Genomic DNA, 117457 nt, shown 5'->3' with positions numbered 1-117457 from the left:
AAGAAACACAAATCAAAACAACATTGAGATACCACCTCACCCCAGTTAGAATGGCAAAAATCATGAACTCTAATAACAACAGATGCTGGAGGGGATGTGAACAGAAGGGAACCTTACTTCATTGTTGGTGGGAGTGTAAACTTGTTCAACCACTTGGAGGTAGTATGGAGGTTCCGCCATACTCATTTCTATAGTGGTTGTACTGATTTCTATTACTACCCGTGTGTGTATAAGGGTTCCTTCCTCCACACCCAGCCTTTGAGTGTCCGCCCGTTAAATGTACATTTCCTTTAAGTTGTCAAGCCCGGTCCCACGTCCACAAAGCCCTGCATCTCTTAACTGATGCAATTTTGATAACCCTTAAGGTATGTGTTCACTGTAGACTTAGTTATTACTATTTATTTAGACTATGTAGCCCCGGCTGGCTTTGGATTGGTGACCCTTCTGCCTCCGTCTCTGAATACTGGAATTACAGGTGAGTACCACCATGCCCGGATTCCCTGGGGTTATTTATTTGTTTGCTTGGTTGACGTCCTACTCCTCAGAATACCTTTCCACATATCTTCACTGGGACTCCCCACTGCCGTGGTGTCTCTGCCCAAAGGGAAGCTTTGAGAGAGGCCTTTCTAGCTTCATCTCTGAGAGAGGTCTATCCCTACACGGCGGCCCCTCCTCCCGCCACCGCCCCGGGAGCCCTGCACTTGCTGACCCTCCTCACCCCAGTCACACCGTGTGCACTTGCTTATTGTGTCTCCTTCCTCTCTAGAATGTGTGTTTCACAGAGGTGCAGCTGTATTGATTATTTTCACTTCCCTATCCCCAGCACTTGTGAGCAAACTAACAAGCAAATACAAGATGTGAGCTCTAAAGCCCTGTTTTCTTTCTTAGGGAAGTTGGTGGTTGCTGTGAGCACAGGGATTGTATTGGGGTGGGCTCGATGGCCTCTACCGTGCCCTGTGCCCGCTCTTCATATCCACTCACAGTCCCTTGGGGTGGTACGAGTTGCCACACTTGTGGGGAATGTAAAGCAGCAAGAGTGATGGGTTGAAGTTATGGAGGACTGACTTCCATATTGCTTATATTCTCTCTCTCTCTCTCTCTCTCTGGTTCTTCTTGCTCTTGCTCTGGTAAAACAGGGTGTGAGGTTGTGTGCTGATGTGGTGAAGAGCTGAGAGGGGGTGTCCAGCCAGCACCAGGGACAGAGAGGAACACAGCCGTGAGTGGACCCAACTCATTAGACATGGGGCCCAATCTCTCTTCACTTCACTTCTTCCTGAGATTGTATCTCCTCTAATAACCTTTTAAAAAATGAGCTGGGCACCAGTGGCCCGTGTGTGTAATCCTAGCTACTTGAGAGATCTGAGAAGCAGAATCAAAGTTCAAAGCCAGACTGGACAGACAAATACAAGAGACTCGTATCTCCAACTAACTAGCAAAAATCCAGAGCTTAAGCCGGCTGTGACCAAGGCAGGGAAGCAAGGGAGAAGGAGAAGACTATTTCAAACCTCCATATTAGCATCCCTCCCTCCTGCACCAATGAACTCAGGACGTGCTTTGTTTTTGCAGTTGTTGATCTTTTTATTGAGCAGAGAGAGAGAGAGAGAGAGAGAGAGAGAGAGAGACAGACAGACAGACAGACAGACAGACAGACAGACAGACAGACAGACAGACAGAAACAGAGAGAGACAGAGAGAGACAGAGACAGAGAGAGGGGGGAGGGAGGAAGGGAGGTTGAGTCTCCTACTGAATTGAGATAAATGAAAAGGAAGGCACAAGACCATTTTCTGTGTGGGTCTCACTACAAAAGGTACATCCCAAGGAAGGTCTGAGTTTAGTATTTGCTCCAAAGGACCTCTAAATTGTCTCCATTATGGACAACATAGCTACCAACCCCTGCAAAGAAGAAGAAACAAAATTAGGTCAAATGACCAATCACAGAATCACCAGATAATAAATAGTATATATCTCCCAACCTCATTAAAGGCCTTTTCCCCCTTAAAAGCTCACAGCCTCACACAGGAACACCTGTGGATCCTTCTACTCCATTTCCTCCTTACCTTGACTGAGTGGCTTGCCCCCACTCAGAAGTTGCCAGTAGGTTCTGTCGTTATTGTTGGCAGTTAGGCCCTGAACAGATGTGATATAGGGCCCCCATTCCTCCTGCTCCACTGTGAACCTGGGAGGGACAGGAAGTAAGTTGCGGGAACTTAGGGTTTTCAAAGAAAATCCCTTATACACTGAAAAAAAAAAAACCCTTAAAGCTGAGCATTCTGGCTCAAACCTGTAATCCTAACTACTTGGGAGGCTGACAGTGGGTGGGGGGTTCACAATTTGAGGCCACCTGAGGTGGGGGAGAGCACAAGGCTCCATCTCACTGAATGGCTGGGCACAGTGGTGACTGGCTATCATCCCCAGTGACGTACAAAGTACAAGAAGGAGGATTACAGTCCTGGGCCAGCCCAGGCATCAAGCGAGACCCTACCCATGGTGAAAACAGAGCTGGATGCATGCGTCCAGTGGTAGAGGGGCTGCCTAGCAAGCGCAAGGTGTAAGTTCGATCCCCAGCACCACCAAAATTAAATCAAAACCCAAGCATCACTTGGTAACATGACAAAGAAGGCAACCAGATGTCTGGGCTCTGTCTCCAGACAACTTGACTTTCAGATTTGTGCTGGGACCCAGGGAGCTGCATGTTTTCTAAGCACTCGGGATTTTGATTCCATGCTCATTAGCAGGCATGATGTCTGTGGTCTCTGCCTACCTGACCTCCATGGTGGATACTTGGCTGTTAGCGGCCTCAACCTTCTACTTAATAAATACATATTGTGTTTATTAGATGAGAGATACGTAGTTAACTCTTCTTATTTTCTCTACAGCATCGTACACCCGATGGTGAAAAAATGTCAACTAGATTTGAGAAACCAAGAAAATAATATTTTTCAGAAGCAAAGTCAGTAACTTAATTTTAATATTTAGCCTCTTTAGGCCAAGGAACATTTATTAAAATGTTCATGAATACCCTGAGAGGAACACAGAGAGACTTAGAGCTCTGGGAAATTCCCACTTTCTTTCTCTCTTTCCTTTTCCCTCCCTCCATCCCATCCCCCTTCCTTCCTTCCTTCCTTCCTTCCTTCCTTCCTTCCTTCCTTCCTACCTACCTTCTTTCCTTCCTTCCTTCCTTCCTTCCTTTCCTTCTTTCTTTCTTTCTTTCTTTCTTTCTTTCTTTCTTTCTTTCTTTCTTTCTTTCTTTCTTTCTTTCTTTCTTTCTTTCTTTCTTTCTTGTTGGTTGTGACAGCCTTGGTGCTGTCCTCAGTTCTTCAGCTCAGTTGGAGCACTTTACTACCTAAGCCACAGTACTGCTTCCAGTTTTCTGGTGGTTAATTGCAGATAAGAGTCTCACAGACTTTCCTGCCAGGGCTGGCTTTGAACCATGATCCTCAGATCTTAGCCTCCTGAGTAGCTAAGATTACAGGTATGAGCCACTGGCACCTGGAGAAATTCCCAATTTAAATGTCACATTTTGTTTATGTTCATTTTTCTGAGATGATTATTCATGGCATTTGTCTGGAATTTTTTTTCAAAGGATAGCAGTCATTCTAAAATAGTCTCAGGACTTCTGTTCTAGATATAAAATGTCTGATTTAAAGTGTTCTATTTATTGAACTCTTGCCTAAGTCAAGGGAGAGGCCTGGAATTCATGCATCTGTTAATAGGGATAATGTGGTAGGAGACATCACCTCATCGTTTTAACATCCACGGCAGCATGTGATGGGGAGCAATGGTGCTGATCTAGAGGCATTTGACATGTCCTTTGATTCTGGTGTTCTGTTCTTACCAGGACATCAGATTTGCAGTAAACCCTTTAACATTAGGTTATATTCATGCATACCGAAACAAAGTCCCATTCTCCTTCTGAGCTTCCTTCATCACATCCAGAAAGACCGAACCACTTGGCACTGTGACATCTATGGAATAGGTTTTGTTGATCTTCACAGAGTAATGCACAGAGATCAATGAGGGTGAATAAGTGGGTGTCACAGTCGTAGGCACTGGGATGGAGAGGGGAGAGTTACCTGGCAGAGACAGGAAAAGAGGGAGAAATTGAATAATGAAAAAGAGAGTACCAGAGTTGGCCTAGGTATCCATTTTCTAGCCCAGGACTACTTTCCTTTATCAGAGATGGATTTGGAAGCAGGTACAAGTATCATTCATCTAGTGACGGATCTCTCATAGCTATTACCAGAGGCTCACTGGCTTGTGAGTCTTGTGTTTGGCTTGACTTCCAGCCGTTTAAACCATTATTCACCTCAGTGCTATATCTCACATGAGGACCTAATTTCTTTTTCTTGTTGTTTTGCTTTGGCAGAGAATCCACTAATGGCTTGCCATTCCCCCCACCCCCACCCCTTTCTTTTTCTTCTTAGCATTTACTGAGAACATACTAAGGACCAGACACTGTGCTAACACCTTTATGTGGATTATCTCATCTGATACTTTATAAAAAAAACGAATGATAGGACATATTATTCTTTGTTTTTATTTGTTAGAAAATGGAAACTTAAAGTTTAAACACTGTTGGTTGCTGGTGGCTCACGTTTTTAATCCTAGTTACTCAGGAGGCTAAGATCTGAGGATCATTGTTCAAAGCCAGATCGGGCAGGGAAGTCTCCAATTAACCACTAGAAAACTGGAAGTGAAGGTGTGGCTGAAGTAGTAGAATGCCAGCCTTGAGTGAAAAGGCTAATGGGCAGCTTTCAGGCCCTGAGTGTGTTAGAGTGTGTGTTCATGCATACACACATACACACAGAGTGGGTGTGTTTGCCCAAAGTCTCTGATCTATAAGTGGCAGAACAAGGAATAAACCAAGGTTAGGGGAAATAGATCTTCTCTACCTCATTACACAATTATTTATTTGAACAAATGATTCCTGATGCATTTTGTTAGAATCCTTTCTATTTCTTCTATACAGATGTCTTATTTTCCAGAGGTATCACTAAGCATGAATCAAATAATGGAAGATCAGAAACATGATTCCCACAAATGGAAATCATGTTCAGATTTTTCAATATCCAACCGTTAGAAGACATCCCTTTAGAGATACACATCCTTTGCTCAAACCTACCTTGACGATTGATGTTTGAACCAAGACTATTGCTCATTATTCCAAAAAACAAGTCCTCAGTTGGTAGCAACCCTTTATGATGTAATGAGAAATGAATTTTCTCTGGGAGCTGTCTGGCTTTCTTTAGAAGCTTGTCCAGTCACTGTCCCAAAGCATACCTACATCTCACAAGCTTTGGGAGTGATGCTGAAAGGCAAGCCAGTTTCCCCTTTAGTGCTTATACTAAACCATACGTACAAGGCGAGTCTTTGGTCACATCCAAGTAGGTCTTTCCTAGCAGGGGAGGTAAGATCTGGGCTGCAGCAGCTGGAATATTGAATGCTCCCTGGGAAATTTCATTGAGTATTGTATTGCGAGTTTCTTGGCAGTTCCATTCACTTTCACTGTAGTACTCTGATGAGACAAAGAGGGCCTAATGTGAGACAAAAAGAGGCAGAGAGTATGAGAGATGGCTTAAATAAGGTTAAAAGCTTCATCTAACTCATCATGCATTTGTTGGTCATTGGCTATGCAGGAGTCATGTTAAATGATTAAGATACGTTTCTTGAGATCAATAAGCTTACGAAGTAGTTTGAGTGGGGAGGTGAGGGATCTGCTGAATAACACAAGCTACAGTGGTTCTGAGGAGAACCGACTTTATTCTGCCACATTCATGTCTTCCCAACACGGTAAAATATAAGAACTGTCATATAAGAAGTGCTCAATGACTCTGCTTCACACACACACACACACACACACACACACACACACACACACACACACACACACACACACACACACACACACACACACACACACACACACACTCACTCACTCTAGTAAAAAGAGCCCTGGGATGAATGTCCTAAGACAAAGATCTAAAATGAGGATAAGGAAAGGCTTTGTTGGAGAAAGTGGTAGTTGGGGCCACCTTGATGGTAGGGTGGAAGTTTGGCAGGTGAAATTTGGGCAGGGAGCTGTGCACTCAGAGAGGAAAAAGCATGAGCAAAAGCTTAAGGGAAGGGTGAAGACATGGTTTGTGCACTATGAGGATATATGCACTGTAAAGAAATCTCCAGAGGCTTCTTCCTTGTCTAGGAAGAACACTCAGGCTGTAGAAAGAAGTTGGGGCAGAAGAGAAGAGCTGTAGAAGAAAGTTCAGCCAGGCTGGTAGATGTTGCGTCTCAAGGGTGAGATGTATGATCCAAATTGGCTGACGATGGAGAATTGAATAGTTTGCTATTCAGGCAGTGGGATGAACAGTTACTTGTGAGGTCATAAAGGTTAGAAGAGGGTTAATACTAAGCAAGACAAAGTTGGAATAGTTTGCAGCTTGAATATATTGCTCTGTAGTTTCCCAGAGAAAGGTAGTTTTCCTTTTTACTTTCTTTCTTTTGTTTGTATGTTTTCTTTATCTGAGACCAGGGTGCAAATTCAATACTGGATGCTTTTACTCATTCACTACTGCCCTGCTAATGGAGCCACCCCTCCCTCCCTCCCTCCCTCCCTCCCTCCCTCCCTCCCTCCCTCCCTCCCTCCCTCCCTCCCTCCCTCCCTCCCTTCCTTCCTTCCTTCCTTCCTTCCTTCCTTCCTTCCTTCCTTCCTTCCTTCCTTCCTTTCTTCCTCTCTCCCTCCCTCCTTCCCTTCCTCCCTCCCTCCCTTCCTCCCTCCCTCCCTTCCTTCCTTCCTTTCTCTCTCTTTCTCTCTCTCTTCCTCCCTCCCTTCCTCCCTTCCTCCCTTCCTTCCTTTTCTTTCTTTCTTTCTTTTTGTTTTGTGTCAGTCGTGGGTCCTGAACTCTGGGCCTGGGCACTGTCCCTTAGCTCTTCAGCTCAAGGCTAGTGTTCTACCACTTGAGCCACAGTGCCACATCCGGGTTTCTGGTGTTTTTTTTTTTTTTTTAATTAGAAATAAGAGTCCCATGGCCTTTCTTGCCCGGGCTGGTTTTGAACCAGCCTCAGATCTCAGCCTCTGTAGTAACTAGGATTACAAGCATGAGCCACCAGCACCCAGCTCTACCCCTTCTTTTCATCTTTTCTTCCTTGGAGGTTTTCGTAGCTTGTTGACTACCTACATATTAAAGACTATCTTAAAAACTATGGTGTAGACAAGTTGCTCTAAAGTCTGTGGCACAAGAATATCACCTGTAGGACTTTTCCATAAGATGCCATTTCTGTATTAACGGGCTTCCGTGGACTTTATAGGTAGGTGTGGTCTAAAAGCTTCTTCTACAGATTCGAATGTACAGCCCTGATGGGAAACCACTGTTTTACATTACGTTCATTTTTAGCAAGGCAAACCAATGACCTTCAATGTCTGCTTACATCACAGGTTTTGTCCTGTAAGCTTGCCCAAGGGTCCTGCGTTGGCCCTGCTGAATATGTCATATTGTTCTCATGACTTTCAGTCTTTATTCTTGCTGTCCTTCTCCTGTGAAAGTCCTGTCACCCTGAGTCAGCCTAGCAAATGTTTATTCATAGTAATGACTCAGTGAATTCCCACCCCCCAAAAACCTCCCTCGATAGATCTTTATATCTGCCTTCAAGTTGAGTGAATTATTGAGTACAGACTTAAATGAAGGCCAGAGTTCAGAAAATATGTGTATGATAGTGTTAAGTTCTTATCTCCATCCTGTCTTTGTAAAATCAGACAAGCTGTGCCCCGTGACTCATGTTCCCTCCTTTCTTCAATGTATCATAATGTGCCTTCAATACTGGAAACCTCCTGGTAAGCTCTACAACCAGGGACTGATCATCTGGTTGGGAAGGATGATGGACACACAGTACAATGGCTCATGGTTGTGTGGAATTGCATGTGAAAGAACAAGATGGGTGATAGTGGACTGTCAGATTTCATACAGAAACTCTAGGTAGGAAAAGCTTTATAGAAGAACTGGTATGGAAAAATAGACATTAAAATTAAGAGCTGAATCCAGGTGCTGGTGGCTCATACCTATAATCCTAGCTACCTAGGAGGCTGAGATCTGAGGATCTCAGTTCAAAGCCAACCAGGGCAGGAAAGTCCTTGAGACTTTTAATCTCCAATTAACCACCAGAAAAGCAGAAGTGGAACTGTAGCTCAAAGTGGTAGAGCACTAGCCTGGAGCAAAAGAGGTCTAGGACAGTGCCCAGGTCCTGAGTTCAAGCCCCATGAAATAAATAAGCCCTGGAGTGCTTGCATAGAGTCAGAAAAAGAAATAGATTGAAAGTAAGAAGACTGTATTTCACACAAGCAAAATCCAAATTAGCATAGGAAACACATAATGGAGAGGAAGATCATGGGAGACCGAGAAGAAAAGATCTAGGCATTGCTTCCCTCCACAACTCCCATCTCCTCCTCCCGTTGGACTTACTTGCATAGCTGCTCCTGTACTAAACATGTTTCCAATGAGACCATTTTCTTTTTTCTCAGACAGAATCATTTTCACCAGTGAGCGGATATGATTTTCAATGCTCTCTAGATCCTCTTCCTGTGCTTTGGGCTGTTCCTTCAGACTCCTGCTCACACATGTCAAAGCCAGCACGGCCATAGCTCCTGTATCTGTCAGGAAGCAAAATGTTGGTGACAGGCTGACCAGACATCCTATTTTTTCATGGACTGAATGGTTTCCTGGGGTGCAGGATTTTCAGGACTAAAACAGGGGAGAGATTTGTGAAAATGGGAATGTTAGTGGTGGTAATTGATGATGGCAGAGAAGAATTTCAAGACCTAACAGCCATGCCTGGACCTTAGCTCCTTAAATACAATTCAGTTCCTTGTGTGGAGTTGACATGCTTCCCATATTTAGTATTTCATCATATAGCCATGAGAACACCTACCCACAAACAGCTTTCTACACGTAGATTGTTATGGTTCTCAAGTTTTCCATCTTTTATATCATTCTTTCAGCCATATTGGTAAAGGAATTAAGAAGCTCTATTTGAGGATGATAGATAAAACAGAATATCTGCAAAGGTGTGTTCCGCTACAAAGAAACACTTTGCAAAGTTCTTTAGAAAATGACACTTAGGGCTGGGAAGGTGGCTCAGTGGTAAAGTGCTTGCCTTGCATGCATGAGGCCCTGGGTTCGGTTCCTCAGTACCACATAAGCAGAAAAAGCCAGAAGTGGTGCTGTGGCTCAAGTGGTAGAGTGCTAGCCTTGAGCTGAAGAGCTGAGGGACAGCGTCCAGGCCCAGAGTTCAGGCCCCATAACCAACAACAAAAAAAGAATATGACAATGGAATTATTCCCCAAAAAATCTTCTTAAGGGAGTGGACAAGGCAAGAGATGGGAAGAAGGGAGAAAAAAAGGACCTTTATTTTATTTTGACAGTTGGACTCTCTGTTGTCCTTTGGTGTGGTGCCTTCTATCTTTTTTTCTTTTTTTACAGGAAAAAGAGTATGAAAAAAAATCTCCTATGCTCCTTACTCCATAGAAATACTAAATGGTGATTTAGTTTGAACATCTTGAAGAAAGATGAACTTGTGTGTCTGGATTCACAGTGGCTGAGAATAAATGCTACTTGTCCAGACTGAACTTCTTTTAGCATCATACTCTACCCTTATTTTATAAATGGGCAAGTTCGCGTCAAGGACTGGGTTGGAGCCAGGACGTTCTATTGTGCTAGACATCTACAAAGAGACTTCATTGCCACGTATCACCTATATTCTCCCCAAATAAATTCTCTCCTGAAAGCTTTTGAGAAAAGAAGGTAGAAACAAATTCAAGTCTTTTTTTTTTTTTTGAGTTTGGTCATGGGGCTTGAACTCAGGGTGCTGTCCCTGAGCTCTTTCATTCAAGGCTAGTGCTCCACCACTTTGAGCCACAGCACCTCTTCTGGTTTTCTGGTAGGTAACTGTAGATAAAGAGTCTCATGGACTTTCCTGCCCAGGGCTGGCTTTGAACTGTGATCTTTAGATCTCAGCCTCTGAGCAGCTAGGAGTACAGGTGTGAGCCTCTGCTGCCTGGCTAAATTCAAGTAATTGCTGAAGATAAACTCAAAAGGCAAGGATGACTGATGCTTATGTTGTCTATATCCAGGAAATTAGGTTTAATGACTCACCTACTGAGAATTGGCCACCAAGGTAATAGTTTTTGTTTTCAGGAGCGAAGAGTTTAGCAACTGTGGTGGTTGAATACGTTCTATTGAACAGACACAAGGCCAAGACGTCCTGGCTGAGCTGGTAATAGTTGGTCAGTGGATTACCATCATATTCTTCTGACAAAGAGAAGAAAATTCACACTTTACTCCCAGAAGTGCTAGAGAAGTACTGCATTTTTCCATCATCTATGTACCTTATGTTGACTTGTTTATATCTAAAGAGACATAAGCAATAGATAGAAGAGACTTCCCTTAAAAACAGCAAGCTTGAGAAATGTAAAGGCTCTTAGGGTTCAACAAGCTCAACTCAACACCTTTCATTTTATAACTGAGGAGATCCAGTGCCAAAGAGATCACAATCCTATCTAGATATTCTGGGGGTAATAATAACTAGGATTAGAATACAGGTTTTCTACCTCTAAGCTTCCTGAATTTTCATCAGTAAGATAGAAACGATAGAAAGAATGTTAGATTAGAGGCATCTTCAAAGGGGATGGGATTTGAGGGACTCAAATACTGGGTAGGAGTTGAAATAAACACAATGATAATAAAGAATAATGATGATTCTGTCTTCTTTACCTTATGTATGGTGTACTCAAGTAAAACATCTTTGGAGGGGTTGGGGGGAAGATATAGAACTTGAGGGGAAAAGGGTGAGAAAGAGCAGCAGTGGAGCTCACTGGACACTGATGAAAGTGAACTATACAACTCATGGGTAGAGACAGGAGGGAAGGACTGGGAGAGAGTAAGGGAACAGAAGACACTGGACAAAAGGAAATGTACTCATTACCTGACTGGTGTAATTTTAATCCATCTGTATATCACCTCTATAAAAACAATAAAGTAAATTAATAAAATAGAAAAACAACGTACTGCATGAGCAGACATCAGAGCCAACCACTTTATACAAGTGATAAAGTATTTTGGCCATCTTTAGCCTTTATATTGACATCACCTCCTCTGCCATTAATAACACAATGTGCCCTATTGTTCAGCTGTTTCTGTGAAGTCATTATTTGTCTAAAAATCAAAGCTCAGGAAGGACTGAAAAATTGTGTCTCGTGTGTGTGTGTATGTGTGTGTGTGTGTGTGTGTGTGTGTGTGTATGTGTGTGTGTGTGTTCTGAAAATTCAACATTCATGCTGAAAGATGGAAAAAGGGAATGTGATCTGCACAGGTACAATGAAATAAATGGGAGAAAGAGGAGTAGAGTGGGGTGAGACCATACAGTTCTAATAGAGGGCAAGAGAAGACAAGGTAGTTCAGAGTCAGAATATTTGACTATTACCCATATTTTCCAATTCTGCTTTGAATTTATTTTCCAGATGGCCAAGTAGGTGCTGATTAAATATGAAGGTTTCATCATGGGTATGACATGCTCCCAAAGCCAGTATGATCAGAGCGAGCTGTCCTGAGCTTAAGTCCAGTCCTGAAAAGTTTTACAAGGTACACACCTATGAATTTGTTTGTCCTCCTCTCTCCCTTGTGACTTATAGTTTATTCTTTTTTCTGTTCTCTATACTATAATTTGGTCCTCCCTCCCTCCTCTCCCTTTCTTTTTCCCTTTCCTTTCTCTTCCTTTCCATTCTTGCCTTTCTCTCTCCCTCTCTTCCTTCCTTCCCTCCCTCCCTCCCTCTCTCCCTCCCTCCATCCCTCCCTCCCTCCCTCCCTCTCTCCCTCCCTCCCTTCCTTCCTTCCTTCTTTTCTTCCTTCCTTACCTCCTTCTTTCCTCCCTCTCTTTCTTCCTCTCTTCCTTCTTTGTACTGAGATTTGATCTATGCTTTCTAGGCAGGTGCTCTACAACTTGACCCACACTCCCAGTCATTTTGTTTTTTAGTTCTTTCTCTTTTTTTTTTTTGTCGGTTGTGGGGCCTGAACTCTGGGCCTGGGCACTGTCCCTCAGCTCTTCAGCTCAAGGCTAGTGTTCTGCCACTTGAGCCACAGCGCCACTTCCAGCCTTTTCTGCTTATGTGGTGCTGAGGAATCGAACCCAGGGCCTCATGCATGCAAGGCAAGCACTCTACCACTGAGCCACCTTCCCAGCCCATAGTTATTTCTTGAATTAGGATCTTGCACTTATGCCTGGGCTTGCCTGGATTTTGATCCTCCTATTTATGCCTCAGACATAGCTGGGTTGACAGGTAGGAACCACCACACTCAGCTTCTTTTGGTTGAGATGTGTGGGTGGTCTCACAAACTTCTCGCTCAGGCCGGCCCTGACTGTGATCTTCCCAATCTCCACCTGGCAAGTAGCTAGGATTACAGTTGTGAGCCACTGTACCAAGATGCATTATGAGATGTCTTAGTTGTGATTCATAGCCCTTTATGCTTGTAAACTCAGCTAGCTTATGATATTGCCTTAATGGATAAGAATCTATATCTTCTTTTGATTTTTCCTGTTGCCTGTTGAAAGGAAAATGGTTTCAGGGATCCAAAGATGCAATAGCTAGATCTTGATATTTCAAGACACCTGTCATCTACAGTTTTGAGCAGTTGGATATAGCTAGAGCAAGGGTTTGTGAGAGGTCCTCTTGGTAGTTAGATAAATCTTTTCTTTTTCTTTTTCTTTTTTTTTGCCAGTCGTGGGGCCTGAACTCTGGGCCTGGGCACTGCCCCTCAGCTCTTCAGCTCAAGGCTAGCACTCTACCACTTGAGCCACAGCGCCACTTCCGGCTTTTTTTTCTTTTTGCTTATGTGGTGCTGAGGAATCGAACCCAGGGCCTCATGCATGCAAGGCAAGCGCTCTACCACTGAGCCACCTTCCCAGTCCCAGATAAATCTTTTCTTAACACTTCCAGAGGTTTTAGGTACTCACCTCTCCTTTCCACAGTGTTTCTGACTTGTTGGGAGAGCGCTTCGATTATGGTTTGGTTTTGGTTCTGGATCCCAATGAGTCTGAGGGAAAGCAGGACATCGGCAGACTGGGTCACACTGGTGTATTTTGGCTGGATCATTGTGTCCAACAGAGGGTCCAGTTGGACGTGGACTCGCTCACTCACCTCTGAGGCAGAGGAGGAAAAGAAATGCTATTACAGTAAGATTAAGAGATAGGTACGGGTGGCTTCACGTCATCCTTATTTTAATTAAAAACTGAGGATCAATACTGACATGACGGGCTCAAGGCCAACCCTGGATTTAAACCCCGGTCCAGCTTCTGTCATCCCATGGTTGTTTCTGTATTGTCCATGTTCTTAGCTGTAGTCTGCCATGGTGAATTCAGCCAGCCTATACCACAGTACTGATGTGTGAGAAACACAAACTGAAAATGGGAAGGCTAGAAACAAGAGTTATATAACAATAGTAACAGCTATGGCACAGACCTCGTTCAACCCTCCCTCCCCTGTGGGTTGAATAATGGCGATGTTAGGGGAATAATGTAGAGCTGGATCTGGAGTTTCTCCCAGTCTCCACTCATGCAGACATGACTCCTTCTAGTTAAGTTCAGCTTCTAACTGGAAGTGTCCCTGTGTTTTAAGAGCTCAGTGCAAGCTTGCCCTTGTGTGGCAGAAGAATCTTAGTCCTGCCTGAGCATCTAGTATCATTTCCTATAGAGAATGTCCTAAAACAAACTTCCATCTCTAAAACAAAGACACAAGTCCTCTGCCTCCCAATCTATGACCTTGTCGACTTTGTCCATTCAGTTCTTTTCTATCTTTTTATACCTCTAGTGGGTGAATGCTGACAGAATGAAGACAAAAATTCTATGGTCTACAGACAATCCATCCTCAAACTGAACAGGTATGGAGGTCATTATGCAGTAGTATACTTTACAAGAGGGACACCTCAAAGTTTAGCCTAAAACATCCCCAAACCCAAGGCATGCATGGAGAAAAGTCAGATTTTACTTAATTTGTGGCAATAGAAGAGGATCAACCCAGAGCCCCAAAGCATCAGAGGAGAATGCAGGGAGTTATGTATCACTTGAAATTCAAACTAAAGTCTCAATTTAAATTGTGGATAAATTTGAGAAGTAGCCAAGAATCTTACCAATCTTCAGATTACCTCATGTGATCACATCCTCCCAGATTCAGTCAGCTTTGGTTGGGCTACTTGTTCCCTAATGTACAAGTTCTGGAACTTTCTTTGTTTAAATTTAATTATAATGTACAAAGGAATGAGCATTACACATGCCAATTTATGAGTACTGTACCTCTTGACCAATTTCATCCCTTCCATCATTCTCCTCCATTCTTCTCAACCCTACCCACCCCATCCATTTTCCTAGTTTCATAGGATATACATTGGATATTACGACTGCATTCTACCCCCTTCCTTTGTCATTCATCTACCCATCTCCCTTTAAACTCCCACTTTGTACCTCAAGTACCAGCTTTCTAGTATTCAGTTTGTTGAATTGTAAGTTAGTTGCTCAAAAGAGTTATACCATTTGAATTCTCCACATGCACATACTTCAATCAATATGTTTCTGTACATGTACCTATGGCCCTACATATGTTTATAAGTTTGACTGAACTTCCACATATGAGAGAAAATGTGTGTCCTTTGTCTTTCTGGGCCTGACTGAAATTGAATAACCACATCTTCCAGATGTGGAGCAAAAAAGTCACTTAATAAGATATAAAATTCTGTGTATATTCTTGCCTCTAATGCGACTGGGGTTTCTCTCACTACACCTAGAGGATCCAGGAAATGTGATTTCCTGTGTCCACTTTCCTTTACTATTAAAGAAACAGACAAAAGATCTGAATGGCATGATTGTAGGCTTTTTGCAGATACAAAAGGACAATTGTGAGCCATCTCTCTGAGATTTTGTGCAAGCATTCATTCTCTCCCCCCCCCCCCCCCCCCCAGCAGGTTTTCTGGCATTGGAGCTGGACTTTTAGTTCCTGGTCACCAAGTCACATCAGCTTCCTTAGCCTCTAGAAACAAATCATTTTTTGTTCAAGGAGCTAAAGTTCAAAGTCACTAAGGAGATCTTTAATTCTTAAGATCCAACAGGGGAAATGACACTCCAGGAAGAAAAAGTAGAGCTGGCAGATTTTGTACTTTTAACCTGTTTGAAGGCAAGTTTGTCTTGTGTGGTATTGATCTTCTCGTTTAACCTACAGAGTACTAGGAAGATGAAGCTGTATCATGGAAGTCATCTTCGGACAGGGTTAAAGGTCAAGTCCAGGATAGAGAATTACCTGCCAGCTATAGTAGACTTTACAAGATTAGTGCTTTAACACTCTCTTCTCATTATCCTACACTCCAGGATGAAGATAAGGAAATTTAGGAAGACTGAGCCATGCAGATACTAAGATAAACAAATCCAAGCTTGTTTTTTTCCCCCTTTCTCTCACTTTAGGTTTTCTTTTTTTCCTGTCTCAGGGCTTGAACTCAGTGCCTAGACACTGTCTCTGAGACTCTTTGGCTAGTTCTCCTACCACTTGAGCCAGAGCACCACTTCCAGCTGTTTCTGAGTAGTTTATTGGAGCTAAGAATCTCACAGACTTTCTTCCCTGGCTTTGGACTGCGGTTCTCCTAAGATCTCTACATTGTTTGAACAACTATTATTATCATTTATTTAGAAGCTAATCTAAGTGGGTTAAGCTATAGGAAAATAGATTGCATTTCATGATCAAAAGATAACTTTCTGGAGCCAGGAATTAGACAATCACTGAAATAGAAAGTTACTGAGTAGGAATGCTATGGAAGAGAGGATCAGTGCATAGGAAGACCCATCAGACGAGTTAACAGAGAATCTGGGATGAATACACATTCTGGCACTTTCCTTATCCAGCACAGATCTCCTTTCCATCCCTCACAGAGGTCAGGCGCATAGAGAACTGACATCAGGTCTTTGTGAACTGCACAGTTCCCTGTCTACCCTCAAGAGACCATAGCCCACTAGACTAATGTTAGCTCAAAATTGTACTCACCGCAGATCTCGCATAGCTGGCTTGGAATAAGAGAAAACAACAGAAGCCCCAAGAAGGGCAACTGGTGTGTTGGTTTCATCCCTCCAGTGGTGTCCTGGAACTCCAAGGCCCAGTCTCGCTCTGTAATGTGGAGGGCTTGGCTTGGGTGGTGGGTAATGAGAACTCACTGTCAGGTTGTCAGAGCCTCTGTCACTCGAGCAAATGTTGAGCAATGTCAGGGAGGTGTGGTCAAGTGCCTTTGTCCAAGTAACATGATAAATCAGGAAGAAAGTGTGAAAGGTATGGTTAGAGAGAAATGAGGAAATCATTTCTTACTGTTTCCTGTCCTGGACCTTCAGTATTACCTGTCTTCAGCCCAATTGGTATAACCGAGGTGAATAACTATTTTCAGAAATGTTTCCATCTGAACCATTCTATTTGGGTTCTATTTTATTTGCTCTCCTGAGTAATTAGATTTGATGGTGGGAAAGGGCATCAAAAAAGGAATGTAGAAATTGTTAAGGATAAAATTAGATCAGGCAGAATTAGGAAGGTTGGTCCTGGGAAGACTCTGGTATGGTAGGTTTTGACCCTAAGATTTTCCTCCTGAGATAGATAATGTCCTAAGAGTTTCTTAGCTCAGAAGGAAAGCCAGAGAAATTTACAGCAAATATGGATTTCTATCCCCACTGGACAGTTGTTACCTGCTATGGGTAAGAAGCATTGCCTACCAATGTTCTTTCTCTTGCATTCTACTGGACAAGATGTCATCTTAGCTGCGGACGTGGTTAGCATGTATGACCCATCATTTGCACTGTATCTCAGACATAGATACATGGTACATTTTTCATTGAATCTCAGACACACTGACAACTTGACTGGTCTAGGGTGCCACGATGAACTACTAGTTTTGCCTGTGACAGTATTTGCAGATGAGATTAAAATCTGAATCTGTGATTCAGTCAAGTAGGCTTTGCTCTCTACTGTGAGTGGGCACTTACGCAATTTGTTTGAGGCCCAAATGGAACAACGTGTTTGGTTCTGGCCAGCTCGCTTCAGCTAGGGCGTTTTGCTATCCTCAGAGCTTCATTCCATCACTATTTATGGTTGGTTCTGAACCAATCATACTTTCATTTGTTTGTTTTTGTGCTGGTCTTGGGGCATTCTTCATCCTACCCTTACAGCAACATTTTTTCAAACTTTATTAATAACATAGACCATAGCTAAAGGAAAAGAGTTCTCAAGGGAACACAGTTTAAAATACTCTGCCTTACACCTGTAATCCTTGCTACTCAGGAGGCTGAGATCTGAGAATCACAGTTTGAAGCCAGTCTGGCAGGAAAGTCTATGAGACTCTTATCTCCAATTAACCACCGGAAAACTGGAAGTAGAGCTGTGGATCAAAGTGGTAGAGCACTAGCCTGAAGTGTAAGAACTCAGGGACAGCACCCAGGCCCTGAGTTCAAGCCCCGTGACCGAGCAAATAAAACAAAATAAAATAATGTATACATTAAATGTTTGTTCCTGTAAGACATGAAGGCTTCTACTCATGTGAAAAGTCCAGACTCTGAAACGTGATCTGTAAGACCTCTCAATGGAAAGTTCCTCCGATAAGCCAACTTCCTTCCGGCCACAGGCCTTTTATTTGTGTGGCTTCCTGTCTTGAATTCTAGCTTCACATGGTGTCGCTCTCTGCCTTGTCCTTCTATGTGAGCGCTGCATTCTAAGGGATCTTCTCTCTGTATTTCCAGTCCTGGTATATCCTTATTAGCAACTTTCTTGATCTTCTTTGCTTTCCTTTACAGCTCTCATGAGAACTGCATTTACTTATTCGCTGAAATATTTACTGCCTGTATCTATTTAGTGTTTAGCTCTTTGTCAGATTCTGAGTTCTTCCAAGGTAAAGGAAATTGTTTTTTCTTGCTCACAACTTCACCCCCTCACCTACCCTACCACACTGACCAAATGCCTATGACATATGAGTTTGTCAAATATTTGCTGAAAAACTCCTTAGCTCCGTAAACCAAATAGTAATTAATAAATAAGTCTTTTTCTGAATAGAAAACATACTGGTTTTATTTCTTAAAATTGATTTTGTTCTTTGTATTTCCCCCTATTGCTTCTCTGCCTTTTGGCTAAGATCAAGCGTACTATTTTTTCCTCTATTTTTCCAATTATTAAATCATTTAGATCAGCAAAAAAAAAAAAAAAAAAATACTGTGAGTGTTTGGAAAACCGGGGCTGGAAAAAGTGATTTGTAAGCCTATATGACTTTAAGTGTAAAGTTGCCCCAAACAGAATCAGAATGCCTCTTCTAATTTCCTGTGTTTTTCAGGGCCATTACTTATCAATTGACATGTAAAAGAATTTGTAGGGTTCCAATCCTTCCTTTTATATATGATTTTGGCTCTTTTTTTGGACATTTTTTTTATTGTTATGTTACAGGTGATATACAGAGGGGTTACAGTTACATAAATCAGGTAATGAATACATTTCTTTTTGGATAGTGTTACCCTTTCCTTTCCCTCAGTCTCTCCCAGTTTTTTTCTCCTGTTTCTTTTTCTTCTTCTTCCTCTTTTTTTCTTCTTCCTCTTCTTCTTCTTCTTCTTCTTCTTCTTCTTCTTCTTCTTCTTCTTCTTCTTCTTCTTCTTCTTCTTCTTCTTCTTCTTCTTCTTCTTCTTCTTCTTCTTCTTCTTTTTAAAACCTTTAAGTAGTGTACAAAGGAGTGTCAATTCAACACATCATATTATGAGTACAATGCATCTTGATCAATGTCATCTCTCTATTGTTCTTTCTCTTCTCATCTCTTCCAATCTTACCCATCACCTCAAGTTACCTAGTTCCATTTTTACATATGAACATTGAATATTATGACTGTATTTTCCTATCCTTCCTTTCTCCATTTGTCTACTCCCCCCTAGACTACTTCCCTACCCTGACAACACATTTCAGTTTCCTGGTATTTATTTTGTTAAACTGTAAGTTCATTGTTCAAGAGTTATGCTATTACAATCTGCCATGCATGTATACCATACTTTAGTCCATTTGTTTGTGTATTTATGCATAAGACCCTGTATATACTTTCATCTATGTTCATAATTTTGATCTAACTTCCATATATGAGAGTGAAAAACCTAAACAATTCCATTTTACTTAAGACCCCATCTCAGTTCTGCGACTTAACTCGTGTCCCACTTTAGCCCCAATGCTAAGAATTTATGACAGAAAGCCACGCACAATTCTTGGAGCCATAGATGGCGTTTGCTTAAGGCAGTTGTTAGCCCCGAAGTGGTGTTGCCCCCCCCCCCCAGCAAGTTAGGACTCAGAGTTTCGGTTCCAAGGAAAACCATATAATTTTCTTTTCTTTTTTTGGGTCCAGTCGTGGGGCCTGAACTCTGGGCCTGGGCGCTGTCCCTCAGCTCTTCAGCTCAAGGCTAGTGCTCTACCACTTGAGCCATAGCACCACTTCTGGCTTTTTTTCTTTTTGCTTATGTGGTGCTGAAGAATTGAACCCAGGGCCTCATGCATGCAAGGCAAGCGCTCTACCACTGAGCCACCTTCCCAGCCCAAACCATATAATTTTCTGACCAACCGGTTCTTCAGAATCCAGGGTGAGACATGCCATGCATTCTGTTGGTCCAGGTGTGACTCAAAACCGTTTTTGGTCAAGCTATGGGCCAAGGATATTTTTCTGTAAAGGACAACCAATCATATTTGCCCAGCTTAGCTTGCTTTAAATGTTAACCAATCATGTAATTTCTTATGTAAAAGTTCCTTAAAGTTGTTTGTTCAATACTATAAGAACTGTGCTGATTCTATGCTCGGGGCCTCTTAGCGTCACAGGTTACCGAGTGTGTGGGGACGAGGCTCCAGCTTGCAATAAACGATTCTTTGCTGTTTGCATTGATCGTGGTCTCTGGTGGTCTGTGAGGGGGCATCCAAAAACGGGGTACTTCAGAGAGAAATCATGTACCCTTGATCTTGTTGAGATTGTGGCTCTTTCTGAACAAAAGAGAGGTCCAAAAGTGTCTTTTGTGTTTTGTTCTACAAAGGTATAATTTGAAGGTGGCTGAGCCATTGTTTCAAATGAAAGTAACTTGTCGGTCCATTTTTCTGACTAATGATGGACTAATGTCCATCTCCTCCAATGCTAACAGTTTATCTAATTCATTCATATGCTTGAGAAAGAAAGTAGTGTTCATGCCCCTCATCCTTCCTAGAGAAGGCGACTTCTGTGTTTGAGGTGTCGTCTTCTTCTTGTGCTCTCCCAAACTCCTGCTTGTAATCCAGCCTCTTGCTGGATGGATGCTCCATTTCCCTCACCAATGATTGGGTGTTAACTCTAGATCAAGTTGTGGAGACAAAGCCCTTCATTCCTTCCCTTCTCACTTATTATTCTAAGTCATGAGGTTGCTGCTACTCTTGGAGTCATATAATAAGTCCTTGCCCAAGTCCCAGACTTGCACTCTAATTGTAGAGCAACTACGGCTCACATTAATGCATTGCATGATTCAAAAATCTAGAAGAGAGGATTCAGAACATCCTCATAATCAATGATTTATGAAAGAAAGGGTGAATCTGATCAGGGTACATTGTAAGCAAATATAGATATGTCAGAATAACTTAGAGGTAGATGTTTAATCACCCTGTCACTGAGTGTGGGATTCAGAAAGAGTGGCAGCCATTTCAAATAGTAAATTATTCTCTAGACCTTGAAATGGCACTTTGCATGCCATCGGTGCAAAATAGGGACAGCCAAGCCAAGATGAAAAAACCCACTCATTCTTTGGATGCTAAGTGCTACTATCAGAATACAGAGACTATGGGGAGCCAATGGGCGTGAAGAGCTCCTTAGAAGAGGAAAATATTTTCACACACACACACACACACACACACACACACACACACACACACACACACACACACACACACTTCAAGTATTCTTCTGTATCTTTCCCCTTAGTCCCTAAGTTTAGAATCACTGTTAAGAAGATGTTGTTATTAGTTTTCATATTAAACCACAGGGGCCAAGATAGCTAACAAGTTACCAGAGCTCAGATAACTGTCCTACAGATTTGTAACTGAAATTCGCATGTTGGAAAACTGGAATTTATACTCATTGAAGAAGGCAATGAGCTAAAGTGGGACAGAAATGTACAGAAGAGGTAGAATTTATGAGGGAAATTCAGAAGGAGTAGGCATTCGAGAGGGCTTGATGTAGAGATAGACTTTTAGAATGTCTTGTTCCTGATTTTAAAAACTATGTTCATGAATGGCACTTGTATGTAATAGGCCTGTGTCATATAATCTATGTCAAATTGATCTCCATCTCCTGAATTGTCCACAGTTTTTCTGTTTCTATTGATACTGATCATGTTGTTTCTGCTCTTCATTCTATTAATATGTTGGTCCATTGATTGTATGTTGAATAAACATATTCCTTTCCTAAGCTATATATCATTTAGCCATGGTATATAACCCTTTTTGTATGCTGTGCAGTTGGTTTGTTAGTATGTTGCTGGAGTTCTTGTGTCTATTTTCATAAGGAATATTGGTCTGTCATTCCCATGATACCTTTGGTTTTGATATCAATGAAATATTGGCCTCATAGGATGATTTGAATAATGTCCCTTCCTCTTTTATTTCTGGGAAGACACTGCATTAGTTCTCTAAATATTTGTTAGAATTCACACCAGGGAAACTGAATGGGGTCTTGACTTTTCTTTGTTGATAGATTTAGTCATTTTGCCTTAATAGGTCTATTAAGATTACTTAATAGGTAAATAATACTTAATAAATAAGATAACTTAATAGGTATATTAAGATTAAACACAGCTCCAAGTCAGATAAGTAGCATTTCAGGAAAATTGCCACAGAGGTTAAATATTGGCAGTTGGACTGTTTATTTTCAAGGCCACTGTGGGAACAGTGGGAACAAGTCTGGGGAACAGGGTATTGGAACAGTGTTAATATGCTTATTGAGAATCTATCTCTTTTTTGTTTTTGGTCAGTTGTGGGGCTTGAGCTCAGGGCCTGGATGCTGTCTCTGAGCTTTTTTGCTCAAGGCTAGTAAGCTACCACTTTGAGCCACAGTGCCACTTCCAGTTTTCTGGTGGTTAATTGGAGATAAGAGTCTCATGGAGTTTCCTGCCAGGGCTTGTTTCAAACCCTGTTTCAAAGTCTTCAGATCTCAGCCTTCTGAGCAGTTAGTATTACAGGTATAAACCATCTGTGCTCAACCCTGTCTAGGTATTATATATATATATATATGTATATATACATATATATGTGTATATATGCATACATATGCGTACATATGTATATAAATGTATACACATATATATACCTAATATAGATGTATATATACATATATGTATATATACATATATACATATGTATATGCATATAAATGTGTGTATATATGTGTGTGTGAAAACAGACCCTTTGGCCTTCGGGCAGGAGAGACTTTGGTATACAGAGCTTACATCTTGACTCAATCTGTTTCATGTTCATATTTATTTAAAGTTCCTTTGTGACAATACATTTCAGTTCTAGTGGCCTTTTTGTCCCATTGAATTTTCTCTTACAGAACTTTTTTTTTCTTTTTTGGGTGACACAAGGGTTGGAACTCAGTGTGTTGGACTTTCTAAGCAAGCACTCTGCACTTAAGTGACCCCTCTAGCCCCTGAAACCATTTTTATCCAGGCCTCCATTGTAGACTAAGGCACAAAGCAGCCACTGGGGACAATCTCTGATGTGTGTTGTATCTCTGTGTGTACAATGGACCAGTTGGTTTGCAGTGTATACCTTCTAAAACCCAGTTGGGAGAAGTAAAACATTTAGAGATGAAATGTTTCATCGGAAGCCTGCCATGATGTCCATCTGTAATGAACTTCTTCTATGCTCTTTGGCCAGGGCCAAACCTCTGCCCACATTCCCTTGGATCCCCAATTCAGTATGTCTTTTTGGTACTGGGGTGCTATCCCTTAGTGTTTTCAATCAAGGCTCTACCACGTGAGCCACAGCCCCACTTCTGTTTCTTTGCTGGTGAATTAGAGTGAAACATTTTATGGACTTTCTGGCCTGGGCTGACTTCAAACTGTGATCTTCAGACCTCAGCCTCTTGAGTAACTAGACTGACAGGTGTGAGCCACCACTGGCACTCAGCTTGTGGTTGTTTTTTCTTACTGGGGTGAAACCATAATGACCTGGTCACGTGCTCTGGGTAGTAGGTTGGTAGAGGAGGCACGGGAATGGGGGAGTAACAGGTGATTATTGTGGAAGCCCTAATACACACACACACACACACACACACACACACACACACACACACACACACACACAGAGGAAATAAAGATGAACCCCTGTAGGAGAGCATCACCCTGAGACACTCTGGCCATGCAGCCCTTGTGAACTAATGTAGCGGGACACTAATAGTGTTCCTTCTTCTGTGAGAGAGTACATTTTGTGGGAGTTCAAAGGTCATTTTTTTCTTTTCTGGCCCATAATATTTGATGGTACACATTGAAAATATCTGGAGGAACTGCGGAAGGTGGGTGTGAAGAACTACTTAGACCATTTTGGAGATCGTTTCTGATGTAATTTAATAAGGGACCTAGCCCTGAAATCTGGACTCTTGATCAGAGATCACTGAATAATTGGGTTTAAATTGGAATTGTTGTAGCAGTTGACTAGTCAGAGCTATTATCATTTGGAGCTAGGTTTTGTTACCTGCTTTGACAGTCTAGAGCTGAACCCTTTTCCATTTTGGCTGTCAGGAGCCTGTCAGTAAAGCAAGAGTACTTCCAGGCATTCTCCAACTAATGTGTCTCTCTGGAGCTGAATAGCATGTGGTAAGAGGGGTGCCTTCCCATGTCACATTGATTTCAAGCAGCTCTTCATCGTTACAATTCCCAGCTAGGGAAGTGGTGCTGTAGCTCAAGTGGTAGAGCGCTTGCCTTGAGCTGAAGAGCCCAGGGACAGTGCCCAGGCCCAGAGTTCAAGCCCCACGACCGGACCCCCCCCCCAAAAAAAAAACAACAATTCCCAGCTGGATTTGCAGCATTTCCAAACTTTACTAAACTACAGCCCCACAACAACGAATGCAGAAAACATCAACTGCAATATCATGTTGGATATACAGCTATACCATTGCATAGTTAACGTGTCTATTCTGGCTATTTTAAAAATACCATCAACTGGGCACCCTATGGACACTAGAAATGTATCACTCAGAGTTCTGAAGCTAAGGGCAGTGCAAGGTCAAGTGGGGAATGGGCACAGTCTCCCTACCCAGGGCCTCTGTATGGGGACACTCATCTCATTCATCTTCACAATGGAATGACCTCCTAAAGGCCCACCGCTTAATACCATCACGTTGGGGTTTCAGCAAATGTATTTTTGGACACGGGAGCACATCTATTCAGGTCCTAGTGACAGGGAGTTAACCAACATCTGATAATCTATTAAGACAAAGGCACATTTTATTATAACTCCTTAGGAATTTGAAAACCATCCCTTCTTCATAAGAAATCCCAAAACTTACAAAGGGGCATTTCATTAAAAGCAAATAATTTAAGACATTTAAAAATATAAAACAAACAGGATCCTCAGGCAGTGTGTCACCCTCTGTGGTGCTGAGCTGTGGCAGTCTCGGCTGGGAACTGTATCGACGTCTATTATCTCCAGAGAGAATTACAAGATCTGGAGCTGTATGAAGCAGTGGTACTGGTCTGCAAAGAGAATACAGATCAGAAGCAGCTACAATGTCACTTTTTAATATATATATATAATATGAGATATATAGTAGATATTATATATGTAATATAGTATTTATAATTAATATATTGCATATTATAGTATATAATAATATAAATAACAATATACTACTATATTGCATACTCTTGCATCTATTGCCTATTATATAATATATAATGTTATAACTTAGATATGTTATATATAAATATAACATACTTATAGACATTATTTACGTTATGTATGAAGATCTATTATAAATATATATTATATACAAATATAACATATAGGTGTTTTATATATACAACATAATATATAATACCTATTACATATAATAATTGTATTATATATTATTTATGTAAATATATTTGTATAATATTTATTAATATATTTAATTAAATATAAATAATAAGATAACAATTATAGTATTAATATAATATGTAATATAATCTATTATATAATATACATATAATATATAATATATAATATATAGAATATGTTATATATGATATATAACATATGCATTATAAATGCAAAATGTATTTCCCAGCTCTTACTTGATTGAGAACCCAGACATTTATATAATTTCCTTGTAAAATTCTTTGTTTTATGGTATAAAATTCACTTATACAGCACAAATCTATGTCCTTAAATAAACTCACCATAGGATTCCAGCTGTATGCCCCCCTAAAGCATGAGTTTGAGCTTGATTTTTCTGATCCTTTAAATGGGCCACTCTGGTTGGTTATTTTTGGATTTGGAAGGCTATAGAAAGGGGGAAGAAGATAATAAAAGTATAGATTTAAGATCTATTCAAGTATTTAATCTTTGGGGTCTGAAATCAAAGCAATCCTTGGTTTTCCTGATTTTTGACTATTTGCTTTCCACTGGGCATGGGAGGAGCACTGTGAAGTTTTGCTTATCTATTCTCATTATTAAGAACGAGTCATACATTTAACAAGAGGCGCTAATAATCTTTATGTAAAAGAAGACTCTCCAAAATACAGCACCAGGCTTGCTATTAGCTGATTGGAAGTCATTGATTTAAAAGTTGGCGATCTTAGTCCAAATGAACATTGGGTAATATCTCAATGAACCCTAATAAGAATCCTGTCTATGGAGAATAGAGATAGTTAAAATATTTAACAACTTAAAATTGGCACTCCAACCTGTTTTTCTCCCTAGCCTTTTAGGCCATAATAATAAAACTATGTCCATTGCCTTGTTGACTCTTTCCATGCCTCTACTATCCCTGGTTGGCCTTGACTAAGAGATTTGTAATATGGGCAGTAATAATATGCAGTGAAAGTAGTCCTTATAGTTGTATCTCTCTCTATATATAGAGTTTTACAACCATGGAGAAAGTTACTATAGATGTAGGGTAATATTGGCATTGGCCACTATAATCTTTTTTTTTTTTTTTCTAGTCCTGGGGCTTGAACTCAGGCCTGGGTGCCTTCCCTGAGCTCTTTTTGCTTAAAGCTAGTTCTCTACCACTTGAGCCACAGAGCCACTTCCATATTTTTCTGTGATTAATTGGAAATAAGAGTCTTAGGGCCTTTCCTGCCTGGGCTGCTTCAAACCTGATCCTCAGATCTCAGCCTCCTGAATAGCTAGGATTACAGATGTGAGCCAAAGGTGCCTGGTTCTGCCACTTTATCTTGCCTGCAATTTGAACTCATCACTATTCTAATCCTTTTATGTGTATTGTATCCTGTAATCTTCAGCACAAATCTGTGTATTGGGTATTATCACCCCCACTTTGAAGATATCAAGAACACAGATTCCAGTGCCAAGAAAATGAGATTCTCACAAGGGCTTGTCAATGCTGTCACCCTGGCTGAGCCTCTTAGTTTCATTCTTCTTTCCTCCCCTTGTCAGTTAAAGAAGGTATGAGATGAATATGGCATGTTAGACTCACCAGGGGACAAAGCAGGTCACAGGAAGTGAACCTTTAAGATCTGAAAATCTAGATTGAAAGATGATTTCAGATGTAAACTTGGTCCCATACCCTGGGAAAACCTGGGGAGACAAAAGGAATGTCTAAGTGGACTTGAAAGATTGATTAAGAAATAGTGGTTCAGTTAACATCTCTAACACTTGACCACATTCTCATACAAGAGGTCTTCCCCATGGTCATGAAAGAGCTTTTTTTTCTGAGTGGCTAGGAAGGATTTAAGAAGGATTTAACACCTTACCTGCTACTTGAATTTAAATAATATTGCCTTTGTGCTATGTATTCACCATTATCAAGAAAGGTGGTTATCACCTTTTGAGAAACTTTTCTCTAGATTCCAAAAGGCCTTGCAAAAGACCTATTGGGGCCTTTGAAAAGATTAGTAAAAGATAACATCTAATTACAATGCATACTTTTGGGAGTTTTTCAGAAATAATGAAGCTTTTAGGAATTGGGAAAAATATGGCAGAGAGAATGTGAAGTTTTACTAATATCATATGGAGATTGCCATGGTGATTATGTTTCATTATAATTGTTTATTTTTAATATTCACTTAACAGAATCAGAAATCTCCTATTGGTTTTTCTGTCACCCAACTCTTATGAACATCCTAATATTTTATACCATGGCATGAACACGATCTTTTATAAAATATTCTCAAAATGAGCCAAGTGCAGGTGGCTCACACCCTTAATCCTAGGTATTCAGGAAGCTGAGATCTGAGGATCTCCAGCCAGGGAAAGGAAAATCTGTGATACCCTTACCTCAAATAAACTACAAAAAAAGTCAGAAGTAGAGCTGTGGCTCAAGTGATAGAGCACTGGCCTTGAGCAAAGGAGGCTCATGGACAGCGCCTAAACTCTGAGGTCAATTCCCAGAACCAGTACACAATAGCAACAACAGAAAAAAAAACCTCTCAGAATGTTGATTTATTAGATTCTGGATGAAAAGTTTCAAAAATTATTTAAAGAAATTGACAATTATTAGAAGAAATAGTATTTGATGATGATTTTTCCTCAGAGTTTCCCAGTGGAAGTTGGAGGGAATGAGGTTGATTTTGTGTGAAGGTAAATTACGTGACAAGGCTTTCTCTCTCCTATACTGACATCTTTCTCCTCCTTTCATTGGTCCCAAACAAGGGAAGGATGCTTGTATGTCTGGAAGAACTGAGATATCAGGAGAAGGGCCAGACAGTAAGCACTTGTCATTGGCGAGTATCAGCTGTGCTAATTACTCAAACTATCCTTGGATTTCCCCAATCTGTTCTTTAGTAAAATTAGAACAAGTTATGGTGTGGCGTCTGGGAATTGATTGACAAAAGTGAAAACATCATTTATCAATTTGTTCATTTTTAGATTATATCTAATTTTTCTATATTATTATTATTATTATTATTATTATTATTACTATTATTTTGTCAGTCCTAGGGCTTGAACTCAGGGCCTGGGAGCTATCCCTAAGTTTTTCTGCTCAAAGCTAACATTCTACCACTTTGAGCCACAGTTACACTCCTGGTTTTCTGGTGATTAACTGGAGATAAGAATCTCACAGACTTTGCTTCCTTGGCTAGCTTCAAACCATGATCCTCAGATCTCAGCCTATTGAGTAGCTAGGATTACAGGCAAGAGCCACCAGCGTCCTGCTAATTTGCATATTCTTAACTCTCATACCATTTGCCAAAATTGGTGTAGCTTATTATCACCAACTCCTTCCTCTCAAATTATAGGATGCAGCATAGGAGCCCCAGAGTCTCTAAGAAGAGTTAATCAGGCAATTATCGAATTACCTGTCTCCTGATGTTGCAGTCACTGGTTCTGTAGAGAAACTCATACAGTCCATTATTCATTGAGGTTGTAGGACAAGTATGTCCCAGATATAATTCATCAGGGAATATCAGGAAGTTATATTCAAATACAGTTGGCTTAACTCCGACCCAGAACCAAAAGAGGTTACACTGTATAATTGCTATTGGGATGAAAGAAAAAGAAAAAGTGTCAGACAAAACTATTATTATGGGAGCTCAGGAAAGTTCAAAGCTAGTTAATTGTAAATGGCACCCCTGTGGGGAAGGAAAAACATTTTAGAGGTTTTCTTACCTTCTCCCTTAAAACAGTCACACATCCTCTCATGTTCTAGTATCCAGAAGAGTCTAGTAGAATCTAGAAGGATCTTATACATAGATGAGAACCAGTACCAGAATGATGCTGATCCCACATTGTAGTTCCCCAGTGGAAGACCATCTCCACTGAGCACTCATGTTAGTAATTGTGGATGATTGTCAATCCTGATTTAAACTCCTGGGAAGCAAAGCTTATGTTCTAATCTTGATGTCTATGCCTAAACTTGGAATTTTTCTTTTCTTTTCTTTTTTTTTTTTTTGGGTCTGGTCGTGGGGCCTGAACTCTGGGCTTGGGCACTGTCCCTCAGCTCTTCAGCGCAAGGCTAGCGCTCTACCATTTGAGCCACAGTGCCACTTCCGGCTTTTTTTTTTTATGTGGTGCTGAGGAATAGAACCCAGGGCCTCAGGCATGCAAGGCAAGCGCTCTACCACTGAGCCACCTTCCCAGCCCCTAAACTTGGAATTTTTCTGAAGCCACCCAGTTAATCACTTAATACTGACAAAACAAGAAATATAGTGATCATAGTTTATTACAATGTTCTTTTCCCTCTACTATTGCCATCTCTTAATTATATTCGCAGTCCCCCCCCCCCCTTTCTATTTGAATGAAAGCAGGATGCTGAACTGTATAAATCTGGCAGCTAATACCTAGAGTAATTTGACTACTGGGCTAGCTTGTAAAGTCTGAGCAGAGAATTAGGTGGTATTTTACAATGCTAATTGCTGTTATTACTTCAGAGCCAAGAAAAAAATAACCCACACCATATATTTAATATATATTTGTTGAATGAATATGTGGACAATACTTCCTTTACTGGGAAAAAGAAATACACGAAGATACTCCTTGATCACTAGGCTTTATTTTAGAAAAACAGTAACACATACAATTAGAAGCAGGGATTCAGTAGCTCACACCTATAATCCTAGCTACTCAGGGGGCTGAGATCTTAGGATCATAGTTCAAAGCCAGCCTGGGCTGGGAAGTCAGTGAGACTCCTCTCCAACTAAGTAGAAAACATCTGGAAGTGGAAGTGTGGCTCAAGTGATTGAGTTCCAGTCATGAAGTTAATGAAGTACCAGTTAATAAAGTTAGGGAACAGCATCCAGGCTCTGAGTCTAAGCTCTGGTCCTGGGGCACATGTGTTCATGCACACACACACACATACACACAAATGTACAATTTGGGTTAAAAGCCAAAGATAAAATTCTCCCGAATCTTTCTGGTGAAGAACTGGGAAGAGCTAGCTACCAGCTTCAGAATTTGCTAAACATTTTCAACCAAAAGGTATTTGAGACTATGATCATTTTAAGTTAATTAAAAAATATATATTTTTTGGGACCGGTCATGGGGCCTGAACTCTGGGCCTGGGCGCTGTCCCTCAGCTCTTCAGCTCAAGGCTAGCGCTCTACCACTTGAGGCACAGCGCCACTTCTGGCTTTTTTTCTTTTTGCTTAGGTGGTGCTGAGGAATTGAACCCAGGGCTTCATGAATGCAAGGCAAGCACTCTACCACTGAGCCACCTTACCAGCCCCTAAAAAAATATTTTTTGTGTGCCAGTTCTGGGGAACTTAGGGTCCCTGAGCTTTTTTTGGTTCAAGGCTAGCACTCTACCACTTGAGCCAAAGCTCCACTTCTTATTTTTTCTGGTGCTTAATTGGAGAGAAGCATTTCAGAGTTTCCTGTCTGACCTGGCTTTGAACTATGATCCACAGATCTCAGCCTCTTGAATAACTATGATGATAGGTGTGAGCCATCAGCACTTGGTTTATAATATAAATTCTATTTTTAATGTGTGCTTAAGGTAAATATGATAATATGAGAAGCATATATATTATATAATAAAATGGCTATTATAGTGAAATAAATCAATGTAACCTTCATTTGATATTATTACTCATTTTTTAATCTCTGTGGCAAGAGCAGCTATAATCTACTTATTTAGTAAATACCATGAATGCGAATATGCTATTCACTATGATTATCACATACATTCAGTCTTTTACACTTGTCCATCCTAGCATGTGATATTCTTTGATGTCCATCTTCTCATTTTCCTGTCCCACCCCAACTCTGGTAACTATTATTGTATTTCTCATTGCTGTGCATTTGACTTAAAACAATTTCTACACAAAAGTGAGATCAATGTAATTTTTTTCTGTGCCTGGCATATAATTTTAGCATAAGCCTTGAGGTCTACCCATGTTGTGTCTAGTTGCAGGGACTTCTTTTTTAGTGCAGGATAATTTTTTGGTATATGTTATCTGTCCCACAATTTTTAAAAATCCATTCATCCATCAATGGATGTCTCGGTTGTTTCTCTATCCTGTGAACCTGTAATATTTTCAAGTGAAGTACTGAAGTCAAGAAACAAGAGAACGAAGTTAAGGATCTAGAATTTAAATCACCAAGTAATTTGTGGAGACCAAATTGGAAAATCTGAGAAGGAAGTTCTGTACTATTTTGGGAAGGCAGGCATGGAACCAGAGGAAAGGTAGGTTAAGCTGGGATTGGTTTGCTTTTAGGGATAAGCTGCTACCTTGAGCTGCTAGTAATTACTGCAGTCCTGGAGAATCTCGGTTCTACAATCTTTAAGGTCATGTCACATTGGATGGCGTGTTTTCTCTTTTCAGCTCACATCTGATGGGTAGATCAGTCTTTATCCTTTTCCAGAGATAGAAAGAAGATGTCTCAGAGGACTCACTAGCCATTCTAAGTTGTGTGATGAAGTGTAAAGATGCTTAGTGAATTCCAGAAGTAGAAATAAAAGCCATGCATGATATGGTATAAATGGGATTGGTGTATACATAATTTAAAAACTTACTTTGGTGGATAGAAGAGGCTGTGTCATAGAGGAAGTGCGCCCAGGAAGGGCCGTTTTTAGGGATATTCACAATGAGCTACTGGTGGCGTGGGCTTGAGTTGTGGAAAACATGGGAAGAAACAAGTTAGTGACCAAAAAAATTCACACAATTTGTTTCACTGTAGCTGTGGCAATTTTAACCTACACAGCAGAATCCAAGTAAATGTGTTCAAAACGTAGGGAAACGCAAAAGGGATATTACCAATTGCACGTTAATCAATTATTAACTAATTCAATTGAACTGATATGTGGTAAAGAAGAATCAAAGGATCTTAGCAAATCTGTTCAGTGTGATCACTAAGATCTTCATACTGAGGACTTCACACTGAGTCCTAACTTCTGTCAGAATAAAAAATGGCTTAGTAGTAGAGTGCTTGCTTAGCATGCATGAAGCCCGGGGTTTGATTCCTCAGTACCACATAAACAGAAAAAGCTGGAAGTGGTGGTGCTGTGGCTCAAGTGGTAGAGCACTAGCCTTGAGCAAAAGCAGCTCAGGGACAGTGCCCAGACCCTGAGTTCAAGGCCCAGGACTGGCAAAAAAAAAATAGTAGTCTCTCTAGCTTTTTACTTAAATTACATGTGGAGTCATCTTCAGCGCTTATTGAAATATAGATTTCCCCAGGGAAGCAAACAATGCATCCTTTCCCTTATATGAGGAAGCTGGATTTGCCTTATAAACATATAGGCAAATACGTTGTGTGGTATGTAAGTGTATACAAATGTATTAACTGAAATACAGTAGACTCAAGAGAGAGCTTAAATGTGTAATTCCTAAGAAAGGCACAAATCAAAGTTCAGAAAAATAAGAAACCAGGAAGCAGGCGCTCAGAAGGGGTGGGCTGGGAGATGGGTAGATGAGGAAAGAGGGGGAAGAGAGGGAAAATGCAGCCAACTATCCACTGTAGGGCTGGGAATGTGGCTTAGTGGTAGAGTGCTCGCCTAGCATGCATGGAGCCCTGAGTTCCACTCCTCAGTACCACATACACAGAAAAAGCCTGAAGTGGTGCTGTGGTTCAAGCAGTAGAGAGCTAGCCTTGAGCAAAAGAAGCTCAGGGAGAGTACTCAGGACGAGTTCAAGGCCCAGGACTAGGGGAAAAAAAAAAAGAATCCAATGTATATCCTATAAAATAAAGATGGGTAGAAGGGGCTCATTAAGTGCTTTGTTAAATGGTAACTCCTTTGTGCAGCTACTTAAGAGCATAAAAAATAAATGAAAAAGAAAATATAGATTCTTGGGTAAAATTCTCAGAATTTGGACTCCTTAGATGTGGAGTGCGCTCATTCATCTATACTTTCAACTTTGTCCTCTAGGTGTCTCCAAAAATCACCAAGAGAGATGAGACTTACATTTGTTAAAATTTCAACCTTGTGTTTCAACTGTAAGAGGTTATTTTCCTCTAGCAATTTAGCACTGAGAAGGCTTTTCTAATGTCCTGAAATGGGCTATTTCAAACAACTGTGTTTAGGAGGTGGGCCAGATTACCTTAAAAAATGTATGGTGATAGAACTCAGTCTCTGTCAAAAGGTCTGCAAAGAATTCCAATATTGTGGCATCCAGCTATACCAAACTGAGAAAAACACGGATCTGAAAGTCCAAATAGAGGAAGGTGTTTCTCTCTTGAAGAGCTGACACCAGGTAAGTTCTATAGCTGAGTGAACACAAGATCACTCTTTCATCTTAGACAGAGGATTTTCTTATATCTATGCAAACAATGTCATCCTCCTTATATTATGATAAATTATCCTTAAAGGGGGAAGAGATTTTGCAAGGAAATGGAATCTACCAGTGGTCACACCAGGAAAAGATAGAAGCTATTCAAACTTCAGTTATGTACTGAAAACAGTATATGTGGTATAGTTCTTTAACTTGTAGTAACACAACACTGGATTGAAACAGTCAGATTTAGAAAGCCCCCCCCACAGGGGGCTTATGATTCTTGATTATTATCTTACAGTTATTGTGCTGAGGATTTAACCCAGGGCTTTTTGCATGTTAAGCAAGTGTTCTGCCACTGAACTACAATCCCAGTTTAGAAACCACACTGAGAACCACCAATTAGCCACTCTCTCTCTGATTTCTTTGACAATACCTGGTGGACCATCTCCAAAGCAAGTACACATCAGACAACACAGGAGAAGCAGTCTTCTGAACACCAGAAAATCCTTCATCTGGTCAGAGCTCAGGCAACAGGAGACTGGAACTTGTGAGAGGATCATCCTGTCTTGTTTTATCTTCACCAAACTCATCAGGTGTTCACTATATACATAGCGTTGAGTAGTTTGGAGACAGCCATTATTTACTTAGAATATGAGTCTTCTAAAATTTCACATTTTGTTATGACAGGTACTAAAGATCAATGAAGGAAGTAGTAAGGCATGTCGCATTTAAATGTTTTATGGAGACTGTTTTTTGGGGGGAAGAGGGGTGCGCTTCAGGATACCTTTGGGACTCCATCCATTTCAGGTGTGCGTTCTTTGGGTTTCTGAGGATTAATCATTGGGAAATAATTTGTAAAGCACAGAATCAGTTCTTGCAGGTTTTTTTTTGTTTGTTTTAGCTATTTGCCAATAGCTCTAGTCCTGAACACATGTATTTCTAAGTGGGGAGATGGCAGGCCTGAAGCGAACAGCTCCAAAGAATATTACATTTCTTGCAAATCACCAAAGCAAAGCTCTGAGAATGGATGGGACCAGGTGGGCCAGTTCACTTGCTCCCATATAATGCCAGCAAGCAACCTTTGTCAGAGCCTGTTCGTAAGGCTAACTCTTAGTTAACACAATGTTAGGAAGTACTTAATATTAATGTGGAATTCCTTTATTCTATTAAATAAGAACTCCTATCACCTGGGCATCTGACTCAGTCAGTCTGGAGTTAAGATGCAAGAAAATGGACTCGTGGTACACACTGAGAATCATGATGGTTTGATTACAATTTGGAAATAGAGGTCTTATCATTTCTATCTATATGGATATATTTCCCAATTTGGTTGAAAATAATAGAGATGTGTTAAAAAAACAATTCATAACCAATTGATATTTGCTCTTCATGAGATCAAAGTTTCAAGGACATTGTTCAAAAGAAAAGGAGGACTCTGAGCTCATATCCATGCAAACAGAACCGGGCCCCTCAAATGAATCTGAAAGTTTCTAGTATCTCAAACATAGTAGGGAAAGGGGGGCAGACTTATCTCACCTCCTTATTATCTCCTAACCTGCTTCTTGTATAACCCACTCACCCAACTGAAATATCATGCAGATGTATGTTATTAATGTATTTATTTTTTGTAAGTCATTAAAATATTTTTTTTTTGTTAGTCATGGCCCTTGAACTCGGGGTCTGAGCACTGACCCTGAGCTTTCATCTCTAGAAGCCAGCACTCTACCACTTTGATCCACAGCACCACTTCCAGTTTTCTGGGGGGTTAATTGGAGATAAAAGTCTCACAGACTTTTCTGCCTAGGCTGGCTTTGAACCACAATCCTCAGACCTCAGCTTCCTGAGTAGCTAGGATTACAGGCATGAGCCACTGGCTTAAATGTAGTTTTAAACATTAAAACAAAGTACTCAACCCAGAGACAGGTTATTATTATTTTTTCAGGTGCTTCCGGCACTAAAAAAAACCAACCTCCCCAAACTAAAGATTCATGAGTAGAAATGATCCACTGTAAAAGCATCACAAACCAAGCATGTACAAAGTAGCTAAGTAGTTTGGAGATTTGGACTACTTCTTCCTCGATCAATTTGCTTACATTTTGCTGGCTGGGTTTTGCAGGTTGGCAGATAGAGATGACTAAGATTGGACTGATGAACGTTGAAGACGTTGTTCTGCATCCAGGCCTTGACCACCCCAAATGGCAATATCTCTGAACACAGTGTTTTGCTGCAGTCTTTATTCTGATACACATAAAACATTTAAAGCCACAATAGTTAGAGTTAAAGTATGTTTATGGCGAGCAAATGCAGTCATTATAGCCAATGTACATTATATAAACATTGAATGACATAACTTGAGGGTAGGGATGGGAGGGGAGAAATGGGGTTGAAGAATGGAAGTGGTAACATCAATCAAGTAGCATTGGACTCATAACCTGACCTACGGGATCACAACCTCTTTGTACAACTATTTAATAAAATTACATATATTTGTCTACATCACAGGTTGAATCTACATGATGGTAAATTATTCAATACATTACATTTCTTTCTTTTTTATTGTCCCATCTCTTATGGAATGCCAAGTTGGAAATACATGAAGAAATTTGTACATGGTGGCCATTTAGAACTTTTAGAACGTCTATGAGTATAACAATACAAATTTAGGCTGTAGCGAGGGTTGTTCAATGAACTCATCAATGTCATTTCAAATTTCTGTATCACCATAGCATAATGTGACTGAGTTTTATTAACCAGTAATCCAAAGGAAAAAAAAAGCAGAATGGATTTTTTTTTGTGTGGAGCTGAAGATGTTCAAAACTTAGAGCCTCACCCAAGGTTAATCAAATGCTCTAACACTGAGTTATACCCTAGTTCCAAATATTCACTGAAGCTCCTTTTCCTAGTGAGATTTTAATTTTCAGTTTAAGGTCCTAATGAGATTTTTTAAACTTTCTCCTTTTATGTTGTCATCTTCTATTTTAAAGAAAGTGTAGCTCCTGTTCTTAGTGTATTTTCAGGCCTTATTACTCAAAACGCAGTTACTATTTGTCCCGGGTACTTGAGATGATTTATTATCTAAAAGTAGAAATGTAGAATTTCAACCTCCACCTCAGGCCTTCTGAATTGCAGTCTACCTTGTAACAAGATCCTCAGGTGATAGGTTTTCTTTCTAAAGACTACTAGGGAAGACTAACACTGCATGCTTTCTGAAGGTGAAACCCTATAGACCAATGCTTCTCGAAGTGTGGTTGCTGGACTGTACCTGCATCATCTGAGAATTGATAGAAGTGTCAATTCTCAGTTTTGCCCAATCAGGAAAGTGGGTGGGACTTGTAATGACTCCATTTCCTGTGAAGTTTGACAGCTATGGTTTGGAGGTTGGTTGGTGGAATAAAGTCAAAATAAATAGCCTTATATTATTAAGCTTTCTCTCTTACTGTTTTTTTTTTTTTTTTGGTGTTCAGATGTGGAGTTTTAATACAGTACATCTTAGCGCAGCAAATAACCACATTGAATGGTACAGGCTCTAATACAGGGTGGAAACCTGTATTAGTTTTAAATTACCTTTCACAGGCCTACCTCTTCCCAACGGTCATCATTAAATGTTGTGCGTGAGTTTGTTTTCGTTTTTGTTTTAAAATTGATGTATTGTTCTACACTCAGATGGCACCTCTAGCTGGTATTTGCTCTTGTTCTTTGGTAATTGAATAAAAAAAGTGTTAAATTTTAGAAAGTGAACTGATGGTAAGTTGATGGTGGGTGTGTGCTGTTCGAAGTGGTGGGTGGATAATTGCTCACTCCTGAGTGTGGCTCCAACGACTTTTCAGGGGTGGAAAGGGCTCTTGGTCCTCCTTTTCTTGATGTAGAGCTGTGCTGAGGACTGGTCAGGTACCAACTGTAATTTGGAGGGCTGGAAATTGTTGACCACTGCTGAAAGATGTCACTTTTAGGTTCTCTGTGGTTTTGAAGAGGTTGAATCTTATTAATAGCTAAGGATGCATATGGGGAGGGGGGGTCCTCTTTTTATGACATCCTAAGATCATGCTGCATCTATTTGTCCCCTCAATCCTGGAGAATGTGTCCTAACTTGAAAACCACTTTATTTTTCCAACTCCTCTTTGCTGTTATTTGTGTGTGTGTGTGTGTGTGTGTGTGTGTGTGTGTGTGTGTGTGTGTGTGCGTGTGTATGTGTGCTTGTCCTGGGGCTTGAACTCAGGGCCTGGGTGAAATCCTGGAGCTTTTTACAATTCCATTTCTCACTTTTTGGTGCTTAACTGGAGATAAGAGTCTCAAGGACATTCCTGCCTGGGTTGGCTTTGAACCTTGATCCTCAGATCTCAGCCTCCTGAGTAGCTAGGATTACAGGTGTGAGCTACCAGCACCCAGTTGGGATTACCTTTTTAAAATCCAGTACAATTCCCTGGAGATATAATTCTTGTTTATTGCTAAATAGTATTTCAATGGTTCACTCAGCTGAGTAAGTCATTTAACCTCTGAATGAAATTTGGTCTGTTTCTAGATTTTGGCTATCATGCATAAAGCTGTTGGTAAACATTTGTGTGCATTTGATATGAAGGTAAATGTCTATCTGCCTTTCCAATAGTTCTTTCGTGGGCTGAATGGTAGTTGAATATTTAGGTTTTTAGAGAAGTTGTGAAACTTTTCCAATGTGATTGATTCATTTTATGTTGTCATCAGCAATGCATGAGTGACACAGTTTTTTTGGGTCCTTGTTTAGCACATTATGGTTTTTTTGATGTTGTTGTTTGTGGGGCTTGAACTCTGGGCCTTTTCAGCTCAAGAAGAGTGCTCTAGCACTTGAGCCAAAGCGTCACTTCTGGTTTTCTGGTGGTTAACTGGAGATAAGAGTCTTACCGACTTTCCTGCCCAGGCTGGCTTTGAACCATGATCCTCAGATCCTCAGTTTCCTGAGTAGCTAGGATTACAGGCGTGAGCCACTGGTGCCCGGCCAAGCACATGATGTTTTAAATTTGTATTTATTTGTTCTATTGAATGTGTACTGTAGTTTTAGTTTGGATTTCAATATCTTTTCATGTGCTTCTTTGCAATACTGTCATCAGGGGAAAAAAATGGCAGACTAATAGAGTGTACATCTGAAGAGTGATTTTTCCAGTATTTTCTGAGACCCTAATTGCAAGTGAGGGGATTTCTCCTTAGCCCCTCTCTCCTTTTTTTGGGGGGGGTGTCCCAGTTGTGGGGCCTGAACTCTGGGCCTAGGCGCTGTCCCTCAGCTCTTCAGCTCAAGACTAACACTCTACCACTTGAGCCACAGTGCCACTTCCAGCTTTTTGCTTATGTGGTGCTGAGGAATCGAACCCAGGGCCTCATGCATGCAAGGCAAGCGCTCTACCACTGAGCCACCTTCCCAGCCCCACTCTCTCCTTTTGTTCCAATGCCTACATAGTCATCATTTCTAGATTTTTCTTTCAATTTCTCTTCTACCTACCTCAAGTAGCAGATTATGTCAGAAAAGTTATTTTTTCTGACACATGCATGCTCGCATGCACACACACCAGATAGGACAGTCTTCCAGCCCTACTTTTTGCTGGATATTTTGGAGAACTTTTCTGCTTGGGTTGTCCTCAAGCTGTAATCCTCCAGATATCAGAGGCCAGACCTGGCAATATACCACCTCAACCAATGGCTCGGTATGGTTGCACAGGCCTGTTAGTCCAGCTGTGGGGAAAACACAGTGGCTGGGCATAGTGGGGGCACTTTCTGCCATCTGCAGTGACCTGGGGAAGCACAAATAGGATCATAGTCCCAGACTGACTGGGCATAAGGCCAAGCTTTACCTTGAAAATGACCAGTTTAAAAATAATGGAAGGGGGGGGGGGTTGTTGGAGGTGTAGCTCAAGTAGTAGAATGCCTGCCTAGCAGGTGCAAGGCTATGAGTTCAATCCTCAGTAACACTAAAAAAAAAGTGAAACAAGTCAGAAAGATACTTCATGACTTCACCTGCACAACAGTTATTGGAGGCTGAGGAAGAGAAACAGATGGGGGAAAGGTGACATTGATGAAAGGTTCAACATGTCAGCTAGACAGAAGGGAATGTACTCTGTGCTGTACTGCACAGAATGCTGACAATAATAAATGCTACCATGTCTATTTCAAAACTGCTAACAGGATTTTTAAAAAATGTTTTCACCCCAAGAATAAGTATGGATTTTCTATCTTTGTTTATACATTTTTTCATTGTAAATATATACATCATATCCTATAAAGAAATACAATTATTTGTCAAAAAATAAAAAAAAGACTATGGAAACAGCTTGCATGAAGTTACTGAGCCTATCGGGATGCGTAGAATGTCTACAGAGCAACTGTGGGGAACAGGCAAAGTCTTATTGAGGTTAAAAACCAACAGCCACGCCTCTATGGCTCAAGCCTGTAATCCTAGCTACTCAGGAGGCTGAGATCTGAGGATCTGGATTCAAAGTTAGCCTGGGCAGGAAAGTCTGTGAGACTCATCTCCACTAAACTACCAAAATAGCTGGATGTGGAGCTGGGGCTCAAGAGGTAGAACATTAACTATGAGCATGAGAAACTCAGGGACCAATGCTCAGGTTCTGAGTTCAAGCCCCAGGACCAGCAAACACACACAGACACACACACACACAGACACACACACACACAGACACACACACACCCCAAAAATTCCAACCAACTTTAAAACCATGGCAGAGGAGTTGGGTAAAGCATCTAATTTATTAAATTTGATTTTAAAAATGGGAGTTTATGAGCAATATGGTCAAAAACCACTGGAAAACCTGAACCAGCAGAATGACTTCATCCAACTTGGTTCTCAGCAGTTCATTCTGGTTGCTGCGCAGAGGTTAGACATCAAGATGGAGCCTGAGCTAAAGAAGGGCAGCGGGTTAAGGTGGTGGCTTTTAGTCCAGTGGTCCTCATACAGGAATGGTTTTTCCTTCCAGAAGACATATCTGAAGACAGTTTTATTTGCTGTAATGAGCATGTTCCTATGTTATGAACATGAAGTAGGCATAGGCTAGATGTGCTGCTAACTATTCACTGGTGATTAATTATCTGTCTCTGCCCCACCAATGTGGAGAGGTACCAGTGGAAAACATAGGAAGTGGCTCATTCTCTCGCATAGTCTCCCTGTCCCTCTCCCTCTCCCTCTCCCTCTCCCTCACCCTCTCCCTCTCCCTCTCTCTCTCCCTCTCCCTCACCCTTTCCCTCTCCCTCTCCCTCTCCCTCTCCCTCTCCCTCTCCCTCTCCCTCTCCCTCTCCCTCTCCCTCTCCCTCTCCCTCTCCCTCTCCCTTTCCCTCCCCTCTCTCAGATGCAGATGGTTAGTTATAAGACCTGAGAAAGGGTAGAGTTTATATGATCTGTAAGCTAATGGATAGTTGGAGGTTTCACTGCTTCAGGAACTCTTACTGTGAAAAGACTTCGTTGAAGATGCTCACTAGTTTTCCACTAGGGGGCGCAGTTGAACACCCAGGTCTGAACCTCAGGAGGGAAGTTCCAGGCTAGAGATGTAGAAAATTTGGTTCCTTTGAGGAACCTCCATACTGCTTTCCAAAGTGGTTGAACAAGTTTACACTCCCACCAACAATGCAGTAGGGTTCCCTTCTGTCCACATCCCCTCCAGCATCTGTTGTTATTAGATTTCTTGATTATAGCCATTCTAATTGGGATGAGGTGGTATCTCAATGTTGTTTTGATTTGCATTTCTTTTATGGCTAGGGAAGTTGAGCATTTCTTCATGTGTCTATTGGCCATTCTTATTTCCCTCTTCAGAGAAGTCTCTCTTTAAGTCTTTAGTCCACCATTTATTAATTGGGCAGTTGTTTCTTTGAGGATTTGTTGTTGGGGGATTTAATTTTTTGAGTTCTAAGTATATCTTAGATATGAGACTCTTGCCGTTCTGTGGCTAGTGAAGATCTCCTAATCCGTGGGCTTTCTATTGATCTTATTTACTTTGTTTTTTTGCCATGCAGAGCTCCCCATGACCCAGCAATCTCACTTTTGAGCATTTACCCAAATGATCACAAAGAAGGCCATATTAAAGCTACCACCATAACTATGTTTATCACAGCATTATTCCCCATAGCTAAGATATGGAACCAACCCAGTTGCCCCTCAGTAGATGAATGGATCAAGAAAATGTGGTATATATACAATGAATTCTATGCCTCCATCAGAAAGAATGACATCAACCCATTTGTTAGGAAATGGAAAGACTTGGAAAAAATTATATTAAGTGAAGTAAGCCAGGCCCAAAGAAACATAGGTCCCATGGTTTCCCTTATCTGCAATAATTAGCATATGTCTAGGACAAGCAGAAGAGGTCAAAAGCTATGTACATATGACCATATAACCTGATGCTAAGCAAAATGAACCCCAAGATAGGGACGCAAGAGATCTTGTCTTTCTTGTTGTTCTTTTTAATGTACTTATAATGTACTATGTGATTATTTTTGTATCTTTGTATGTTCTTCCCCCATGGTATAACCCATTTTCACTATATTTGATTCTGGTGCCCTGCATCTTGTATATACATTTTCTTAATTTGGGGAGGGGAAGGGAAATAACAAAATACTGAAATAAGGATACAGGATGACCCCTTGTAACAATGAGATGTACAAGACACTATGGTGAAAATGAACTTTACAACTTTTCTAGGGCGGGGGGGGGAATGGGGCGGTGGGGAGGGAAGGGATGGTAGGGGAAAACAAAGGAGGGGGTAACAATGCTTGATAGGAAATGGACTCATTACCTGACTCATGTAACTGTAACCCCTCTGTACAGTATCTTTACAATAAAAAACATATTTAATAAAAAAAGAAAATTTGGCTCCTTATTTAAAAAAACAATATCCACAGACGATCAGACTGGATGATTTCAAAGCGAAGAAGTGGTGAGAAAGACCTAGGGTCCAAGGCTTGGTTCTTGAGATTTCCCTTGTTAAGAAGCAGCTGAGGGGGTGAATGGGGGAGGGAAGAATCTTCAAATGGGCCCCAAAGCACATTTGCCTGCAAGTAAAGCCGGGACAGAATATGCACAGGTGGAGCTGTCAGCGACTTTGGTGGTTGCTGAAAGGCAAATTCAGACTTAAATCATTGGATCCAGCCATGCGCGGGGTCGGGGGGGGGGGGTGCAGAGGACTTCAAAGCAATTCCGGTGAGCAGGTGAGAGAAAAGTCGGTTGATCAGACTTTATTAAAAGATGGTGAGAAGAATGGACCCCCAGAGTGTGAACACAAACAGCTTTCCTTGGATGTTAGAAGAGTTGAAATGGGGTTATGCTGAGGAAAAGTGGAGTGAGGGGCTAATGAACAGGCGGAAGGAGTAAGGTGGATGGCTACGATGCCAAATGCATAAAAGGGAGCCCGCACCTATAAGTGGGTGACTCACACCTGTAATCCTAGCTGCTCAGGAGGCTGAGGTCTGAGGACAGCGGTTCACAGCCAACCCCAGGAAGGAAAAACCAATAAGGCTCTTATCTCTAATAAACTACCAAAAATCAGGAAGGGAAACTCTGGCTTAAGTGGTTGAGCATTCACCTTGAGCAGAAATTCAAGGACAGTGCCCGAGGCCCAGCACTGGTGCACACAAACAAAAAAGCAAAAGCAAAAACAACACCAAAAGGTTGTGGACAGGTGCTGTAGTGGGTGTGGTAGAGACTTCGTGCACAAATGATCCCAGCTGAGATCACCATTCCAACATTTAAACAAGTACGTAGCAAGGTGTTAGAATTAAACATACTTTCTTCTCAATCATGGCCTTAGACTTCAGGAAAAGACAACGCTATGAGTACAAGGAATCCTCCTGTTTGCTTCCTCTCTTGAGCTTCGAGCCCATAGGGTTGCTGGGAGATTGGGTTTCGGGAAAGGCCTAAGGAACATCCATAGGCAACACCTGGGGTCATGGGGTGCTATAAAGTGACGGGAGGAAGCGCAGCCTCATTCTATCTTCTGCATCCCGAGGTGGTGGCTTTCCGTCTGGCATCATGAAGTCTCCCTGGCAGTTAGCTGTCTACCTTCTCCTTGTCCCTGGGACTTTGTTTGGAAATGGTGAATCAGTAGGTATGAAACAGAAATTTGAGTAATTTGCTCGAAGAAAAGAGCTTTTGTGGTCATTTGGGGACACCGTTCCAAGTGTGCTGAGGGACTGAATTGCTTTTTGATTCTGAAGTTGTTTTGGCTTGATACTAAGTAAAGATTTTCTGGGCGAAATAAGTATTACCATCTTATTTTCTTTCTAGAAACTAGATCTGAGTTCCAATTGTGCAGTTTTTACTTTTATGAGATGCTTTCAGAGATCAGCATTTTCTTCTGATCTTTGCTCTCCTCTTTCTCTTCGGTCAGCTTGTAACCTTCCCATCAGAAGAACTGTCAAGAATTCTCTCACTGGCTTGCAGGTTTGATCACCTAATCCTTACCCCCAATGCTCTTCCTAAAGTTGTTTTCTTTTGCTGCCCATCCTCTAGCTTCTGCAGGAATTTACCATTGATCCGTCTTTGTTTTTCCACCATTACTTCCCAGTCCTCTTGCGAGTAGCAGATCACGGTGACTGGTGCACCTTGGCAAATAAGTGATGTTCAGTGGATACTCTCTGTGTAAGCATAGAAGTTGAGTGAAGTTGAGTGACATCTGAAGTTAAGTTGTAGGAGGGCTTTGAGATCTGGAGTCTTGGTTTTTGTGGGTCCTTGGGCTTGAACTCTTGGCCTGAGTGCTGTCCCTCTGCTCTTCAGCTCAAGGCTAGTGCTCTACCACTTGAGCCACAGCGCCACTTCTGGTTTTCTGGTGGTTTATTGGAGATAAGAATTTCACAGCCTTTCCTTTGAAACTGCAATCCTTAGATCTCAGCCTCCTGAATAGCCAGGATTATAGGCATGAACCACCTGCACCTAGCTTGGTAGGATTTTTGAGGCACTGGCTCTGTGCTAATGTATAATAAATCAATATAAGTAAATTTGGACTGGTCTAAATTTAGTAGGGGATTGGACTTTTGTGTTCCATTTAGGAGCACTTCTGTGTTGGCTACATTCGATTTGATGTTTTTTTCAATTGATAAAAGATTGTTAATTGAATTTCTCTGTTTAGGGATGCAGCAGGTGTGGCCTTTGAGCAAGATGATGTTGGAGGGATTTTGGAATTAAGATGCTTAGCTTAAGCATGACACGTGTAGCGGAAGTATAATGTGACTATGGCTTCATGGACCTGCATCTTGAAGAACCAGCCCTTCAAGAGCAAGCATTCCTTTTGTTTATTTTTTAATCAGTTGTGAGTCTTGAACTCGTGGCCTGGGCACTTTTTGCTCCAGGATAATGCTCTACCACTTTGAGCCACAGCTCCACTTCTATTTTTGAGTGGTTAATTGGATGAGTCTCATGGGGACTTTTCTGCCCAGGCATGATCCTTAAATCTCAGCCTCCTGAGTAGCTAGGATTAGAGGCATGAGCCACCAGTGCCCAACTAAGATGAAGCAGTCTTGAAAGAATAGAAATCCTTAGGAAGAAAGTCACAGCTGGAGGGATAGAAGTAGACCTGAAAATGTTAGTGAGGAACAGCAAATACAAGTCTTTTGGAACTCATAGTCAAGAAACAGGAATATGAAGAATGAGCAATAGGGTTTCAAGTATATGCTTAGAGTCAGATGCCTATGGCATGTGCTTGTAATCCTAGCTACTCAGGAGACTGAGATCTGTGGAGTTGAGTTCAGAGGCAGCATAAGCAGGGAAATCTGTGAGACTCTTATTATCCAATTAACCAGCAAAAAGCTGGAAGTGGAGTTGTGGCTCAAATGATAGAAAGCCAGCCTTAAATGAAAAAGCTAAGCACACTGCTCAGGCCCTATGTTCAAGTCTGAATACTGGTACCAAAAAATATGAAGTTTAAGTTTAGTTCTGGAAAAGTTTATTGGATTTGTTCTTAGATATGATGATTATTTTGATTGAAAAGATCCAGGCCCTGGAGCTCAGAGTTCAGTGGCTCATTTAGGATCTAGGGAGTTACTTGGTAGTAATTCAATTCTCTAGTTATTATTTTAAATTTATAGGCATTTTTTGTTTCTGAACTGTGCCCTAAAACTCATGCTTAAGTCCTGATATTTGAACGAGTGGTTATGGGTTCTTTTGGAATGACTTATTTTTTTAAAATACTAAACACTTTTGTCTACTTCAACACAGACAAGTCCTCTAATTATTGGCTAATGGATGATTTCAGATCCAACACTTAAAAACAAATGCTTCTCAGGTCAAAAACATGAGCAGCACTTCAGAAAGGCTCCTGAAAACTTCTAACATAATGCCTGCCCCTCTTTCCCCCAAGTTTTGTGCTCTCTGTGAACTTTGCTTATGCCTCTACCCGTTAAGTGTGGACCCCTGAGTTTTAGGGGTTAGTTTTTTGTTTGTGCTGGACCTGGGGCTTGAACTCAGGGACTGGGCACTTTCTTTGAGTTTTTTTGCTCAGGGCTCTAGTCTAGCCCTCCACCACAGGAGCCACAGCTCCACTTCTGGCTTTTTGGTGGTTAATTGGGGGTCAGAGTCTTACTTTACTGGCTGGGCTGGCATCGAACCTCAATCCTCAGCTCTCAGCCCCCTGAATAGCAGGCACCCAGTTTGTAAGTTAGTATCGAATGTTTCGCTCCCTTGTAGACATGCTTTGTTTTGTTTTCTTTCACTTACCATGAGGTGTATTTATTTTTTATTTTTTGTGAGGTTCCTGATTTGTGTAGTCTTCATGCTTTATAGTATTCTATTGCTTACATATCACTGGCCATTAATCAATTTATGTCCGGTCATACCTGTTTTTGGTATATATACATATATGCGTATGTATATCTATCTATCTATCTAATGCAGTTTTGGGGTGTGTATGTGTGTGTTTATGTAGAAGAGATTGTTGGGGGTTGTGCAGAGTGTGTTCATGCTTCAGATTCTATAAAACAATTTTTATAAAGTTTGCTCAAAGTTTGAGTGCTCTGGTGGCTTCTTGGCCTTAACGTGGCTTTATCGGCTGTGTTCATTACTATGTCAGTGAGTGCTAAGTAGTATTTCATAGTAGTTTTTGTTTACCTGAAGTTGGTCATCTTTTAATCAATTTGCCATTTAGAATCATTTTTGGAAATGTGCCTGGGGTAGTCTCTTGACTGCCTTTCAGGGGTATTGTATGTATTCTAGATGTAAATAGTGCTACAAATACTTTTGCTTTACTTTATACTTCCTTAAGAGTTTTATTTCTTCTGGTACTGGGATTTGAACTCAGGGCCTCCTGCTTGTTGGTCAAGAACTCTACCACGTGAGCCATGCCCTCAGTCTTTTTCGCTTTAGTAATTTTTTCAGATAGAGTCCTCCCTATTCTTGTCTGGGGCTGGAGTCAGCAAGATTCCATTTGCTATGTTTTGCCTATGTTTATCTGGTCATGCATCAGCATATCTGGCTGATTCTTTGAGATGGGCTCTTGGAAGCCTCTCTTTTTTGGCCTACATTTGCCTTGGAAACTGTGATGGTCTTATCCTCTCCTTCCAGTAGCTAGGATTACAGGTGTGAGCTATCACACTCGGCATGCTCATGGGGTTAAGTTCTTTATCAGATACAGGTTCTGTTTCCAGAAAAAGAATTCCTTGCATTATATTCTGATGGTTCTTAGTTTTTTAGACCTTCGAAGTCATTTTTCTTTTTTCTTTTTCGGGTCCGGTCATGGGGCCTGAGCTCTGGGCTTGGGCACTGTCCCTCAGCTCTTCAGCTCAACGCTAGCGCTCTACCACTTGAGCCACAGCGCCACTTCCGGCTTTTTTCTTTTTGTTTATGTGGTGCTGGGGAATTGAACCCAGGGCCTCATGCATGCAAGGCAAGTGCTCTACCACTGAGTCACCTTCCCAACCCCTGAAGTCATTTTTCTATATGGCCTCATCTGAATGTTTTTTTTTCCTGAGGGCAAGTTTTGGGGCCTGAAGTTGCCCTCAGAATTAGTGAATTGCTGTCTTTGAATAGGGCAAAGTTTATGGGTTCCATGGTGATATAATTGCCTCAGAAGTTTAACTGGAAAGGCTTCTATTTCTGGCTATGGTGCAGAAAGGGACTTGTGATAAATAATACTAAGGAAACACTCAAAAAGCTCAGCAAATACAAATGTACCTGGCTGATCTCACCTGAGAGACATCTGGAAATGGTGGGCCAAGATGTCAGAGAATAACACCCAATTGAGGTGACCCCAACATTCCATTACACTTTCCCGTTCAGGACATTTGAAATATTTGACACCGAGGATGAGAAGAGGTGCAGAGAACCAGTAAAGTGTAGTTTAGGGGGGTGAGGGTGAAATTAAGAATTTGCCACATTCTGCAATAACAGGTCTTGAAACGCTAAGCTTGCTGAGCAGGGGAAAAACAGAAGCAAGCTAGAAACTTCGATTTTCTTTTTGGAGTAATTTCCAGATTCTTAAGCAGGACAAGCAAGTAGAACACAATCCAAACAAAAAAGAGACAAAACTGCAGCAAAGGGCCTAAGTTCATGCTATAGCTGTCTATAAACAGGGAATTGAAAAGCAGTGGGACAAAGTTTGGAGCGAAAATAATGTTTATGGACTATATTAAAACATTGCAAGACTGAGCTGGGTGCTGGCGGCTCACGCCTGTAATCCTAGCTACTCAGGAGGCTGAGATCTGAGGATCATAGTTCAAAGCCAGTCTGGGCAGGAAAGTCAGAGAGACTCTTTTCTCCAATAAGCCACCAGAAAACCGGAAGTGGTGCTGTGGCTCAAGTGCTAGAGTACTTGCCTTGAACTGAAGAACTCAGAAACAGCGTACAGGCCCAGAGTTCAAGCCCCAAGACTGACAAAAAACAAAAACATTGCAAGACTGGAAATACCCTGCCTTACACTTTAGTAGAAGTTCATGAAAGTGAGGAAAAGGTGAGGTTTCTTTTTTTTTTTTCTTCTGATCCTGAGGCTTGAATTTAGGGCCTGGGCACTATCCTAAGCCTCTTTGTGCTCAACGCTAGCACTCTACCACTGGAGCCACAGCACGACTTCTGGCTTTTTCTGAGTCGTTTATCAGAGATGGTCTCATGGACTTTTCTGCCCAGGCTGGCTTTGAACTACAATCCTCAGATCTCAGCCTCCTGAGTAGCTAGGATTCCTGAGTAGCTAGGATTACAGGTGTGACCCATAGGTGGTTGGCTTCAATCATTTCTCCTATACTTAGAAGATAAGTCATGGCTTACCCCTTTCCCACATTCAACTTTGATGCTGCTATATTAAGAATGCTTGATCTGATGACTAAGTGTGCTATCTTTTAAAAATTGGCACATATTACTTATACATAGGGGTTTCACTGTGATCGTTTCATATAATATACCATGATAGTTTACCCTCTCATCTTTCTTATTCTCAGCTCTGCTTTTAGAAATAATTTCAGTGCATTTCACGATACTGTTTCCATTCACATTTTGTGGTGTCTTCATGCTGTTGGGGGGCGGTGATCATTTTCTTCAGCCAGACTTTGCTCCCGTGCTGATAGTAGTTAAGAAAATCCTTTCTTTTTAAAGATGCAGAAACTGTTTGCTACCTGCTGCTTTGACCTTAGAGTTGAAGATTGCACTTTTCTACCTGCAGTTGTGCCTCTCCTTTAGCACCCCTTCTTGTTTTGTTTTATATTCTTTTACTATATTTGTATTGTCTTTAAAAGTAGCTGTACAGAGGGGTTGCTGTTCAACATGTCATTTTGTAAGTATGATGCACCCTGGTCAATGTCAGCCTTCCCCTCATCCTCTCTACCCCTCTCGGTGTTCCTTGTTTTCAGAGGATAGGCACTGGATGCTGTGACTGCATTTCTCCCCTTCCTCCCTTCAGCCTTCTACCCCTCCCTGCTCTTGATCTGTCTCCCCTCATCTTAAGTACCAGTTTCTTGGTATTCATTTGTTGGACTATGAGTTAGTTTTAGTTGTTTGTTTGTTTTTTTAAGGAATTACATCATTTGAATTCAGCCCTGCATATACCCTACTTCAGTGAATATGTTTGTATACACTTCCTATGATTTGCTATGCATTTACACTTAATATGATTCAGTATGTGTTGACTTGTATACTTATGAATCCTGGCTTACACATAGATGAGAGAAATGTGTCCTTTGTCTCCCTGGGCCTGACTTACTTTTTCCACTTTTTTGCAGGTAATATTCTTTCTAATAGATGAGTAAAATTTCATTGTGTATAGAGAACGATCTCCCTCTGTGTGTGTATGTGTATGTGTGTATGGATAGATCTCTCTCTCTCTCTCTCTCACACTCACACACACACACACACACACACACACACACACACACACACACACAGCTTATTGATTCATTTGTCCACTGAAGGTCATTTGGGCTGTTTCCATACCTCGGCTATAATCAATAGCGCAGCAATGAACATGGTTGTGCAAATGTGCTTGTGCAAATGGCTTTACTGCATCTTGATTTGTAATCTTTTGGATACAAGCCTAAGAGTGGAGTTGCTGGATTATAGGGTAATTCTATGTTTAACTTTTTGGAGGAACCCACACACTGTTTTCCAGAGTGGTTGAACAATCTACATCCCTACTAACACAGTCTTAGGGTTCTTTTACCCCTACATCCGTGCCACTATCTTGATGGTGGCCATTCTAACTGGGGTGAGTTGGAATCTCAGTGTTTTGATTTCTACTTATGGCTAGAGATGTTGAGTATTTCTCCATGTGTCTCATGGACATTTTTACTACTTTTGAGCAGCTCCCTTCTTGCTCAATTTCTTTTCATTCTGATTCTTTTTTTTTTAGATTCTTTTGTTTCTGTTTTTCTTTTCTTTTCTTTTCTTTTTCTTTTTTTTTTGGTCCGGTCGTGGGGCCTGAACTCTGGGCCTGGGCACTGTCCCTCAGCTCTTCAGCTCAAGGCTAGCCCTCTACAACTTGAGCCACAGTGCCACTTCCGGCTTTTTTTCTTTTTGCTTATGTGGTGCTGAGGAATCGAACCCAGGGCCTCAGGCATGCAAGGCAAGCGCTCTACCACTGAGCCACCTTCCCAGCCCTCTGTTTTTCTTTTCTATCTGAGCTGCCTCTGAGCTTTTCTACCACTTGAGCTACAGCTCCACTCCCGGCTCTTTTGGTAGTCTATTGGAAATAAAAGTTTCATGGACTTCTCTGCTTGGGTTGGATTTGAAGCCATGATCCTCAGATCTCAGCCTCCCGAGTAGCTAGGAGAATGGGCATGAGTCACTGGTGCCCAGTGAGATCTTAGATAATATTTAAGTAGACTGTCCCCCCTCATCTTGTGCTGGTTCCCAGGGCACCTTCACTGACCTGTCCCTTTTCGTCTCTCAGAGGTTGCTGTCCAGTGTGATTTCGCTGGGCTTGATGTCATTGTTAACTCGCTGGTACGCATGGATTGGCGTGTACTTCCCGATGAGATGTTTCTGGGATTTGGATGTCCTGTGACTGATATATGGCAAGATTTCTACAGATTTAGCTACCCGAAACATGAGTGCGGTATCAGCTGGGAGGTAAGAGCACTGGCACAGCACTTGGCTGAGTCAGTTAGGCACATTGTATTAGACCTGGGAACCAAGTGCTTCAAAGATGGTCCATGTAGGCTGGGAATGTGGCTTAGTGGTAGAGTGCTTGCCTAGCATGCATGAAGCCCTGCGTTCAGTTCCTCAGTACCGGAAGTGTCTCTGTGGCTCAAGTGGTAGAGTGCTAGTCTTAAGCAAAAGAAGCTCAGGGATAGTGCATAGGTCCTGAATTCAAGCTGCAGGACTGGAGGAAAAAAATGGTCCATGTAACAAGACTAATTATATCCACTACTAAATAAAAAGCTAAACATAGCAGCTGGGTGCTGATATAGTATTATATATACATATATAGTAACATTATATATAAAGGACTTTTCAGTAATAGTTGTTGGCAAATTATAGTGTACCTTAGAAGGAATAAACTCGGGTTCTGTTAAAGTTTACTAGGGGTTCTTTATTATAAGCAGTGTGCAGGTTTAATTTGTCGAAGCATCAGATTGATACATCTATTTAATTTTTTTATACCTTCAGGATGTAAACGGGAGGATTGTTTTTAGTACTGTAATAACCTTTATCTCAAAGACAACACCAAGGAGAGGATTTGTGCCAATCTTATGTGCTGTTGAGAAACCCCACCCTTCATTACAGATTGCACCTTGTGTTAAAGACATAAGGTATGACGTTTGTTCAGAGTATGTAAAACACTGTGATTCTGGAACCCTGTAAGGATAACACTGATTTTTCTGTTTTAAAGTCTATCTTTATACAGTCTCATTGGATCTCTTACCTATTTTCCAAAAGAAAATTTGAAAAGGAAGCAACGAGATGTTTTCTTGCACACCAAGACCTGTCTAGCTTCTGATTTCAGACTTTGTGTTATTTAAGACAAATGGTCTTTATCTCTGAAAATATTGGCTGCCTTCTATCAGTAGACAAAGGAGATCATTTCTTATGGATCATTAATTCTTTTTAAGTGCTATTAACACTTAATTCCTCTAATTCCTATAATAGTGCCCCTTAATTCCTCTACTCCATATGTTCTCCATCTTTTTTCTTTGGGTACGGTCGTGGGTCTGAACTCTGGGCCTGGACGCTGTCCCTCAGCTCTTCAGTTCAAGGCTAGCACTCTACCACTTGAGCCACAGTACTACTTCCGGCTTTTTTCCCCCTGCTTATGTGGTGCTGAGGAATCGAACCCAAGGCCTCATGCATGCAAGGCAAGCGCTCTACCACTGAGCCACCTTCGCAGCCCCTCCATCTTAATTTTTATAGCAAAGACTATACGGGTTTATTAATGCTTGCAACTGTATCAGCAAGAAGAAGGAAAACGTTTTTTAATTATAACTTTTAATTATCTCTAAGTAGTTGTACAAAGGACTTTCAGTTCAACACATCTGTGAATACAATGCATCTCAGTCAGTACCATCCTTCTATCAGTATCTCATCTCTCCCAACCTCACCCATCCCCTCATTACCTACTTCCATTTTCACAGATGTCTATTGAATATTATGCCTGTGTGTTCACCTGCCCTTCGTGTGCCTTTGTCTCTCTGAGTTTGGCTTCTCTTAACATAACTGAAAAAAAATATTATAAAGGATGAATTCCTTTTTGCTTGAACTCAGGGCCTGAGCGTTGTTTCTGAGATTCTTCTTCTAAAGGCTAGAGCTCCACCACTTGAGCAACAGTGCCACTTCTAGCTTTTTCTGATAAGTTTATTGGAGATCAGAGTCTCATGGACTTTCCTGCCCTGGCTAGCTTTGAACCTCAGGTCTTGGCCTCCAAAGTAGCTAGGATTATAGGCATGAGCCACTTAGCACCTGGCAGAGTTCCTTTTTTATATATTATATTTTCATTATCTTTAAGCAGTGTACAAAATTAAAGGCTAATTTTCTTTTCTAAGGATATTTCTTTCTTTGGCCTTCAGGATCCTAAGATAAAACTGAGCGTTTGGTACGACTGGAAACATTTTCAGTAGATCTAGTTTTACATCAAACTCTTATTTATGAACCACGATTTTAGTCAAGTTATAGAATGCCTCAGGTGCCTAAGGAAGAGAACTCTTGACTTAGCTATAAAGGTTTTGTGTTCAAATCTTACACTAAGGATTATAATCTCATTCTAGTGGCTGAATTTTAAGTGACCTTCTCATTTAAAATGTGAAGAACAAAAATAACAAATCCTAGTGTTAAAGTAGAAATCAGTCATATTGGATTTCAGTATAATACTGGAACCTCTGTAAATGATCAACACCTATTTTGTCTTATTCTTAGCTTGGTTTTGTCTTTGTTTCCCTTCAGTCGGCTTTACCACATGGCTTCACCTTTATACTTAGAGTTCTACCACGCTATGTTTGGCTACAGAAGCTACAATACTTCCTTCTCTCGCCATCAAGAGTGCTAAAACATCAAGGCACTTGGAACATCAGTTTCTTCATTTTATTCAATGTTCTGCGATTGAAGACAGCAAGATTTTAAAAACAAAATAAAAACGTCCTAAGCACTGGTTGACCCAGCATGCACTTACCAGAACTCAAAAACGGAGCACTTAATGCACTGCCATAGTTACCAATGCATAGGTCTTGAGGATATGGTTTCCTCCATCAGCCTTCAGGTAGGTCTTCCTAGTGAGGGATTTCTAAAGCATGCCTATAATATCCGTACTAATGTATAAAGCAGTTATCAATTCCATGTTTGTGGAGATTTATATAGTAATGAGAAATGCTGATGTAAGAACAAGGCTCTCCATTGCTTACTAATATTATTATTAGTAATATAGTAATATAGTAATTACTAATATTATTATTGCTTACTAATAAATCCATAGAAGAATAAACTTGACTGTTGTCTTAGAGAGAAGTCCTGTTTCTTCAAAATAAATCCCTGCCTGAAGAGAAATATGTCTCTTGTTTATGGATAAGCAGTGAAAGAAGTTATAAAAATTTTATTGAGTTAATATATTTGGGTATGCTGGGAAAAAATGGGATTTTTTTGGTCCTAAAGAGATTACTTTTAAAATTAGGATTTGAGAGGAAGCCATTTACATTGTACTCATAAAGATGTAAAAGACCCAAAGTTTAGTCATTTATAGAATTTAACATAATTGTTGTTGGATTAGTCTTGTGTCCAAATCAATTTCGTTCCATCCCAAAAGATAAAAAATTCAGGTAGATAATCCCTCATTGTAATACATAAACTGCTTATTTACTCTTCTTTTTTTTTTTTTTTAACAGAAAGTGCCTATAGATCATTGTTTATCCCATGCCCCATTTTCTCTTCAATGGGAATTGGAAATGGGTTATATAATGAGGCATATGGAGCAACTGCAGCCGCCTGAAAGCTGAGAAGCAAAATGCCTAACACTGTAGCAACCTTCTTGCAGGTGAAAAATGTTTTACTGAAGCCAGAGGATTTTAGAAGATTTTATCAGTCTGCAATTTTAATAAATGGCTATTTCTTTTATCACTCCTTTTGAGAGGACAAAAAAATGATAATAAAGTCAAATTCAATAAATATTTTTCTTCTTGGGTGGTTATATTTCCTTTGAAAGGCCAGGCACCAGTGGCTCTTGCTTGTCATCCCAGCTACAATAGGTGACTGGTCAGTAATACTGTGGTTCTAGGTGAGCCTGGGCAGAAAAGTCTGAGACTCCATTTCAACAGAAGAATCTGAACATGGTGACATCTCAGCTATAGTGGGAAGAAGAAAAATGGAAGCAATCCTGGTCCAGATGCAGGCCTTGGGTAAAATGTGAGGATCTTGCTGATTTCAAAAAGAAGTTCAAAAATAGGCTGGAGGCAATGGTGTAACAGTAGAACATCTGCCTGGCAAGTTTGAGGCCTTAAGTTTCTATTCCAATACTGAGGGTTAAAACCCCCCAAAACTGTAAAAAGAGGAATAAGAGAAAGTAATAGAGGAGGTAAATGTGGTAAATGTAAAATAAACTCACTGTACAATGGAAAGACCAGGAAATCCCCTTTCAGAGTAGATTTCAGCCCACTGTATGGAAGTTCAGGTGGGTCCGATTCCCATATGTATTAATTTATTGGCTATACTTTATACTTTAGTAAAGTTTAATGAGCCAGGTGTTGGTGGCTTACACCTGTAATCCTAGCTAGTCAGGAGTCTGAGATCTGAGGCTCATGATTCAAAGCCAGCCCCAGGCAGGAAAGTCCCTGAGACTCTCATCTCCAATGAACCACCAGAAAACCAGAAGTGGTGTGGTGGCTCAAAGTGGCAGAGCGCTAGCCTTGAGTAGAAAAGCTCAGGGACAGTGCCCAGGCCCTGAGTTCAAGCCCCACAACCTACCAAAACACACATAAAAAATGATGTACAATAATTAAGTGACCATCAGAACATTTCTAATTATTCTAATTATTTGAATAATTCTCGGTGACAAAGCTATTTGCTGACCACTATATATGCAAGTGATCTACCAGTACCCCTTTATGTGGGGATGCTGATGCCACTGCCGGCCAATGAGCTGGGACCGGAAATGCTGTGAGATGCTTTCCTGACTTAAGCAGAAAGGCAGAGCCTTCGATCAGGCCCTGAGTGACTACTTGGAGCAGAGCCCCTTAGCTGTGTCACTCTGAACCACGAATAAAACTTAAAACGCTTTGAAAATGGCAAGCCACTGAAATTTTGAGTGTAACATACTATGTGAATATGGCTAATACTATTTAATAGTCTTTGCAAACCCAGAGCAAAGGATTCCTCAGATTGCTTCAGGCCTACGAGAACACACACTCTCTCAAAGGACAGAATGTGGGGTAGCTCAGTAGAGCTTGTTGCCTAGAACATACAAGGTCCTGGGTTCAATCTTCACCATTTCTCCCCTTCCCAATTATTCTGCAGAAGAAATGGGTGGGGTTATATGGATACAAGGACAAGCCGTAGCAGTGAGGAAAATGAATTTTAAATTATGTTTTTCTTATAAGTAGTTGTACGAAGGGGTTACCATTCAACATGTCAGTTTATGGGTACAATGCATCTTGCTCAATTTCTTTCATCTAAAAATGAATTTGTAAGATACACCTTTGACAAATGATTACATGTTTGGTTTTCAGAATGGAGTAAGGTTTCTGTCCCTGGAAATCACAGCAAGTTAGTGGTTCAGGTGAGCCAGGTTATACTTAGAATGAGATCGTTGTCTAAGATCTCCGTCTACCAACTTGTCACATCCACTTAGAATGTAAAGAATTGAAATCCTAAAATAGGAATTGGTTGATTAAAATGTCATAAAATGTAATGGATGTATTTAGTAGATGGATTATTTCCATTGAGTTTTCTTTTTTCTTCTTTTCTTTCTTTTTTGCCAGTCCTGGGGCCTGAACTCTGGGCCTAGGCACTGTCCCTCAGCTCTTCAGCTCAAGGCTAGATCTCTACTTGAGCCACTTCTGGCTTTTTCTGTTTATGTGGTGCTGGGGAATCGAACCCAGGGCCTCATGCATGCAAGGCAAGCACTCTACCACTGAGCCAGCTTCCCAGCCCTCCACTGAGTTTTCTAATGATCACAGTTATATATTGTTTTATTTATTTGCAACATATAGTTATAAAAACCTGGAGATTTCTGTATCTGCTTGATGACAGCCAATTGTTCTGAATTGTGAAACTGAGGCAATATAGGAGGCATATAATGTCAGAGATAGCAACTTCAACTTCTCCTCCATTTCCTCTTCCACCTCTACCTCCACATCCTCTTCCTCCTCCCGCTCCTCGTCCTTCTCCATGTCCGCCTCCTCCCCCTCTTCCTTCTTTTCCATATCTTTCTCCTTCTACTTTTAGTGGTCCTGGGATTCGATGGTCCTTCTGTTTACAAGACAGGCACTCTATTGCTGATCCACATCTCATGTGCCTAAAGTCCTTGCTTTAGTGAAGGGGATTTTAAAAAGTTTGATAATGGCATCCAAGTATGATGCCAAATCAATCATATGCTCATTATAATCCCTCTTTTTAAGATGACTAGATTTTATTTGAAGAAACTTGCCTGTGGCAGGATTCTCTTCAGTTCCTTATAGATGGAATCACTCATGATAAAAAGCTTTCTAGGCAAACAAACAAGAAAGCAGTGTTTTCCTAAATTCTAGATCACCTTTCTGTGTGTTTGAGTCAGAATCTCCTGGAATACCACCTCACTCCAGTTAGAACGGCAAAATCAAGAACTCTAATAACAACAGATGCTGGAGGGGATGTGGACAGAAGGGAACCTTACTTCATTGTTGGTGGGAGTGTAAACTTGTTCAACCACTTTGGAAAGTAGTATGGAGGTTCCTCAAAAGACTCCACATAGAGCTCCCCTATGACCCAGCAATCCCACTTTTAGGCATTTACCCAAGTGTTTACAAACAAGACCACACTAAAGCCACCAGCACAACTATGTTTGTTGCAGCATTATTTACTATAGCTAAGATATGGAACCAACCCAGATGCCCCTCAGTAGATGAATGGATCAAGAAAATGTGGTATATATACACAATGGAATTCTATGCCTCCATTAGAATGACATTGCCCCATTTGTTAGGAAATGGAAAGACTTGGAAAAAATTATATTAAGTGAAGTAAGCCAAGCCCAAAGAAACATAAGTCCCATGGTTTCCCTTATTTGCAATATCTAGTATAAGTATGAGTCAAGCAGAAAAGGTCAGATAAGGTGATGTTAGGAAAATGAACCCTAAGATATGTATTTCAAATGTTTTTTTCTTTCATGCATTTGTTTCTAACGCATTTATAAGATTATTTCTTTGTTGCTTTGTATGCCCCTCCCCCACAGTATAACCCCTCCTTTCACTGTATTTGATGTTGGTATAATTTGTGGAGGGGAAGGGGAAAAACAAGTTACTTAAATAAGGATACAGGTGGACCCATTGCAACAATGAGAAGTACAAGTTGTCATGTCGAAAATGAACTTTACAACTTTGGTGGGGGGGGAGGATTGGCTGGGGGGGCGGGGGGAGGCTGGGAAGGGATGGGAAGGGGAAACAAAGGAGGAGGTTACAATGCTTGATAAGAAATGTACTCATGAGTTCAAGCGCCACGACCCACAAAAAAAAAAAAAAAAAGAAATGTACTCATTATCTTGCCCATCTAATTGTAACCCCTCTGTACAGTATTTTCACAATAAAAAATAAAAAATTAAAAAAAAAAGAATCTCCTGGAGCTTGTAGAAGGAAACGTAAGTGGTTTTCAACCCAGCTTTACTAGATTAGTATAACTGGTGTTTCTCGGACAGGAACCCGCAGTGGTTGTAATGCATACTATCATCAGTCTAATCATAAATGATTTTTGTATCTCTCACATGTAGATAATCAGATCATGTTGTGAGCCCCTGCTCTCTGTTGTCCAGTAGCCGCATATCACATGTTACAAAAGATACAATTTCAGATCCATCCATATGCTTGGGAAGAAATAATTTGGGGGAATATAATCTTAACATCTTCCTCTATAATACACACACACACACACACACACACACACACACACACACACACACACACACAGATAGTTCTCGCTCTTCTTGATTTTGTGAATCATTATCATTATAGTAATTGTAGTCTGGAAGAGAAAAAGCCAATTGTGCCAGGGTTTTGTCAGTCTTTTTTTTTTTGTAACTGCCCTAACGCTTGAACTCAGGGCACTGTCCCTGAGCGTTTGTGCTCAAGGCTAGTGCTCTATTACTTGGGCCAGAGCTCCACTTCTAGCCTTTATTTGGGGGTGGGAGGTGGGAGATGGGGAATGGGGTGGGGTGTAGTTTATTGGAGATAACAGTCTCACGGACTTTCCTTCTCTGGCTGGCTTCCAACTGCAGTCCTCTGATCTCAGCTTCCTGAGTAGCTAGGATTACAGGTGAGACCCTGGAGGCCAGCTTGGCTTTTGTCAGTGCTTCTCCAATGATGGATCATCTTGGCCAGCTGAGGACACTCCTGTTCTATAAACACCTGAGACCCACCCCACCCGATTTCCTGTTTCCCATGTTGCCTTGGATCAAGATCTGAAAGGATGCAGCTCACTGGCCTTTTGGTTGGACTGTTTATCGCCTTTATGTTTGTTCACAGTGACGAGGATGGTAAGACAAAGGGAATGCTGGGAGGTGGAATTTCAGGCAGAAGCATGTTTCCTAACAACCCCAGGGGCTTGGGAGTTTGTATTTTAGGATCTGGCGATCATTTGTGTTATGGGCACTCCTCACTCACCAGCTTCCACTCAGTCAGATGCACTTTTACTTCAGCATCTTCTCCATTGTTCTTTCCCGGAAGTCTGTGATAAGGTGACTTCCTTCTGTTTTCCTTCTATTTGGCAAGTGTTGGAGAATCTTCCTTTGGCTTGCCTGGAGATAGGTCACTTTGTATAATCTTCAGTGCAGTGGGTGGAGAAGGAGGTGAGACCGAAGTATCTAGCATGGGAGACAATTCTGAGCAGATTCTGCCCATGTGTGAATCCTGTTCGGCCACTTATGAGCCAAAAGACCTTCTTACTCACCTATAAATGTGGAATAATAGAATTGACTGCGTGCAGATATAAGGGAAAGGAAGCAAGGCAAGCAAGAAATAAAATCACCATCAAATTCATATGGTTGCTGTAAATGCAATATTATTTTTATCTCAATAGAAGTCTCTAGTTTCACATAGCCCACTGAGACAGTATTAATTGGCTCTAACATGAATAAAATGGTAGCAGCTGTTGATGTTTTTGAGTTATCTGTAAGTATTAAGATGTTTTCATCCCTGATTCAGATCTACATCAGTTATGTTTGGAAGTATTTGGAGGTTTATTTTTGAAATTTGTAAATGATTTTTTTTTGTCAGTTATGACCTTGAACTCATAGGGCTCTGTCCCTGAGCTCTTTTGCTCAAGGCTAGTGCTCTACCACTTTAAGCCACAGCACCACTTCTAGTTTTCTGGTAGTTTTCATTGGAGATAAAGAGTCTCAGACTTTCCTGCCTGGGCTGGCTTTGAACCGTGATCCTCAGATCTCAGGCTCCTGAGTAGCTAGGATTACAGGCATGAACCACCAGCACCCAGCCCTAAGTGAAATTTAAAAAATAAAATAAATTCTCAAAGGCACCTGCTAGATATTTGGATTCAGGGATCCTGTGATTTCTTTCCCTATACTCAGATAAGGAAATTGAACCATGTTGATATGAGATAACTTGTGTACGATCACATCGTGGGAAATTCAGAAGCAAGCAGTGGAGATTCAGGTTATTTAAGGGGGTAAAAGTTTTGTGAACTTCTTGTTTTGTGACGGATATGGTATGTGACATTTCCATTTTTTTGTTTTATCAGTGTTCATAGCATGCAGTGTTCTAGAGCTTAAGGTCCAAGTCAAACAAAGGCCTTATTTGCATGACCGTTTACCTTTGGCTTCAGAACTGACTCTAGGAACTGGCTGTGTTGTGAACCAAGAACTGGACGGCTATTTTGAGTTCAAATACCCTGTTTATTCTTGTGGGATCAGTATGAAAGTAAGAAAACATCTTAATTAAATAACTGGTATTCCTTGTCCTAATATTGCAAATGATTATGGAAATTGTGTTACTGAATTAAAAATAAACATTATTAAGAGGCCGGGCACTGGTGGCTCACACCTGTAAGCCTAACTACTCAGGAGGCTGAGATCTGAGGCTCGTGGTTCAAAGCCAGCCAAGGCAAAAAGGCCCTCTGAGACTCTTATTTCCAATTAATCACTCAAAAACTGGAAGTGGCACTGTGGCTCAAGTGGTAGAGCGCTAGCCCAGGCACTGAGTTCAAACCCCACCATCCACAAAACAAAAATCATTAACTTAATGTTACAGTTTGTCTGATACTGACTACTGTGGAGCTCAGGCTTTTGGATCCCTTCACATTTGAAGAGATAGCAAGTACAACGTGAGACTTTAAATGTGTATTCCTTTAACTTCGATAACATATCTCTCTTGACTCTGATGGGCAAGTTTTATATGTTCTGTGGCAAAAATCTAGCTTGAGGGAAATATATATATATATATATATATATATATATATATATATATTTTTTTTTTTTTTTTTTTTTGGGTCCAATTGTGGGGCCTGAACTCTGGGCCTGGGCGCTGTCCCTCAGCTCTTTAGCTCAAGGCTAGCGCTCTACCACTTGAGCCACAGCACCACTTCCGGCTTTTTTCTTTTTGCTTATGTGGTACTGAGGAATCGAACTCAGGGCCTCAGGCATGCAAGGCAAGCGCTCTACCACTGAGCCACCTTCCCAGCCCAAGGGAAATATTTTGTATTAAAATGCTCCGAAAATCTCCCCATTCCATGGTCTAAAAACTATCCAAAAGAATACATGTAACTTTACCAAGTTACATAGCTTATGTATAGTTAAAAGATATGTATATGCAATTTTCTGTGTGTGCTGGTCCTGGGACTTGAACCCAGGGACTGGACATTTTCCCTGAACTTTTGCACTCAAGGTTAGCAGCACTCTTACACTTGAGCCACAGCTCCTCCTCCTGCTGTTGGGTGGTTAATTGCAGCTAAGTGTCTCACAAAATTTCCTGCCCAGGCTGGCTTTGAACTGTGATCCTCAATGACCGCTAGGAGCCACCGGCAGACTATGGAAACAATATCTGTGAAACCAGAATACTTGAAATGCATTAACTCACAGAAATAAAATGGACGGAGAAGAAAGAGAGGAGTAAGATGGTGGAGAGAGGAGGGGAGATGGGATTGGTGGCAAGTGTGAGAGGAAGTACCATTTGTGCTGGCGCGCCTTTGCTAGGCCTCCGTTGTTTTGACTTGTATAATGTCGAGAGCAGGTTTTCTGTATGCAATGAATAGATCTCACTTAATGCCTGGTGATCTACCACAGTAGATCATTGTACCTTGGTCACTAGGTGCTGCAATGTCCATCAGAAGGATGAAGACATTGAGGCAGAATTCAGTGTCTCCCACAGTCAGTGGAGCGTGTGAACTCGAATAAGAGTCAGTGCTTAAGTCCAGATGTCACTTGGCGTCCGCTGGTCTTGTGGGTGGCAGCCATTCTGGGAGCATGTAGGCACGGATAAATATTTATGGAGCAAATGGCTGTCAGTTCAGATAATAGGGCTCCATCTTCTGGCCTCTTTCTGAGACGTGTGCAGGATTTCCTGAGCAAGAGAATCTGTTTTTTTTTGTTTTGTTTTGTTTTTATTAATAAGTTTTCTTTATTGTGAAAATATCTGTACAGCGGGGTTACAATTACACGGGCAAGGTAATGAGTACATTTCTTATCAAGTATTGTTGCCTCCTCCTTTGTTTCCCCTTACCATCCCTTCCCCCCCTCCCCTGTCTCCACCCCCTCCCCAACCCCCTACCCCCCCCCACCCCCGCCTTGCCTCCAGCCAAAGTTGTAAAGTTCACTTTTTTCCTCCTGAATTGCTTCTAAGGTCTTTTGCAAGCCATAGGCAAAGTAACTGCCTAGACCAAAGACAAGTCCAGAGAAAGGAAAGATATAAGAACTGGCGGGGGTGGGGGGGTGGGTGTGTGTGTGGGGGGGATGGGGGGTTGGGGGTGGGGGTGAGAGATTGAGAGAGAAACCAGTATTTGACAATTAGATGGAATTATTTTATCTAGGCAGTTCTAATGTCTGCTTACCTGAGGAATGTTATAGATGTATGGCTAATATGTTCCCATTTCTGCCTGGCTAAAAGCCACTTCTTATTACTGAACTCTGTAGATCTTCCACTTCTAACCTTCTCTTTGAATCTAATTTTACAAATGTGAAAATGAGGATTTATATGGTATCTCTTCACATACAATGACAGAATAACCGCTTTATGCCTTTCCCTTCCATAGCTATGCCTCTGTGGTATTCTTGTTGAGACTTCAATCTTTTATGAACCAGCACATTCCAATGTGCGTGGCATCTTACCAGTATCATGCTTCATTGAGAGGTGAGCATCACAGAGCACTGAGATGAAGATTCTCAGACACTGACTTAGCTGAGTATTCCCAGAGTAATGCTGCCTGCCAGTATTTGAAGGCTGAGCATTCGGCCCAGTTTGAAAAGTTCTCCGTAGCCTGGTGAATGGATCTAAAAACCATGCAGGTGCTTTGGTCAATGTATTGTCCACAGGAGTTGGAGCTAACCCCTGTAAGAATCTAGTGGCTGCTTACTGTAAGCCTGAGTCAGACAACAGGTTTCTTAGAAAGGCAGACATCCCATGTTTCTGCTCATATGTAAAATGCATACAAAAAGACATGATAGGATGGTAAACTGTGGACAGTTGGAGGGAAACCAGTGGAAGCAGGAATGGGGGACGGAGAGAGGAAGTGAAGAGGGGGAAGTATGATCAAAGTACATTATATGTGTCTGAAAATAGGGTAGTGACACCCATTAAAACTTTAATAAGTGGGGAGAAAGAGGAGGAGGAATAAGGAAGTAATAGAAGATGTGGATTTGATCAGAGTGTGTTATATGTATGTATCGCTGTGGAATGCCTTTGTACAATGAATGTCCTCTAAAAAAGAATACAAAAGAGGGCTGGAAAGGTGGCTCAGTGGTAGAGCGCTTGCCTTGCATGCATGAAACCCTGGGTTCGAATCCTCAGTACCATATAAGCAAAAAAAGCTGGAAGTGGCTCTGTGGTTCAAGTGGTAGAGTGCTAGCTTTGAGCTGAAGAGCTGAGGGACAGTGCCCAGGCCCAGAGTTCAGGCCCCCCGACCAATAGAAAAAAAAATACAAAAGAAGCCAGCTTTCTTGTGCTAGATCCCATTTCTTCAGATCTGCTCTAAGTTATCTTTATAAATATATCAAATGTGCTGGCAATTCTTAGATGGATAGGTCAGGCAAAATGAATTTGAAGAGGCCAAGATTAAAAAAAAAGACTCAAAGTCAGTGATTAAAAAAACAAACAAACTAAGCTGTTTGAGCTTTATTTGATGTACAAATTTTGGTATTGTCTGTGTCTTCCCTTCAGCTAGGACAGTGCCCAGACTCTGAGTTCAAGCCCCATGACCAACAAAAAATAATAATTCTTCTGTGGAAAAAAATTTCTTCCAAGATAGTTGATTTGACATTCAATCACCTATACTCAAGAGATATGTGGAGTTTGATTTCTTTCCCGTTAGCACTTTTTTTTTTTTTTTTGGCAGTTCTGGAGATTGATTTGAAGACCTAGTTCTTGCTAGGCAAGCATCCCGTCAATTGAGCCACACACCTCCACCTGTGTTGCTTACCTCCCTTCCCCCCAACCTTAGCCTATGCTCCTACTTATGCCTTTCTGCATTCCTAGATAAACAGGCATGTATCACTATGCCTAGCTTTTCGTCTGGTCTGGTTGAGAGTTGTGATCCTCCTGATCTTTGCTTTCCAGGGAGCTGAGATTAAAAGCATGTACCAACCATACCGGGCCCCAAGCCCTTCACTGTCTGCCTGAAATGGTACAGGCATACATTTCAAGTGTATATCTAATACTGTTTCTCTTTCAGCCGGGCAACATTCTCCTTTATGACAAAGCCAACACAGGATGATAGCAGTGGCAAAAAACCCAGAAGTTCTAAAAGACAAAGAACCTCATCTCAACAAGGGCAAAAGTCTGCGCCTCTGTATGTATTTTGACTCAGCCCTATAAATATTTCCTAATCTGTGCAAAAGGCAGAGTTTCAATTAAGTTGGTGACATAAACAACAAATGATTCTCCCAGGTTCCCATTTAGTGCCAGCACAGGAGCACTGTAACCATGAACTATTATTTATTCAATTTAAAAGCTTATTTTGAGAAAAAAATTTCAGTATGTAATACATTGTCATTGACTATCGGGGTGCCCAGGAGACCCCTAGAATTTTTATTCACTTTACTTCACTGAACCTTAATACTGGCAACTCCCAGAACCCACCATTCTCCTATGCTAGGATTTCATGAATCTGACTACTTTAAAATCTTTATTGAAGTGGAATTGTACAGTATTTTGTCTTCTTTCATTTAGTCTAATGCTTTACATTTTCAGAATTTCCTCCTCTTCTTTTCCTCCTCCTCCTTTTGTTTTGTTTTGTTTTGTTTTTGGGCTGGTCCTGGGGCTTGAACTCAGAGCCTGGGCATTGTCCTTGAGCTGTTGCTCAAGGCTAGTGCTCTATCACTTGAGCCACAGCACTACTTCTGACTTTTTATTGGTAAGTAATTGGAGATAAGAATATCTCAGATTTTCTTGCCCAGGTTGGCTTTGAACCCCAGTCCTCAGATCTCAGCCTCCTAAGTAGCTAGGATTACAGGCATGAGACTTTTTTTTTGGGGGGGGGGTCCGATCGTGGGGCCTGAACTCTGGGCCTGGGCGCTGTCCCTCAGCTCTTCAGCTCAAGGCTAGCGCTCTACCACGTGAGCCACAGCGCCACTTCTGGCTTTTTTCTTTTTTTGCTTATGTGGTGCTAAGGAATCAAACCCAGGGCCTCAGGCATGCAAGGCAAGCACTCTACCACTGAGCCACCTTCCCAGCCCATGAGACATTTATACTTAGCAAATTTCCTTTTTATTTTAAAAGTTGAATGATATTCTATTGTGTGTATATGAATGTGAATATGTTTGTATGTCTCTATGTCATTTGTATCTATACATTATATTCTCTTTATCCATTTAGCAGTGGATATTGAGTTACTTTCACACATTGGTCATTGTAAATAGTGTTGCAATGATGTAAATGTGTTATATCTTTGATATACTAGCTCATGATATAGTAATTGATCCCAATTATTTTGAATAAATAATTATCACAAATTCTTATGGTGATTAGGGGTGTAATTGGCCTACACATTTTTCTTATATTATCCTCTTTATTAAAACAGTTTTATGATTATACCTCCAATAGATATTTTGTTTTATCAATATCACCCTAGCCAGAGAAAACTCTTTGAGACTGTAAGAATTGTATGAATGGTTAAGAATTTGCATAATAGGGGCTGGGAAGTTGGTTCAGTGGTAGAGCGCTTGCCTTGCATGCCTGAGGCCCTGGGTTCGATCCTCAGCACCACATAAGCAAAAAGAAAAAAGCTGGAATTGGGGCTGTGGCTCACGTGGTAGTGCGCTAGCCTTGAGCTGAAGAGCTGAGGGACAGCACCCAGGCCCAGAGTTCAGGCCCCATGACCAGACCCCCCCCCAAAAAATTTTGCATAATATGGTAATTGGTGTGAATTCTAACTGTTAACGTCAGTGTTTTTTTGGTTGAGCTGTAAAAATGGACCTTGACATCCCAGATGGAATTGATTCTTTATTTCTTATCATGTATCAAATTGGTGCTCTTAAGTAAAAAAAATTGCTCTTTCAAAAAATGTATAAATGCTCATATCTGTAAATCTGGCTACTCAGGGGGCTGAGCCATGAAGAATCATAGTTCAAAGCTAGACCAAACAGGAAAAAGTCTGAGAGACACCATTTCCAATTAGCTAGCAAAATCCTGGATAGGAGGTGTGGCTCAAGTGGTAGAGCACCAGCCATGAGCAAAAAAAAAAAAAAAAAAAAAAGAAAGCAAGAAAAGAAAAAAAGAAACTGAATTATAAAGGGAAGCTCTGAGTCCAAACGCTAGTGCTGGGAAGAAAGGTGTGAAAAACTTATAAACGTATATTCATAATACCTGTATATATAAATGACATTTCAATTATACTTGAATCATTGAGATATTTTAGTGAATTTATGTTCAAAAGTGATGCTTCCCTCACTCCACACTCCCACTTTGTTTAGACTCAAAGCCTGTAGCCACCTAAGTTTCTGGTCAGTAATATGCCATGATTTCTCTCCCCTTTCATCTCAGGATTGACCTTACTGAGAAGCCAGGTACATCTTATTCCTCCAAATTAACCACGGAATTAAGCTCTCAATTCCAGATTGAAAGACAACCTCCTTGTTTGGCGGCCTGAAGAATGCATTACCCATTGGAGGTCAGCCTAATGCATTAAGTCCTATGGAAACCACCTGCCACCTATTTAAATATTCTGTTTTGAAAGAATTGGCCCTGCGGTCCGTGCTCATGAACACTTTTGGTGGGGAGATTTTAAATTTGTAATGATTGCATTTTAAATAAAGTTTTGTAAGTCTTAGTGGCTGTCTTTATTATTGGAGAAGAACATTAAGTCCTGACTCATATGTGATATACACTAACATATATTGCATTTCATCATATACTTTGATGACATTACACTATAATCCTATACACTGTAATTCTGTTTTTATGGTATAATTATAGTCTTATATCCTCTCTTTTGGGTAATGTGCATTTCATCGTTTCTTCTCCTCCTCCCACCTCTACATGGCCCCTCCCCCTTGTCATGGCTCCTCCCCCTAAAAGGCCCCTCCCCCTTTCTCTTCCTGTCTCCATTCTGGGGATGAAACCTAGAACATTGCATTTGCTATACAGAGTCTGGATTACTGAGCTACAACCCAGCCTGTGTTCTTAAACATACCAATCACATTTGTGACAGTTGGATGATCAGTTCGCACACAGGACTGGGTGCTTACCTATGTAATGATAATTTTTTAAATGAAGAATGTTGATAAAGTCCAGAGTCCAATGGAAGTGGTTTCCATTTTCCTACATGTGTCTACATGTGTCAGAGTGGTGCATGGTTCTGTGCAAATGGAAACTACTTTGAAAAAGAAAAAAAAAAACTTTAGAGTCTAAAGTGGTTCCTAATCTCCCCCTCTGGTTGAAGAACTTGGGCTACGGAGGTTGAAGGACTAGAGCCAAAGGGGGAATGAATGGTTTCATACTTAGATCTATTATTTTACTCCAGTTAAATTAATGTAAAAAAATTCAGATTTTTCTAGAACTGGCAATGTATTCATGTCTTAAACGAAACCACCCAAATGACTGATTTCTTCTCCTATGAAAGTGCTTTTTATCATTTCAGGTGTTCCAGGGGAAAGATGTTTTTATATTGTCTGAGATCACATACAGACCAACACTGGATGTCACCCACAAATTTTATGTGGTGTGCTATGTGAAGAGGTTCGTGTTGGTACCCACTGCTCTCCTGCTTTCTATAATTATGCGTAGATGATTGATAGATGCTTCTGTGGAAATTACAGCCTTTAAAAATGACGTAGGCAATGCCTGTAGCACAACTACAATGGCAAAAATATTCCTTAACTTTTGTCAGGAAAACATTGAAATGTACAAAAGCATTGGAGGGACAATATGTTCATCACTGTACTTAACCATCTTATTTTTTATATGTTCTATTCCATTTCCACATTTCACTCCCATCCACCAATTTTAATGCACTTCCAATTATTATTTAGAGATTTCCCTCCCCCAACTTTCTTATTGTCTTTAAGTAGTTGTACAAAGGAGTTGCTATTTAACAGTTTATGGATACAGTATATCTGATCAATGTCACCCCTTTCAAAGTAAGTTCTTTAAGAACTCATGAGTAGCTAGGATCAGAGGGGTAAGCCTTTGGTGCTTCCTCCTCCCTTTCTTCTTTCCCCTCCTCCCTCTCTTCCCATCCCCCACCTCTTCCCCCTCTTCATTCTTTTTTGTAAATGGATATTGCTTTCTCTCATGTTTCAAATTCTTTTTTGGGGGGAGGGGGGTCCAGTCGTGGGGCCTGAACTCTGGGCCTGGGCACTGTCCCTCAGCTCTTCAGCTCAAGGCTAGCGCTGTACCCCTTGAGCCACAGCGCCACTTCCGGCTTTTTTCTTTTTGCTTATGTGGTGCTGAGGAATCGAACCCAGGGCCTCAGGCATGCAAGGCAAGTGCTCTACCACTGAGCCACCTTCCCAGCCCCATCATGTTCAAATTCTTATTTGCTGTTTCCTCTTTTATTTTTGAAAGGCTTTGTGGTTGTAGGTTTCTTTGGGTGTATAATCCATCTGAGCTTGATTTTTATATTCAAAGCAAAGCAAGTCCAGATTTTTTTTTCCATAGTTATATCCCATTGATGCAATGACATATGATAAATGACTGTTCCCTTTTTTCATTGACTTTTCTGTTGTTGATCATACAAATTTGGATTTTTTTAGAGTCTGTTGATCTTACATGGTCTTTATGACAGTACCACACTGTACTGGTTATTACTCTTAAGTTAATTTTCAACTTGGCAAATCTGAAGCTATTTAGATGCTTTCATATGAATTGTTACTATAGTTTTCATATTTTTTCAATGAGTAGAAAAAGTTAGACAAAATTTGCTAGAACTTATTTGAAACAGACAGAAAAAAAATCCAGTGTTCTTTAGATTTTAGCAGCTACCTCTAAAGTCTTGCTATCTAAGACAGTAACTAGTAGCCACATGCAATGCTTACATTTAAATTAAACACAACTAACAATGTGGTTGTTAGAGATACTTTTTTTATTTTTTAATTTTTATTGTGAAAATACTGTACAGAGGGGTTACAATTACATGGGCAAGATAATGAATACATTTCTTATCAAGCATTGTAGCCTCCTCCTTTGTTTCCCCTTCCCATCCCTTCCCATCCTCCCCCTGCCCCCCCACCTAATCCTCCCCCCCCACCAAAGTTGTGAAGTTTGTTTTCGACATAACGACTTGTACTTCTCATTGTTGCAATAGGTCCACCTGTATCCCTATTTAAATGATTTGTTTTTCCCCTTCCCCTCCACAAATTATACTGACATCAAATACAGTGAAAACAGGGGTTATACTGTGGGGGAGGGGTTACAGATACTTTTCAAGTGCTCAAGGACAGCTTGGACTAGTGGTAGCATGTTGCTCCATGCAAAATAAGAGCATTAAAAAAAATTAAAGTCCTGTTACATAATGGGAATAAACAGTTTTTAACTGGACAATAGTTAAATAGTGAACCAGAAACAATTTACATTTATCTGATTTGGCTCTGAACTTTAGCATTTCTTCAAGTCTTAAGTATTTTTTTTTCGATTTGTCTTTATGTAATATAGATGAAGACAAGTATAAGAGGTCTAGTTGCCTTCTTGCAGTTGGTATTTTGGTCAGTTACGACTTAATCATAACTTAACTTTTCTCCATATAGTCACTGCCTGTAGCTGTATAATGTGAAAGTCTTTTCCACTGCTTAGTAGGATCACAGAGAGATCATTCTGTAGTCATTGCTTTGTGAAGTCCCAGTGGAGTGTAACTTAATGTTAGAATTTCTATGTGACCATTTTCTTTCTTTCCTTTCCTCTAGTTCTAGATAGATTGGGGTCTGAGACTTTTAAGTCAATTTGTAGAGATCATTTCTTTCTGTGGTCTTAAAAATCTACCCTTTACTCTCCTTTTCTGGGTTTACTAGTGTAAACACATGGTGTTAAGACATGGAAATGTCAAGCTGGATGTGCTAGTACACACCTGTAAACCTAGCTACTCAGGAGGTAGAGACAGGAGCATCCTTAACTGAAGGCATCTCAGGGTCAAAAGGCAAAAAACTCTACTGATTAGATTTGTGAACTTGACCCATGAACTTGACCTATGGTGTCGAAACCCATTTGTACAGCCACTTAACTAAAAAATAAAAAAATACCATGTGGTTAGAATCATACATTTTTTTAATTTTTATTTTTTTATTGTGAAAATACCATACAGAGGGGTTACAATTACATGGGCAAGATAATGAGTACATTTCTTATCAAGCATTGTAGCCTCCTCCAGAATCATACATTTTGAAACCTTTTATTTATTTATTTTTTTGGTCCAATCGTGGGGCCTGAACTCTGGGCCTGGGCTCTGTCCCTCAGCTCTTCAGCTCAAGGCTAGCACTCTACCACTTGAGCCACAGCGCCACTTCCAGCTTTTTTGTTTTTGCTTATGTGGTGCTGAGGAATCGAACCCAGGGCCTCATGCATGCAAAGCAAGTGCCCTACCACTGAGCCACCTTCCCAGCCCCATTTTAAAACTTTTCACAGATAGGCTTCCTTCACTGATAATATACATTTAGGGCTCTCACATGTATTTCTGAAACCTGATAGTTCATTTCTATTTACTTTTATTTATTTATTTTTTTGATCGGTCCTGGGGCTTGAACTCTGGGCTTGGGAGCTGTCCCTCAGCTCTTCAGTTCAAGGCAAGTGCTCTATGACTTGAGACATAGTGCCACTTCCGGTTTTCTAGTGGTTTAATTGGAGATAAGAATCTCATGAAATTTCCTGCCTGGGCTGGCTTTGAACCACGATCCTCAGATCTCAGCCTCCTGAGTTGCTAGGATTACAGGCGGGAGCCACTGGCGTCTATTTACTTTTGAATAATATTCGATCATCACAGTTAATATATACATGAAAATGGAGCGAGGCAACTTGATGAGGCCGGTGGAGAAGGGGTAGATGGGATGGAGAAGAACGATGGGGGAGGAACTCAGGTCAAGATGTGTTGTACATATAAACGGGTCATTTCCCCTCATCCCACTATTTGAAGATACCATGTTTTTGTTTTACAACAAACTGGATGCTTCTTAACAGAAAAAGAACTTACAAAGCTAAAGCAGAAAGGGTTGGAAGCATGGGCCAAGTGGTAGAGTGCTTGCCTACCAAATGGAATATCCAGAGTTCAAACCCCAGTACTGTCTCCTGACTTAAAGACAGAAATAGAAAATGCTGTTAATTCAGATGAGTATAGGTCTCACTTAGACAACACAAGCAGGAATGGACGTCTTCTCCATAGTGGCTCTGAATGCCTCCGCCTCACTATGTGATTTCCTAAATGGGTCTGTGATGTGTAGATTTGATTCTTTATTGTTATGGGCTAGCTGGGTTTTTTTGTTTGTTTTTGGTTGAGGGGCTTGAACTTGGTTGCCTGGGCACTGTCCCTGAACTTTTTTGCTCAAGGCTAGTGCTCGACCGCTTTGAGCCACAGCTCCACTTCAGGTTTTCTGTTGGTTAATTGGACATGAGTGTCACAGACTTTTCTGCCCAGGCTGCATTTGAACTGTGATCCTCAGATCTCAGCCTCCTGAGTAGCTAGGATTACAGGTGTGAGCCACTACTTCAGGGGGATCTTGGCAAGATTAATCACTGCTTCTTCACAGGTATCCACTAAGCTTTCAGGAAGAGGATTTATTATTTCAACAGCAAATGAAGAGTTAATATCTTTTAACCCACTTATGGTCCATTTTTCTCCTAGATCAAATAAGCCAAAGACTATTATCCCTTCGAAATTTGCGAAGAGAAATAGAATGAAGGAGGTTTTTGTCTCCTTTCACTTAAGCTCTTGGAACTTTTCTGGAACTGCTGCTGTATTGGCTGTGGGAGGAAAGAAATGAGAGCAGGGAAGGGGACACTGTAACTCCTGAAACAGGATGCTGGTGGGTTGGAAGTCAGAGGTGATGGCGTCTAAGTGCTGAGTTTTAATCATGAGTATTTGGTGGTAGAATTCTCCCCACAACTTAAAATCTGTGCATGTGTTGATACTAGAGCTTGAACTCAGGGTTTAGATGCTATCCCTTGGCTTTTTTTTTTTTTCCCACTCCAGTCTGGTGCTCTACCTCTTGAGACACAGCTCAATTTATGGCTTTGTGCTGGTTAATGGAAGAGAAGGGTCTCAGACTTGTCTCCCAGAGTTGGCTTCAAACTGTGATCCTCAGATCTCAGTCTCCTAGCAGCTGGGATTATAGGCGTGAGACACAGGTTCCAGGCTGCTAGGGATTTTTTTTTTTTTGGTTAATATTTACTGAACGAATTTGCTTCCCCCCCAGTCAATTTATTCAAGTTTTTGGTATTTATAAATGGACTAATCAGGCTTTTATTTTCCCCACAACATGTCTGCACAACTATCAATATGGTACTTTATATGTCTTCATTTGTTTTATTAGGTTTAGGGAGTCACGCCTGTTGCCTTTTGGCATGGATGGGTTTGAGGTGCATCTCCCATCATGAGTGACTTTCAAGGAACAAAAGAAGGACAACAGCCCGTGGGCTCCTCACAGAGTCCAACGTGTGAAGCCAGTTTTCATCAGGTAAGAATAGTTTACCCACTTCAGGATGAATAGTAATTTAGGTACAGTTCTAACAAAGGAATACTACAAATCCATATATGAATACTATATGCCCAGATTTCTCAACTTTTTTTTCTTTTTTTGTCGGTCGTGGGGCCTGGGTGCTGTCCCTCAGCTCTTCAGCTCAAGGCCAACGCTCTACCACTTGAGCCACAGTGCCACTTCCTGCTTTTTCTGCTTATGTGGTGCTGAGGAATCAAACCCAGGGCCTCATGCATGCAAGGCAAGCGTTCTACCACTGAGCCACCTTCACAACCCCAGATTTCTCAACTTTTAATGTACATGTTCGTTGTAGACCACACAGGGCTGTAAGTCATGTAGTTTTTCTTTCTCACTTTCTTCTTTCTCTTTATTTCTCTCCCTTCCTTCCTCTTTCCTTCCTTCCTTCTTTTTCCTCTGTGCCAGTACTGGGGCTTGAACTCAGGGCCTGAGCATTGTTCCTTATCTTTTTCATTCAAGGCTAGTGTTTTGACACTTGAGCCCAACATTACTTCTGGAGTTTTGGTAGTTAAGAGGAGATAAGAGTCTCATGGACTTTCTTGCCTCTGCTGATTGAAGATCACAATCCTCAGATCTCGGCCTTCTGAGTAGCTAGGATTACAGGCACAAGCCACCATTAAATTGTTTAATTTCACCTCTGACAAGGTGAAATGGTTGTCATCGTTGGCTTAAAATAAGTCTCCAATTTCCTACTAGCACCAGAAGCAAAATCACACATGCACAAGTGTGTACACACACAATTTGTGTGTGTGTGTGTGTGTGTGTGTGTGTGTGTGTGTGTGTGTGTGTGTGTGTGTGTGTGTGTATGCCAGTCTTAGGGCTTGACCTCAGGGCCTGTGTGCTGTCTGAGCTTTTGTGCTTAATTCTAGCATTCTAATACTTGAGCCACAACTCCACTTCTGGCTTTTTTTTTTCTTTAGTAATTGGACACGAGAGTCTTATGGGCTTTCCTGCCTGCGATGGCTTTGAACTGTGATCCTCAGATCTCAATCTCTTGAGTATTTGGATTCTAAGCATGAGCTCCTAGCACCAGCTTTTTTTTTTTTTAACATTAATAATGCAGGAAAGTAGGTTAACAAGGCTAAAAAAATAGTTGAGGCATTTCCTACATCTAATTAGTGCTTTCTGAGATCAAGGATACCATAAAACTTATGCACAAGATCGGTGCCCTGAAGGTGACATTTCATAAGCAAATGAGCATTGTTAGAAGGATCCTCCTGAAGTGAAGGTATGTGACATTAAAAGTTGATGGGACAAGTCTCAGAAAAGTGGTGATCTAGCTAGTATTTAGATGACAGTCCCGTTTAGTATCATAATTAAATATTTGATATAGTTGAGTAATGCTTGAAATTTGAGGGTTTTTAAAAATACTGTCAGTATTTTTGAGTTCCCTGAACAAGTTGTTACGTTAAGAGTTATATGTGAGGAAATTTTAACTGTTTTATCCCTTTTCCCATTGGACCAAATACCCGTGAATCATTGGGCCAGTAGTGGCTGTGTGCAGACTTCCCTTCTTCATCCCTGAGGTGCAGAGCAAGGGGTACATGTATTTGTGGAACTCGGTTTCAGAGAGGCTGTAATTCTGCCTGTCCCAAAAAGAATAGTGACATGAATTTATCTGTTTAAATGTCTTCTGGGATGTCACATGGTATACAACTATCATGTGATATATGTACTTTTTCAATGTGTTTAAGTCCAAGTGAAATTGTATGCGAAGACAAGTTCATGATAAAACTGCTCCTGGATGACAATTCACTGTGGTTTTGGTAGACTGCATGGTAACTACTTCCCCAATCCAAAAGTACTCAAAACTAAATTCCTGCTCATCACCAATTGGATTTCAGGCCAAGAAACGGTTTCTAGTTCTTCCTTGAATTTAAGTTACCAACAATATCCCTGGAAGTGAAATCTTGCATTGAATATACCATGTAAGGGTACCGGTGAACAAACTTCATTCCAAGGGACGCTGATACGTGCAAGAGGTATACACTCAAATGATCTCGGCTCAAAAAGGAAGGCCAGTCTCTTCCATGAGGAAAACTGGTCGTTTGGAACATAAAACATTATCTTATGCCTTGGTTCTTCATTCCTAGAAAAAAAAAAAGCTATATTTTCATATGTGTTTCTGCATATTCAGTCTTTTTTTTTTAGGGGGGCGGTCAGATCATGGGCCTGAACTCTGGGCCTGCGTGCTGTCCCTCAGCTCTTCAGCTCAAGGCTAGTGCTCTACCACTTGAGCCACAGCACAACTTCTGGCTTTTTTTTTCTGCTTATATGGTGCTGAGGAATCGAACCCAGGGCCTCAAGCATGCAAGGCTCTACCACTGAGCCACCTTCCCAGCGCAGCATATTCAGTCTTTATCACATGTCACTTTGGTTAAAAGTTATAAGAAAATGCTCACACAGGTAGATGGGAAGGAGAAGCGTATTTTAATAGCCTTTTCAGTGTTATGGCTAATCTTTGATTCTACAGCAAAATTCAACAAAGGGTAGCTTCTTCCAAGTTAGTTGTAATATGGAATCTAAAAACATAGCAATAAACTTTTCATGCTCATATATATTAAAATCCATCGATAATTTTTTTCTGCCCCTTGTCAGCACGTGCTTCTGAGTGACACATCACATGCTGATGGAACATGGGGGCTTAAATACTGGTTAAACCTTGTCATCATTGCATTAGTGGGTATGGTTGAAAGGCATAAATGATCACAGCTTTCAGAATAGTGGAGCTAACCCATCTCTGAAAGGAAGGAACTTTGCCACAAATCCAGGCGTACTGAATGGTCTCTTATAAACTGCAGGAAGCCCAACTCTAACACAGATTGTAGAAGCAGAGGAACAAGACTGCTTCCCAAGGGTCTGAATTTTTCTAGACAAGACAGTGGATTTTGAGTCAGTATATTTGGGTTATTGTTTTAGCAAATAAAAGCAAATGATAACTAGAAAGAAATACTGGGTTGCCAAGTTCTGCAGATTGAAATGCTGACATAACTTCAGAACGGATTACAGGAATTGTAGCCTGTTGTTTTCTTCTATACATATTAGAAGCTGATGACATCTGAACATGAGTAGAAATGGTTTTCCACTGTTTAGTATTTCCTGGAAGTATTGTGTGCCACTTGAACTTTCTAGATGGTGTTAAGTCTCTCTGTAAACAATTGTCAAATGAGCTTTGGTGGTCTGGTAATCAGGGGAGCCTATGGCCTTAGGTGCTAAACAGTGTGTGTGATCCACCATCTCCAGAGGCTGTTCCAAGTAAGAAAGTATGCATAGCATGAATACAAAATCAGTTAAACCAGCCACCACTTCCTGTTTCCTGGTCGTACAGAGCTGCAGGTCTGCCCAGAGGAAGATCTGTGGCTGTTTATTTGGCCTTATTCTGAGACCCTGGGTGGTAATAGCCATTAAGACAATGTTCCCTTGAAAGGGTTATTCACGCTTTTCAGGAGATAACTCTCCTCTCTGCAGAGGTCAGAGCTTAACAATTTTGCTGGAAGAGAAATACTTCAGGCCAAGTGGACATTTAAGGGACAGTTGTTTCTGTTTTCTATTGTGGTGCAGAACATTGTGGTCCACAAGATTTGCCATCTTGACTCTTTTAAGTGCTCAGATGAGTGGCATTAAGTAGACTTGCACTGTTCATGTTCTTGATCATCCCCTTGTTTTGAATAGTGACTTGTACATGGCATGTAAGGTACTTACGTGATAATTAGCATGTTATGGGACCAAAGAAACAGCCTCTTGAAGCCTGTGAGGAATGAGCACAATCGTGCACGTACAGTCCCTCACATCCTCACTGGCACATTACTTACATTGAGTATTTTAGTGGCCACAGTCTTTTCTCTCAACCTGACGCTTAATGTCTGGCTTCATCTCTTCTTAGTTCACAGCTAACTCTACTCTTCATTCTATAACAACTCCCCATTTTAACCTACCGGTAAGTTCTGTTTGTATTTTCTTTTTTCTTTTTCTGTTCCAACGGTGTATGAAGCAATGACTCTGAGCCAGAAACCGTTATTCTTCACGCCAGTTCCCTACTTATCACGGAGCCTTGGGGAAGCTGGTGGTGACAAGCCTGTAGTGCAAATGCGGTTATCACACCTTCCAGACATCCACTGGCCCTCTCCATTGGCTCCAGGAAAGCATTGCACAAGGGAAAGATTGGCTAACCCCGAGGGAGAAGAGGATTCCCTTTTCTTGAATTGCTGATCGTTACTGAGTTTCTCTACTCTGTGACAGGATGGGCTTGGGGGGAAGGAAGATGGTCCACGCCTGAGCCTCCAAGGTAAGCACAGCGGCTCCCTCTGCATAGCGTCCATCTGGCTCACTGCAGATGTTTGCAGAGTTTTTTGTTTGGTTGCAATGTAGAGATATGGAGTATTTCGGTGTGAAGTTAGCTTACCTTAGAAGACGAATGTTATTCTGCTTCCATTAGAACAATGTTAGATAGTGTTTGGAAAAAGTGGAGTCAATGTTTTTGGCCTTTTCTCTTTTGGTACTGGGAATCGAACCCAGGATGTTGCACTTTCTAGGCAAGCTCTTTGCCACTGAGCTATATCCTAGCCCTGGAGTCATATTCTCTCTCTGTCTCTCTGTCTCTGTCTCTGTGTCTGTCTCTGTCTCTCTCCCTCCCTCCCTCTCCCCTCTCTTCCCCTCCTCTCCTCTCCCCTCTCTCCTCTCCTCTTTCCTCTCTTCTCTTCTCCTCTCCTCTCTCCTTTCTCCTTTCTCCCTCTCTTCCTCTCTCCCTCTCCCCTCCCCTCCCCTTCCCTCCCCTCCCTTCTCCTCTCCCCTCCTCTCCTCTCCCCTCTCTCCTCTCCTCTTTCCTCTCCTCTCTTCTCCTCTCCTCTCTCCTCTCTCCTTTCTCCCTCTCTCCCTCTCTCCCTCTCCCCCTCTCCCCTCCCCTCCCCTTCCCTCCCCTCCCTTCTCCTCTCCTCTCCTCTCTCTCCTCTCCTCTTTCCTCTCTTCTCTCCTCTCCTCTTTCCTCTCCTCTCTTCTCCTCTCCTCTCCTCTCTTCTTCTCTCCTCTCTCCTCTCTCCTTTCTCCCTCTCTCCCTCCCCCACCCCTCCAAATAGCTGTACCTGAGTTATGTTGCCTGAACATTGTGAGATCTATGTAGAATTTGGGAAGCACAGTTCAACATAAGTTTGGAAGGTCAGTATATTATCATGGTGACTCCGCACAGGCTACCAGCTTCTGATCCCTGGCTTTCAAGTTGTAGGCCCCCTCCTCTGTTCCTCAACTTCTTCATCAGAAAAATAGAAGGAGACATTCCAAAGGGAGTTGAGAAAAATAAGCTAGTTAAGATAAGAAAGATACTTACAAGGACTTCGACTACGTACTCAGAGGTAGATAGCTGAACTTAATTGCTAAGATCACAGACAAATGGATTTTGCTGATTTTTTAAAATGCTGAATTGACTAAATTTTATAGAACATAGCTCCTTTTACCCGAAGACTTTGAAAAATTCTCATTCCTGATGTTTTTCTGAAAGTCAAATTATTTGGTTATAATAGATTTCTTCCCCTAAAGCTGCTCTGTGGTTTCGTGGCATGAGAGAATCTAGTGTTTGCAGACATATTTCCCCTTATCATTCATAAAGCAGGGCTATGTGAGGATGGACCTATAGTGCTTAAAAAAATAAGTTGTGGGGCTTAAACTCAGGGCCTGGGCGCTGTCCCTGAGCTCTTTTGCTCAAGGCTAGAACTCTGCCACTTGAGCTACAGTAGCCCTTGCAATTTTCTACTGGTTCATTGCAGATAAGAGTTGAAGCCAGCCTGTTGAACCATGATCCTCAGATCTCAGCCTCCTGTGTAGTTAGAATTACAGGTGTGAGGCATTGGTGTCCAGCCTAAAGTGCTTTTAAAATAATTGTGTAATATGTATTAGCTGAGACGCATGCATGTGACAGATGCTGAGGGAGATCCGGGAGTCACAGTGATGAGAAGATGGTGAAATATGGATAAATCACTCTGGAAGCTGGAGCTCAGACTGCCTAGGGATTATGAGAAGGGAAGTCAAAGGAACTCTGGGAATAACCAGAAAGCAATTATTTTTATTGTTATAAAGGTGATGTACAGAGGGTTTACTGTTACATAAGTCAGGTAAAGAGTACATTTCTTTTTGGACAATGTCACCCCTTCCCTTGCTCTCTTCCAGTATTTCCCTTCCATCCCTACCCACAATGCGTGTAGTTCATTTTTAACATAGTGTCTAACAAGTACCACACCTGCTTTTTTGTGTGTGTCGGTCATGGGGCTTGAACTCTGGGCCTGGATGCTGTCCCTCAGCTCTTCAGCTCAAGGCTAGCACTCTACCATTTGAGCCACTGTACTACTTCCGGCTTTTTCTGCTTATGTGGTGCTGAGGAATCAAACCCAGGGCCTCATGCATGCGAGACAAGCACTCTACCACTGAGCCACCTTCCCAGCCCCCACACCTAGCTTTTATATGAAAGGATTCATCTTTCCCATTTGGCCAGAACTCTAAAACAGCATCCAGAAAGTACGTCCTGGGGGCTGGGATTGAGCCTGTTAGAATTGCCAGGAAGACCAGGGTGAAGCTGTAGGGACGTGTTGCTGGAAGAAAGGGCCAGTCCTGACACGAACAGAATAGACCTGAGCATCCCGCAGATTCTCTTTGCTCTGCCCTTCCCTCCCTTGCCACTTCATGCTGCAACATGGACAGAATGAAGCCCTCTAGGATGCTGAAAAATACAACTAGATTGTAGCAAAAGAAAAATGACGGGACCTTTGGATTTCTTTTTCCATGTCAGCCACAAAGCACCCCAACATGGCCTCCCAAGAAGCGGATACTGCAGGGCTGGAGACGGGAGGAGGTGGGATTCCAGGCAGCCAGGTGGCATCCGATGGGGTGAATATTTCTGTTTACCGGCCCTTGAAGGAATTACAACATTACCAAGAAGGAACATTACAAGCCCTTGGGGTAAGTTGGAGTTCTTTGAAGCAAATTGGTTTAAAAAGAAAGGAAAAAATAAAATCATGTAGAAACCATTGTGTGTACCCAGAAGAGAAAATTTTGAATTCTTTCTCACTCAGGCAGTATTGTATTTAAGATAGTATTGTATGCTCTGGACCTCAAGAGCAGAAATAGATAGGTGTTCCCTCACAGCTGAGAACAGTCCATCACACCCTAAAGAATGGAATGTAAGATCCCCAAAGGTTTTTCCTGTGACCTCCCATTCTGGTGGTTGAGCAATACAAAGTTCCTGTCTTGTAATTTCAGTTAAAAATTGTGGTGGAGCCGGGTGCTAGTGGCTTACGCCTATAATCCTAGCTACTCAGCAGTCTGAGAATCATGGTTTAAAGCCAGCTTTGGCAGGAAAATCTATGAGAACTCATCTCTAACCCATGACCAAAAAGCCAGAAGTGGCTTACGTGCTGGAGTGCCAACCTGGAGGGAAAGAGAGCCTACTAGGCCCTGAGTTCAAACACACACACACACACACACACACACACACACACACACACACACACACACACACACACACACACACACACACACACACACACACACACACACACATTGTGGTGGGGGAAAGGCCAAGGAGAACAAAGTTTAATGCCTGTCTGATTTTTATCTTCTCCTGGCCCCCAAAGCATGCTGGGAAAACAGACTATTTCACCAAACATCATGTTCTTTACACTTGGGGAGTCTGTGAGAACGGTTGGAAATAGAATGACAGGGTCAGATTGTGGAATGGAAGCTCTAAGCTCAGGTGTTGCCCAGTTAATTTAGGCTTGACTATTTAAAATCATGCAATCTCCTTTCTGAGGAAACTTAACGTGGCCTTTTGTCTTTGATTTTCTTCTTTCTGCAGGCCATCCAGATCCTGAATGGAGCGATGATTCTGGCTCTGGGTATCTGGCTGGCGTCCTTACAGTATCTGTCTCACCTCTTCAGGCATTTCTTCTTCTTCACCTTTTACACAGGCTATCCGCTGTGGGGCCCTGTGTTTGTGAGTATTCCCCGTTTCCCTGGCCAGAGGCTAGCCCTCACATGGCACTGCCACAAGTGCGCTCCATTATAAAAGTGTTCGTAGTTTGTTTGAAAGTTATATGCTGTCGTTTTGACTTATAACTTCTGCTACAAGGAAGGTAACCCCCCCTTCTGACTAAACAATATCCCATTTCTGGGGTATACGTTAAGACCCTAACATTAACTTCTTATTATTTCTGTTAAATATTATAGGTACTAAAAATTTGGACAAATATATATATATATATATATGTGAATTAATAGCCAAGAGTTTCAATTTGAGAGATTGAAATAATTGGTCTCCTGATTATTGTCTGAAAATCAGAAGAGTCACTCCCCAGATGTCAGTAAAAATCCCCAGATGTCAGTAAAAATCTAATCAGAGGCTGGACAGTCTTTAAAACTTGTTCATGAGCTTTGCCACTTGATTTTTACTTACTGCATGGGTTGTTTTTTTTAAGGTGGAGAATAGAAATGATTTGTTAATTAGCCATTGTTATTTTCCTATGTGGTCTCTATCTTCGAAAATGTACAAATGTTCAGTTCTGAGCTGAACACTGAAAAACAAAAAGGAGCTATTAAGGTGGGAGCACATAGCTGACAATGCTGAACAGAATATGTTATTGGAAAGTGAATTAAAACTATAACAAGTCTTGGGCTCCAATTTATAAATTTTTAATTATTACCCTTCAATGTTCTTTACAATGATAGTATTCTTTTTTTTTTTTTTTTGGTTGGACATGGGGCTTGAACTCTGGGCTTGAGCACTGTCCCTGCGCTCTTCAGTTCAAGGCGAGCACTCTACCGCTTGAGCCACAGCACTACTTCCGGTTTTCTGGTGGTTAATTGAAGATAAGAGTCTCTCGGACTTTTCTGCACGGGCTGGTTTTGAACCGTAATCCTCAGATCTCAGCCTACTCAGTAGCTAGGAGCCACCGGTGCCCGGCACAATGATATTATTCTTAAGACTAAAAACTCCAGACACAAATTAGATCTCATAGTCTACATACCTTTTCAGATCCAGTCTGAAACTTGTAATTTGAGCATCCTATCCCTGAAATTGTTGGATAGTTAACATCATCATCATCATCATCATAGTTAAACTGAATTTTTCTTAGAAATCCAGGCTGCATATTTGTTCTGCATACTGAGTCTTAAGAATTTCCATGCCATGTTTAAAAAAAGATATAGATTTTTTTCCCTCCAGAAAGTGAGATCAGATTGTCAAAATAAAGAAGAAGAGAAAAGCAAGAAAGGAAAGAAGGAAGGAAAATACAAAGAACTATGATCAGAATATTGCTCCCTTTAGCACTATTACCACCAAAGCTCAAATTGGCCATTGGTGCTTGCTGCTAGAAGTCTCTCTCTGTCCCTGAGACACCTTCAGGCAGCAGCTTAGGTCTGTGGCATGCCTTCTCTGCTCTCCATACTCGCCTTGCCATCTCCTGGGGGTCAGGCCTTGCTGCATACTGACCATGACATGGTCTTTGCTGTCTGTTCATCCCTTCCTACTGATTCTTTGTTGTTGTTGTTGTTGATTGTGGGGCTTGAACTGTGGGCCTTGGTGCTGTCCCTCAGCTCTTCAGCTCAAGGAGAGTGCTCTACCACTTCAGCCACAGTGCCACTTCTGGTTTTCTGGTGGTTCATTGGAGATAAGAGTCTCACGGACTTTCCTGCCCGGGCTGACTTTGAACCGAGATCTTCAGATCTCAGCCTCCTGAGTCACTAGGATTACAAGTGTGAGCCACCAGCATCCAGCTTGTACTGATTCTTATCAACAACATCACAGGAAAAAAAAAAGTATATGAGCACTGGCTCTTCTGCTTGTGCACTAGAATGACAGAAAAAGTTTGGGAAAGGTCTCTTGGGATCGCCAAAGTTAAATGGATACTTTTTCAATGTATGGCTTTCCATTTGAAATAAAATTAAATGGCTATTATAAAACAGATATTATTTTTAACTTAACTATTTCCTGCATGTAATCCCCCTCTTCGGTATGCCTTCCTTTCATCCCAACATAGCTGACAGGTAGGCAATATTACTGTGAGAGTACATACATCACCATTTATATGGAAAAGCAACAGTGACTCAGGAGTCCCCATGACACCCTCTTTAGTTGATGTGATAATGAAAGCTTATACTTTTACGATCAGCTAGACTTTAGTAGTGAATTTTAAGTAGCCTGCTAGCCATGATTTTGCTAACTTTTCCTTTAGTCCTCAGGTGTGGTGTCCTGGTGAAGAGTTGTGAGACTCCTGTTAGTGAAAGACAGAAGAAAGGTTTTCAAACCATTGTAAATGTAGAGAGAATTTAATTTATAATATTAGGCAAGGGGCTAAGAGCATACTGAAATAAAAAAGTCTAGCTGGTACATAGCAAGATTTAAAAGATGTTTGGGAGGAATAAATCAGATGGCTGAAGCTTGAGCAGGAATATGAAAATTAGATTTATAGACACACAAACATATGGGTATATAAAAATGAATATCATTTACATGAACATAAATATAATAACTATAATATTATATTAACTATGTACATATGCTTTCAAAGAATCCAGACTCCGATAAACCCACTAAAAGCTAGCTATGAAACAAAAGGAAAGGAGTATAAATTTACTTAGAATTTAAATTACTTGTGGATTTTAGTCCTATACAATAATGAGCAACATCAAGTATGATTTTGTCTGCTAGGTTGTGAATTTTTTTTAAATGACATTTGTGTAGCTATTTTTAGACATCGTTTACTCGAGGGAGGGCCAAGATGAAAAATGGCTGAGTCTTAATATTTCTTAATCTGCGTACCCTCCTATTTTCAAACAGTTTATTGGTTCAGGATCCTTGTCTGTTGCTGCAGGGAGAAACCCTACAAGAATGCTGGTAAGTGGAAATTCTTCCTTTTCTATGACCAGAGGAGTTGAAATAAAATTTTTACTAACAGTGGCCTATATACACAATGGGATTTTACTCATCCATTAGCAAGAATAATATTGTATCATTTGTAAAGACATGGGAAGATCTGCAAATCATTCAGTGAAGTAAGTCAGGCGCAGAGAGACAGAGGTCCATCAATACATTTGTTGTTTTCTTTGTCTTTATTGCTAGAATGTAAGTTCCACGGGCATTGGGGAGTTGTTGTTGATGGAAGTTTGTCTAGAATATAGGTGGGTCTGTAAATTGTATTCTATGAGTATTTGCGCAAGTGGATTGAGTCCAAGGGAGTACACAAGGAGTGTTCAACATAAACGGAGGGAAAAGTCTTCTTCTCTTTTGCAGATGCAAAACAGTTTTGGGATGAATATTGCAAGTGCTACAATTGCCTTGGTTGGGACTGCTTTCCTGTCAGTACATTTAGCACTGAATAGCCAGTCTTTCAAGGTTTGTCAGTCTTCGCAGTCTCCAGACTTATGCATCTACGTGGGTTCCACCTCAAATGTATGTTTCTAAACATATGTTCATTTATAAAATATTTTAAATGATGTAAAATGTATGAAAACAACATCTTGTATCATGCTGCCATTGTATGTGTGCATGTGTGTGTGCGTGCACGTGTGTGTGTGTGTGTGTGTGTGTTCACGGCTTGAACTCAGGGTACTCTCACTTTCTTTTACAGCTGGCTCTACCACTTGAACCACAGCTCCACTTCTGGATTTTTGGTGCTTAGTAGGACTTGAGTCTCTCTAATTTGTCTCTCAGGCTAGCTTTGAACCATGAGCCTCAGATTGCAAGCCTCCTGAGTAGCTAAGATTATAGGTGTGGGTCACTAGCACCCAGCTCAAGACTTGATTCTTTGCCAGTTTTTTATCTTAGTTCAAGTAGTTGTACAAAGGAATTTCAGTTTATGAGTACAATGCATCTTAATCAATTATTTGATTCTTGACTCCCTCCCCTTTCCTCCCTCCCTCCCTCCCTCCCTCCCTCCCTCCCTCCCTCCTTCCCTCCCTCCCTCCCTCCTTCCCTCCTTTCTTCCTTCCTTCCTTCCTTCCTTCCTTTCTTTCTTTCTTTCTTTCTTTCTTTCTTTCTTTCTTTCTTTCTTTCTTTCTTTCTTTCTTTCTCTCTTTCTCTCTTTCTCTCTCTCTCTCTTTCTTTCTCTCTCTTCCTCTTTCTTTCTTTCTTTCTTTCTTTCGTTCTTTCTCTTTCTTTCTTTTTTGCTTTCTTTCTCTTTTTCTCTTTCTTTCTTTCCCTCTCTCTGAGATTCCTTGCTCATGGCTGCATTCTACCACTTGTGCCATGTTTCCAGCCCAATGTTTTGAAAGTTAACTACAGGTGAAATGTTAATAACTTCTCTGCCCAGCCTTGTTTTGAATTACATTCCTCAATGTCTCAGCCTAGGATTACAAGCATGAGCCACCCGAGTCTTTCACTATCAGATAGCTTCTCCAAAGAAATTTGGATTTTGTGTTTCTCCTAGGTGTTTCAGTGATAACAGAAGAATTACTGGTGCAACAATAATTTATTGTGTATTTGTATCAGCTTTATAGTTTTTAGGGCTGATACACATGCCTCATGTTCTGAGAAATATTGTTGGAGAAATAGTCAAGGGGTCATTTTGCCTACTTTATTAAAATTTCTACTCATGTCGTTAGTGTACTACTATTCATATTGACAAGTCTGATTGTGTCAGATTTTTTCTTGTACAATTTTTCCCTCTTGAATAGTTCACATAGTTTATTATAGATATAATACATATCTTTTGTTCATTTGTTTGACAGTCATGGGTCTTGACCTCAGGGCCTGGGCATTGTCCCTGAGCCCTTCAGCTCAAGGTGAGCCCTCTACCACTTGAGCCACAGCACCACTTCTGGTTTTCTGGTGGTTAATTTGAGATAAGAGTCTCATGGATGCTCCTGCCTGGGCTGGCTTTGAACTGTAATCCTCAGATCTCAGCCTCCTGAGTAGCTAGGATTACAGGCATGAGCCACTGGCTCCTGGCCTGGTTTTTTTTTTAATTGAGATTGGATCTCAGCATTTATGTGTCTATATCTTCCATGTATGGTTCATTTTATTCCATCTGGTGGGAAGGAGAGGTCTGCTGTTGACATTTTTCTTCTTTGGGGTGCTTCTACTGGATTTGATATGAAGCATCGTCTCTCCCAGGGCCTGGTGTCTCTGATGCTGATCCTGACTTTGCTGGAACTGGGCATTACTATCTCGATGTCAGTCATGTGGTGCCAAGGGAGCTTCTGTGATTCGAGAGAGGTGGGTTTAGAAAGTTAGCAAGTCATGTGATCTTCAGACTTCCTGTTGTGTTTGCAATTGTTTCTTACTCTTGGAATTGGAAAGAAACTTTTGTGGGTTAAATGACTTGCATGGTTCCTGGAAGAAGAGATTGCATCAATATTTGAGATAGAAAGAAGGCTGGAAAAGAATTCAAATATGAAAACATGAAGGATCAATTGTATTCATAATCTGACATGTTGAATTGAAACCTTTTCTGTACAACTACTTAAAGAAAAAAAAGAAAAATAATCTACCTCACACTGTTCAGAATCAGACTTCCTATCCGTATCTATGAACAAAAAAGTGAATAAAAAATAAATGGCTAAATATGCCAGATAAGGTAAAAAAGAAAACACAAAAGGAAAGTTCTTATTTATTTATTTATTTGTCAGTGGTAGGGTTTGAACTCAGGGCCCAGGCACTGTCCCTGTGCTCTTTTGCTCAAGGCTAGGATGCTACCACTTTTTTGTTGTTATTGTTGGTCATGGGGTTTGAATTCTGGGCCTGGGTGCTGTCCCTGAGCTCTTCAGCTCAAGGCAAGCACTCTACCACTGAGTTTTTCTGGCAGTTTATTGGAGATAAAAATCTTAGGAACTTTCCTGCCTGAGCTAGTTTGAACCATGATCCTCAGATCTCAGCTTCCTGAGTAGATAGGATTACAGGCGTGAGCCAGCAGTGCCCAGCCATGCTACCACTTTGAGCCATAACTCCACTTCTGGTTTTCTGGTGGTTAATTGGAGATAAGAGTCTCACAGACTTTCTTATCCAGGCTGGCTTTGAACTGCAATTCTCAGATCTCAGCCTCCTGAATAGCTAGGATTACAAGTATGAGCCACCACCTGGTGGAAAAGTGTATTTAATATATAAGAGAACAAAACTTTAGAAAATGCAACTAAAATTGGTTTTAGTTAGTTCCTTATGATGTGTTATTTTCCAGCCATAGGACTCAAGAAAATCACACATTCGTGCTAGATTTTATGTATCCTAACTCCAAAGTAAAAATAATGAGTTTATTATCTATTGATATATGAAGACTATGCAGGGAACCCACAGACAGTGTTTAGTGCGGTAACGACCAGTGAATGAGTATCATTGGTGACAATCACAGCAGTAACAGGAGAGAGGGAAGATGATCTTGTTCTTGAAATAAACACATTGCTTTCTGTTCCAGGAAATTTACTCACCCCCGAATCCCATGGATTCAGAAATACCTCCTGATGAAAGTAATGCTGAGGACGTGAACACTCAGCCTCCAGTCTCCAATGACCCAGAACCTCATCCTAGCGCTCAAGAGGACATGAGCTGATGAAACCCAGTCCTTGATCATGGCCCTACTCATGAGAAGCCTGAGCCTTTCGGCCCTGACTATAAGTCAATTCCATATGTTCTGAACGTAGATGAATAAAGATTTCTCCTTAGACATTCTTGGGTTTGTGTCTTCTGTGACTTATAACTCCAGTGTTATATGTGGAGATTGCTTCTCTGTTCCTTTTTCTTCTCCAACTCCATTGCTTTATGCAGTTTGAAGAAGGATGGTAGTGAATATAATCCATGTCTGATGGATTCTCCCTAAAATACAATTCCTGACCACCCAGTGGGAAGGAAGATGAGTCAGAGTTGCTTTTCAACACAGGAAAAAAATGCTTCTCGGTGACAGCTGGCTACAAAAAAGGTTACAAACTGTTACCTTTTTGAGTTTGAGTAGATCTGCTACCTAGGGTATAACTGAGGGAAGAAATATGGCTTGTCAAAAGAGGAAGCTAGAGATGAAGAGTGAGTGAAAGGCCCATGCGCAGGCTGTGCGTGCCAGAGTAGGAAAGATATGCGCGCAGTGGTGTTTCACTATCTCTTCCTTCCAGGCAGAGGTACGGTTAAAACTCATCTTGATCATTTCCCCTGATGTTTCAGTATCCACTATTGCGAAAGGTAACCAGACATGGCTGCAGGCATCCAAAGTGTGGGCACTGAAGGTGAGACACATCTCAGAATGAGGCAAGGTGAATGAAGGTGGGACTAGAGCAGTTTATTGAAGGACCACTCAAGGTTATGTTTATAATTAGGCTGAACTATAAGCAGTGCAGACCTGTGAGTTACCCCTTACTCCTTTTGCTATTGGACGAAACACTTTGGTTTCAGCACATGGCTCAATCCCATACTCTTCCAAATGTCTCATGGGACTTTTATTTCCATCAAATTCATGTCCATCGGTGTTTCCATTTTCCCATTCTTAGCATCACAGAGATCTAAGCATCCCAGAGATCTGAGCTGTAGAGTTCTTCTGATGTTAGAGCAGATTGTGGAGTCTTTGAGTGTGTGTGTGTGTGTGTGTGTGTGTGTGTGTGTGTGTGTGTGTGTGTGTGTGTGTGTGATGGTATTGGGGCTTGAACTCAGGGTCTTGTGCTCTTGCTTGGAATTTTTTGTTCAAGGCTGGTGTTCTACCACTTGAGCTCTACCTCTACTTCTGAGGGCTTTTTTCCTGGTTAGTTGGAAAGAAGAGTCCACAGACTTTCCTACTCTGGCTGACTTTGAACTGTGATCCTCAGATCTCAGCCTCCTGAGTAGCTAGGATTCCAGGTATGAGCCAACAGCATCTAGCTGGAGACTTTTCTGTACACATTTCTTAGTCTTCACATGCTAAAAGACAGGGAGAGAAAGACTTAATAGAACGTGAAGTGAGACAGCTGCAGAGAATGACACTAATGCCTACAGAGAGGGCTGCAGCCTTGATCCTGTGTATGAAGCCAAGTATTCCTTTCCTGAGGGGAGACAGGGGTTTTTGTTCTTACATGCAACTGGGGCTTGGGAGCAAACAAGGCTTTTCATTCTGAGGTGCAACTGGAGAACTTAGGATGTTGGAACAAGTATAGAAAACTTCAGAAGTACAACTCTTTCTGTTCTAAGATTGTTTTCTACCTTCCAGATTCCTACTAAGATGTTTCCAGTTTAAGTTTCCTAAATCCTGTTTGGTCTCAAGGAGAACTCTCCAATTTCCTCATCTTATAATATTCTCTACTCTGTAATAGACCACTTGCTTTGCCTATTCATTCTATCAAGTTAAAAACATGACTTTACTGATCTTAATCAGCTAGGAAGCATATGACAAATGGCTGATGTAGATAATCATCCGCATTATGAGTCAAGCCATTTTAGCTGTCTGTCGAGAGCAGCCTGTGAGTGGAGGCCACTGAGCGTCTGTGTAACAACTGTATCCCTTCCTGGAGAGCCTGGAAACATGAGCACAGAACATAGGAGCAGAACAGAGCTCACTCTTCCAAACCCACAAGGACCTTCCAGGTAAGCAAACACCATCACTTTTGTTTCTACGCTAGCATTAATCAGGCCAGAGAAAGTCACAGACAGATGCCAAATTTGTGAAAGATTTGAAGATTAACTCATCTACTTTGGTTAACAAAGGAAACTATTTGCTGTACTTTCCTCTCTTACTGGGGGGAAGATTTTCACTTGGCTTGTGAACTGGACATAAGTTTTCTGAGACTAGAGGCCTATATTTTGGGTATGAAATAAGAGATTACACAACTCATTCGGCTCTCTTAACCCCCGGACCTGATGTGAGCTGAGGAGTCAGAACCGCTACTAAAGTGATCTCTTACCTCACTGGTCTTCACAAAGCTTAGCTGTGAGATATCATTCTGAAGATGAAAATGGGAATTCAAGTCCAACTGATTCCTCAAAAGCCATTCCTTCACGGGCCTCTGGTGCACATGAAGACATGTGGACCATTGGCGACACATACTCAGAAACATTTTTATGTTAAAAATGACTGTGAAGTTAGACTAAAAGAGTATACTGTTAAGGAAGGAACCCCAAAGCGTAACTCTTCTGAACGTTTAAAATACGATTTCTTCAAACCAACTCCAGGAAATGGAAGCCTATTTGGATTTTGTGTGTGTGTTTTGTTGTTGTTGTTAGTGGTGCCGGCGGCATTTGGTTTTGCTTTTTTTGCATTTTTTTCAGGGGGGAGAACCAAGGAAGGGTGCAGAAAGAGAGAGGAAGGGTGAGCAAATGCAATCATGGTGTTCAGTATACACTATGCAGAAAATAAATATGCAACTTGTGAGCAAGGAAACGGGGAAAGTGAAGGAAGAAGGGGAATATTGTCCAAAAAAAAAAAGAAATCGACTAATTACCTGTACTAATTACTCATGACATGGTTACCCTTCTCTACAACACCTTACTAATAACGAGATTATATTAGAAGTGACTGTGAAATCCATAGGCTATTCTTGGTTTTCCTCATCAACATAGATGAAAGGGATGTGAATTAACAAGAATATTTCTGGCATTGGGAGAGATTGGGGAGAATGATAGGAGAGTAGCCTTGATTAAGATGCATTGTACTCACCAATGAGCGAGTATCTGACATGTTGAATTGAAGCCCCTTTGTACAATGACCTAAAGATAATAATAAAAGACATACAGAGCACGAAAAAACCAAACCAAAACACGAATAAAAATGATTGGCACGAGTTTTGTTTGCTCTGTCTTATTCCATTTAATTCCTTGGACAGTGTTTAAGTCTTTTTGGCCAACAATTTCGACTTGCTAAGCCTTAGTGTCTCAGTCAGGACCCTGAAGCTTCCAATTGCAGGACTGTTTTACTTTTTTTTTCTAAACTGAGCAAATACAACTCCCCTTTTGGACAGTGAACACATTTTATTTTAATAGGAAGAGAACTAATTTCCTTCTGACTGAATTTCTGGTAAATTTCACAGTGAATCTGAAATCGAAATCTTGGAAGCATCTCCCAGGGAAAACCCACTGCCGGAGAAACCCATCTCACCCCAACCACGGAAGACATGGCTGACATTTTTGAAGGAAGAGTTGCAGTTCCTGGGGGTGAGTTATGTCTTCCAGCCTTGACTGCAAATAAGGGTTGGCTCCAGGAAAGGTATTTGTTTCTAGGAACTGATTCTTTTGGGTTCATCAGCAGGGAAAAGGCCCTCTGCAGTTCCCAGTTAATTAGCACTTGCTATCAGTTGAGTCTTTTTGGAAGGAGAGAGACGTGTTGTTCAGGTAGACTCCAAATAAATGGGACACAAATGGTAGAACAGAGCAAAGTATTCCTAACCTCTGATTACTTAGATGGGAAAAAAAATCACTGATGCCTCCTTCACTCATAAATAAGGGCCTATGAGCTGTGTCTTGGCCATCAGTGCACCAGATCTTGCTGGCATCGATTCAGTTTTTGTAGAGGTCTGAGCAGTCTAAAACATCAAAGCATTTGCTTACATTTGGTTTCAATGATGAGGAAATTAATGTGATCTTAGGAAAATGGATTCTTTACACATTTTATATGTTTTCCCCCACAGGTGACACAAGTTCTGATTGGCTTGATATGCCTTTGTTTAGGCATAATTGTCTGTGCTGTACTTGATATTTCGGATTTTGAAAAAAGAATATTTTCATCATTTAGAGCAGGCTATCCATTCTGGGGAGCCATATTGGTGAGTATGCATCTGTACCCCTCCCTCTGTCTTTCCCTCTCTCTCTTTCTCTTTCTCTTTCTTTTTTGTCTCTCTCTCTCTCTCTCTTTCTTTTTCTCTTTTTTTAATCTCTCTTTCTCTCTCAGTCTTTCTTTCTTTTTCTTCTGTTTGCTGGTTCTGGGGCTTGAACTCAGGGCCTGGGCACTGTCCCTGTGCTCAAGGCTAGAGCTCTATCACTTGAGCCACAATTTCCATACCATCGCTTATTTTGGCATACTTAGTTAAAGATAAGAGTCTTATGGACTTACCTGCCTGGGCTGGCTCCAAATTGAGATCCTCAGATCTCAGCCCTCCTGAGTATCTGGGATCACAGGCGTGAGCCACTGGTACCCAGCTTTAGTGATTGTTTCCGAAACAAAACTAAACATAGATTTTCTTTTACTCCAGTATAACCAATTATTTATCTCCTTAGATTTACATACATTATCCTCCTTAGTAGCTAAAATTACAGGTATGAGCCACCTGTAATCATATTCAATAATATTTCATACTGTTGTGAGCATTCTATGATGGTTATCGTAGTCTGATACGTATTGGGCTCTGGAGGTGTACATCTCCAGATCAGTTGACTATATAATCCGGAGGACACACACACACAAATAATTACAGTGAAGCGATAGCAGTGTTGAAACACCAGTGTTATGCACCAGTTGCTGCCTGCTCTTGCCACTCTAGGAGTGATCCAGGGGCTTTCAAAGCCAACCTTACCTAGAGCCAGGCATAAAATGAAGAATTCAGTACCCACAGAGGCCCAATGAGTAACATGTGGCATTTTTGTTGTTGTTGTTGTTGCTGGTCATTGGGCTTGAACCCTGGGCCTGGGCTCTGGGCCTGGGCTCTGTCCCTCAGCTCTTCAGCTCAAGGCACATGCTCTATCACTTGAGCCACAGTGCCACTTCTGGTTTTCTGGTGGTTTATGGGAGTAAGAGTCTCATGGGCTTTTCCTGCCTGGACTGGCTTTGAACCGTGATCCTCAGATCTCAGCCTCCTGAGTAGCTAGGATTACAGGTGTTAGCCACCAGCGCCCGGCCTACATGCAGCATTTTATAAAGATTCTCACATAATTTGTGGATACTTTTGCTTTGGAGAGGTACTTTATACGAAATAAGAATAAAAGCAGTGTTTATCTGGGCTGGGAATGTAACTCAGTGGTAGAACATCTACAAGGCCTACGTTTGGTCCTCAGCATCACCAAATACATATACTGTTCCCATGGGAAACACCAATAGATAGCTTTATGGAGTAACTCCAACTTTTACTTTATATTGGAGGATGGAGGAGAAGGAGCATAGTGGAGATTAAATACTTACTATGTCGTATTCCTTTTTCCTTCTGGCCAGTTTGCTATTTCTGGATTGTTGTCAATCATATCTGAAGAGAAAAAGGCAGTGAATCTGGTGAGTTGCATTTCTGTCTTTGTTTATCCTTAAAAGGTAAGAATGATGTCACGTTAGGAGACTTCAGGGACACCTTTTTTCCATACTGAATTGCAGTAGCTGTGGCTATGTGACCTTTTTTTAAATCTCTTTTGTGCTGGAAGTTGTTTTTGTAATAACACTTAGATATAATCATTAGAAATATCAGTTGGATCATTTAACACAAGTAATGTTTGAATTCTTTGATACCAATTTGAACAACTCCCACATGGTCATTGTTCTTTTAAGTAGTTAAGTATAGTCACGTACTCAAGTACATAATTTCCAGATAAGCAAACCATCCAGAGCATTGTGTGTGTGTGTGGGGGGGGAATAGGGGAGGTGGATGTGTGTGCATGCACACACTTGCATGATAGTACATGCCAGTACTATCATTTGAACTCAGGGCCTTTTGTTCTTGCTTTGCTTTTGCTCAAGGATAACAATCTAGCACTTGAACCACACATCCACTTCCTGATTCTTACTGAATCATTGGAGATAAGAGACTCTTGAATTTATCTACTCAGGCTGGCTTTGAACTGTGATCCTTATATCTTGTTTCCTAAGTAGCTAGGCAGCAGTTAATAACACCTGCTGACCATCACGTTTGTTTAGGTTTGTTTACTTGTTTTGGTGCTGGATATTGAACCCAGGGCTTTGTGCCTGCTTTAAGCACCTGTTCTACCACTGAGCTGCAGCCCCAGCGCTCATATTCTTGATGTAGTCCCAGCAAGAAAGTAATAGGTGCCTAGTGAGCAATAAGTATATTTTTTAAAGTTTTTTTAAATTATTAAATACTTTTATTGATATTATAAAGGTGATGTTCAGAGGGGTTACCATTTCATAAGTTGACAATGTCACCCTTTCCTTCAGTCTCTCCCAGTTTTTCCCTCTGTCCCTGCCCACGAATTGTATAGTTCATTTTAACATAGTGTCTACTGAGTACCACTGCTGCATTTGTTCACCCTGTGTCCCTCCATTTTGGTGCCAAAGTTCCTTTTGGAACAAACAATATAATCAATGTAGTTTGCTAGATGTGACCATCTCTGAAATGTCTATCCGACGATGGAATGTGCTGGAAGGAGAAGAAGCAGGATTGAGCCTTCTTCTTTATCACCAGGCGAGAGGCAGCCTGGGAGCAAACGCCGTGAGCAGCATTGCTGCAGGAATCGGAATCGTCATTCTGATCCTCAACCTAAGCTACAGCTCAGCTTACGTCAGCCAATGCGAAGGCCTTCATGAGGACGACACCTGCTTTGTGGCTTCTTTTACCATTGTAGGTATCTCTTAGAAGAAAGTGGTCTCTGGCGTCTAGTCGAAGCGAGAATCCTTGTTTCCTTTTCCCGTGTACATGCCATCACTTTTTGGAGACCCATCTTATAATGCAGACCAAGAACATAATGACTGCCCCCTGTCTCCACTCCAAGGTTGGAGTTGTCTTCCCCAACTGACCACCTCCTGGTTTTCTCCCTGTGTGTGTCACTTTATGTGAGCAAATGGTGGGGGAGGGAGGGTAAAATAGGACTTACCATGAAGGAATATATTTCTGGGGATACCTACCACAGGACTGACTTTTTGATTGTGATTGGTTGCTGTTCAATAGGAAATTGTGACAATGATGCTGTTTCTTACCATCCTGGGGTTTTGTAGTGCTGTGTCCCTCACTATCCATGGGATTGGGGAAGAAGTCAGTGGAAATAAGGTAAGCATGGCATGAATTGTAAGTGGTGATCTAAAGGATTTGAACTTAAAAATGATGGGCTAGATTTTCTTGAATACTTTTTCCTTCCCCAGAAAATTATTCAGACACAGAAAAATCTCACTACCATGTCATTGATAGGATTTCATCTGAACCCAGTTGTACGGGAACTCTGGTGTGTTTTTGTTCTGGAGATATAGGGGATATAGAGTGTAAGGAACAGGGATGTGGAAGAGAAAGACAGAAGGAGAGCATGTAAGCTTGTAGAACAAAGCTTCCAGAAAGTTCTTGGTGCTTTATACAGCATGATCTTTTTCATTATCAGGTTCCAGATGATCGTCTTTATGAAGAATTAAACATTTATTCACCAATTTACAGTGAGTTGGAAGAGAAAGGGGAAACATCTTCTCCAATTGACTCCTAAGAATCATCTTTCGAGGACATTTTGATTCACAGTGAAGAGGTTAGAGAGCCCAGGTCTTTCAATAACCTTTAAGAGGCTGCTGTCAAAATGTCTATTCTCTTCAGAGTCTGCCAAAATTGTATTACATTTATTCTCCAGAATGGCAATACTTCAGTTTTGTGGATTCTAATCTCCTATTTCCCCTCTTGTGTATAGGTATATAGAAACTTAGGCAGTAAGTTTCTTGTTTTGTATTATAATCTTATACACATTCCTGTGGGAAGCCCATATGGAGTTTTTTGCATCTCCACAACTGTGTAAATAGAGAAGACAAGCAGTTAATGCCAGATGAGAGTCAGACTAAATTGAGGCTGTTAGATAACATTTGGTTGTTAGTTACTTTTAGAGTTCCAACACATATAGTTGTATCAATCAATTTATACCCACATCCCACATATATACACACATTCTTTACAGGACATAAAATTTTCTTCATATAAATATTTTACATTCCTCTAATGAAAACAGGCTTTTTATTTTTTATTTTTTTTAATTTTTTTATTGTGAAAATACTGTACAGAGGGGTTACAATTACATGGGTAAGATAATGAGTACATTTCTTATCAAGCATTGTAGCCTCCTCCTTTGTTTCCCCTTCCCATCCCTTCCCATCCTCCCCCCGAAAACAGGCTTTTTGGGCTCATTACAAGTTTAATTTTTAAGAAGAAGTATGCCATCATTGGAAGTAAAAGAACATTGCAGAAATTCAAAATACTGATTCTGAGTAGGAGGGATAGATAAGTTCTAGGTTCATGAATAAAACTTTGGGCTTGTGGAGGAAATTTAAGTTACTCCTGCCCATTACAAGGTTTTTTAAAATACATTTTTATTGTAAAAATACTGTACAGAGGGGTTATAATTACATGAGTAAGGTAATGAGTACATATCCTACTGAGCATTGTTGCCTCCTCCTTTGTTTTCCACTACCATCCCTTCCCTCCCACCTCCCCAACTAGTCCCTCCCCAAAACAGGCATATTTTAAAAAGTTTTTATGGTGTGTATGTGTGTGTGTGTTAGTTTTTATGGTGTGTGTGTGTGTGTGTGTGTGTGTGTGTGTGTGTGTGTGTGTGTGTGTGTGTGTGTACATGCCTATATTAAGGTTTGAACCCTGGGCATTGCTCAGCTTTTTCTCTTCATGGCTGGTGTCTTACAGCTTAAGTTGTGTATCCAGTTCCAGCTTTTCTTTGTTTAATTAAATATAAGAATCTTGATAATTTATCTTTCCAGGCTGGCTTCAAACATTGATTCTCAGACCTCAGTCTTTTGTGAAGCTAGGATGAGAGGCATGAACCATTGGCACCTGGTTCAAGAAGTAACACTTCACAATATCTCTGTTGCATTAGTACATACACTGACAGTAGTCTTACAGATTGGTAGAGGGAAATTTTACTACTAAGTAACTCAGTAGCTGGTGGGATGGATAGGTAAAAATGGAAGATACCATTTATTAAGACATGTGATGAAAAATGAATAAATTATGAAGACCTGAGTTGAATAAATTCAACAGGAATGAAGAAGACTGATTGCATAAAACATGTAGAAAAATATTCACCACAGGAAACTGGTAGTTTCTTTAAAAAAAACTAACTAAATAAAACAAACGATTATTTTACTGTGTTTGTATCTAAGATCAAAGGAAAATATCTAGTAATACTGAAAAAACTGTAGACCTTCAGAAATGTGAATGTGGAGACTATACCATCATTAGACTCAATTTTAGGATTTGATTTTGAGGAGATGAAGTGTTGAACAGGGCCTGATGCCATCAAGCATAGAGTTGTAGTAATGAAACAAGTTGATGGCCAAGGGTTAAGAAAGGTCATTATTAAATTAAGAACGTTAAAATTCAAAGATAGTTATTCTTTTTTTGGTATATACTTTTTATTAGCTCATATAAAGGTAAATAGATGTACATAATAGATTTCCTATTTTGTTCTAAATAAAATGCCAGAAATGTTTTTGTCTTCTCAGGATTCTCGTAAGTTTGGAAAGTATTCCTTTGAAAACATTAACCAGGAAATCCTGTCCATGAGAGGCTCAGTAGAGTGTTTACTTTTCTTTACTTTACTTTTCTTTTTTTTTTTTTTTTTTGGGTCCGGTCGTGGGGCCTGAACTCTGGGCCTGGGCGCTGTCCCTCAGCTCTTCAGCTCAAGGCTAGTGCTCTACCACTTGAGCCACATCGCCACTTCTAGCTTTTTTTTTTTCTGCTTATGTGGTGCTGAGGAATCGAACCCAGGGCCTCAGGCATGCAAGGCAAGCGCTCTACCACTGAGCCACCTTCCCAGCCTGAGTGTTTACTTTTCTAAACTCATGAAATTTAAAAGGTGCTTATTTCCTAAAACAAATTCCTCTTCTTCACATGAACTTTTTGAATATTAGGTGTGTTCAGGAAAAAGTTTAAGGAGTTTCTATCAAACGAATGATTTTTAAACGAATTTTTTAGATGTATCTAACAATTTCTGTGTTGGATATGATTTGTTTTTGAACTTTCTATAATGGAAAGGATGCAGGAGAATAGATTTAGTTGATCAGGAGCTGTTGAATTGAAACTGCAGACAAGGGAGCACTGCAGATAAATGATCACTTATCTCTACCTGGAGCTTACTAAGATAACTATTTTGAGATAGAAGTAAAGCCACGGGAAGCTTCACATGCCAATAATTGCAGGGCAAAGTAACTATAAAACCCACACAATGTTAAGAATTAACCAGAGAAATACATGGCAAAAATATTGGACAGTAAGTAGATCAAAATAGAGAAAGATCAAACAAAGAGAAAATAACCAGGAATGACCATTGGCTTGGATAGGAGAAAAATCTACAGTGATAAATCTAATCCACATTAGTGAATGCAATTAGTGAATGCAAAAGATGGAGAGGGACTTCATATAGGGGTATGAATCCATGAACAAAATACTTGTACATTATTTTTTTTATTTTTATTTTTTGGGTCCGTTCATGGGGCCTGACCTCTGGGCCTGGGCGCTGTCCCTCAGCTCTTCAGCTCAAGGCTAGCGTTCTACCACTTGAGCCACAAGCCACTTCTGGCTTTTTTTTTCTTATGTGGTGCTGAGGAATCGAACCCAGGGCCTCAGGCATGCAAGGCAAGCACTCTACCACTGAGCCACCTTCCCAGTCCCTACTTGTACATTATTTAGGTGGAGCAGACAGTAAGCACATTTCAAAGAGAGAGAGTTGGTGGTATGTGAGCAATAATACAGTTTTTTGTTTTTTTTGTCGGTCATAGGGCTTGACCTCTGGGCCTGGGCGCTGTCCCTGAGCAGCTCAAGGCTAGGGCTCTACCACTAGAGCCACAGAGCCACTTCGGGTTTTCTGAGTGGTTTATTGGATATAAGAGTCTCATAGATGTTCCTGCCCAGGCTGGCTTTGAACCATGATTCTCAGATCTCAGCCTCCTGAGTAGCTAGGATTACAGGCGTGAGCCACCCACTGGTGCCTGGCTAAAACAGAATATTTTAAGTAGAGGAGATTGAACAAAAAGTATGCCAGTGGGGCTGGGAAGGTGGCTCAATGGTGGAGTGCTTGCCTGGCATGCATGAGGCCCTGGGTTTGATTTCTCAGCACCACATAAGCAGAAAAAGCTGGAAGTGGTGCTGTGGCTCAAGTGGTAGAGCACTAGCCTTGAGCTGAAGAACTGAGGGACAACACCCAGGCCCAGAGTTCAGGCCCCACATCGACAAAAAAAAAAAAGTTAGCCAAGCAAACTACTTTTGCTGCTGTTCATATTTTTAAAAGAAGGTATAGTTAATATTTTAGGCTAGGAAGAAAAGGTCCATGAGACACTGAAAAAATTAATTTGTAAGTTTCAGTCCCTTCTTCCATACTCACTCATTTTCAGGCATACACAGAACATAACACCAGCATTCTTCTTTGTTGCTTGGAGTTATCTTTCTAAATTTCCACTTAAAAGTTGTCTTCTCTATAAGAACCATATAATGCAAATCTATTCATCTACTATTTTGTCCACAACCACTTTATCCTGTGACACATTATATTATAATTATTCCTGGCTTTGTAGTTTGTGTCCTCAACTATTATATTAGTATTTATGTAATAAATTGGAATTCTCTAACTTGATTTTTTTGTTTGTGTTTGCGTTTACATATGAGGCTGAAGGAGTGATTAAAGATAATTGAGAATCCAGCATCAATTAAATAATGCCAAGGACCAGATTAGTTTTCTGAATTCCACTAACCCTTTTTCAAGTTAGACAACTTCTAAATGATGCCAAAGACAGAAGAAAACAGTCTAGAGGAATAATACGGTCCCATCTTTTGTTAATGAACTTTAAGTTAAAGCTGAGAGGAAGCTGGATCATGAATCACATCTTCATAATTGTTTCTGACTCTAAATTATTTGCTATGTTATATGAAAGTATTTCCTCTTTTTCTGTGTAGTCTCATACAGATAGCATAATGAAGCCCACCAAATGCTGTTTGACACAGGGATGGGAAGAAGGAAGGAATAGGAATATGATGGAGGAGGTGAATTTGTTCGAAGTACACTGAGTACATATATAGGAATATCACAAGGAAACCCCTTTATATTATCAATATATGTTAAGTCACAACTAATAATAAAGACAAATTAAGACATATTTCTTACAGATGAATTCTTTGACATGTGCGATTTAGAAGTATATTGTTCATCTGGGTACTGATGGCTCAAGCTTTTAATTTAACTACTCAGGAGGCTGAGATCTGAGAAGTTTGATTTGAAGCTAGCCTAGGCAGGAAAGTCCATGTGACTCTTATTTCACTTAACCACTAAAAAAAAGCCAGAAGTGGACATGTGGCTCAACTGGGAGAGTATGACTTTGAGAAAAAGAAAAAGAAAGCTCAGGGACAGCACCAGGCCCTGAGTTCAAGCCCCAGGACCAGCACACACACACGCGCGCGCGCGCGCGCACACACACACACACACACACGCGCGCGCGCGCATACACACACACACGTGCGTGCGCGTGCAAAAGTGTACTGTTTAATCTTGACACTCCACAGTTTGGGGTCATTAGGTTTCTAGATTTGGTTTCTGGCCAATTCTGTTATGGTCTGAGAGGAGACATTGCATGATTTCTGTGCATTCAATTCTGTTAGGCTTTCTTGTATGATCCAGAATGTGGCTTATCTTAATGAGTATTTCAACAAAGAGAAGCTTGAAAGAAATATGTTTTGTTCTTCCTGGATGAAGCAACATATGATCATATCTAGTTGGCTAACAATGTTTTGAGTTCAACACTATCTTTACTGATTATATACCAGGAGGTTCTGTGCATCTGATTTAATATCTCCGATTGTACTAGGGATGTCCTCGAGTTCACTGAGCTGTATGTTGCCAATGCAATGATGCTTTTTCATTGTTCTGCATGTGTTTTTTTTCTTTTCTTTTCTTTCTTTTTCTTTTTCTTTTTTTTTTTTTTGGGAGGGGGGGTCCAGTCGTGGGGCCTGAACTCTGGGCCTGGGCGCTGTCCCTCAGCTCTTCAGCTCAAGGCTAGCACTCTACCACTTGAGCCACAGCGCCACTTCCAGCTTTTTTTTTTCTGCTTATGTGGTGCTGAGGAATCGAACCCAGGGCCTCAGGCATGCAAGGCAAGCGCTCTACCACTGAGCTACCTTTCCAGCCCTCCATGTGTTTTCTGTGGTGATTTTCTTCACTGTTACCACGGAGATTATAAACACCTTATAGTTATAAGAACAACAAATTTTAAGCTAATAACAGCTTACCTTAAATAGTTTACATCTCTCAACCTCACTTTACTCATTACTGGGTCATAAATGTCATCTTTTATGGTTTACATATTATTCTGGAAACAAAGATTTTCTCTTATGCCATCCTACTGCTGTCCCAAAGGTTTTATAATTTTTTAATATAAAACTTATCTAATTAAAATTTCACTTAAGAATATATTTATAATAGATAATCCTGCAATGAATATGGTTGTGCTGGTAGCTTTAATGTTTACGATAGCCAAGATATAGAATCAGCCCAGATGCCTCTCAACAGATGAATGAGAATATAGCATATATATGTGTGTGTATATATATCCAATGGAATTCTAGTCATCCATCAGAAAGAATGACATTGTACCATTTGTAGGAAAGAAATGGAAAGACTTGGAAAAAAATGATATTAAGCAAAGTGAGCCAGACCCATAGAAACAGAGGCTGCATGGTGTGCCTCATTTGTGGGAGCTAGAATGTGCCTACAAATCTACAATAAATGCACTGGGTGGTAAGCAAGGAATTACAAATGAATTAACTAAAGTACAATAGCCTTTATGGAGAGTGCAAATAGTATAATTCTTTAAAAAGGTCAAAGCCCAACAAAATAAGTACTTGCAAGAGGGGAGGGTAGGATCATGGGGAGAAGAGTAGAAGAATGAAGGAGAAAGTGAGGAGAATTCAAGCAAGAATTCATTGTAGAGACCACAGAATTGAGAACTATAAGGGAAGGGTGGGTTGAAGTGGAGATGAAGATGTTGAAGTGGTGACACAGATCAAGACACATTGTACACATAAACTGCTTTGTTGAATTGCAAAATACCAATATATAACCTACCATTAAGGTAAGTAAGAAAGGGTGTAGGAAGAATTTGGTAACAAAACACCAACCACTACCCAGTACCCAGGCCTGTCTGAGGGGCTTGGCAGGTGGGTAGGGAGATTAGCTAGGAACAGCTCTGCTCTGTGCTGTGGTTTATTGTTGCTGGAGATGCACCCTGAGGCCTCCTGCATGCTAGGCAAGAGCTGTCCCTGAGCCACACCCTCACCCCCTAAGTCTAGTCATTCTGGAATTGAGGATCATCTCCAGCACATCCCAAGGCCAGAGACCTGGCAGGCCAGAGCAATCACCTCTTCCTAGCAGAGGCCACACATGCCTGTGGTTCAGTGGGTGGAGGCCATATCCAGCTGGGCTCTTGGCTTCCAGCCACAGAAGCCAGCTCAGCTGCCTGGGCTGGAGGGAATATCACTGAATATATACATTCAACCATTTTTTTTAATATTCACTATACAAATGACCTACATTTTACAGAAGTCAAGAATTGCTTTCATGGTGGTTAAGACAGTCTACATGAATGTTCTGCTCAATATTTTCCCCTTTTTTTGTTCTTAATTCCTCAGTAGTTCCTGGTATGCAGTTTGAGATGACTCCTGGTTGGAGAAGTTGAGTTTATCGTATACACTCTGGGACACAAAATGCACACTCTAAAACAAAGAAAATAAATTTGGTTTCAGACTTCACTTAGATCCACTGAGTGTACATATATATATATATATATATATATATACATTTATATGTATATATGTATATCTATATATAGGTATAGATAGATAATTTCCTGCCTTTTTTATCTAACATGGATTCCCTAGCTATCTCCAAGATGAGTATAATGCAGCATTAAGCTCCCTGAATAACTGATGTTGAACATCTGGTCTTTTTTTCTGCTCTCTACAATTAAAATTTCAAGTAAAGCAAGGCTTTTTAATTACATTCAATGAAGCCACAAGCTCACAGAGGTGAGTTCTTTAATAACTTCGGGGGACACAAAGGAAATTTAAGGTCAAAAGGAAGGGAAAGAAGAGCATAAGCAGATGAGTGAACACAGTCGCATATGCAAATCCCCTTTTACTGGGTCAGGAACTGCTCATGACACCAGTTGCCATGCCAGGGAGTCCTTCTACTTAAGCTGAAGCCAGCAGGTTCTTGTGTTCCAAACAAAGGAACAAGCTAACAGAATACTGCCAGGATAGATGCTTCATCTCCTGGTGCCTGTTTCTTCATTTGCAACATGGAAGGGACCAGATGATTTCTCAAGTTCAACAATCGACACATGCTCCCAAGCATTCGCTGGTCATCTGTCCTTGCCTCCCTGCCTCGCCATCAAAGCCACCTCCCTTGGACCTACCAGGCCGACACATTGTTCCTTCTATCCCTCTTTCTTGGTGTCCAAACTCAACACATCCTCAAAGAAGTACCAGGAAAGATTCGGGGAGGCCAGAAGTATACTCACCTCAGGGAAATTATCCTTAGACTGCTTCCACCACAGCACAGCAGACAGGACAGCCAGGCCCAGCTCCACCAGCGTACAGACTAGCATCAAACCCAGGGTACCCTGAAGTCAAGGAGATGAGGCATTGGGAGTTACTGAGTCATCTGAGTCTTCATGCCTGGCTGGGAGGGGATTGAGGAGACAAAGATCGCCTCCATCATCAGAGAGTAAAGACTTCACAAGGAAGGAAACTGAGATGTGCACAAGTCTAGCGACCGATCAAAAGCAATCTATTTCTTAATTCCATTGAGAGGAGAGTGAGGAGGAGGAGTAGCTAAATCAACAAAGGCATTTCCTCTTACTCCTCAGAGAAAGGCAACCTTGGTTGCATTATTCAGTCAGTAAAGGAGCTGAATGCTAGGCTCACTTTCAGGATTGAGGGTGAAAAGTTTCCCATTCTAACCTCAACTGTACTGCTCAGTGTGGGCCTAGACTAGAGTCTCTGTGTCCCTAGCATGTCTCTGTGTGTCTAGCTTCTATGGACTTACCCATCTATAAACTGTGCAAAATAATATTTCCTTCTCAGAGATTTGTGAGGATCAATGAGCTGACATATATATATATATATATATATATATATATCTGAAAATGTATATGGTAGACATATGGAAATGAAATACTTAGGGTGTTTCTTTGGCCTTTTTTAAAGTGGATGTAAGAGGTAGGTAGAAAAATATCAAAATGGTAGTTTCTAACACTCCAAATCAACTCAAGCAAGTCTCCATACAGCTTGGGTAATACCATTTCTATCCTGGGTAATAGGCCACTTGACAGAAAATAGAGATATGGTGCTTACATCCATCTCTAGTTCACTTAAAGAGGAGAGAAAATTCCCCTACATTACTAAGACATTATCCCAGCCAACTTGGTTCTCTGACATACAAATTCAACCATTCCATTATGCATTCCTAGTTGATCTACTGCACAAATTTTTCCTTCTCTTTCCCCACACCAGATGTACTGAAGTCAGATATTAATTTATACCAGCAACTCTCAGCCTTAGTTTCACACATTTTTTTCCTCATGATGATTTTGTGAACTGATGGATAATGGCCTAAGGCCAGCTCTACAAGTAATGGAGATGAGGGAAAAAAAAAAAAAAAAAAAAACAACAGCAACTTCCCTCTTCAACCACCTTCCCGCTGTCTTTAATTTCTCTGACTCTCAAGATGGTAGAAGATAAATAATTAGCACAACATACACAAGCCCCTCCAGGTACTAATTTAATGGGATGGAGAAACACAATGTGGTCAAGTGTGATAGTGGATCAATGAAGCTTACAGAGATTGGTTACAGGGTGAGCTGAAGAGGGAGAATGACAGAGGGAAGGACCCTGGTAAAGAGTCATGATCAAGGTACAGTGAACATACGTCCTAGATGTGTCCAAATGGAACCTCCTGGTACTACTTACCTATGATTGTATATATAAAAACTAAAAACTAATGGTCAAAAGGTGTATAGTATTTTTTTCATCAACTTTCATTACTTTCCTTCTTCCAATAAGATAGAATTTTCTTATAAACATTTCCATTACCATTCTTCATATACCTATATTCCTTATCTCCTAACTTAACAAATTCTATCTCTTTAGGTTGTGATAGTTTTTGTATATAATTGGGGTTCCTAAATACTGTGTGATATGTGTGTATGTGATATATATACATATATATAACATATATCTCATGTTCTCCATTTTTCAGTGCTCATCTAGATATCAAATCACATCCTCTTCCCCCCCTCTTTCTTCAGCTCTGGACACCGAAGAACCCAGAGATTTGCATGCAGTGTGCATAAATTCTCCCTCTGGTCTACATTCTCAGCTCCTGTGTTTGCCTACCTTAATTCACCAGTCCATGTATCAAGATCCTTACGTTGAAAATCTCATAATTTATGCCTTGAAAATTGGATATTTTGGATTCCTAAGACCCTCTACTAGCAATAACTTTTAGTTTTTTTAAACCAACTTTATTTGCAATTTACTCTTCACTTTTCTCCTTTTAGTATGTAAACCTTTTAATTTCATGCTTGTGGCTCCCTTTCTGCTCTATAGTCCTGGTTCTCCAAAGATGCCCAACATGAAAGATTAGAGGTATTTTTTTTTGTTTGGGTTTTTTAAACTGTATTTTTTTGTCTTTTCTTTTTTGGTACTGGGGATCGAACCCAGGACGTTGCACTTGCTACACAAGCGCTTTGCCACTGAGCTACATCCCAGCCTGAGAGTAGAAGTATTTTTAAAAGAAAGAAAGACTCTGAAGAAAACATGGCCTTCAAGAAATTCACAGAATGGATAGAAATACTTACAGCCAGACTGGTCTTGGCCATGTAGCATGCATTGTTTCTGCTTATAGGATAATAGGAATAAGAGCTAGTTGGGTGAGGGCTCAGTTCACACTTCTGTAAGGCAGAATCCAAGTCACTCAAGTTGTAAGAGAGGAGAATGAAACCCATAAGACCAAACAGAGAGCTCCCAATGTTTATGGCGAGGCTGCTGTGAACCTGAAAGAAAAATGCAGAGTACAGATCCTTCTCATGAGCTACAAACATCTCTAGCTACCTCTTTGCTGGGAAAATACTTTTGCTGGTCTGTCTTAAGAGATCTAGATTCATTATTTACTTCCGTATTCATGATTTATTTCTAATAAGCTAGAAAAAAATCAGAACCTAGGTCAGGTTGTGAGTGGGAGAAATGCCTACATGAAATGCCTCTCCCCACAGACAGAACTTCAAAGAAGTGGCGGCCAAGATTCTCCTTCTAGGTTCTTCACCCTGGAGACTGACAGCAGAGTCCCATGAGCTCTTGCCTACAAATCCCCCTTGGGGCTAGAACCTAATTATCTCCATTTCCCTCAGTCAGTGCTGTAGTTTGAGACGTTACATATCCCCAGTGAACTAAGCCCAGGTCTTAATCCTAAAGTCAATGCTGGGGCCAGGTAAGTCAAAGTTTTAGGACAAGAGACCTGATGGGAGGCCGTAAGTATCAGAATGCCCTTGATAGGGATGATTGGGACAAAGACTTCTTACTCTCTCTTTGCTTCCCTGCTGCTATGCAGCCAATGGGTTGGCCCACATGATTACTACCATGTTACCACTGCTTCACCACAGGCCCCAAAGCAGCAGATACACCCAACCATGTACCAAAGATTACAAAACGTGGGTCAAAATAAGCATTTCCTCTATTTATGTTGATGTAGCCCAGGTATTTGTTACAGTAATGTAACCCTGAACAATACAGACAAGACCAACGCGCCCCCACCCCCCATACACACACATTATAGAGTTTCAGATTTACAGACAAGGCAAGAAAAGTAGTTCACTCTTCCTCACATGCTGCTTCTCACAAAATCATATCCACCCATAGATGAAAGTGGGCATGGTTCTCTGACTCAGGAAGGCCCTGCAATGTAGACTGGCAAATCACTGGCTATGTCCAGGGCCATCTGTACGGGAGATACAGATGCAAAGATGGTATGATTAGAGGCCAGGACTTGAATGATCTCGGGAAAGTGAGATCAGGAAGTTAAGAGTTGTGCCAGCTCTCTGTTTCCTTGAGTGCTAAGTTCTTCAGTTTCATTTCCCAGCTTTAGGTCTTATTTCCGTATTTCGGAAGGGAGGGGCATAAATAGATCTCAGTAGTTTGCAGTTTCAACTGCAGCACTATTCACTAGAAACAAAATACGCAATCAGCCCCAAAGGACGAATGGATTTAGATAATGTGGGGAAGGGGGAAAGAATGCAGTCAAGAATTCATTGCATATACCACAAAACTAAAAAAAGTAAGGAGTAGGTTGAAGGGGGATGAGATTGTTGTAGGGGGAGACACAGATTCATCATATCCATAAACTTAAACGACACCTCCTTTTTACAACTACTTAGAGATAATGGAAGAAAGAAAAAGCAGTTTCACTTCTCCAGCTCACAGGAGAGGAGAGCTAAGCTTACGATGATGCTCAAAACAATGTCTATAGAAAAGTATGTCCCAGGGCACATCCAACAGCCATTAGCGGGAGTGAACCTCTGGTCCACAGACTATGTAAGACTTTCAAAATCAGAAAGAACCTCATCTTGGTTTGCTGAAGGAGTTTTTGACATTGTACCCATAACAAATACACCTTTTAAAAATATTGTGAGCCTGTGCATCAGTGCAGAGCTAAATTTGAAAGTCTATTACCTGCTAAATATCACCATAAGTAAGAAGGATTTTTTTTTTGCACTGGTCCATGGTATGTCACAATATCCTAAACACAGACTTTGATTTGGAGCCCACAATTTCCCCCATCTGGGCAGGGTTGTGAAGGGTCCCAAGTCATTTTTGAAGTACTCCAACTAGTTGCTCTGCAGTTTAGATTCCAGCTTTTCAATGGAGACCCTGACCCTAATGAATCCTATTTTATTTTGACTCCCAGCTAGAGGGCTATGGCTCTTATACTTACCAAATGTTTACTTGACCTCTTATCTGTGGTGATTGATAGACATCCAGAAGCGATGAACTACTCAGCAAAGGAAGGAAATATTGTCAAGACCATTTATTGTACAAGATAGCTACAATGTTCCCATCATTGTATTTATAAAAACAACAACAACCTCCCCCCAACAGAACAAATGATCCATGATGTAAGGTCTTATTTAAGTTCATACATTTGCCTCCTTTCTCCAAAGTAGCATTCAGAAAGCAAGAGAAATGTCACAGCTGAGCAGAAATAGGCTTCAATATACAAAATGGAGATCTTAAAAGAAGCCCGTAAGTAGATTTCTGTGAATGAGGGAAGAAATTTTGGAGTCAGATAGTCTTTAGGGAAGAAGGTAAACCAAAGATCTAGGAAGAGAAAAGAATGGGAGATGTTGGTATAATATGCATCTTTCCTTTAATTAATATAATGTATCTACTGATACATTAAGGCATATTTACATATGCCTTAATCCCTGAGATAAGTTCCACTTGATCTTATTGAATGATGTGTCTGGTGTGTTGTTGAGCTCTGTGGCTGGTGTTCTGCTAAAGAGTGTTACGTCTGTGTTCTTAGGATGTTGGCTTGTAGTTTTCTTTTCTGGTAGAATCCTTGTCTGACTTTGGTATCAGAAAGTTGCTATATAGAAATTCCTTCCTCTCCTGAGTCCTACTTCATGAGTATTTGGCTGAGCCCAGAATGAAGCCTCTAAGATCATCCTATCTCAAGATAAGAGGGGAAAAGAAATAAGATGATGTTCAAAAGGAATGGTTATTAAGTCAGCTGATGAACATACCTAAAACCATATTCTCCCTATCCTCCTGTGTACTTCCTTCCCCTGAGAACTCATAGGCTGCAAGCCCTACCAAAGCCCCGAACAGAAATGCTGCCACGTAGCAGAAGAATCTATAGTATCGATCCTTTCTTCCTCCGGATCCTCATCTCTCAGTCTGGCAGAATTTTACTTACACACATGGATCCGACGAATGGGTAGCCTGATTTTATCAGGGAAGTAAACACTGGGGTAAAATATGGGGAGAAGGGAGAACATGCCAAAATGATTCCCAAACTAAACACCATCACTCCACACAGGATCTGGATCGCCTGTTGGGAGAGGAAGAGGGTGAAAGTTAAAACCATTAGGTGTGAAGACATTGCCTCTCCACCTCTCCCAGAAGTTGATAGGTTATCACCTTCTAGAAGATTCTGGTGAGACCACAGACACGCCAAAAACTGCCAAGTAAGATAAGTGAGCCTTCGCTTTGAAGGCAAGGCTGTTCTGCCACAGAAAACCACTGCGTGAGGCTGCCAGGTGAGTGCTTCACAAACCTTCAGACCTTTCTGCCTCTCAAGCCCTGGGCTGTTCATGTCCAGTGTACCTCAGTTCATGCCAATGCCGGGCTCTCTTGAAAACCTCATTTCTACCTTTTATGGAAACAAGGGACATCCGAAAATTATCATGATCTCATCAGCACAGGAGATACGGAAGCCATTTCCCATATCTCTCTTGTGCTATATATAACATGGCACCTTGGTTCCTGTTCGGATCCATGGGCTCTTCCACGCATGCCCCTTTCCTGGGGACCCTCAAGTGGGAAGGTTTCCACACCCACTTGCAGCTCAGAGGCACGGTTCTTTTGACATATATCAAGCAATTTTTTTTCAAGCCGGTGCCACCAGAGCCTAACAGGTGATGGCTCTCAAAGCCAGGAGTTTTGAGAAATGTTTTCCTCCTAGACCTTGAGCCAATCAATCTTGGCTTGGATCCAATAGAGCTACTTTAATAAACTCTGTCTGAGAAGACTGAGATCAACCAAAGGTAAATATCCCCAGTACTTTCCCCCCAAAAAGGAGAAGACAAAGGTTTACATTTTCCTATCATTTACAATAAAGGAAGTCTTTTTCTTTGAAAAATCAACACAGATAACTGCCATGCAACAGGTGAACAGGATGTAATTCTTTATCATTAATTTCGTAAGAGAAAATATAAAGCAGTATATTGTACAAAAAAGTCCCTCCTGCCCAAATAATAAAACAATCAAAACTTAATCAATCAAATTCAGAATAAGGGGGGGGGACATAAACATTTTTTCATTTGTGGAACAAAGTCCTGCAGAAGATTTAAACAGCCCTCCCGAGTGTATTCCACTGGCCTGAAGAGCATTTTGTTGTCCTTCTAGCAAAACCAAAGGGCCTCCACACCCACAAGAGATCACGTAAGTCATAGACATTCTCTCCCCTGCCCTTCATCCCATCCCAACGTGTTCTGAATTGGATTTACCGCAACAACTTTGATTTCTGCCCTGAGGTGTTTCTTCAGGCTATCGTCCATCTGGTAGGTGGGTTGAGGCTGCCCTAGTTCGGCAACATTGGTTCCATTGGATCTGATCACTGTAACAGTCTCTCTGGTCACCACTTGTGGCATCATGATGGTGCTGCCCATGCCAAAAGAGGAAATTCAGTTCTGAGTACTGGGAGGTGAGAACCACAAAGATACGCTTTTATGATGATTTCTCCAGGTTTGACATAGTCTACTGACTATAGATAATGAACCCCTCAAAGGAAGGCCCTGCCATGCATCTCACGAGATCCCCAATGTTTATTGGCAAAGGACGCTGCAGAATTTGGAATGTGTAGCCATCTCTCTTTCTCCCATTTATCCTGACAGCAGTGCACTGCCCTAAGGAGAGAGGATGAAAATTCAACCTTCCTTCTTCTCCTTTCCAACTTCGGTACTACTCACGTGATCTGCACAGGATTTTTTTTTTTTTTTTGTCTAATGGTAACATTTATGTTCATTAATCCCAGAGACTTTTCTCACCTTTCATTCTGGTACTTTTAAGCCTTGCGTCAATCCTCAACGTTAACAAATTAGCTAGTAAAACGTATCTTCGTTTTAAGGAAATTCAGAATCAAATGGAAATGGCATCCACTTTGTAAAAGACTGAAGAAACAGTTCAAGTTGTGATCCCTGGTCAGCCATGACTACTCTCTTGGGTTCCGGACTCCAGGTAGAATCTGGAGCCCTTGCACAAATCTCTAGAAAAGTTAATTTTGTTTTTTATTGCTTTCTTGCCTGCCAGCATCAGCCTGAATCTGGGTCTAGCCAGTCTGGAGAAACAGCTGCATATGGTAACATGAGAAGTCTAGGAGCCATGACCCTAGGTTTGAGGACTCTACTTTTGAGCCATAAGAACTAAGTTGCCCAAGGAATCAGTTGCTGAGCTCAGCGTGGTTCTCATTTCTCAGCTCATGGTCTGTCCAGTTGCCAAACGGCCAGAGAGAATTTAAAGAGATAAGAGCTGTGTTCCCATTTGTTACATAGCCATAGCAAAGGAATTCACCAAGATTATGTACTTTGTAAATGGTGGGATAAAAAGAGGAAATTACATGTATGTATATATGTATATGTATCTTTGTAGGTACATGTATTTGTCTCTCTATACATGGATGTATGTAAATATATGTATATATATGAAGATGGCACATGGCATCTATCAAATCATATATGGGAAGAGGGAAGGAGGGAATACAAATATGGTGGAAGGGATGAAGTTGTTCAAAGTACACTGTGTGCATGATGTATGGAAATATCACAATAAAACCTCCTCATGCAACACATGTATGCCAAATCCAAAATAAATAAGAAAGGAAAAAACAGCAGAATAGTTATAATCAGATGTTAATTGCTTTTGCCCATTCTAATTCTGAAATGCTAGGGTGTTCATCTCATTGAAGGCGCATGGGAAGAATCCCGTACCTCCTCATCTCAGAAGGAGAGGTGAACAGAGAAAGGTGCTCTACGTTGCCTACCTGGCCTGTGGACCTTCCGGCCGGTCGCTGCTGAGCTCCCAGAAGCCCCTGCCGCAGGCTGTAACTCTGTCTTCTCCAAGTGTGATGAGCAGGTTTTACTTGCGGTCTTCTCAATGTGGCCAGTCCTTCCTTTGTTCTGGGTTGCTGAGCCACAGGATGTGAGGCTTAACAGACCCGTGGATTTGAGAAATGTGCCCACACTTCCTTTTTTTCTAAACCTTTAGTAACTTCAGAAAAAAAAAAATCACTGAAAAAAAAAACCCCACCAATAACTAATGCTCAGAGAGTGAGGGAATCATGGAGTTTTACACAAGTGAATTACCCCACTAACACATGCTAGCTTCTTGTCATTAGCCAAACTTATGTTTCTATAAGTTAAATACAGAACAACAGAATTGTTGTGAAGAGGCGACAACATGTTTCAGAAAGGTCTTTTAGAAGCACTGTACTAATAATATTGTCAGGGAAGTAATATTGGTGAATAATAACATTTCATAATATAATTAATGTAAGCTATAATAATAAATATAATAAATACAAATATGTATAAGTATGAATGATAAATATAAGCATATAAGTAACAATGCAGAGTAAATATATAATTAAATGTAAAATTATAAATATGAAAGAAATACAAACTATAAACTAACTGTAAAGATAATTATTGAGGGCTGGGAAAGTGGCTCAGTGGTAGAGCGCTTGCCTTGCATGCCTGAGGCCCTGTGTTTGATTCCTCAGCACCACATAAGCAAAAAGAAAAAAGCCGGAGTGTCGCTGTGGATCAAGTGGTAGAGCTCTAGCCCTGAGCTGAAGAGCTGAGGGATAGTGCCTAGGCCCAGAGTTTCAGGCCCCATGACTGGATCACCCCCCCCCCCCAAAAAAAGATAAATATTTATGTAGCCAGGCCCGGTGGCTCACTCCTGTAATCCTAGCTACTCAGGAGGTTGAGATCTGAGGATCGCAGTTCAAAGCCAGCCTGGGCAAGAAAGTCCATGAAACTCTGATCTCCAATAAACCATGAGAAAACCAGAAATGGCACTGTAGCTCGCCTTGAGCTGAAGAGCTGAGGGACAGCGCACAGGCCCAGAGTTCAAGCCCCATGACTGACAAAAAAAATAATGTAAATTATTATATACATGTAATGATTAATAGTAATAATTATTTATGGTTCTCAAGGACATTGAACAATATGTAACCAATAATACCAATAAAAGAACATAGAAAACTTCATTTTAAAAATGTTGTGCCAGTATTAGGGCTGGATTCATAGCCTGGGCACTGACCCTTAGCTTTTTCACTCAAGGCTGACCAGCTACTACTTAAGCCACAGCTCTACTTCCAGCTTTTGTGGTTGACTGGAGATAAGATTCTCATAAACTTTCCTGTTGGGGCTGTCTTTGGGTTGTGGTACTCAGATCTCAGCCTCCTAAGTAGCTGGGATTACAGGTGTGAGCTACTGGCACCTGGCTTAGAAAAATACTATGTATATAAATGTATATATATACAATATATTGTACATATACTATATATTGTGTATATACAATATGTATACATATACATACATACATGTCTGTGTATCTATATATACAAAGATTATCTATATTTCTCTACATATATATACATGTACATATACAGATAGATAAAAATACATACACATACATATGCATGCACACATGCACACACACACACTGGCTACTTATTCTAGAGCCTCCTTCTTCCTCAGGTAACTCTTTATCATCAGAGCTTTGCCCTCAAGAAAGTTGGGACCCTCCAAGGGAATTCTGAAAGAGAATGGCCACTATGGGAAGATGAAGCAAGGCTGGACCCAATTCAACAGTTAGTGATGGTTTTCTGAGCTTGAGTAAGGGAACCAGTGCTAGCTGCAGGGATTGCGGGCTCAGCACGCAAGCTTCCTTGCTCTTTTCCTTGAGCTGTTAGCATTCCAGTGTGAGCGATCACTGAGGTCTCAGAGGTGGTGGTGAGCAAATCACTTAACTGCACACATGAATTCTTCTGGTGAAAAAAGGAATTGGCTTCCTTCTTAGGGATGAGAGGAGCGAGAGAATTTGACCCAAAACTATGTGGACACAAGGGTAGATAAACTCAGATACTTTAGCACCCTTCCCGCAGACATGACACGAAGAATTGTCAACAAACATTATGAAAAGACCCACAATGGAGAAGGAACAAAATCCTTTCAACCTCTACCTTAACAACCACTGACTCAAGAGCAAAAGGCTTCTCTATGTAACAGGGCCTGGGCAAGAATCAGCATTATCTTCTTTATGTCAATTAACTTTTCTATGTAAAATTACATATGGTATTTGTGGGTTTTGTGTGTGTGTGTGTGTGTGTGTGTGTGTGTGTGTGTGCACGCGTGTGTGTGTTTGTATGTGATTGGCTTGTGTCACTACAAGGCACTGTAGCTTCCTTTATGTTGTAGTATGTGACAGAATTGTTTTCTTTAATGAATGTGTAATGTAGTATTTTATGTATACATTATATTTCCTTTATTTGTGTATGCATAGAGATTTTATACTCTTCTGCTTCTTGGCTATTGAGAAGTATATGCTTTTATTTATTTTTTATTGTGAAAATACTGTACAGAGGGGTTACAATTACATGGGCAAGATAATGAGTACATTTCTTATCAAGCATTGTAGCCTCCTCCTTTGTTTCCCATCCCTTCCCATCCTCCCCCCCACCCCCGCCTTTCCACCCAGTCCTCCCTGCTCCTTCCTCCCCCTCCCCACAAGAAGTATATGCTTTTAAAACACAACTGGAGAACCATCTTTCCAATACTGCATCATTTATAGATCATCATTGCTTTTTTTCTTTTTGTTGGTCATTGGACTTGAACTCATGGCCTGGGAACTGCCCCTGAACTTTTCTGCTCAAGGTTTGTCCTCTACCACTTTGAGCCACAGCTCCACTTCTGATTTTCTGGTGGTTAATTGGAGATACAAATCCCATAGATCTTCCTGCCTGGACTGGCTTCAAACTGCCATCCTTAGATCTCAGCCTCCTGAGTAGCTAGGATTACAGGCATGAGCCACAGGTATCCAGCTTGATCATCATTTCTTTATGGTTGCTTTCTGGAGATATAGTTTATCCTTTGGTTAAGCCATGCTTCCTGTTTCTCTGTGTGCCTGGACCTTATGCAGTAATTGGAGCATGGGGGGGAAGCTATCTCTTTCAGTCATTATGGATTATGGATTTGCTTTGTACAGAGGAAGATCTTCAGCAATCAGTGGAGCTAGGCATTCTCAGGCTTGGGAAAATGCTTTGGAATGCATCATTTCCTGGATTGTGTGTATAGTTTCCCAGTGAAGTGGCTTGACTGCTTCCAGAAAGTCTGCTGTCTCTTTCTATGCCTGGTTTCTTTCTGTCTGTGGAACTACGACGTCTCTAATGTGGAATTAGTAATGCACACTTTTATTCTCAGAGCACCTTCACCCCACCCCCCACGACCTCTCAATGGTGCTTGCTCCTGTTAGCTATGAGTAAGAGGAGACTAACCCATCTCCCGCATAGCCTCCCCCAAATCTAGACTGTTGTTTACATAATCCACTTATCTTGCCTCTTGCAAAGAAAGCTCAGAGTGGGTATTTTCTCTCAATCACAGTGCCATAGAGGGAGAGAGGTTAGGATTGGCAAAATGACATGACTTTTACAACCCACCTTAAAGTTACGCTTCTTGGATTTCCTCTCCACTGGGGAAATTGAAGCTTGCTAAGTCATTTCTGGAGTTTTCACAAAGGCTGTTTCATCCACATATTGTCAAATCCAATGACAGGCTGGGGGAACCCAGGGTCTAAGGCTTCTTATTTCTCCATTTTGCTGATTGGGCTCTAGGTCATTTCTTGTTACTAGATCCTTGTTGGTTAAAGCTAGAAACATCCCATTTTCCTGTGGCAAAGCCACAAAAGAGGTGTTTATGTGTGACAATCAGGGGCTGAAGTTAGTGTTCATCTCACTATACAACTTCCTACGCACAGTTTTGGTAAAAACACTCTTCCCGCATGGACTGTTCTCTTTCTCTTTGGCTTTTCTTGTTCCAAGAAAATAAGAAAGCCCCAAGTCTTTGGGTACAAAACAATCGTGTTGTGGCTTCAAATCCCCTCTGATCTCAAAGTCTCGTCACCTATACTCCAAACCCTCTCCAGAAAGAGTAGAGAAGCCTTTTTAGAATTCTGCAGCCACCTTCTCTTCTCTTACTTATCATGGGGAGCTCCTCAAGTCCCTGCTTCCTGTCTTATTCCATATGCCAGAAAGTCATCCCTATTAATATATCTTCCTGAGGCATTTATTGTTGTCTCTTTAGTGGGATGGCAAGTTTTGGAAACCATAAGCTAGAAATTGATAGGCAAAATATCCTTTTCTTTCCTCAAATTATCTTTTTTCTCGAAACCTCCCTGCCTCTGCATTCACATGGTATAGATTATCTTAAGTACATAAAAATGTGCTAAACAGGGGCTGGGAAGGTGGCTCAGTGGTAGAGTGCTCGCCTAGCAAGCATGAAGCCCTGGGTTCGATTCCTCAGCACCACATAAACAGAAAAAAACCAGAAGTGGCACTGTGGCTCAAGTGGTAGAGTGCTAGCCTTAAGCAAAAGAACCTCAGGGACAGCACCCAGGCCCTGAGTTCAAGCCTCAGGACTGGCAAAAAATAAAAAGTCCTAAACGGTGGGGGTAGAGAAGCTAAAACATATTTTATTTTGCAATAATTTTATCCTTGCTCGAAATGTTAGTGGCTACATTACCCTTTGGCAACAGGAAGTCTGTGGTTAAAACTCCAACTTCAACATTCAACTGATTTCAAGAAGGGAGGGCTAGAGTTCAGATTAAGCTATTTCATAAAACAGATGGAAACTTCTTGAGCATAAGTGGGTAGTTTCTTCCCATAACAGAGAGGAAGAGGGAAGTGAGACAGAAAGAAAGAAAAGGAATTAAGCTAGTACTGAGAATTAAGAAACATGCCCAAGCTCACTGTGAATAGGAAACACTAACAGCTGGAAACAAGTTTCTAGCTGTGCTTTATTGCATTATTTATAGGATTTTATTTGAGTGATTCCAGCCAGGATAAAACACCTTATTTTTTAAAATGAAACTTGATTTATCAAGTTCATTTGGATATATGCTTGAAGTATATTTATGCTCTACATAGCAATTATTTTATTTTGTCAGGGTTAGTATTTCAAAATTAATTCATGAATAAAAGCATAATATCTGAAGGTGATATATGTTGCTTAGACAAACACTTGTATTTTGCAAAGAGACTAGAATTTACTCTGTTAACATTGGAAAGTTGCAATTTTCCACTTTACATTGAAGTATTTGTTCTATGAATCAAGTTAAAAACAATGTACCAGACTTCTCTTTGCATGAAATTTTAATATTTATTCTTGGAGACATAGCTTAGTAGCAGAGTAATTGCTTACAATGAAGAAAACCTGAATTAAAAACTTACTTTGTTATTTTTAAGGTGATATACAGAGGGATTACAATTATTTTATATATATAGTGTCAGGTCAATTGCTTTCTATTTATGAATCATATCTATTTTTTCCTTTAATAACCTATATCTGAGAACTACCTAGAAACACCTCTGTTCAAATTATAATGTAGGTCAGTTAATAAAGAAACAGCAGGTTTGACAGGTCATAACTCTCTGAATAATCATATCTTGACTTATTATCTGAGTTCTCTGGAGATATTGTGTAAATGCTTTAAACCATGTTAGATGAACATGACATAAGAGCAGGCTAAATCCCATACAAATAATAAATATTGACCTATAATTAGGATCAATTAAGAATTTACTACAGGAAAGTTTCTGTCATTCACTTTTAACTTGAAAGATTGGATGGATATTTAATAAATGTAGACTGGGAATAGGAAATATATTGGCAAATTGAGCAGAGGCCAAAACTATTCCGTGCAAACTTGCTTGAGAACATAATAGTCACGTTTTTTCCTCTTGTTCACATAATGGCAGATGTTATATGTGTCTTTACCACCATAGTATTCTATGTTTTTACTGGAAATTT

At 40.9% G+C, this 117457-nt stretch overlaps 5 protein-coding genes across 9 annotated transcripts; 3 read left to right on the top strand and 2 right to left on the bottom strand.

The window, feature by feature from the left end:
- Positions 1 to 1568: 1568 nt before the first annotated feature.
- Tcn1 (transcobalamin 1) lies at positions 1569 to 16248 on the bottom strand. 3 transcript variants are annotated; one of them, XM_070032240.1, is made up of 9 exons: positions 16061 to 16248; positions 12994 to 13179; positions 11467 to 11607; positions 10140 to 10295; positions 8451 to 8638; positions 5360 to 5534; positions 3890 to 4073; positions 2058 to 2176; positions 1569 to 1893 (listed from the first exon to the last, which is right to left on the bottom strand). In XM_070032240.1, the coding sequence occupies exons 1-9, from the start codon at positions 16137 to 16139 to the stop codon at positions 1832 to 1834; spliced, it is 1290 nt and encodes a 429-aa protein (XP_069888341.1). In that variant the 5' UTR covers positions 16140 to 16248; the 3' UTR covers positions 1569 to 1831. The 3 variants fall into 3 exon arrangements, with proteins under 3 accessions (XP_069888341.1, XP_069888342.1, XP_069888343.1); XM_070032241.1 differs by having other exon boundaries at positions 10140 to 10292; XM_070032242.1 differs by having other exon boundaries at positions 12994 to 13073.
- On the top strand, positions 11545 to 54369 carry LOC138833856 (putative oocyte-secreted protein 1 homolog). The gene is made up of 6 exons (XM_070032243.1): positions 11545 to 11624; positions 13847 to 13916; positions 50715 to 50893; positions 51434 to 51576; positions 53201 to 53513; positions 54133 to 54369. The coding sequence occupies exons 3-5, from the start codon at positions 50774 to 50776 to the stop codon at positions 53301 to 53303; spliced, it is 366 nt and encodes a 121-aa protein (XP_069888344.1). The 5' UTR covers positions 11545 to 11624; positions 13847 to 13916; positions 50715 to 50773; the 3' UTR covers positions 53304 to 53513; positions 54133 to 54369.
- Positions 54370 to 76925: 22556 nt separating this feature from the next.
- Ms4a3 (membrane spanning 4-domains A3) lies at positions 76926 to 87418 on the top strand. 2 transcript variants are annotated; one of them, XM_070031808.1, is made up of 7 exons: positions 76926 to 77070; positions 79558 to 79727; positions 80623 to 80760; positions 83602 to 83658; positions 84055 to 84213; positions 85876 to 85977; positions 87170 to 87418. In XM_070031808.1, the coding sequence occupies exons 2-7, from the start codon at positions 79575 to 79577 to the stop codon at positions 87302 to 87304; spliced, it is 744 nt and encodes a 247-aa protein (XP_069887909.1). In that variant the 5' UTR covers positions 76926 to 77070; positions 79558 to 79574; the 3' UTR covers positions 87305 to 87418. The 2 variants fall into 2 exon arrangements, with proteins under 2 accessions (XP_069887909.1, XP_069887911.1); XM_070031810.1 differs by lacking the exon at positions 76926 to 77070 and adding an exon at positions 77787 to 77936.
- Positions 87419 to 89204: 1786 nt separating this feature from the next.
- On the top strand, positions 89205 to 96672 carry Ms4a2 (membrane spanning 4-domains A2). 2 transcript variants are annotated; one of them, XM_070032239.1, is made up of 8 exons: positions 89205 to 89292; positions 90732 to 90855; positions 91329 to 91463; positions 92843 to 92899; positions 94038 to 94193; positions 94521 to 94619; positions 94942 to 95079; positions 96308 to 96672. In XM_070032239.1, exons 1-7 carry the CDS (start codon positions 89231 to 89233, stop codon positions 95038 to 95040), a joined length of 732 nt encoding a protein of 243 aa, XP_069888340.1. In that variant the 5' UTR covers positions 89205 to 89230; the 3' UTR covers positions 95041 to 95079; positions 96308 to 96672. The 2 variants fall into 2 exon arrangements, with proteins under 2 accessions (XP_069888340.1, XP_069888339.1); XM_070032238.1 differs by lacking the exon at positions 96308 to 96672 and having other exon boundaries at positions 94942 to 96227.
- A 5404-nt stretch (positions 96673 to 102076) lies between these two features.
- Positions 102077 to 111590, bottom strand: LOC138833853 (membrane-spanning 4-domains subfamily A member 6D-like). The gene is made up of 7 exons (XM_070032236.1): positions 111409 to 111590; positions 109877 to 110030; positions 108565 to 108699; positions 107581 to 107637; positions 105452 to 105646; positions 103112 to 103213; positions 102077 to 102305 (listed from the first exon to the last, which is right to left on the bottom strand). The coding sequence occupies exons 2-7, from the start codon at positions 110021 to 110023 to the stop codon at positions 102210 to 102212; spliced, it is 732 nt and encodes a 243-aa protein (XP_069888337.1). The 5' UTR covers positions 110024 to 110030; positions 111409 to 111590; the 3' UTR covers positions 102077 to 102209.
- Positions 111591 to 117457: the final 5867 nt, after the last annotated feature.

Source organism: Dipodomys merriami, unplaced genomic scaffold, assembly GCF_024711535.1.
Source record: "Dipodomys merriami isolate MVZ:Mamm:240054 unplaced genomic scaffold, mDipMer1.0.p SCAF_21, whole genome shotgun sequence".
NCBI lineage: Eukaryota > Metazoa > Chordata > Mammalia > Rodentia > Heteromyidae > Dipodomys > Dipodomys merriami.
This window is presented reverse-complemented; position numbering and strand designations above follow the sequence as displayed.

Coding starts and splice junctions, on each gene's coding strand:
- Ms4a3 (XM_070031808.1), top strand. CDS start 79,575: ATGGCCTCCCAAGAAGCGGATACTGCAGGGCTGGAGACGGGAGGAGGT. Junction 79,728..80,622: donor GAACATTACAAGCCCTTGGG/GTAAGTTGGAGT, acceptor TTCTTTCTGCAG/GCCATCCAGATCCTGAATGG. Junction 83,659..84,054: donor GAAACCCTACAAGAATGCTG/GTAAGTGGAAAT, acceptor TCTCTTTTGCAG/ATGCAAAACAGTTTTGGGAT.
- Tcn1 (XM_070032240.1), bottom strand. CDS start 16,139: ATGAAACCAACACACCAGTTGCCCTTCTTGGGGCTTCTGTTGTTTTCT. Junction 8,639..10,139: donor TGGTGGCCAATTCTCAGTAG/GTGAGTCATTAA, acceptor GCTTCCTGACAG/ATACAGGAGCTATGGCCGTG. Junction 4,074..5,359: donor TGTGACCAAAGACTCGCCTT/GTACGTATGGTT, acceptor TGTCTCTGCCAG/GTAACTCTCCCCTCTCCATC.
- Ms4a2 (XM_070032239.1), top strand. CDS start 89,231: ATGAGCACAGAACATAGGAGCAGAACAGAGCTCACTCTTCCAAACCCA. Junction 90,856..91,328: donor AAGAGTTGCAGTTCCTGGGG/GTGAGTTATGTC, acceptor TTTCCCCCACAG/GTGACACAAGTTCTGATTGG. Junction 92,900..94,037: donor AGAAAAAGGCAGTGAATCTG/GTGAGTTGCATT, acceptor CTTTATCACCAG/GCGAGAGGCAGCCTGGGAGC.
- LOC138833856 (XM_070032243.1), top strand. CDS start 50,774: ATGGATTGGCGTGTACTTCCCGATGAGATGTTTCTGGGATTTGGATGT. Junction 50,894..51,433: donor AGTGCGGTATCAGCTGGGAG/GTAAGAGCACTG, acceptor TTATACCTTCAG/GATGTAAACGGGAGGATTGT. Junction 51,577..53,200: donor CCTTGTGTTAAAGACATAAG/GTATGACGTTTG, acceptor GTTTCCCTTCAG/TCGGCTTTACCACATGGCTT.
- LOC138833853 (XM_070032236.1), bottom strand. CDS start 110,023: ATGATGCCACAAGTGGTGACCAGAGAGACTGTTACAGTGATCAGATCC. Junction 108,700..109,876: donor CAGAAATCAAAGTTGTTGCG/GTAAATCCAATT, acceptor CTCTCCCAACAG/GCGATCCAGATCCTGTGTGG. Junction 103,214..105,451: donor TGGCCAAGACCAGTCTGGCT/GTAAGTATTTCT, acceptor CCTTGACTTCAG/GGTACCCTGGGTTTGATGCT.